This window comes from Phodopus roborovskii, unplaced genomic scaffold (genome assembly GCF_943737965.1).
Source record: "Phodopus roborovskii unplaced genomic scaffold, PHOROB, whole genome shotgun sequence".
Lineage (NCBI taxonomy): Eukaryota > Metazoa > Chordata > Mammalia > Rodentia > Cricetidae > Phodopus > Phodopus roborovskii.
Genome location: NW_026126409.1, coordinates 33,472,491 through 33,598,638, shown reverse-complemented (window position 1 = coordinate 33,598,638; position 126,148 = coordinate 33,472,491). Strand labels below are relative to the sequence as shown.

Below are 126,148 nucleotides of genomic sequence, written 5' to 3'. Positions count from 1 at the left end.
CTGGTTCCACTGTCAGAGGTCCCATAGACTGCCCAAGCCTCCTAACTGACACCCACATCCAGAGGGTTTGGTTCAGTTCAATGCTGGTTCTCCAGCTTAAGGACTGGGGTCCATGTGCCCTCACTTGGTCAGGTCAGCTGTTCCTGTGGGTTTCTCCAGAATGGTCTTGACCCCTTTGCTCATCCTTCCTCTCTACAACTGGATTCCAGGAGTATGGCTCAGTGCTTAGCTGTGGGTGTCTGCTTCTGCTTCCATCATCTACTAGATGAAGGCTCTAGGATGGCATATAAGGTAGTAATCAATCTCATTATAGGGGAAAGGCATTTAAGGTATCCTCTCCACTATTGCTTAGATTCTTAGTTGGAGTCATCCTTTTGGCTCTCTGGACATTTCCCTAGGGCCAGATTTCTCTTTAAATCTATAATGACTCCCTCTATTAAGGTATCTCTTTTCTTGCTCTCCTATAGATGCCTCTCAACTGAAGAATGGATGGAGAAAATGTGGTATATTTAAACAATGGAGTACTATTCAGTGGTAAAATACAACAACAACAACAAACAATGAAATCTTGAAGTTCGAAGGCAAATAGATGGAACTAGAAGAAACTATCCTGAGTGAGGTAGTAACCCAGTCATAGAAAGACAAACGGTATTACTCACTCATATATGTTTTTTAGACATAGAACAAAGACATAGAACCAGCCTATAATCCACATCTCCAGGATCCAGGACCCTAAGCAAGACATACATAATACCCTGGAGAAGGGGAAAGGGACAACAACTCCTGAGCAAATTGGGAGCATGGGGTGGGTGGGGGGTGGGGTAGGAAAACAGAAGGGGAGAAGAGGAGGGGAAAAGAGAACATGAGGGAGGAAGATGAATTTCACAGTAACCCTTTTATGTTCTACAAACACTTCAAACTTATAAGCATAAATATGTAATTACTGGTATGTTCTTATTTTTGAGATGTCAAAATATAATATAAAGACAATTAATTACAAAGATGGTATTTCACAGAATATGACATGTGACACTGCAGGATAAGCCATTAATTTCATGAGCTGCTAAGGAAGTAAAAATGCTGCTCATAAAAGAAAAAGAGAATATAATACTTTCTTATTACTTATGGTTTTTATTTTACTTACTGGATATTACATGATTCACAGTTTTACATCTTTTGGGAATACAAGTATAATACAGTTTAAAAACCTGAGATGATGTGTGGTGACACACACTCAGGAGGTCGAGGTTGGGGAAGACTTGAGCCAGGGAATTTGTGTCCATCTGTGGTGATCTGAAAGAAAATGGCTCCCAAAGGGAGTGGCACTATTAGGAGGTGTGGCCCTGTTGGGGTAGGTGTGGTCTTGTTGAAGGAAGTATGTCACTGTGGGCTTAGAGGTCTCATATATGCTCAAGCCACACCCAGTGAGACAGACTACTTCCTATTGCCTTTTGATCAAGATGTAGCCAGCACCATGTCAAAGACAGTGGCATTAGGAGGTGTGGCCTTGTTGGAATAGCCGTGGTCTTGCTGAAGGAAGTGTATCATTGTGGAGGCCGGCTTTGAGGTTTCATATATGCTCAAGTCATTCCCAGTGAGATAGTCCATACTGTTATCTGCAAGTCAAGGTGTAGGACACTTAGCTACTTTGCCTGCACCATGTCTGCCTGATGCCACCATATCCTGATAATGGACTAAACCTCTGAAAACGTAAGCCACCCCAATGAAATGATTTTCCTTTATAAGAGTTGCTGTGGTCATGGTGTCTCTTCACTGCAATAGAAACCCTAACTAAGCCACCAGCCTTAGCTACAAAGTGAGATTGTTTAATGATCCTAAAACCAAACCAAACTAAAATGGTAGAGAAAGATAACCAATGCACTTTTAAAATGTAATTTCTAGCTGTTCTCTTAACAAGAAAACTATAAAGTAGCAACACTAGTAACACGGGCAACTACAGTTTTGGCTTTATTTTAAGTCACATAAATGATTAGTTCTGTGAAACAAAATAGACACTCCATTAAGTCACATATAAACTTTTTGAAATCTTTCTGTAAGACAGGGATCTCTGTGAAACACTTTGAGAAGGCTCCAAGACTCTCATTCATCTACAGCGGTATTCATGAGTTCAGTGTGATGGCATGTCAGAAGTGGGTTTAAGATCTATGGTAACCCACAAGGATTTCTGTAGTGAGATATTCACTTTGTCCACAACTGTGGCACAGACCACGTCCATTGGGGGTGGGGACATGGGCGGATGTTACCTGGGGAAAGGGAGTGGCATCTGCCCCCTGGGTCCAGGTACAGTGAAAATCCGGATTCCGCTTCTGACACCAGATATTGAGATTTAATAAGGATCAGGAGAAACAGATAGGCTGAATTGATGTTTATTCAGGGAGAAATAACTCACAACATAGACAGATGAACACCAGCAGGTTCCTGGTCCCAAGGATGTTCTCCTGTCCCCGTGCTGCAAGCCAGAGAGCTCCTGAAGCCCCTTCCTTAGACTTATTTCCCCCAGGTAACATCCGCCACTGTCCCCACCCCCAATGGGCGTGGTCTGTGCCACAGGTGTGGACAACGTGAATATTCTACAGTTTTCCCTAGTTAGGAAGTGCTATTTTTAGAAAGGAATTAGTTCACTGATATTCACAATAGCAAACTACAATGTTTCTTGGTTCAAAGGAGGTACATTTATTTTAAGATAAAAGAACAATGTAAGACATGTAGCTTTACAATTAAGATTTATATTAACAAGCAGACTTTAAACTAAAACGATCTATTATAGACTATTCTGAGAAGTAATGAGTATCATTTATCATGTAGAATTTCTTTAAGACGCATAACACTAAAATTTTATGTGGGGTTTCCTGTTTGTAAAATTTGTATAATTTGTAGAGGGAAATTTTGAAGCTAATATATGTGTATTTAGTGCATTACTTGCAAAATATTAAAAATATTTCAGCTGATGTAATCAACATCCCAGTGAAATATTTTTACCTCCATTTTATAGACAAAAAAGATTAAGAGTGATACAAAGGGAATAATTGTAATTCACTATTCTCCTACCATATTAATTAATCAGAATATTTTATTTATTTTAATTTTTATATTATCTTTCTGCCTTACAAAAAGACCCATTCACAATAAAGAAATAAAGAATAGTGACTATGCTTATAGTATGGGTGTTATTTCCTTGGGACAATGACAAGACTTATAAAGGATCTTTAAATAGGTTACTTGATTTTAATCCACATTAACAAGGCTTTCATTTATATGTGATAATATAACTTGTAGCCAAGCTTTAATTTGTATTTTTTCAATTATTTTACATTCCATGTACTACTAAGAACATCCCAGGTCTGAGGCATGATAAATGAGCAGTGAGGCATCTCTATCTAGACATGAAGTGACTAAAATTTCAAAGCAGGTGAAATTAAATAAGTACTATATGTGCACATTTATATTTCTATATTGGTGCAATAAATAATACCAAAGGATGTGGAAAGTCTAAAACACATAAAACAACACCATTAACACAGAAATAACAGTACTTTTATAAATAAGCTGATGCAGATCAATTTCACATTCAGTAACTTAGAAAAATAAAGCCAGTGTTTCCTATTTTCATATGCAAAAGCAAAATAATAATAGGAGTGTATGCAATTTATATTAAATACATCTTATGGAAGAAGATAAATGAATCTACTAAGTTTTAGATATTAGATTAATAACATATAATACATGCAGTATATAAATATATTAACTTGAAGTCACTGCTTTATTTTAAATTACCCTTGTATAAACCAATTTTATCAGGTAGCCAAAGTTGTATTAAGAATCCTAAAATTATTTTTCAATGTGAAAATCTAGGATTTCTTTTTCTTCTTTCCTTTTTTTCTTTTTATTTCTTTCTTTTCTTTTTTTTTTTTTTTTAAACTTTCAGTGTTGGGAATTAAACCTGAGCCCTCAAACATCTGCCACTGAGCTACATATTTCCCCAGCATTTTTATTTTTGGCAGGATTCTTCTAAGTTGCCCAAGTGCCTTGAATTTGTATCATAGCCCAGACAGGCCTTGAGTTGTGACTCTCCTGGCCAGTCTCTCAAGTGGGTTTTTTTTTTTAAATAGAAAGTTTTGTTTTCCATTAAGACATATTGTTTTGATATAATGAATTATGTGCAAATGGTTCATCATCACTACTGGCTGTTTGGATCAATTTTGCATGTGGTCCTTTTGCAATAAACAAAAAATTATCTTCTACCTGTTATATATACATCAACCTTCTAAATCATTTATATTAGTTTTGATGCTATAGACCTATTTTAACAATATCCAATATATTCCTAATATTATTTCCATATAGTCTGCTCACAATTAGGAGCAGCACCACGTGTCCCCCATGGTAATTACTACTGCCACTGTCCTGGCTTCTAACATCAGCATGTGATTACTGTTTTCTTAAAATTAAAAAAAAAAAAATCTTAATTGCTTTTTAAACAAAATACCTGTAATTATGTTGGTTTTGGTACAAAAATAAAACAAAACACACAAAGAACAGCAAAAACAAACAAAAATTTACACAAATACAACAATGTATATTACATAAGTACTTTTAAAAGTTGGAAAGTACAATGTAAACCATCATATTATTTAGTAAGTTTTCACTTGTTTTCTGAAATTACTTCGGTGTAATTAAATACAAGGTAAATACCAGGGACTTACTAACAAATCTAAGGGCCCTAAGACAAATCGGAAGCAATATTCATTGTCTGAATGTTCACAGTCCAAACCAGAAGAAAACGTGTTTCTGTTTTTAAGTCATCTATATCCTATCATTCATAAATTATTTGAAATAAATGAAATTTCTAATAAATAAATAAATAAACAATCTAAACATATTCTCAGATAGTCATTGGGAATACCCATGTACTTGTGAAGGGAATGAAAAAGTTCAGAATTCAGTCAATCATTGTGAAAGCCTAAGTTTTCTCTTGGTGGTTCTAGGGATCAAACCCCAGGCTAAGGTTTGTAATTAGAAGATTCAGTTTACCTCTGTTTTACATTGACAAACTCAGTTCAAGGAGAAAATGTAATTTCATAGTATTTCCCCTTTCCCTTTATTTTCTGCATGCTCTGACTTCACACTTGGATCCACACTCAGAAACTTGTTTCTTGCTTGTCACAAAGATCATAATTCTTCAACTTTGTTTTAGGATGATCTAGTATAAAAAAAATACCAAAGCAATATTTATGTAACTTAAGGTAATGACATTAATCAAAATTTTACAAAAATTATATGAATCAGTCAGTTATCTAATTAAAAACTGTTCACATGAAATATAAGAATTATTTAAAAAACACTTTAGTTTAAAAGTTCATAGCTTTTTAAAAACTGTGCTTATCTGTTTACTGATATTTGTGATGGGGCAGCCTTTGAATGTGCCATGATTTGTATGTGGGAGCCCATTATCACCCTCCATCATGTGCATTCAAGTCATCAGGCTTCTGGAAGTGCTTTTATCCACTAAGACATCCAACTGGCCCAAGTTCATGTTTTGTGAAGAAACTTCTTTAGTACTCGGCTTCAGAAAGGCATAGATTTAGGTAACCATTTTGAGCTGTGGTTTTATGCATTAAAACATATTACCATCAAGGTTTGTATGATGCTAATCCAAGTAGGATGGGGACACCATGCACAGGGATGTACTAATTTTTCAGTGCATTGTTCTTGTTTCATAGAGCAGTACACAATTTCTTATAATAGAAGTATGAAAAACCCTAGGTAGCTAAATCACAACAGTTACCTTAACAGAAAAATAGCCTGCTTGTCTCTCAATGTCTTGGACTACTACTGCTCAAAGTGGATTCCATTTAATACTAGCCTTCTAAACTACCTCACAAGACGCTCATGGTTGCAGTTTCTTTGTAGAAACACAAAAACAGATAGTAGCATAGTGAGAGCTGATATTTTTTTTTTTTTTTTTTTTTTTTTTTTACATTTCTTCAAGTTGACAAGGCCTGATGTTTTGTTTGTGTAGACAACTTGACAGCACCTGAAATAACCCGGGAGACAAGCCTCTGGGCATGGTTGTGGGGAGCTGTATGGATTGTATGGTGTGAGGTGGATGATTCACCACTCTGGCTAAGATTTTGAGCTGTATAAATGGGGACAGGGCAGTAAGCAACAGCCATACAGTCACTATTCTTTGCTCTTCCATGGAGGATGAGGTGTGACCAATAGCTTCATGCTCCTGCTGCTTTCCCACCAGGATGGACTGAGTGCCTGTAGACTGTGAGACAGAGTGGACCCTTACTCCCTTAAGTGGCTTTTGCTGAAGTATTTGATCACAGCCACAGGAAATATAAAGACACAAAGCAACTTCTTTTTTTCTTCTTAAGGACTGTTTACCAGCACTGTGAGGCACTACTTTGGGAAATATAAAGGGCTTCAAGCTTGAGGAAAATAGTAAGAAATATACTTGTTTCTAAATGAGCAGCAAAACCTTCATCATGGGAATCTAACATGACTGACCAAAATTATACAGTTATTTTTGATGTTTAAAAACAAAAGTATCTTCTTTCTGGAGGTTAACAAGTTTGAGATATTTCTTTGATTCAAGCAAAAACAGGACAGACTTCTTGAATTACTCAGGGGCACAGTTGTTAAGGGTTACACAGTCCATGTACTCTGAAAGTAGAAGCAAGAGTATTATGACTTCAAGACCACAAAAATAAAGAGCTAGGGATGTGAATCAGTGGTAGAGTGGCTGCCTTGCATGCCCAAGGCCCTAGGTTTGATCCTCAGCAATGCAGAAAAGGGTGAGAAACATATCTATGTGTGAGAATTAAAATAAGAACAAAGCTTAGTATAGTGCTACACACCTAAACACATTCTTTAAAAGTAAAGCTGCAATTTTGTGCCAATAGTTTAAAACCCTGTTCTTGGAAAAGAGTAACACAGCTTCTCTAGGTGCTAAAGATTTCTACTACAGAGCACAGCCTAGATTTATTATATTGTACCTGCACAGGTGCAGGGCTGCACACTTAACATAAAAATTCCTTCCTTCCCTTTTCCTTCTTGAGATAGTGTCTCACATACTCCAGCTTGGCTTGGAACTTGATATGTAGCTGAGGATGACTCTGAATTTCTGACTCTCCTGCTTCTATTTTCATTGTTGGGAGCAGAGGCATGCACCACTACAACTGGTTTATGTGGTTCTGGAGACCAAATCCAGACCATGGAGACCATGCCAGGTGACCACTCAACCAACCCAGATATACCCTCAGCTCCCAAACATACATTTTTTTAAAAACCAGGACACTCTCACTGTCTCCATTGTAGGCGATAATTACATCTCTTTCAGCTATTTTCTTCTCTTGTGGAACATGGGATTTAACATGTGCTCTATCTACCATTGAGCCCTAACCCTAATCCCTTCCAAGCTCTTGTTTAGATGCTATAAAAATGTTTATTCTTACTTATTATGGAAAAACAGACTAAGCTAAATTAACATACTTATCTGCTATGAAGTTCTTTTTTCAGGCAGGATTTGAAGGTCGGATACTTCTGGACTGTTTTATAACCCTATGGAATAAAGGATTACAAATATCCAAATGTATATGAGGGAGATCCAGTGTAACTTAATTTCTATGTTGAATCTAAAAGCCAAACTTATGAATACATAGCAGGATGCTGCTTTCCAGAGGATGGAGTGTTTGCAGACAGGAAGAAGTGATACAGGTACAAAATCCAGTCACACAGGAGGAAAGCACTTACAAGATCACTTGCACAGAATGGTGACCACAGGTAATAGCCACGTGTGTTTCAAAACTGCTTAGAACAGATTAAAATGCCTCACACTACAAAGAACTATGAGATTACATCAATTGCATTAAGATAATTACTCCACAATGTATTCATGTAACAAGTGTGCAAATACTAGTGAAAACACTAGGAGCACAGGTACACATGGATTAGTGAACGGAAGTGAGACTCATAATACTTAGAGGGAAAACCATGCCCAAGGCTCTCATATGAACAGTGATGTTCATAGTAAGTTAAATCCTATTATTTTTGAGAAAAAAATACATGGATTTCTACATACAGCCTTACAAGTGTCTGTAGCTACATGTGATATGTTAACAAGCTACCACTAGGTGGCACTTAAGTACAACAGCATCTTTTCTCAGACAAAAAGCTCAGGCTAAAAATCAGAAAACTCTGAATTACATTGTCTAAGATGATAATCTTTCTTTTTTCTATACATGGACTTTTCTACTTCAAATGTTTATCCCTGGAACAGAAAGAAAACTACAGCAGCTGCTAATTTTTAAAAGGATTTTTTTCCTCTTCTATTTCTGGAATGTCCATTAAGTATGTTAGTTGTGCAAACATTTATTAAGCCATATTATGAGGTTGAAATTTTAAAAAGTGATTTTTAGAAAAGAAATGATTATCTCCTATAAATTTTTAGTAAGTCAATTGGAAAAATAGTTCAGGAAAAATTATTTTGAGTTTATTTTATACATTGAAATGTATATGCAGTGATTTAAGAGCCTCAGATTCCTAAAGAAAACATCCAATATACACCAAGGAACAGTGATGTTTCCTTGTTTACAACCAAGTTTGAAAGCCAATGAGAAGGTCATATTAAAAACTACAACAATAAAGGGTAATACCCTTTCCCCCCAAACAGAAAAAAAGACATTCCCTAATTAAATATTAAAATGAATTAAATGGGCAGTGGTGGTGCATGCCATTAATTCCAGCATTCAGGAGGCAGAGGCAGATATAGCTTTATGAGTTCAGGACCAGCCTGGTCTATAGAATGAGTTCCAGAATAGCCAAAGCTACACAGAAAAACTGACTCGAACTCCTCCCCACAAAAAAACACCAAACCCAAAACAAACAATCCCCCAAAAAACCTGAAAACAAAGAATTGAAAATCAAATTTATTATACATATGCATTTTTAAAATTATCTTTTATCACATTGCATTGTTTTTGAAAGTACATAAGGCCTATACAATCTTAGTTTTTTAAACAACCATTTCATGTTTATAACCTTAAAATTTTACATATTCTTTTTGAACTTAGATTTCAAAGAACTATCAATAAGTTTGAAGTTTGCACACTTACCCGGAATCCTCTATGGAGTCTGTCTTTCATAATTCCAATAAATTCTTTATAACTTAATTGGTCATCTTTGTCAACATCAAAAATCTTGAAGACGGTGTTCACCAAATGTGGTGAAAGTTTCAGTCCAGTAGCTACATAGACAGCACGTTTAAATTCATCTAGATAAATTTTATACACACAAAAAGAAAACAGTATCTTTTTTAGTATATGATGCTAATTACTACAAAGGCTGTAAAAAGTTTTCTTCTAAACATGAGCTATGATGGTAGATAGCCTTGAAGACACAATCAGATCCTACTGACGTTTTAATAAGGACATGGTTAGAAGGAGAGAATACTAGAAAAAGGATTCGGCTTTTTAGTCAACCCATGAGCAAAGAGTGAGCGAGTACTGGAGACACCAGTATTTGAAGTTATATGACAGATATGTTTCTTTGTAAAATTTAAAAAAGGTAATCAATTTTATATATCAGTCTCAAATACTGGTTAATGTAAGTTAACGACTAAGTGGCTCTGCTCATGTATTTCTGATTTCTGATTAGGCAAAGCTCAGTGAGAATTTGTGCAGGCTACCATGTGTTACCCAATGTTACCAAGTAGCCACAAGGTTTCTTCTTAGACCCTTTATAACAAACTATTAGTTCTTCCTCAATATGTGATGTTAAAGGCCAAAAACAAACCGAGTAAGAAATCAGAACATTTCCCCAGACTTTGCATACTTTTAAGTTTTGGAACTGATTTCCCATAGAAATTATAAAATCAGATTTTCAAGTGATGCATGATCAAACATATCTCACTAGCCTCTTTCCAAAGACTCTGGGAACAAGGTAGAGATATCTTGACTTTAAAGTTTGGAAGAATGATTTCTTACCTTGGCCTATAGAACGGCTTGCAAAGTTATACATATTGAGGGCTATTGCAAAGTCTTCTAAATTGTTCAGAAATTGGAAAAATGACCTGAACTCATCAAATGTGATGCCCTATTTTGGGAAAATAAATGTGAAACAATTAGTATTGACAAATGTATTCAATTAATTGCAAAACACTTAATAAAGGGAAGTACTAGGATCTGAAATATACTTCATAAGAAGTGCTCCAAGTGTATTTGGAAACATTTCTCTAACTAAAGAGTAGAACTCACTCAGACTTATTTAATATATTGGGTAGCACCACTACTCTAATAAGTGTCTAATAAGACACTGCCCTGTCAACATCAAGTTTCAAAAAGAACTTCAGTAAAAATTGCTAGAAAAGTTCCAATCATGATAACCCTCTAAACACCAAGTCTTAAAGCCATAAGCCATCAAAACATATTTGCATTGCATATGTATTCTTCACATGATTCAGCATCAGGTCATCAATGTTTATAATGACAATACAAAAATCAAGATGTTGACTAAGTCAACTGTCACGGACTGGACTTGGTCAGTCATTCAAATGCAGAAATATGCCACAGGGAAGTGCAGAGGCTACAGAGGATGGCACAAAAGACTCGGAAGGGCTGTGCTCAGAACAACCTTTTTAGGGTGGTTCACAGGCTTGCTGTTCTACCATTGGCATTACTTCAGTTAAACAGAAACATTATTGGAAATAAAAATAATCTATCTCAGGTTTGGATATAATGAATAAAATTTAAATAGTTGAGAAATGCACAAAGAAAACACAAAGGAATCAACAGTTCCAGCTTCCCAAATTCTGGCTTTGACGGCAGGGGTAAGTGAAGAGGAACATTGATAAGGAAGAACTGGGTGTCCAGGGAACTAATGAGGAAGGGAATTTTCCAGACCTCAACTTGAATATTTAAGCATGGTGACAGCTTTCTATCACTCCTAGTACCACCATGAGAATTACATCTAAGACCCCTACTTCTTTTGGTCTACAGAGGTCTGTGAGATTTGACACATTACCAATTCTCTCTTCTTATCGCCTCCTATTTTCCTGGCTACTTATGAAATGTCAAAGTATTTTCTCAAATAAAGTGAGCTTGTTCTGTCCCCAGGTCCTTACCATTCATTGTTCTCCTGTCTAAAATACTCTTCATCTGATTCTTGTCCAGCTTATTACATGTGGCTCTGTTCAAAGCTACTTCTGAACAACTCTAATGGCCTGCCTTCTCTTACAGTCTCCATCTTCACCTGAAAGTGCCCCTCTTTTCTTACTCATTTTGTTTTTCTAGTAAAATATATTTCTATTGAAGGAGAGTTTGCCTATCTTGTCATTTTATCATTTGTGCCTGTAATAAGGCCGTTTATTTAATATCTGTGAATGAAAATGAAGTTAGTTTGGAAGTGGTAAGTGCCATCCAGGTATCAGCTTCTCTTTCTTTGCTGTTCATGGGGAGAAAAGGATGAGCAGTGGATGGAAGGGGAAGATTGAAATAAAGGACAGTAGAAGAATCACTTGCTTACAGAGTCTTGGGTTTGAGTAGACAAGTGTCCAAAGTCCTTACTTTCTCTTTTTCAAAAGAAATATGCCAATGCCTGCAAGGTTTTTCTGAGAGATGATGAAAGAATCCAGAACAAGTAATCACCATACGATAATAATAGCAGAGATATTTCTACAAATTAGGCTTGTGGAAAAGCTGAATTTACCTTAAGATTTTTATTTTGAAATAATTTTAGATATAAAAAGTAATTCTAAAAAACTATGAAAAATTTCTATAAAGTCATCCAGCAATTTGACCTTCTGAGTTAGTTTAACAGACTAAAGTCCTATGTAACATTATATAGCTTAAATAGCATAATTTGTAATTTTTACTTCAAGGGAATTACTGCTGGTTAGAAAAACCCAGCATAGTAGTTAAAACAGATAAAGGTTCTTCTATTAAAAGATAATGTAAAGTAATAAATAGCCAAATGCATCAAGCCCCCCCCTTTTTTTTTTTTTGGTCTCTTCTCATTCCTTAGGGTAGTCTAAGAATTGTTAAAACTGTCACAGTATGTCTACTCTAAACAAACTCAAACTATTTGCCAGTTTTCTTGGACAGTTTAACCTGATCCTTCCATAAACAAACAGAAGACAAAAGATTCCAAACAACCCAGGCTTAATGGGACACTAGTGACAGCAGTTTCTATTTGGTTGCAATGAAGCATTCAAATGTCACTAGATAATGCAACTGCTCAAAAGGCCTGACACCACCCTGGCCACCAAGCAAATACACAAGGAGTTGTCCTGGGTTCTTAACCATTCATGGCATCCAAACTTGTTGAAAAGCCTCACTTCAAATGCAGATAAGATCACTCACTCATCAATGGCACTTTTCAAATGACCTTTTATGAGAAGTGCTATACAAATAATGTCCATATCACTTGCCTTACATGTTTGGTACTAGTCAAAAATACCTAACTCATTGGGATTCTTTTGGAAAATAATAATAGTCATAATATGAAAAAACAAACAGTCAAAGTTTTTTTCAGTATTTCCAAGAATACTGACCTCTACTTGAATTCAAAATTAACAGCCCTTGGGATACAGAGGGGAAGAATGAAATATATCAAAAAATAGTTTCTAATTCACAGAAGAGCTAGATTAATAAAATCATTTAATAAACCTATACAAAATGCCATTTATTAGATAATGTGTTTCAAGGTGATGAATGGAACAAAATAAACATAAGGGACTAAATACCTTTTCTTCGGGTATACTGTAGCGCACATTTTCCAAAAATACTGATGTATTTTCCACATTAGTATACCGTAGAAGAATGTGGGCAAAATCTTCTTCACTGATAGTATTCATTCCATTAGAGTAGGAAAGAAATTCTATTTCTAGAACTTCTGTTTGTAGGTTATCCATAAATCTGTGGTAAAATAATGAAAAATAAACAAAATATACAATCAAACATTTACTGTCCTAGAAAAGGTTATATGGAAATAATTTGATTATATAATGGCTCAAAGCTTCACACAGAGAGGAATTACTGCTCAGTGACTATGAGTGAGCTTCTCTCTCAGGGCTTGAGCCTGCCCATCTGCAAAATGGTTTACAGCACCTTGCTGGGTAGAAATGATACTGGCCATTATTACTGTGGCTTATTGAGATTGAAGAACTGACTGAGAAATTTTCTTCTAAATTCACAAGATAAAATAATCTGTAAATACTCATTTTTTAAATCTTCCATTAACTATGTATTATAAAGATAACCAGAGGCAGCAACGGCAGTGAACACTACAGGGTATATTTTCTGCTAAGAACAGAGTGACACAGTATCACTGTACTAAATGATTTCTCAAGATCACTTGACTTTATCAGTTTAACAGTTTTAAACAGAAGTTTAGCTCACCTATAAAAATCTTCAAAGTTGAGCTCAGCTTTCCCTTTCTTTCCAAAGAAGTGAACCAGCAGTGTAGTGTCTGCTACTAAGCTTGTGATGTCGTCAGCACGCTTAAAAACATAATGTAGAATTAGTAGTAAAAAACCAAACCAAACCAAACCAAAAAAACAAACAAAAATCAAGACCAAACCACACACACACACACACACACACACACACACACACACAAAGCAAAACTTGATACTCAATCTCTCTCCAAGAATTCTATCAAACTATAAATCAAGAGGTGCTGGAGAGATGGGTGTTTAAGAGCACTTGTTGCTCATTCAGAGGATCCAGATTTGGTTCCCAACACCCACAAAGTGGCTCATAACCACCCACAACTCCAGCACCAGAGCATCTAATGCCCTCTTCTCATTTCCACAGGCACATACATGGCACACATATATACATGTAAGCCTAACACTTTTACATACAAAAATAAGTACCTCTAAAAAAACCAAGAATGTAAAGCCACAAACATTAAGATGAAGAGCAAGGACTATAACTAAAGTGGTCAAATTTTAAAAACAGAAATTTGAGCAATAGTAATCTTTATTCTTGAAAATAATAGAGTCATAGCTATATTTAAAAAGTATTCTATCTGAAATTATTATGAACATAGGATATCTACACTCTATATTATCTAAAAATAGTTGTTATTTAGATATTTAATTATGCTGTTTTATTTTATTAATCAGTTTTTTTCTTAACAACCCGAAAAATTAATTCAAAACAGGAATATTCTCCAAAAATACTGACCACATGGAGATGACAGAGAACGAACCCAAACTTTTACAAAACAGCTTCCTTCTTTTAAAATGTCATAATTTCCCTTCATTCTCTACTTTGTCATCAATTCATACCTAATTTATAAATTCAAGTACATAATTTAGGAAATTCAAATGATTACAACTCACAGGAAATGTAAGTAAGCATACCACCATTTTCAATATTAGTAAATAGCTGTGCATGTCCAATAAAGGTATGTAGCTGAAAGAGTACTTATCAGATGTCATGAAGCAGAATGTGTTTCTTAAAAATATGGGTCTCGTGGTAGTTACATTCCACTCATCGTCCGCAAGATACATTTTGGTATTAATGTGATTTCTCAAAATGCTCTCCCTGTCTTTCACAAAGCTAGTTGTTCTAGTTTTCAACCTTAGTTGGATCTTCATTTCCTTTCTCTTGAATCAAATATTATTTTCCACTAATGACTAACACGTGCCAGAAGTAGTCAACATCCCCTCTTTAACTCCATTATACTGCTTTTTTAAAAAAGTGATCCATTCAATTACTCATGTCTTTCTTTAAAACTCTAGTTTTTGAGTCAGGTGTGATTGCACATTGCTTTAATCCTAGCATTTGGAAGGCTGAGAAAGGAAAATCAACAATTCAAGGCCAGTTAGTGCTGTATGAAATGCTATCTCAAAAAACTAAACCCAAACCCAAATCCAACCCCCAACCCAAAATGCTAAAAACTCTTATCTTGTAGAGAATCTATACTTTAAATTCTTCAGTCATTATGAATTTTTTTTTTTTATAATCAAGTATGGATTTTCTTACTGGTCTCCTATATACAGCTTCCTTATACTTTGGAAGAACCCTAGTACCCATTCTTATTTTAATTTACTTGAAGTCCAAAGCACCCCCAGAGGTCCAAATCCTCAGGGAAAGCTTTACTATGCTACAACCTCTTTGATTCCTTCTGAACCACTTTTAATCTTGAAGTAAGATACTGAAAATAATTCTGTCATACTTGTATCCATAGTAACATGAGAAATTATAAAAAGCTGTGACTTATAATTAATTCTCACTTTCTATAACGTAGGAGTGCAGTAACAGAGATAATCTCCAAGTAAGGCCCCACCTCAAACTTTAAAGAAGAGAAAAGCAAAATAAGTCATAAATGATTGTGTGTGTGTGTGTGTGTGTGTGTGTGTGTGTGTGTACACATGCCAATGTGCATGCATGAGATCAGGAATCAATGTTAGATGCCTTTCTTACGCTAGCCAGCTAATTTTTTTAAGACAGGGTCTCTCAATGAACCTGGGCTTTGCCACTGCAGCTAGACTGGCAGTAGGTAGCAGAGGTAGCAGCGACTGTCCTCCACCCTCCTCCTCCGATCTGCTGGCACTAAAGAATACACAGTGTGCCTCTGTGCCAGCCCTTTCATGGATGCTTGCCGGTCAAGCACTCTAACACTGAATCCTACAGTTAATGTTTAGAAAAGAAATTAGATGTCAAGTTTAATAAAACACATGAAAAGCCTGTTGATGGTGGCACTACATGAATAGGGGAAGAGAGGCAGTCTGTCCTGAGTGCAGCACTAAAGTGTCTACCAGCACCAAGTTCAAGCAACAAAAAGCAGAATATGATTTGCCTGGGTTTTTATTTAAACATGGACTGACCATCACAGGTAACTGAAAGGTAAATGACTTCTCCATTCCTTGAACGATTATGCATACCACACCATCCCACACTTCTGTAAACTGTTCACTATTATTAGCTGAGGAAGTTTAGTTGTTTAAATCGAACATAAGAGCCAGCCATCTTTTATAAGGGAGGCATTTTAGTACTTCATGTAAAAACACTGTTATGTTGTTGTAGGATAAACAGTCTCAGTGAATTTACAAATCTATATTACTATTTCAAGTTTCTAGGAAGTGTTCCTTAATTTCCTTAATTAAAACTTACTATTATTTCCTTTAAAATAAAAGGAAAGTTATGCCTTATATAATAAACAAATTCAACCAACACAGACAATAGGCATTTCCTGTCAGTATAATGACTACGTTAAATATTATTTCTATAGAGTAATTATATATGGCACATAGAACTTATCAATTTACTGAAAAAAGAAAGGAAATAGAAAAAATAGCACATTTTTTTTGCTTCATCTTGTGAGTCTAAAACCAAATGAAGATTAGCTTAACAAAATGACATCTAGTGCAAGGACCATGTGGAGGCTTCACTGTACCTCTGTGAGGTCTGAAAAGAGTGCTTGGCTTGTGTTACGTCTCAGGGTATCCCAGTAGCTTCTGGAGACGAGTTCTTCAGCATCTGTTTTAAGTACCTGTACAAGTTTTAAGAACAACATCGTAAGTCTAAAGAATTGTCACAGTGACTGACAACTTATATGATTTGCATCTCTTTTAGCCAAGAGAAGAGTGCCCATTAACTCACCTCTATTGTGTTGCTGCTATACACAACAGTATTACATTACGAGCTAGGAGACCCATGGTGCTTCCAGGGATGAAATACTATAAACCTGTTCCTAAGCACAATGTGGCTATGTCAAAAAGAATCAAACTCTCCAATCGAGTCTGCCTCTTCGTTGAGACACACATTAACTTCTACAAAAGTATGCCATAAAATTTTCATTGACACTTTGTGTGAAGTGGTATATGGAGGTTTTTGTAAATTTGTGGTAACCTGTTAAGTGCACATCTAATTTAAAAGTTAGTTGTTTTATCATCCATTTTGTTGGACTAACAAAATCAAAATAAACTTATCCATACCTAATAAATATGAACTTTAATACAAAGCTTGTAAATAGTGTGTATTGTGTGTGTGTGTGTGTGTGTGTTTAAATCAAATGTAAACCTATTCCAGGGTTTGGTAGCTGTGTGTACTATGAAAGACAAGGTACATTTAATGCTTACAAGTGCAGGGTATTCATTTTCATCTCATTATTGGCAGTGTGATGGAATTTCTAAGGTTAAAAACTACAAGCCCAACCTGAAACTCTAAACAAAATTAATTAAAATCAATTTTTGTCTGTATGTTCAATAATACTGAAGTTATCAGGCTCATAGATATTTTGGTTATTGAGAGATAATAGGATTATCCTCTTTTTCTTCTACCTTACTTTTAAAAGGCAGATATCAGTGAGGTGTAGTGCATGTGGCTATATTCCCAGATACTTTACAGAGTCTAGGTAGGGGAATGTTTGATCCTAGAAGTTCAAGGTCTGATTGGACTTCACAATGAGACTCCATCTCAAGCTAATAAAAAACTGTAGGTATTTTTTTTATTAACTAAACAACACTGTCCACTGCTAATAATTTGCTGATAAAGTATTGTTTAGCTGGAAATGGGTAACACACACACACACATGCATGTTTATCAATGTGGACCCAGGACAAGGATCTGTTAATTACTGCTTTTTCTGAGTTGATGACCGTGACAAAGTACACCGGGAAAACTGGCTAAGTATAAAAGTAGCATAGTGCATTTTCCTTTAATACAAACTAAAATTCATCCTGAGTATCAGCCTAGTGTTTGACCCCCCATTGTCTTTGACCCCCATCACCAGGCCTCAGCTAGAGGTGAGTCTGGGACCAATTCGAGTGGAATCCCCCCTACAACCTTCCCTGGTAACTTCCCTGGATTAGCCCTGGATTTCGCTTCCCATGTCCTGTCTGCATGGAAAGCGCTCCTGGTGCTCTGATACACACCCACCACTCTGATTGAGCACTGGGACAGAGGGTGGAGCAAAAAATCCTGACACCTACGGGGAACACTGGAGCTGCTCTGAGCACACTAGACATGCCTATCCACACTGGACTACCAGTAATCTCCACCTGCCCGGTCTCTGAACCCCACCACGACCGGTCCTCTACTGGAGTTCCGGGCCCCTCCCAGAGATCCACCTATCCCGGTGGGGCCATTCTGAGTTCCTCCTGCAGGCTGGATCCTTGACGCCTATCACAGGGCCTCTGCTAAAGAGGCCTCAGCTGTTGAGTGCCAGGCCCAGGCTAGATCGCCTATCAGCACTTGGGACATCCTGAGTCCCAGCCTTCGGGATCTTTGACCCCCATCTACGGCCTTCTGCCTGTGGAGAGACCTTCTAGAGAGCTACAGACATCGAACCTCTGACCCACCTAAACCCATCTGAGGAGTACGAGAGAGAGGGAGAGGGAGAGAGGGAGAGAGGGAGAGAAGGAGAGGGAGAGAGGGAGAGAGGGAGAGAGGGAGAGAGAGAGAGAGAGAGAGAGAGAGAGAGGGGAGACCCATCCTCACCCACTGGAAGAAGCAATGGGAAGACGGCAATACAAGAAAAAACCTAACAATAGAAAGACAAGCATAAACACCACCAGAATCTAAGGACTCTATACCAACTCTGAACACCCCAAAGCAGATAAAGCAGAAGAGAATGACTTAAAAATTGTTGTCATAAAAATGATAGAGGCCCTCAAAGATGATGTGAGAAATTCCGGAAGGAGTAGGGAGGAGTCAACATGGAGAGACTGGAGAGAGCAGAACGCCAGCCCCTCTCTACGGTAAGATAAGACCATGTGGAAGTACTTAGATTAATAGAAATGGGTCAATACTTAAAACAGTTAGCCAATAAGAAACAAGTAACTGGCCAACAGCATTATACCAAAAAAAAAAAAAAAAAAAAAAAAAAAGAAAAAGCAAACAAAAATAATGGAAGAAATGAAAATGAACACATTTCTTAAAGAAAATACAGAAAGCCAAGAATAAACAAACAGGTGAAGGAAACGGTTCAAGACTTGAAAACTGAAATAGAGACAATAAAGAAAACACAGACTGAAGGAATGCTGGAAATAGAAAAACAGGGCAAACGATCAGGAACTACAGACACAAGCATAACCAACAGAATTCAAGAGATGGAAGAGAGAATCTCAGGCACAGAAGATAAACTAGAAGAAAGAGATTATCAAAAAAAAAAAGAAAATCTTAAATCCAACAAATCCTTAACACAAAACATCCAGGAAATGTGGGATACCATGAAAAGGCCAAACCTAAAAATAATAGGCATAGAGGAAGGAGAAGTCCAGCTCAAAAGTGCAGAAAACATATTCAACAAAATCATTGAGAAAAACTTTCCCAATCTGAAGGACATGCCCATGAAAGTACAATAAGCCTACCGAACACCAAATAGACTGAACCAAAGAAAATAGACCCCTCGACACATAATAATCCACCTAGCATAAAGAATAAAAAAAGAATATTAAGAGCAGTGAAGGAAAAAGGACAGGCAACATATAAAGGCAGACCTATCAAAATTACACCTGACTTCTCCATGGAAACTCTCAAGGCCAGAAGGTCATGAATAGATGCTCTACATGTAGTAAGAGTCCAGGGATGCCAGCCCAGGCTACTATACCTAGCAAAACTCTCAATGACTATAGGCTGGGAGAAAACAAGATATTTAATGACAAAGCCAGATTTTCAATACGTATCTACAATCCAGAAATTTCTGGAAGGAACACTCCAATCCAAGGAAGTTAACTATTCTCACAAAGACATAGGCAACAGTTAATCCCACTTCAGCAGAACCTAAGGGTAAAGCAGGACAAATATATTCACAATACCACTGCCAACAACAAATCAAAAACAAACAAGCATTAACAATCAATAGTCCTTATTGTCTCTCAACATTAATGGTCTTAACTAGCCTATAAAAAGACAAAGGCTAACAGAATGGATACGAAGACAGAATCCATCCTTCTGCTGCATACAAGAAACACATCTAAGCTTCAAAGATAGACATTACCTCAGGGTAAAGGGCTGGGAAAAGATCTTCCAATCAAATGGACCCAAGAAACAAGCAGGTACGGCTATCCTAATATCTAACAAGTTAGACTTCAAACCAAAATTAATCAAGAGAGATGAAGACGGTCATTTCGTAGTCATCACAGGAGGAATCCATCAACACAAAGTCTCAATTCTGAACATCTATGCCCCAAATACAAAGGCATCCACATTTGTAAAAGAAACGCTACTAAAACTCAAAGCTTACATAAAACCTCACACACTTATAGTGGGAGACTTCAACATGCCACTCTCACCACTAGACAGGACAACCAACTAGAAACTTAACAAAGAAACAAAAGAACTAACAGAAGTTATGTCTCAATTGGTTTAACAGACATCTATAGAACATTCCATCCAAACACAAAAGAATATACCTTCTTTTCTACTCCACATGGAACCTTCTCTAAAATCGACCACATACTAGGCAGTATAACAAACCTCAACAGATACTAAAAAATTGGAATATTCCCCTGTATCAGACCACCGTGCTTTAAAATTGGAATTCAACAACAACACAAATCGCAGAAACCCCTCAAACTCATGGACACTGAACAATGTGCAATTGCACCCACCATTCCTGGGTCAAAAAAAGAAAGAAAGAAATTAAGGACTTCCTAAAATTTAATGAGAATGAGGACACAACATATTAGAACTTACGCGACACCTTGAAAGCAGTGTTACCAGGGAAGTTCATTGCATTAACTGCCCATATGAAGAAAACAGGATAGTCACGCCAGAGAATTAACAGCACAACTGAAAGCCTTAGAACAAAAAGAAGCAAACTAACCCCAGATGAGTAGATGCCAGGAAATAATCATTTTGAGGGCTGAAATCAATAAAATAGAAACCAGGAAAACAATATATATATATAAAAAAATCAATACAACAAAGAGTAGGTTTTTCGAGAAAGTCAACAAAATAGAAAAACCTTTATCCAAACTAATGAAAAAGCAGAGAGAGAGAACATGCAAATTAACAAAATCAGAAACAGAAATGGGGGACATAATAACGGACACAGAGGCAATTTTTCAGTCATACTTTGAAAACCCATACTCCACAAAATTTGAAAATTCAAAGGAAATGGATAAATTTCTGGATAACTATCACTTACCAAAATTAAATCAAGAGCAGACAAACAACTTTAATAGACCTATAACCCTCAACAAAATAGAAGCAATCATCAAAAGCCTTCAAACCAAAAAAAGCCCAGGGCCAGATGGCTTCAGTGCAGAATTCTACCAGAAATTCAAGGAAGAGCTAATACCAATACTCCTCAAATTGTTCCACACAATAGAAACAGAAGGTTCATTACCAAACTCTTTTTATGAGGCCACACTCACCTTGGAACCCAAGCCACACAAAGACACAACTAAGAAAGAAAACTACAGGCCAATATACCTCATGAACATTGATGCAAAAATAAATAAATACTGGCAAACCGAATCCAAGAATACATCAGAGAAATCATCCACCATGATCAAGTAGGCTTCATCCCTGGGTTGTAGGGATGGTTTAACATATGAAAATCTATCAACGTGATCCACCATATAAAGAAACTGAAAAAGAAAAACCATATGATTATCTTTCTAGATGCTGAAAAGCCTTCGACAAAATTCAAATGATAAAGGTCTGGAGAGACCAGGGATAACAGGAACATACCTAAACATAATAAGAGTAATATACAGTAAACCAACAACCAAAATCAAACTGAATGGAGAGAAGCTTAAGGCGATTCCTCTAAAATCAGGAAAAAGACAAGGCTTCCCTCTCTCTCCATAGCTCTTCAATATTGTACATGAAGTTCTAGCTAAAGCTATAAGACAACAAAAGGAGATCAAGGGGATCCAAATTGGAAAGGAAGAAGTCAAACTGTCTCTATTTGCAGATGATATGATAGTTTACATAAGCAACCCAAAAAACTCTACCAGGGAACTCCTACAGCTGATAAACACCTTCAACAAACTAGCAGGATACAAGATAAACTCAAAAACATCAGTAGCCCTACTTATTCAGAGGACAAAGGGGCTGAGAAAGAAACCAGAGAAACATAACCCTTTACAATAGCCACAAGTGGGGTAACGCTTACCACAAGTGAAAGACCTATATAATAAGAACTTTGTGTCTTTAAAGAAAGAAATTAAAGAAGATACCAGAAATGGAAAGATCTCCCATGCTCTTGGATAGGTAGGATAAACATAGTAAAAATGGCAATCTTGCCAAAATCAATCTACAGATGCAATGTACCCCATTAAAATCCCAGCACAATTCTTCATTGACCTTGAAAGGATAATAACCAACTTTATATGGGAAAAAAAAGGACGCAGGATAGCCAAAACAACCCTGTACAATAAAAGAACTTCAGGAGGCATCATCATCCCCAACTTTAAGCTCTACCACAGAGCTATAGTTCTGAAAACAGCCTGGTATTGGCACAAAAATAGATAAGTAGAGCAAAGGAATCGAATTGAAAATCCTGACATTAACCCACACACCTACGAACACCTGATTTTTGACAAAACAACTAAAAGTATACACTGGGGGGAGGAAAGCATCTTCAACAAATGGTGTTGGCACAATTGGATGAGGGTGTGTAGAAGACTTCAGACAGACCCATGTCTATCGTCATGCACAAAACTCAAATCCAAATGGATCAAAGACCTGAACATAAATCCATAAAACACTGAACCTCTTAGAAGAGAAAGTAGTAGGTAACCTTGAACAAATTGGTATAGACCACTTCCTGAACATAACTCCAGTAGCACAGACACTGAGATCAACAATTAATAAATGGGACCTCCTCAAACTGAGAAGCTTCTGTAAGGCAAAGGACACCATTGACAAAACAAAATGGCAGCCCACTTACTGGGAAAAGATTTTCACCAATCCTACATCTGACAAAGGGCTGATCTCCAAAATATACAAAGAACTCAAGAAACTAGTCAACAAAACACCAAATAACTCTATGAAAAAATGGGATACAGAACTGAAGAGAGAATTCTCAATAGAGGAAATCAAAGTCTGGAAGACACTTAAGAAAGAGCTCAACATCCTTAGCTATCAGGTAAATGCAAATCAATACAACTTTGAGATACCATCTTACTCCTGCCAGAATGGCTAAAATTAGAAACACCAATGACATCTTATGCTGGAGAGGATATGGAGAAAGGGGAACATTCTTCCACTGCTGGGGGAGTGGAAAATTGTACAGCTATTTTGGTGATCAGTATGGCAGTTACTCAGGAAAATGGGAATCAGTCTACCACAGGACCCAGCAATCCCCCTCTTAGGCATATACCCAAATGATCCACATCCATGCAGCAAAGACATGTGCTCAACTATGTTCATTGCAGCATTATTTGTAATAGCAAGAACCTGGAAGCAACCTAGATGCTCCTCAACATAAGAATGCATAAAGAAGGTATTGCACTTCTACACAATGGAATACTATTCTGTGGAAAAAAAAACAATGGAATCTTGAAATTCACAGGCAAGTGGATGGCACTTGAAGAAACCATCCTGAACGAGGTAACCCAGTCACAAAAAGAGGAACATAGTATGTACTCACTCATATATGGATTTTAGACCTAGAGCAAAGGATCACCAGCCCATAATTCACACCGCCAGAGGAAGTAGGATACAAGGTGGATTCTAAGAGATTCATATAAGGTCCCTCACAGAAGGTGGAAGGGACAAGTTCTCCAGAGCATATGGGGAGTGAGGGGGCAGTGAGGGGACAGGGAACTAGGAGAAAGAGAAGAGGTGAGAGGAAAGGATGTGAGACTAGGAAGATTGAGTCAGGGGGAGGAATAGAAGACAAAAGAGAGAGAGAGAGAGAGAGAGAGAGAGAGAGAGAGAGAGAGAACATAAAAGAGGGCGCCATTATAGGCTTGAAGAGAAAACTGAACCTAAAGAAATGTCCAGAGACCTACAAGACTGACTCCAACTAACAATTTGAGCAACAGTGGAAAGGCTACCATAAATGCCCTTCCCTGGTAATGAGATCAATAACTAACTCACCCACCATCATGGAGCCCTCATCTAGTACCTTTTGGAAACAGAAGCAAACACACACAACTCAGCACTGAGTTGAACTGGAATCCAGATGCAGAGATAGAGGACCAGACCAGGTTGCAGAAACACAGAGACAGCTGACCTGAACAAGGAGGAGCTAACAGGTCCCCAGACTAATAGCTAGGAATCCAGCATAGGACTGACTCAGACCACTTGTACATGGGTCTCAGCTAGTAGGCCTGAGCAGTCTAAGGGACCTCAGACAGTGGAACCAGGATGTATTCCTGGTGCACAAAAGGACCTTGTGGGCACATCCCCCATGGAGGGATACTCCCTTAACCTAGAGATAGGAGGGAGAGCCTAGTCCCTACTCCAAATGATTTGACAGATTTAGATCACCCCTCCTGGATGACATCACCCTACATGTGGAGTGGGTGGGGATGGGAGGGTGATCAGTGTGCATGTGAGTGGGGGAGAGAGGGATAAAAGGAGGGAGGGAGGGAAAGGGAACTGGGATCGATATGTAAAGTTAAATAAAAAGGAAAGCTAGAATTCACCTCAATAGATGCTAGATTAACAACTTACTCTTATTTTATTGACACATTTTGAACATTTTTTTATATTTTAACTGTCATTTAGAACATTAAAATATGATTTTAAATTATTTTAAAAAGGTGTATTAAATTTAGTAAACTAGAAAATATGGTTTATTAGCCACTATGACAAGAGCTAATGGAAACAACTTAGTGAATCTAGGCTAGTAGGTTTTTTACATGTATAGAAAAGAAGCAAATTTATGAAGTTAGAGCAATAACCTGCATGGCAGGCTATCAGATTTTTTTTTTTGCCTCTTTCAGCTTCCCTACAGTTAAAAACAGTATAATTTATTACATTAAAATTAAGATATTTAAAACATAACAGTGATATAGCCCCACAAAAGCTTTTCTCTCATCCTTCACTCAGCTCCAGAAATTAAATCATGCTAGCATGTGCGTTTTCAGAATGCTGTAACTGTCTAAATTTCCTGTTTTATTCTACACCATCTCTTGTAAGACCATGTTTGTGAGGGAAGATCCAGTATTTTCCAACTATTATTGCTGCAAGTAAAAGACATATGCTAGAGCAATGGCCTCGGGCATCCCTACTGATGCCTATCCATGTCTGATCTCAGGCTAGGATTTCATTTTTAATGAATAATTTTAATGATGTAATTAAAAGCGAATTTTTTTGTAACATGCACAACTAGTAGGAAGCTTTAATAGCTGAAAAAATATAAATAGGGCTTTGCAATAAAGCTTTTATCTTCAAGTAGATAAGATGCTCAAACAAGAATTTAAAAGGAAGAAGTATAGAGCAAATACAGAATATGAGTGTACAGGTTAAAAGCCATGAAATGTACAATTGTAACCAGGCACTAAGATGATATAGATGAAATAGATAGTTCCAATGCTTTTGTGTATAAACGGAAGGCAGCATGTAAAGACTTCTTGAAGACATCTCACTGTGTGATATCAGCTTTCAGCCCTTTACCAGAGGAACATGTGCATACTTTCATTAAAAGAGAGCAAAGAACACATGAATTGTTCAAAAGAAATTGAAAAAAGGACAGACAGGCAAAATGATGTTCTACAAAGTTTGATCTTAATTTCTTTCCCTCACAGATATTTTGGTCAAAACTCATAGGCTACGTTTTAATAGGATTTCTTAAACTTTGCTAAATTGTTTTCTTTCCTTTCTGTCAAAGTAGGGTCTTAGTCAAGTAATTCTCAAAATCTTATCACTGATATCTGTGATAGGAAGAAAGGAGTGCAGAGGAGGAAAGAAAGGTCAAAGTCAAAGGATGTTCAGAAGGAAGATTTAGATAGTGATTTATCACTGTGGTTAGCAGAATAATGATTCCCCAAAGCTGTCCATGACTAAACAGGAAAATACTTTACACACTTAAAAAAGCCAAACAAAAGCAAATAAAACTATCTTTGTATTTTATGCTACTGTAACAATTGTGTCAAACAAGCAAGCAACAAACCAACAAGAAAAATACTTCAATAGTCACGGAATTGCAATTTAATGTTGTGTTAGACTAGTTTTCACCAGGTCTGTCAAACTCTCAGAGAGAAACTAACAGGCATGTAAGACAAAAAGAAAGTCCATAAAAACCTGGAGAGTGGTGACGGAGAAAGATGGGAACTGCCCTCTGGTAAAGACAATGAGTTCTCAATAATAAAGAGGAAAAAACAATTTCCTGTTTTTGAACAAAACTCACCACAGAGCAAAGCAGGGCATAGAGGCTCACTGCAGCAAGACTACAGAAAAGCAAAGACAAAGAAGATGTCAACAACATTCTGCTATACTCGCTGAGATCAGTGCTTTGTTCACCACCATCAGAGAAGCTTCCTCCTACAGAGAATGGACGGGACCAGATACAGAGACCCACAGCCAGATAATTGTGCAGAGAGTGAGAGATCCTGACCCCCTAAAGGGGATGCCATCAAAACTAACATATCCTTCTCTTTGTTTGTTCTAATTCTAATGTGTTACTTTTCATCTTATTATATTTTATTATTATTCTTTTGAAGCCTGTATGTTTTCTAATGAGAGAGAGAAAGGGCATGAATCTGAGTGGGAGGAGAGGTAGGGAGGAACTGGGAGATATAGAGGGAAGGGAAACTGTAACCAGCATATATTATATGAGAAAAAAATCCATTTTCAATAGGGGGGGGAGTTGCACTGGGACCAGAGCTGACCTTTTAATTTCAATTATAGAAGAAAAATAACAGTGTAAAATTTTGTCATCACATACTGAGAAGCATATATGTTAAGTTGGAATAAAGACATTTTCAAAGAGAGGTTTTGTTTGTTTTTCTTTTCGGTTGTGGTATGTATTGAACCCAGCACCTTAGACATGCTAAAGCTAAATGGTAGAGTTATCATTGAGCTTTAACACTAAATCATCATTTTCTCTTGATTTATAAAGGGACTTGCTCTTCATGATGCATTTTAGAGTATTAAAGGGTTTAGAAATAGGTGAGATTAAATTAATTGTGTGGACTGGTGGTACACATGCATATACATGTCAACATTAGTTATCTTCCTGCTTCACTCTCCACCTTATTTTTTGAGACAAGATACTGTACTTAGAGTTCATCAGTTTTGTTAGACTGGCTGGCCCATGAGCTTCAGGGTCCCATTTATTCTTGTCCCACATTCCCTAGTGCTGGGGTTACAGACATGTCACACATACCTGGCCTTCATGTGGATTCTGGGAACCAGAACTCAGAATAGTAGGTACTTTATAAATGGAGCCATCTCCTTAGGTTCAAAATAGAGATGGAGTAAAGAATGGTACATATGCAGGTAATTGTAAATAAACCCTGATGTCCAGGAGGGGCGGCACACACCTGTAACCCCAGCACTTGAGAGATGAGGAGTACAAAGGCAGCCCAAGTTACAATGTGAAATTATCACATACAGATATTTATGGTATATATTTAAAATACTTGAGATATCAGAAAAAAGCATAATGCTGACACCATACAAGAATTCTAATTATCTGTGCTGAGGGACATCAAAGATAGTTAATCATCCTAAGGGTCTGCCTAAGACTTTATTAGTTTAGGTATAGTCATAATAAACTCAAAAGGCAAACATAGGGTTATATTAAGTATCTTCCAAGCTTAAAGAAAAATACATTTCAGTTATTCTAGAGAAGGAAAGGTAAAGCTAGGAAAAAAGAACGAATTACAGAGAAAAATAACTAAACTCCACATCAGAAAGTAATCACACTAATGTAAACAGACTGCATTTTCTAGTTAAAAGGCACAGGCATCAGCCAGAAGAGACCAGCAATCCACATAATATACCACTAGAAATTTCCCAGTTAATGAAAAAAGCAAAGCTGAAAAAGGTATAGCAGGTTACTGTTTATGAGAGACCAGTCATTAGCACCAGCTTGTTCAATGAGAATAAATGAAAAGGCCAGGCAAAATCTAACATAGACACATCCTAAATATTTTTACAGATACTATCTGCCTTTGGTTTTGTATTGATACTTGTACTGACAGTACAAACGCAATGAATACAAGTTCTGGTAACTCCATACAATGAGATGTGACAGTGCCATCAAAGACAAAGGTCACCACAGGCTCCAGTACCACACACTCTCAGTTGGAGAAAAGAAGACTCCACTTAAGAATGTTCTAGCTCAGCCTTCCGAGTACAGCTTTTCAATATCTGGTATAGCCATACATGGAGCACTTCCGCTGCATATGCAGGTGCTGGAACTGACCAGCAAAAATGGTCTGTGTTATAAACTAACTAGCTACTGTCTTCATGAACCACCATGTTCACTTGCTAGAACAATTGATAAAACCATTGCTTGCAGCAATAAAGGAGGTGAGCTCCAATGATTCCATTTGTACAAGATGTACAATGAATAAAACTGAAGCATATTTTTCAGAGTGCACAGGTAGTGAAGCAAAGCTCTTTCAATAAACCACAGTTGCAGGGATCATTTGGAGGACAGAGAAGAATCATGACCATGATCAGGGACAGTATGAAGGGAATTCTGGGACATAGCAACATTGCATTTCCTGAGCTAGTTTATAATTATTCTTCTTTTCCATTAAATTTGGGTTAAAATACATTTTTAAAATCAGAAAAAGTTTCATTATCATTACAGGGAACAATAATAAAAAACCTAAAATATTAATTAAAAAGGTAGTCTATATGTATAACTAAACTAAAGATTTTATAAGGCCAAAAAAAAAAAAAAAAAAAAAAAAACCTGGAAATTTATAGTACCTACTGGAAATTTGGCTAAGACATAATCAATTAATCTATATTATTACGCACGCAATTATGTCTTAAAGTAGATAAAATAAAAATGAACATTTTGAATAGACAGTAAATGTATAATCGTAACATATAGTTTAATATACCAATTGACAAGGGCTGTAGCGATGGCTCAGAGGTTAATATACCAACTGACAGTTCAAGCAGACAAAACTGCCAGTCATGACAGAGAAGACTGAAAACATACAATTAGCAATGCATGGTAATATATATGCAAAATATATGTACATATATATTACAACTCTGCATCATAAACTAGAGAAAACATTCTTTTAAACTAATGATTATTTATGAATATCAACATGTAGCCCATAAAACATATTTCAACATATGATGAATACCAAAGAAATGGTATTAAGAATTGACATTTTCTGATAGTAATATAATTAGGATAGTTAAGAAAAATATTTTTAAAAACTCATATAAGGGAAATTGAAGTCAAACATTCTTGACCTTAGAGTTATTGGAATTACTTATTCTTTTGAATTTTTTTTTGTATTTTTCACCACTGTGGAAAATGACCAAGACTTTACTACATGAGAAATATAAAATAATCTGGATCATTCATGGCAGAAGAGCTGCTGAAGGTAACTACTCTATTTACAGACACAAGGGAATAGCCTCAGACTTCCACTGTAGCAAGAAGGGTGAGAACAGGCAGGCTCTTGGAATAGGCTACTTAAGAGGCCAGAGTGTCTGTCTGTCTTCATGTTCAGATTCCACTTCCAGGAAGGGCCTCCTTCCTGAAGGACTTCAGGAAAATAATTACTAACTGATAAGGGACTTTCTATTATAGGAAAAAGTTCCTAAAATCAAGCACTTATAGAACTAAATTATGTAATCCACTTGAGAGTGTAGATTGGAAGAACGTGAGGTTACATCATTACATTCACGTGAGTTTTACATAAGGACAGAAGCTGTCCTCAATAAAATCAAATGAAAACTTTGCTAACCAACAAAATAAAAAAAGATAGTATGTTTTCCTGGTCAAGGATAATATGAATAAAGTATACACTCCTTAAATCTAGCTATTGAGAATCTCGTAATGCCTGAGGCTGTAAAGTCTGCACAGTCTGAACAACATGGAAACTACTTAAGAAATGAAAGGAAATACTGAAACCACCATGTTTAAAAAGTGGCTCATACAATGACATGTATGTAAATCATAAAGTCATAAATACTGTTAACCATATATTTAAAAGTACATATGGTATTCTAATGTGAGATTTTTGTTTTATAAATTTTTGAAAAAAATTTAAATGATTAGCAGAGAAACACTTTTAAAATCAATTAAAATTTTCTCTTATTGGGAATAGCAGTATATTTTATAGAAAATCTTTCCCATTTCTTAGACAAATTTAAACAATTAGGTATGTGAGCCCCATAGACTCTCCAATTATTCCATTGTTCCCTGTGAACAGGCAGCATTCCCTATGCTTACTTGATGCTGAAACTGTCTCCAGTACATGTTCAAATCTAAAATAAGTGTTTTTTACAGTTTAGAGTAGTTAATGAAACAGTACAGAGGTGATATGCTTACTTTTAGAATTGTGCATGACACCGTGAACACTTGCCCCTGAATTCAAAGACTTTTCAGGTGGAATTTCTATAGTTTGAGGAATCCTTTACAGGCTTGAATGACATGTGGGAAAATTAAATGAACTGCACATGCTTATAGGAAAGGGTCAGGTCTATTCTGAGCAGTTATTATGTGCTGTGCTAACTAATAAACTGTTCTCAAGAGAACACAAATGTCACAGAGCACTTATAGAAATTTTTACAACAAAAGAACAAAACTCACAATTGTCTTTGTGTAGTAATGTAATGAGTAGCATCTGACACATCTTTTTAATACACCAGAGAAAGTAGGCAGGCAACAGTCTCAGAAAAAGATGAAAACTGAAAATTAAAAAGTCTATTCATTAACATGCTTTTACTGGCATTGACCAAAGTCTAAATTTAGTTCTTAAAATACCTGTGTTCTTCAGGAGCCTATCTGCTCTATTACTTTTGTATAATGCTTCATATATTGCTGAAAAATATAAAATTTCAATTACTCTACCAGAATTTCTGGTGGTACTTTTTCACTCCTATTTATTTTAATTTACAGATATACAACTAATAAAGATATACAATTGCTTTCTATATTTTTGTCCCCAAAATTGAGAAAAGATTTTGGCTTGATTGTATCTTACTGTATTCAACAAATTCCAAAACATTTTTAAATAGCAGATATAGTTTTCTATAAAGAAATAACATTACCTAATATAACAGGTGAGGGCTATATACATAAAGAACATTTAAAGTGTTGTACATACACTATTAGTAGGAGAATGGTATCCATAAAGTTGAAGACGCTGACATAGAGCACAAAGGGCCAAATGAAGTGTCACATTTCAGAATGAACCCAAGTACAGCAAAAGAAAAAAGAAAAAGACGACAAAATAATCAATTAGGAAGGGCAAATCATTATGCTATATTCTCTATAAAGCACACACACACACACACACACACACACACACATACGAGATAAATGTTAAAGATGAGTAGCAAAGTTTATAAATCTAATATAATTGTGCTCATTTTAACCATTTTCATTAAATGTGAGAAAACTACTGCTGTGAGGAAACATGTTCCCCTTAAGCATGCAGGTTTGTAGAGAGGTCCCAGGATCATACACGTGATGGGAAATCAGCAGCATGGTGGTGACAATGGTATGAGAGGCCTGTTCTAGAACCCTACTCTCTACCATCATGGCTATGGAAATAGACTGCTCACCGGTGAAGCAGTATTGATACTTACCTGGTGAAATGAGGTAAATACTACACAGGAGCACTGTTTGTAAGGTCTTAGCACAGATCTTAGAATGCAGTGGCCATTTCACTTCTATTGACACAGAAGTATTTTAAAATTTTGATTTGGATATGCTAATTTTTTGGTTAAACAGACCAAGAAGTTGTTATTAAGGCTATTAGCTAATATCTTTTATTATTATAATTATACATTCTATTGGCAGGTAGTTAAGCATTTTAGCTCATTTAATACTTATAAAATTATAGATGTGATCACATTTTTCTATCATTTCATTTGTAAAACTAAAACTACTAAGCCATAGAGGTTAGAAATCTTGCTAAAGATTACACAGGTACAGGTAATATTAAAAACCTCCAAACCAGGCTCAAGAGGTTTACTTTCTTTTGGGGCTTTTTCTTACTTTTTACTACAAGGTAAATTTTAGTTGCTTCAAGCTCAACCTAATGTTTAGGACACATATACATGTTTAACTATTGTTTGTATCAATCTGACAAAAGCATTTGCATTTTACTTGATCCTCTATAGACAAAACAGTACAAAATCACTTCAGATTTATATTATTTAAAATAAAACTAATGCACTGAAACCAAGGACTGTCACTATCAAGTACAGTAACAAGGATTTGTAGATCACTGCACTGCTGAATGGTGCTGTCAGTGAGAGGCAAATGAAAGACTACTTCAGAATAACTGGAAGGAACATCTGAGAACTAAATTAAATAATTAACTGTGCCTTTGAGATCAATTACTGTTATGAAATCCTTTACATATATAATTATACACAACTTATGTGTTATTTTTACTTGTTCTTTAAAACTACATTTCTTACCCGATATATTTGCTAGGGAATACATCATTGATATGAGATAGATCATCTAGGATAAGCTGATCTAACATAGGTTTCATAATTTACCTAGACTTTGTATAATTAATCCAAGTTAATATAATTTACATTTATCTTGGCTTTGTGTTGGTACCATAGCTTTCCCCTCTGTTGTGTGGTAGTAGTTCTTCCTTTCTTCTTTCCCATTGTTATCTGATGTATTTTTAAAAAATGCTATTGATCAAAATTATACTTCTAGTTAAAAATCTGTCATATGTCAATAAAAATATAGCATATTTCTGGTATTTAAGTAGCAAATGAAAAACTGGAGATGGAATTCAGAGCTGCCCACCACAGGTTCAAATTGTGACTTAGCCATTGAACAGTATTATAGCTTTGGAGAAGATATTTAAATTTTACAATGATCAGTTTCCTCATCCTTAATTATGTACAACAGGTTGTTGGACAGATTAGTTGACAAAATACATGAAAAGCATCTACCCTTGTACTTGATAATAAGGACTTAGGGATAATAAGGACTGTTATTTTTATTATTTAAACTGGCCTGTTATAAAGACTGAACTATTTGAGACAAATAAATGAAGACTGAAAGGATAAAGTATTGTCAGTTCCAACTTCAGAACAAAGTACTAATATGTAACCCAGAAGAATCTATACTATATCTAAGAGATGCAGAAAGCCCACATTATTTCCTTATATTTACCATTCATTATGCTACATTATCATTAAATTCATTAATATAATTAAACCTTTGCATATTCACCTTTAAATTTTTACATGCATAATGATCTTATTAATCTATTATATGATATATACCCTTCAAATCTCACAGACAACATTATGGATGGAAATGATTTAATGAATGTGACTATGGGTACAGATATTTAATATCAATATTTAACATAAATATTGATATTTAAGATACTAAAGTAATTTTATTATATTAAACCTTCAGAAAGTTTTCAATAAAGGAAAAGATTCAAATTTTAAATGTTACATTGTTTCAACATGTACAAAATAATTTTCACCTCGAAAAACCCACCTGAAATTACTATAAATTATGTCTTACCAGCATTGCACGTTTTTCTTCATCTCCTTTAGTTTCTCTCTTTTCATTTTTTTTCCTGAATATCTCCTGAAGCTGTAAGGAAATAAATCAGGAATCAAAATCCATCAGAATTAAGGTACTTATATATTACTCTATGCTAAGTATATACTAAAAATAAGCAAAAATAGTTTCAACAACATTTAAACTACTCTAGACATATTTTCTGATTGCAGCATTTGTCACAAGATAAAATACATTCTTTGGTACTGGCAATTCACAGTTGAGTTAAATGTGTCTAATGTTACAGTTTCTCTTGATCTCTATGACACAAAGACAGTGAGTCTGAGGCATAAACAGAAAGAGATGGAACCTGTTGGGCTAAGAGAACATGGAAGCAGTCCTTAAGGACACTGTTCGAGTCCAGCTTTGGTCTCACAGTAATGTATTTCAGGCCACTCAGTGTTCTAATTTGCTTATGTATGAACAAAGGACAAGATCACCTGTAAAGTTCTTGCAGGGTCTGTACATAGAAGAGTGTGGACTGCTGCTATCATTCCTTAGATAAATTAATTGTCTAAGGCTTATTTTCTGTACTTGGAAAATCTCTTGCCTTAGAGAGTGCTATATAAAATAAATATCACAACTAATTACCTAGTACTTTGCCTATTATTTCTAAATAAATGTCATCTAGTGCTATAAACAATATTCTTTATTCTTTAAAATTCTGTGGTTTTAAAATAGAAGCTTGACCTTGTTGAGGGTATGAGGCCCTTGTGCTCACAAATGAGCACTAAGGAAACCAAGAATGTTAAACACACAGGGTTGTCTCTCTTCAAAGGCAGAGAGGTTTTAATGTTTAAAAAAATAACCTGATTTCCACCCACAAAGCTGGGCATGGATGTGGTTAATTGACCTTTGTGCTATCCATACGGCCAGGCCACACCAAATCCTCTCAAGACTCTTAAGAAGTCACATGTGGTCAATCTATAGAATCCATCTTTATGGAAGAGGTCACAGGTAATTTACAGAGAACTTTGATGTAGTCATGACTTAAGTTTTATTGTGCATATGGGATTGAGTTAGTTATCATCAGGAAACATTCTCCAAATGGTGCTGTGCTTACATATGCCTAAAATAAACTGCCTTGTGTCAGATTTTAGACATTGAACCATCGCCGGCTATTGAGTCATGTTGAACTGGACTTCATTGTTTCTTCATGGGGATTATTACTCTGCTGGTCATGACGTTTGCAGAGACCCCTCTTTCACACACATACTTTTACTAGTTTTCTGGATAGTTCATTATTCTTGTCTTTGGAATTTGGAAAACAATCTTAAATCTATTTCATTTTCCCATCCCACGAGCAGACAACATTCCAAAAGACACGTGCATAAAAAGCTTTCAAGAAATGGGATTTCCAAAAGTCAGTGTTGATGCAGAATGTTTGCTCAAAATTATTCAGATAAATAGGTCCGTTCTGCAATAAAATAAAAGAACTCTTTATATTGCATTATATTGTACCTTTTTTCCTTACATTTAAAAAGGAGAATATATAGAAAGATGGAAACATTAATATTAATGGGCAATTTTGCTACTCTAAGAAATAAATTAACATTACTTTTTTATTAAAAACAAACAAACAAACCATAAACTAGAGAAAGCATTTTGACACAGAAACAGATGTAGGATACAGAAGTAAGAGGAAAAACCAGCTTGGAAGGGGAGATGGGAAAATGAGTAAGCACTACAGACTCTGTCAGACCACATAACAGAAGCTCAGAGGTGAAAGCTCTTGGTCAAAGAAAAGGAAGGAAACAGGGAAATGGGTCCACACGTAAAATATAACACAAAAACATAACATATAAATAAGAAGTATTTAATTATTAGAAATGCAGTATATCATGTACATACCACCAAAAATTCCTTTTTATCCACCATCTCATTTCCATCTGTGTCAAACATGTTGAAAGCTATTCTAAATCCTGCATGAGGCTCTGCCAGAAAAACAAAACAAACAAACAAACAAACAAAAACAAACAAACAAAAAAGCAGAACAAGTTTTGATAAAATGTATTTAAAGCTACAAATTCCATACATTCAACAGACAGAAATACACACTGCAGAAAATAACCAACAAATCAAAAGCAGTATGTTACTGTAAGTTAAATGCAGTGACAGTAATACTGCAGGATACATATTTTTGCTTTATGCATTGCAGACTTATTAACAGAACCCATAATAAGCTTTCTAAGTACTTGACTATTACTTAATAGATAGCAGTAAAGGAAATATTTGACATCTGTCCCTCTAAAAATGAATATGTACATTATGCCTATTTGTTAAAAAGCAACTAGGAGGTCACTTCATTTGAATTTTTTCTAGATGTTCAACTAGAAGTAGCAGAAAAAGAGTAAAAATACAAAGTAACACACCAGTTAAAACTCTTCAGAAAAAAAATATAGCTAAAATAAACTGTGGGATAAATGTGATCATGAGAGGGCACAGATTTGGGGTAAAACTTCAAGAAGCTTCAAAAACCAGAAACTTTTATAAAGTGTTTCAATGTGTAATTCCAGGCTCTCCAAAACCCAAGAAACAATTGTCTTTTTGAAAAAGACTCTTATGTTCTTCAAGCAATAAGCTGAATTAATTTTATGAGGCTTTTCTGGAAACATATGCTTTTTTGTTTGTTTGTTTGTTTTCTTTTTCTGCTTCTCCAGTATAAACAAGAAAATATGGAAGGAAGAAAACTTGGATTACCTTTTAAGGAGCTCATTGCACAATGCTTTTTAGAAAAACTTCACCTTTTTCCTCTCAAGTGGCTGGAAAAATCTAAAGGCACCCCCTACTCAACTAGTAAACTTACTAGCCTGATGGATATAAAAGCCTGAACTTTGCAAAGAAGCAGATAGCCCTACTTTCTTAATCCATAATGCCCATCCTTGGAAACATCAGACATGGAAGCCAGTTCCCTATGTGCTCATTTCTTGTAGGTATTTCAGGAACTGCATTTACTTTTATTATCATTCACTAAAACTGACATCATGTCTGATAAGCAAATTTTATACTTTAAAAATATTTGGGAAAAATATATAAGTATGAGTAAAATCAATCTTTATAAGCACTGTTTAGGAGGGAAAACGACTAAAGGCAAAGAGGAAGCACACATGGGCACATACCATATATATAATGCGCCCAATTCTCCATAGTCTCTTTTCACATTTTTATTAATTATAATCAAGGGACTTCCTATAAATACTCTCTGGAAATGTTACAGCACTAGATAGTTTAACCTGCCCACAGTAAGCAAGCCAACTATGTATATTCGCTACTCCCACACTGCACCCCGCTCCATCTATCTAAGTGGCTTCCTAACCAAAAATGTCCCTTTTAATTCTCCATCACTGCTTATTTAGGTATTAATAACTTGCAACTTTGGGTCCAACCCAAGGACAATTTTAAATTCATCTTTGATACACCCTTGGCACTTTGGTTTCATGGAAGGATCATCACAGATTAGGTTACTAGTTTCCAAGCTAGACCAATCTCAGGTGGCCCTATGATCAATGGCAGAATGCTCATTTTTTTCAACACTAAAATTTAATCTCATTAAGAGGACAAACAATGTAAGGGAAAATAAAAGATAAATTTTGTTGTATACATGGATTCACACGTTCACATCTCCCCCTTTTTGCTATATCACTCACAACTAAGGTAAGAACAGCACAGTCGTAGTAAATTTTTAAGCACAGAAAATGAAATTTTAAAATAAGTGTTACTAGTGCTCTTGTTTATATGCATTTTCACAGATTTCCTCATCTAAAAATTCTTGGAATAGTATTCTAATAGTCTTCCTTTTTTTTTTCTTCATTCATCAATTATTTTCTGAATAGGTACTATGAATAAGACATTATTCTTGATATAGATGGCCCCAAAGGGTAACATTTAGCCATTACAGACCTTTCACTGTTGTCACAAGACTGACATGAAAGCCAACATAATCTAAGTTCTATGAAGAAAATAATGCATGATGAAAAGATTAAGAGAAGGGCAAGAGAGCTATCAGAAGAGTGGGGGGGGGGCAGAAGTAAAGACTGAACATTTTGTGTCAAAAGGCACCCTGATGACACTAGCCTTGGGAAGCCCTCAAAGAGAAACACTGGTGGCTGAGAGAGCAGCCATTTGCTCCTTGCAGAGGGAGTTCAATGGATGGACAGGCTAGCTGGCTGAAGCACAGTGAGTACAGCACATGATTTTTCTGCTAGGTGAAAAGAAACTGAACCAAAAGTTCTAGTAAACCTTCTATACATTTCATAGATGCTGCCGTGTGTGCTACACACAGTGAGCCATGGCAGCAGACGGGCTATGGGTAGATGGACAGACTTGCCAGCAGGTATCAGACACAGACTTGCTACTCTTTCTCATTAGACTTGCAGAAAACCTGGTTTAAATGCATATAATAGGAACTTAATAAACCAGTGTAAGTTCTTATTTTTAGGGTCTTATGTAGCTTAAACTCCAAAGGGTAATATATTTATAATTTATGAACATTTTATTATTGTCACAAGCCAAAGTATATAGGTTTTTGACTCTGACAGTGTTATACTTGACATTTTCGAAATGATAGTTAGACCTAAATTTGTACAACAGTCAACATACACATGAAGTAATTTCCAATACTATGCTAAGAAAGATATATTTTTAAGACCATGAGGTAAAATATATCTAGAAATAAATTTAACGAGTGTACTTACTTGTTAAAATACATAAAAGAAAAAGATATTCAGTGTAAGAAATCACACCTAGAAGAAAACAGTATCAATTAAGCTTTATAAAATATTAACTTATATTTTATAAACATAAGTTATTCTACAGAATAAAAACTATGAGTAGGTTTAAGATATATGCTAAATATTGTTTTAAATGAGACTACAATTTTAAAAATAATTGTAAATGTAACAAAATTAATTTTATCTAAATTTTTCCACATGCCACTACAAAATGTCCATTCATGATAAATAAACTGGCAATAAAAGCAAAATTTAAACGTTTATTTATAGTTTAACTTTTTTGTTGTTTTATTGAGACAGGGTTTCTCTGTATAGCCTTGGCTATCCTGGAACTTGCTCCGAAGACCAGGCTGGCCTCAAATATCCATCTGCCTCTGCCTCCTGAGTGCCGGGATTAAAGGCATGTACCATCACTGCCAGGCTACCTTACTATATGAAACTAACATAAAAAGGTCAGGAATGCTATAAGGAACTTAGTCACTTTTTATATTTACTTGCTTAGAAATTTGATGTTTATTCAAAAATAAAAACTTACACATCAGATGGTCAAATGATACTTTACAACTTTTATAACAGTTCTTATCATTAATTGATTCTAAGGATCTTTTTTAAAATTCAATAGACCTCATTTTATGTTTTCTAAATCTTGACATCTCTGTATCCCATAATTAAAAGTTTTACCAAGGATGTGTATGAAGTAAGTAAGTATAGATTCTATTAACACTTTTTTCACTTTAAGGCTACTCTTTTTCTACTCTTAAAGCTGTAATTAATAGCTTAATTGGCCAAGAAAAGACTGAAAAAATTAAGTTCAGAAATAAGTCTACAATGTTTACATAGACTATAGTCAATCTTGATGTTGGTACAAGGTATGAACAACAAACCACCTTAAATAGACTGTGGATTTTAAATTTCCACTTATCTGATGTTTATTGTGGCTTCACTAACTCTTTGTTATAGAACAAAGGGACTAGGAGTCACTGTCAAGCAGTTTGTCAGAGACCTTGTGTTTATACTAGAATGCTGACCTAGAGTTCTGGATGACTGCCAAGAATATTATGGGAGAAAGAGTCTGACACAATTACATAAGAGTCCTCTTACTGTTCTAAATAACTAGGTAGATGACCAAGTATTATAGCTGACATAAAGTACATTTTTAAAGTACATATAATTACTGATGACTAATTGAAGCATTTCCTTTATGAAAGGGTGAATTTACAGGAGGACTGGTTGACTTCAGAGGGTCATGGCAGGCATTTTTCTGCAGGATTACCTGGCTACTGAGTTGGATTAATATGAACCCAGAAAGAGAACAAAGTGATATAATTTAAAGAAAATGGTCAAGGGAAAGAAGAAAATACTGTTAAAGCTGAACTATAGATTCACACTGCTTCCTAACTATAAACATAGAAAACCAGAATAAAGTAAAAAAAAAAAAAAAAAAAAAAAAAAAAAAAAAAAATTAACCCTTCGATATATTTAAGGCTGACTTAAGTAGGACAAACAATGACATAAGGTCAAATGCTAATATTTAGCAATAGTACAGTCTTTAGAAGTGAAGGATAAAGAAGATGTTAAGTAAATCACAGCAATCAGGAGGTTTAGGCAGGATGTTAAGTTCAAAGACTGCTTTGGGCTTTTTAAAGAGACCTTGTCTTGAATAGTAGAGAGGAAGGGAGAAGAGATGACAACTAGGTTTTGAAAATTGAATAAAAAAACTTAATAATTTCCTTAAAAACATGACATTGTTAAATTACTATTTCTTGATCTATTACTTGTTTTCCTGTGTGTTACATACTACTTTTTATGAGAATCTGCTTAATTTTTTTTTACTGAGTTATAGCTAAGAAGGTAAAATCAGTTCTTAAATTAATATTTAGTACCTTTAAATATTTAGCTTTAAAAATTTCCCACCACTTAATCTTTGTATACACACACACACACACACACACACACGTACGTAAATCAAGTAGTTAGTATTTCTTAACTACCTAACAAGCTGGTTCTAAACTCTTACAAGACCATGGTTTAATGAGCTGGCAAATATCAAGAACAAGAGACAGATGCAAAGTATACTTTTGGTAATCAATGGGCAGGAATAGTTATTTAAATTTAGACTAATCCAAATAAAATTTTGTCCCTCAGTTACAGCAGCAACACTTGAAGAGCTCAATAATCACAACTGGTCAATGGTTTCTATACAAAACAGAAAAGAAATATGAACAATTTCATCACTGCAGACCCTTTTACTGAACAGCTAAATGAATACTCTCAGCAGAAAGAAAACATAAAGAAAGTATGCATATAAAACACAAATGGTTAGGCTTTCTAGGATAACTTTTTCTTAGGTTAAGAAAAATATTTCTTCTATGCATTTTTTTCAGATTATATATGATCCATTTATTTTTCCCATAAGATCTATTAAAACAAAACAATTAAAATTCACTATACTTATCTATTTTTTATGAGTTTTGAACATTTGCAAGCCAATATCTCATTCTTAAAACATGAAAAAATTTTCTAAGAATATTTTTGGCTTGGGCTATGTCTTTTCTCTATGTAGACTAGTTTGGCTTCAAACTCAAAATCCTTCTTCAGGCTCCAGAGAAGCTGAGATTAGTAAAATGTACCACCTTGCCCAGATCTCCAAAGAGTATTTTAATGTACCCACATCCAGAATTTAAATTAAATTCTAGTTTTAAAAAATGTCCACAATGAAAAAGTGTTTCTTTCATTCATATTCCATGTGAACAACTGGAAAAACATTATAAAAGAAAACTGCAATTAAACCTAAGATATTTTTTGCTGTTTTTTTTTCCTTTTAATCAGATCATGCAGCATAGGCTAGCATTGTGTAATCACTAACTGAAGAAGTAACTGTTACTCCCTAGATGCAAAATAGAATGAGGAAAACTAATATTTGAAGATTTAATATTTTTGAAAAGTATTTTCTATGAGCGAATATAAAATGCTTTTCAGTATGGCTAAAAATGATGAAGCTCTAATGTTCATAGGTATATATGTTTGTGTGTGGACATAGTTACAACATAGTCCTTAATCACATTGACCAAAATAACATTACTTGCCCAGAAACATTTGCATTTTGATACACACACACACACACACACACACACACACACACACACACACACACACACGCAATTTGAAATCCATATCAATATTAAAATGCATAGGCACTCAGGTTAGCTTACCTCTTTCTTTAAGACTTCGAAAGAGTTTAGATGATCCCTTCCAAACTGGTGGTGTTTCTGAAAGCATCTGACTTAATTCCTATAAAAGAAGGATTAGAATACTGATTAGTACTCAAATCACTTTCTTATAACATGAATCTTTAAAAAAAAAATGTGAGTATCCTCCCCAGGAAATTCTCCTTTGAAATGACCAGAAATGTGACATTAATCATCTTATGCATTACCTGTGGTTCATTCCACTACAATATTTTCCCATAATGCAAATATCAAATAAATGCTAAAGATGCTATATTAAACTTAATTACAGCTATTAAAAATTTCAGATAAACTTCCTAACTAGATGCATATAACCAAGACAACTACCTTAAGATAAAACAGCAAGCTTGAGTTCTGGAATGAGGAACAAAAGCCATGTGATCTCATCATTAAAACCAGGTGACAAGCTGGCTCCATATTCCTTTTTTGCTACATGCCTGGATTTATCTGACTTTGAGCAAAAGTAGCAAATGAGCAAAGGAATATGCTAGAAATGAATGGAGTATTTTAATGGTTACTCAAAGAATATTAATACTGGGTAATGGAATATTGATTTGTACTCATCTTTCTAAAGGTAAATTATCACTACTGATGAGAAATTATTGGAGAATTTAAACAGTTGAACCATTGCTTATATAAAAGTAATTGAGAAGATTATACATATTTTGCAAAAATAATAAAAATAACAAAGCAACAACTATAATATTGTGAGAAAAATTAGTGAAATGATTTGGAAAAAAGGGAATAATTTGGAATTTAAAAATGACTTTTCTCAGTAATACATTTTTAGTAATACATTTTTAATATTGAAGCCACTAATTCTAGATCAGATCATTATTTGTCACACTGTGAATTCCAACAATCCCAGAATTATTTACAAACTTAGGGAAACACAGAGGAGCATTTCCTCTAGACCTTCTGAACTAGCCTTGTGTTGTCTCTGAATTCCAGGTAGTTTTTATGCACGTTTAAGTTTAAGAATACTTCAAACCGACTTTTCCTGGTAAGTGGAATCTAGAAAGTGACTTTTCTAAACAATATTTTTAAATTGCAAAGCTGAGGTATCAGGAAAATAAAGAAATCCTTTGGATGGCAAAAGCAGAAGCATTTTTTAGGGGTTTTCCAGACTCCTGGAAGCCTGCATATGAAGTCTAGCATTCATTTCCTTCAAGGGTCTTCATCTGCACTGCAGTTAACACATGCCAAGGCGATGAGCAGTATGTAATAGAGGACCATGGCAAACAGGTAAGACTTCACGTGTGAATGTTAAGGAGACTGGGATATTTACTGTTGAGATGAAACTAAAATATTTTTGTTAAACTAAGAAATTAAAAAAATCTTCAATACACTTTTACATACTTAAATTTATATAATTTCTGTTGTATAAACCTTCTCCCATCATGTCTTTCTATCTCTGTTCTGATCTTAAAAATCAATTACTTTTATTGAGAGTCCTCTATGTGATTAACAAGTAATAACTGTTAACACATATTATTAATGGTTAATAATAGCTCATGTAATTCTACTAACCAATTCTTAATCATATTTTACTTAGGCCTAAACTGGACAAATCATTTTCCCAAGTTAGGCACAGAGAAGTAAATTACAGAAACTGATCCTCGCTGATTTCAAGTAGTTACTTAAAAAAAAAAAAAAAAAAATACTGTTTCTCCAGGCCTAGATCATCTAGTTGCTTTAGAAAACTTTTTGTGCTACCTGCTAATTCTCAATTTTAGTATTTACTAAAAAGCTTTGTATATCCATTCATCCTGGAAATGTATTTTCTCACTTGCAATATTGATCTTTTCGATTATAGCACATAAAATGATTTTGGCCTTTGTCTCGGGCCCATGGGAAAAAGATTAAATCCATAGACACACTTGAGTATATACTAAGGAAATAAGTCAGGATGATGTTGGGTCACCAGAAGAAACAATGGGAGAAGGGCAAGGTGGAGACTCAGAGATAAAGACATGATCAGCAGTCTGGTAACTTACACCTTAGAAATAAAGGCCAAGACAAGTCTAGACACTAAGCTCCCTGGGACTGATAAAGATTCTGGGAGGGCAACAAACTGAGTCCTCATGCAGAGAGGACAGACATTCCTGGTCAGAATTCTTCCAGAACTATCTCTTTTTCTCTTCTTTTAGGATGTCTTACTATAAGTTTTTTATAATTATAACTACTGCATGTTCTGCATTCTGAGTCATTTTAGTAAATTATTAAGCCAGTTATAGGAGAACCATGGAACTGCAGCCAGTAAGGTCAGGAATGAGATGTCTTGAGACCTCTGAACTGGTACTGGTACACCTCTGAAAAAAGCACTCTCTAAGGGCACCATGTCTTTAAATTAGTGGAATCAGATACTTACTCTGGGGTGGCCAGTGTCAGAATTACACTGCAGTTAATGTTCTTATTTGACATATTTTTCTTATTTTACATATCTATCCCAGTTCCCTCTCCCTGCCATCCTCCCATGTCCTCCACAGATTCCCCCATCCACTCCCCAGGGAGAGTGAGGGTTTCCATGCAGGATCATCAAAATCTGTCAAGTTTATTTGTGGTAGGGTCTAGGTCCTCCCTGGTTCCTGAAAAATACCTTTGAAGTGATTTAAAAGCACATATTTGCATTTGTAAATGGGGATTTATTTGAGATATACAAAATGTGACAGAATGTTTGTAGTTTTCATAATAAAATGAATTGCAAGGCAAAAAAAATTACATTGCACTACTGCAAGTAGGCAACAAACACACATTTGTTGAATCAATTTTATTTTCCTAAAGTTAAAGGTCTTTTTAAAGTATTTATATAAATTTCTTAAGTGAGTATAGTTTTTAATTGTATACTTAGTGTCTACACATACACACACACAGACACACATACAGGCATGCACCCCACAGAAAAATTGTAGGTTTAGAAGAGAAAACTTATATTCAAAGACAAACCAGACTTCAATTTTAATAATATTCTTTTAATAAAACTCTCTCACAGGCATTTTATACAGCATTTTATTATTGTAAATATTAAATCTTTATATATATATATATATGCATATACATATACACTGTTTTGTACTTTGTCTTTTATATAATATGGACATATTTTCATGTCAAATAATATTTTGATATTAATACCTATGCAGTGTCATTTTCTGATGGCACTTTTGAAAGTCTGCTGTGATAATATTACTTATACAACCTTCAGAAGAATCTACTCATGCCTGTGAGAGAACAAGATGGAATAAAATGAATAGCTTCTCACAATCAGGAAGACTACTTTGATTTCCTAGGTCCTAGAAAGCATCAGCATCCGGCCACTTGCTGTTTGCTCAACCATATCTTTTAGGTCTACAGCTGGAAACACACAGCTCTAACACCCTAATTCATTTTATTCTGTATTACCATATATGCTACTTTATAATTATTTGATCTATTATCCCAATGATTATATTGTTTTTAAATTTTTGCTCTTCCATCAGTGTGTCAGGAAATATGAATAAGATAGGTATGAACATTTAAACCTCTAGCACACAGACCTATAAATAGGACCTCAGATACACATTTTAAATTTCATCAGCCATTACCAAATCACTCCCCATAGTGAAGGCATCATTTATTTTTTTCAATTGGTTCCTTCCTGCTCTTGCTCATTACTGACACTGTCAAATTTCTGGAAGCTAGCCATCTGGTGGGTATATTATTGCTTTAAATTTGCATGTCTGAGGTTATAATGAGTTAAACTATTATATGCATATTTACTAGCTATTCTAGATAATTGTCCATTTATTTCTTATTGAGATGATTATCTTTTTAGTAATGATTTACAGAAGTTCTAGAAAATTATAAGATCCTCTTTTAAAGTTGTTTTTGGATAATAAATTATGAAAACATTTTCCCATGAATCAAATATCTTTTAGTGTTGTTGATGGATTTGGGTAACCAAAGTTTAAGCATTTAAGAAACTCTGTCAGTAATTTCTGTTGATGTTTGCTTCATGTGTTCTGTTTCAAAAGACCATCTCACACGTCCTTTATTTTTTGCATTTTACCATTTATAACTTTTAATCATAAATAAAAACACAATATAGAAACAAAGCAAAACAAAAGCCAACTGACATTGAGAATGCTGATAATAGGCTAGGTGACTTCCAGTTCCTCTGCAAAACAAGTTTACATTATTATAGCACTCTTTAAACATTTATGAGTTGGGGTATCATGGAATTCTTTTAGAGTTGGAGAAATGCTTCTGAAATTCTCTTCTTTCATTAGTAATCACATATTTTTCAAGACAGTTATCTTCTTTGGTGGGTTCAAGTATCACTCCCTTTCTTAAGTGAGAGTTCCCCTTTTCAGTATCAGAATCTCCCGAATTAGTACAATTGGGTCTAAGCTATTCCACACAATGATACTCAGACCTGACCTTCCTGCTAAGCTCTATTTGTGGTGAGAGGTTACTCTTTCTTTGGAAATTCCAAGGTGGTAAGACTTCAAGACTTGAGTTACCATTTTTTTTTTCTCTTTCAAGACAGGGTTTCTCTGTGTAAAAGCCCTGCCTGTCCTGGAACTTCCTCTGTAGACCAGGCTGACCTCAAACACATAGAGATCTGCCCACCTTTGCCTACTAAATGCTGGAATTAAAGTGCCAGCCAGAAATTATCATTTTTATCACATTTTGAAGGCAGCAGAGAAGGTATTACTCTGAAATCTGATTTTGTATGAAAAGCATTTCCACATTGATGGGAGGTGTCATTCTGTAAATATGTTTCTCATACTGGTTAATGAATAAAGCACTGTTGGACAACAGGAAAGCAAGATAGGAGAGACTAGGAGTCGAGGATTCAAGGAAGTAGTAGGGAGGAATCAACATGGAGAGACTGGAGAGAGCAGAACGCTGACACCACTCTCTGGTAAGATGAGACCACGTGGAAATACTTAGATTAATAGAAATGAGTTAATATTTAAGACAGAGCTATCTGAGAAGAAACTAGTAACTGGCCAACAGCATAATACCAAATACGGAGTCTGTGTGTGCTATTTGGGGCTGTGCGGCTGTGGGATCAGCTGGCAGGAAAAAAACCTTATTCCTAACATATGGTGCCGCAACGTAGACCAAAGAACTTCCATGTAAAACTTAAGAAAAGCTTAAAAAGGACTTTAGAAACAAAAGAGCAGAGACAAGCAAGACTTCTTGGTAGCAGCATTTTTCTCAGTTGGACTCTGTTTTGCTAGAGAAAAACTTTGCTAGAGACTTGTGCAGCAGCTCCTTTAAGGGAGGTTTCCTGACTCAGCATAAGCAGCAAAAAAGAAAAAAAAAAAAAAAAAAAGCCTCAAAGCTTTTAAAGAGTTCTGCTAACAACTGAATGGTTTGTATGAAAGCTGGCAATGACAGTGACCACATCTCCAAGCTGGCAACATGCTGCTGGGTGCAGTGTAGACCAAGGCAGTGAGCACAGCTCTCAGTTCTGGCAGTAAAAGTATCTGCTGCCATCTTGGATAGACCAAGGCTAACACAGCTATGACTTTCATTTTAGCAATGTTGTTGTTGAACAGATAAAGACTCATGGCCAGAAAAAGATAAAGATTTACAGTAAAGATAGATTCACATTAAGAAAAAGAACTAAAGGTTTACAGTGTGTTCTAAAATATATGTAGGCTTGGGAGAGAAAAGGAATAAAATGGTTTTAAAAAGACAGAGAGGAGCTGGGTGTGGTGGCACACGCATTTAGTTCCAGCACTCTGGAGAGAGACGCAAGTAGATCTCTGTGACTGCAAAGTAAACCTAGTATGCAGACTGAATTCCAGGACAGATAAAAGTTACACAGAGAAACCCTGTCTCAAAAAATGAAAAAATAGAAGTAAAAGAAACAGAGCAATAGAAGAGCCACGTAAAGATAGAGAGAATCTGGATAATGTACGGTATTATATTGTCTTTGTATCGTTTGATTGCTGAGGAAATAACAACAACTGTTAAATGCTGCTGGATCAATCCAATTTATATATTTTAAAAATGCTTTGACTCCAAAATTTGAGATTAAGGACAGGTTACTGGGGAAAAGGATTTTTTTTTTCCTATTTTTGTTTCCACAGAAAATGAAAAGCTGTGGATTCCTTCCAGACCAACATGGTTAGTGATCCAACATTCAGAACAGTTGGCACAAGACAGCCTTGCAGACTACAGCCAAGATTTCTGTGTCTTCTTAGGATCTCCAATGACAGTGATTCCTACCAGCAGGAAGCAGTTTGGAAAGAACGGTGCCCAAATTCCCAAATATTATCTATAAATGTTTGTTTTCATTTAAATGGGGTTGGTTATAAATGGTTAATGACCATAACCAATCTTTTTAAAGGTAAAAAGGGGATTATGATATAGAAATGGATACTTTGCTCTGGAATGGATTTTCATTTATTGATACAAATTTAAGGTTAATTTTTGGATATGTATATTTCTCCTCTTGTTTAGGTATTGTGTTTATGTAGCTCATTTAATATGTAATGTATAATTTAGCACAGATTATAGATAATTACCTATGATAGTGCAAACTTAGAGTTAAGTTAGTTAGGATTTCTAGATACATAGAGATATATTTGAGATGAATAGGCATTCTTCAAACCTTTCAAAGACCTACAGAATATGGCATTTAAAATGGTTTAGGGTTTTTCTTAATAGTGAGGTACAACTGCTCCTGGCAACACTACCTGTATCAGAAAGGAAGATGGACATCAAAGAAACGCGTTATGAGTTTGCTTTCAATATGGCAAGACTAACATTTGGGCAAGATAGTGCTCTTGTCTGGACTGTTTGACTTCATGATGTGTAAACGGGGCATGCAGAATCCACAGAAAAATGACTACTAATTCAAGATGGACAGCTACAGAGTTCCTGCTTCATGGAAGAGTCTGCCAGACAGTCTGCAGGACACAGAGAAAAGTGACTGACAAACTGCCAATACAAGAGGACAGTTTAAACTTTCCTGCTTTGCTGAAGAGTCTGCCAGACACACTGTGGCCTATAGGCTGAAGATGGAGCACTACAGAAGAAATTCGGGTGACTGACCAGGCAGTGAGTTATCTGTGTCATTTCTAGAGTTTATATACTATCCTTCTGTGGTCTTTGAAAGAGTTGAAGACGGATAGTTATGGTTATAGTTTTCCTTACTTAAGATTAAAGAAAAGTTACATATAGGACTTTAGACTCACAAAGATAGATGATAGAATATTGTCTTTAAATCTTGCTAAATGTTAATGGACTAAATATTGTTAACTGTGATTCTTATTTGATAACTGTTGTGTGATATATTTTGCTATGTTATGGTTAAAACCCTTCTTTTTATTTTAGACAGAAAAGAGGAGGAGATGTCATTCTGTTAATGAATAAAGCACTGTTGGCCAATAGGAAAGGACGATAGGAGGGACTAGGAGACAAGGAGGAAAGAGGAAGTAGTAGGGAGGGGTCAGTATGTAGAGATTGGAGAGAGCAGACGCCAGCTTCACTCTCCCATGAGACGAGACCACGTGGAAATACTTAAATTAATAAAAATGGGTTAATATTTAAGACAGAGCTAGCTGATAAGAAACTTATAACTGGCCAACAGCTTTATATCAAATACAAAGTCTCTGTGTGTTATTTGGGGCTGGCGAGGCTCTGGGCCCAGGTCGGCAGGAAAAAAATCCTTACTTATAGCACCACGTGCCAACTACACCACTAGTATTTTGGTAGCAAGGACTGAGAGGCTCAATTGTTTGCACTATTTCTTCTCTTGTCCTGCACATCTGATTAAAATGTCCCAAAGTTCAAGAAATTTGTGAGTTCTGGATTATGTTTATGTGGAGTGAGGTATAATCCTGAGAATTAATGAGGGTGAAATATAACTAAAGGCAAAGACAGAAACAAGCAACTCCAATTCTATTTCCCAGTTCTAAATCCACTGATAGGTTAATGTTTACAGGTGGAAGAATAAAATAGCCAATATAAGCACAACCCTCAAATTTGTTTATAAATACAGCCAACTGTTCACAAGATGATCAATTTATTTATATAGCTCTGACAGTATCTGATACATAATAGGTTATTTAAACATATATGTGAGTGATTTATTTGTAAAAGATTAACACTGTTGGTAACTATGCTGTCACAAACACTATATTTTTTAAAGAAGATTTATAGTACATATATATAACTACAGTGGTATATTATGATGTATTCATTCTTCTAAGTTTATGAAGTAGATCTCAATGAAGAGTAAAGTTACTAGCCATGGTGCTTGGAAAAAAAAATAACACAATCAACCTGCAATTAGTTTTTATACATAGTGGTGGGTCCTGGGGATTAGCTTCATTTGCCCCCACAGGGAAAGCCTATTATTCTTACACATGATTGGTGCATCAGTCTTTTCTCTACTGATTTACAGATGTTCCCTAAAATCCCTCTGGATTTTTCTATTATTTGTTATTCATTGACATTTTAATTATTAATTTACTATTAATCTTTATCAATCTTATTAATAGGACTCACATGTTCTCATTTTTATTTCCTTTTTTAAACCATTGTATTTTAGAGTCCTTACCCAAGTGTTTTAAAAAGTGAAAATTAAAACCAATTTTGTTGAAATTATATTAGAGTAAGATTAATATTAACACTGGCTTATATATAAATTTGGATATAAATACTTTATATGGGTGCTATTAGCACCCATGAATATGATATCTATTCCTTTACTTGAAAGGCAATTTAAAAATGTACACACTCTTAAGTACATGTGATGGTCTGAATGCAAATGAGTTCCATAGACTCACCTTTGAATATTTGGGCTCCAGTATAACTTGGGTGGCTTTTGGGGGAGGAAGTTGTCACTGTGAATCAGCTTTGAGGTTTCCAAACAATTATGTTATTTTGAGTTAGCTTTCAGATCAATAAGTGAGCTCTCAACTACACTTGCTGTTATGCTATGCATTATGTGGTTCATGGAGTGTAATGTGGTGGTTTGAATGTGAGTGGCCCCAGAGCATCTATACATTATGGCCATAAATTAGTACTTAAGAACCTGGCTACTTTGGAGACAAAAATATCACTAGTGTTATTATTTCAGATTCCTTTAAATTATTAGAGGAAAATCCAAGTGGAAAAAGAGTGAGAAGATGGCCATAGAAAAGAAGAAAAGCTCTGGGATAAAGAAAGCACCTTGAGAATGCCCTGATCTTAAGTTTCTAGTTTGCACAACTGTAAGATGATGAATGCAGTTTCGGCGACTAGGCTGTGGTATTTTATCAGAGCAGTCTTGAATTCTCAGCTAATGAGATAATAATGTCTCTTTGCTAGCCCTCTAGGTGGGATGCCATGTCCCTTTATCTTACATTGAATTGTAAAGAGAGTATTTCACAAGGAAGCATGCATTTGATATTATGAGCTTTACTAGTTAAGGGCATTAAAAACAGCTAGGTTAAAAGCAGAAAATCATAAGTATATTAGAAGCCACTTTGAGGCCTTACTCAATGACAGTGCCTACTGCCTGAATTTTATGTTAATTTTCCCTTAGTTTTGCCAACTGTGGGTGTATCCTTAAATACTGCAGTCTTATTTCCCCAGTTTTGAATTCTGTCTGAATGGAATTACATGTTTTGAAATTTGTTGGGTCTATTACTCATGTACTTGTTTTTTCAAAACCATGAAGAACAGTCTACAGACTTCTGAACCTCTTCTGTATGTAAGTGATGGTTTCTCTAGGTATGAACACCAATGTGAAATGATCTAGTCAAAAGTACATTAAGCTTGGCTTTCCTAGGTACATGTGAATATACTGTTGTAGAATTTAACCTCAAACATGGACATGTTGGGTAAAGAGTCTATTATACATTCATACATAATCAATTTAGTAGATAATCCTAACTGTTTAAACAAGGAACACTAATTTATATTCACACATGATAATTAAATGCTATCTTCACTAGAACATGGAACTGCCAACCTTCATCCTGTCTATGAAGACTAAAAAATACCAATATTATGGGATTATAATTGGTAAAAACCACATACATATATGTAAATATATAATTATATGTAACCAGATAACGTGCATGTGTGCTTACACATGTGTGTATTGTATGATACATGCATATGTTGTATACCAAGAGCTTTAACTTACCTGTTTAGAAAGTGATTTCCACGTTTTAGCAACTAAAATAAATATAAAATAATTAGATAATATTGGTAATATATATCCATATTTAGTAACCATATACTCAAAATAAAGCTTTTATGCTCAAAAGACAAGTTTTTACCTTTAATATCTGAATCTAAGATATATTTTCATGTTATCTATTTATTTTAAATACTATAACTTATAATAAGTAAAATCAATGTCACAGGATTTTTTCCCCCATAACTGAATTATGGTTGGACCCTTCTGGATCCATAAGGTAAGTTAAGGTACTTAATGTTAAATATTTATGAACTAGAAGGACAAATAATGATACTTATAAAATATTCATTGTGGAATCAGATGAATGAGTATTTTTGAAGATAATTCATAGGTGAGGTCTGTCCAGGGTAAAATGAGAGTGGCAAAGGAAAAAAGAGCTGACAGGAGAGCTGGGAGAGCTCTTATCCAGCTGGCATCCTCCTGCTCTATACATCTGTTTTAGAAGTATCCTGGAGGCAAAAGTGTAGTAGCTGAGTAAAATATCATTTTCTTTATCATGTCAATGATCTCAGCTTGAACAGTAAAATGTGGGCACAGATGCACAGTCCAAATTGTTGTTTCTCCATTGTAAATGGCTAAGAATTATCTCCAGGTTGGTAATAATTAAGTCCTATAGTATACCTGCCTTAGAAAAACTGGAAGACTATCAATAATTGTTTCTATATAGAAAGTCTGTATAATAAAAATAGATAAAAATTAAAGATATATGGAAGACACAAACTCTTTAAAGCAATATACTAACTCATCTTAAGACCAAAGGCAAAAATATAGTTTTATAAAATTCAGAAACTAATTTTTCTTGGAGATCAATCCTCTTCTATTTCTCAACAGAATCTTTCTTTTACCTAGTAGTATATATTAATAGGTATTAATAGGTGATCAAGCACTGAAATCACAGATTTTTACATGTAACCTTACCTATGCTACTATACACATAATTCTGTAATGGTCTTTTTAGTGAGTAGAACAATGAAAAAAGTATAAGAAAAATCCATAAAAAGTATACATACATGGACATGTTCTTATGCAATGCTCAGAAACTATTTATCCAACAAGGAAGTTAGATTTACTCTTGAGTGTGTGGTTTTATGAGATTTCCACAGTAGATTATTCACAAAAGACATATTCATTGTGCAGGAAATGTACCATGTTCGGTATCATTAGCTGTTAAAGAAATAAAGACTAAAGAACCATTAAGATAAGTCTTCAAAGGGTGTTCTGACTTTCCAAATTCCTTATTTCATATGAAATCATTGAGTATATAAATGTAACAGGTGGAGGGAGGCATTACATCTATACTAGATTTAATATTAGAAGCATTTCATTTCTCGGGCTAATGCTATCATATTGGTAATAAATTTTTGTATCTGATATATTTTAATAGTGTATTTTTAAAAATATAAATTAAAATGACTCCTGATGCTATAGGATAATGACTACATATTCTAATCCTAGAAGGGAAATTTATCTTTCAGACTATTCTAAAGAGAAAAATAAGAAAAATTAATTTCCAAAAAAGTTATAAACAACAATGTGGTAAATTTTACAGTTAACACATATTTGAGCTACAATTACTATGTTAAAATCTTGATTATGAATTAAAATAACAGTAATGATGGCAAGACCAAAACTGGTTCTATGCTACTGGCCACACACAATTTATTCTCAAAAAATTGTTTATGAGGTGTTATTATTTTCATGTTAATAAAATTAGTATAGAGTACTTAAAAAATAAAGAATAACCCACACTATACCATGTTAGTTAAGTCAAAGGGCTATAAATCTTAGCTTATCCTTATAATTACTATTTAAACAGCCATATTTAATTTCCAGTCTTTTTTGCCATATGCATTTCCAAAGAGGCTACTGTAAATACACTACTATTTTCTTGACTGTGTGTGTTTTTTTTCCTCAGGACTGCCCCTCTTGTCAAAACAACATCTACTTTTAAATTTTTGGGGGAATTAAAATCTTGAATGATCAAACCTCTACTTAAATTTCACTCCAGCTGCGTTTCCTTTCCTTGTCAGAGCCAAGCATTAAGAACCAGTGCTTGTCAGCCACTGTATTCATTTCTTCATCTATTATTCCACTCAGAACCTAGTTTTTTGTCCTAGTCAATTTATTGAAATGTCAGTTTTAAAAGTCACCAGCAACCTTCATCTTACTGATCCTAATCATTCCCTTTGCCTCTGTGACTGTACCATTTTGTTTTTGTTTTGTTTTTTTCTTTTGTCTGGGCAGTACTGGGCCCACCCTTTCTAGCATTTACACATTCATTTTTTTTTGAAGTGTAAGAGTTTTGCAAGGATTTCCCCGCCCCCAATTATGTAAAATAGTATAATATTTCTCTGGACAATTTCAACAAACATAGCTACTAATCATGCACAGACAAATCCCAATGTGTAGATCTCTCCCTGATCTTTACTGCCAAGTATTCAAAGCATCAGAAGTCAATTCAGTGAGGATTGTGATGAAAATCAGCAGAAAAGTACTTGCTCGGCATATACAAAGCCCTGCGTCCAGTGTCCAGCACTGAGGGGGAAGAAGAATTAAAAGATAGTCTGCACAAGTTTGACAAATTATCGAAAAAAAATTAATGCTTTGTTTTGCTCTGGAGGAAAATGGCTACAGTTTTAGTGTGAAATATCATATACTTTTATGAGAAATTGAAGCAAATAGGAGCCAATTTACTGGAGTACTGATTTTCAGTTATCTTTCAGTGAGCTGAAACTAGGGCAATCCAATTTTTACATATGGGATGCATCTCAAATATATCAATCAAAAATTTATTGATTCTTTTTCCTCTTCAACCTCATTCTTATAACCCAGCCATACAGTTAATCTAGCCCAACCCCATTCATACGAGAGAATCTGGCAATACCATCTTTGGAGAGTTGGAAAGCCTGAACTACCACTGGTAAATTGTGACAGTGTAAAAAGAAGACAGTGTCCTCCCTTTCCCAACCACCTGTGTCTGTGAGGGAATTTTCTTTCTACACTTCATTGAAAAGAATGTATTAAAACAGGTTGGATACAAAAATGTATAAAGAATCTTGGTACTTGTTATTAAGTCGGTGAAGAAGCATTTCCAAAGAATGAGCAACTGTCCAAATGTTTGAAATCCACTCCTTTAACGTATGGAAAAGTGGAGAAGAATTAGCCCATCTTTATCCTTCAGGAGGCAGGACAAATGCAGAAGACATAAAAACAGAATTCTTGAGCAAGGATAACTTCAATACCAGTCCTCTAAATTACTTTATTCATTTTGGATACAAGAAATAATAGGTAGAAGATTAATCTCTTCTAGGAATATCTAAAGTAAGGTGGTGTTTAAGGGAGTGAATCAAAGTTTCTGTAATATTAGGTCTGTAAGCATTGCATAACACAATAAATTCTGAGTTGTTACATCATTTTGTTATTTATTCCGAAATATGTATACTGTTTAATATTTTTACAAAATAGAGATTTGTCTCTTCAAAGTTCCTTTTTATTGTCATCTATTTAACCTGACCAGAACTGCTTAGTATCCATTATCTTTACCACCATCTTTGGAAGTGTTTGAAAACTATCACGATACTATTAATATACTAAGATTACTAGGAAGGTAATTTAGAATCTTTACTTACATTTGGGCTCATCTGTTGTAACAGCCAAAATAAAATCATATGGAGTCATGAATAACTGTCCTTCGCATTCTATAGATGCAAATATACGAAATCGTTTCTCTCGAGATGTAGCATAGAGGTCCAAATCTTCAGTAACAGCTCTGCCAGTAGCAACCTGCAGTTAAGAAAGCAGGAAAATACTAACTGGGAGGAAACACCACCACCTTTAAGAAGACTGATGCTTTTAAACTATTACTCAAGTGAATGTAAGAGTGAAAACTTTCTTTCTTGTAACCTCAACCCTATCATAAAACTTCAATTTTTTTTACAGTAATAAAAGGAATTAATGTTTGAAGGATCCAACCACAATGTTACTAAGGGGTTGAGGAATATTAAATTGTCTCCATCAGAAGGGTCTTTAGCGTTACAGACCGACTGGCACTGGGACAGTCTTTGCCAAGTGCTTATATGTGCTCCATGGACTTATCTGTCTTTTCTAGGGAGAAACCAATGCCTTGAGGGTTGTTGCTTAAGGTTTGGGGAATCACTAAAGAAGCCTTGGGACAATGATGCTTGAGGGTTGGAGCTGAGATCATAATCTAGAACAAAGTACAGTTAGCACCAATGGTATTGTGAATTTTGCATAGAGCCAACAAGAACAGAATTAGCAGGTGCATGTACATGGGCATTCGAAGAGTCCCCTGCTTTCCTCAAGGCCTTTCTTAGTAGACAGACACATCAGGCCAGAAAATATTTAACAGTGTCTACAAACAATACTTTGGGAATAAATTCCTAGAATTGACTGGTCAAATATTCCTTCAGATACTAGCAAGCTGACTTCAAGAAATTTATTTACATGATTATAAATTATTTACATGTTAAAAGCTATTTTTTATTATTAAGAAATCTTATTTAGAATGAGAAGATTACCTATCTTTACTTTTGTCTATGAAGTTATAACACAGACTATGTATAAACTATTAAAGCCATCTAGTTATCTAAAACATTGGGAAGCTATAAGAAAATAATCTAAAGGAATTTTCTACATGGAGAGTACACTTTTTAATTCAAACTGTACTCTATTAAATGAAAAGTCAGAGAACTAGTTAACCTTTTCCATCATTTTCAAGTCTACACTTCTTAAAAATGTAAAAAGCAATCTCTATACTAAAGATGTTTTTATAATCCACTCCCCAGTCACATCAAGGGCTGTGCATGTGTTACTATGTCTTTAGTTACAGCCTTAGTCTCCTACTTTTTTAATGGTGTATAAGAAATGGAGCATATGGTATCTGTCTTGAAGGAATCTATATGGAATAATACAACACTAGTTGGGGAGAAAAGGAGACAAACATGGAGGCAGAGAATCAGTCAGTCAAATGAAAACAAATAGAAGAAAAAAAGGACTGGAGTGGTGGTTCTACATAGGCCTATGGGGGCTCTAGAGAGATGGCTCAGTGGTTAAGGGCATACACTGACTCAGCATGTACTGGTCTTGTAGAGGACCCAGGGTGGTTCCTTGAAACTCAGTCTGATGGCTCACATACTTGTGACTATTACATAAAACCCTGTGATTGTATTCTTAGCAGATCACCAGCTTCCACCAACCCCAAAGCCAAGAATGTCAGTGAAGGAGGGTCAGAGGAACAGGGGCTGATCTGGGAAACAGAGACTGGTCTCTTTAAGAAAGGCTGCTCCTTGCTCTAAAACTTACCCCCACCCCAGAGGGGGAGGCATGAGCCTGTCAGAACTCTGTCCCAGGGCTCACAAGTTGAACTTCCATCTCTGGAGCCCCTCCAGACCCTTTATAAGAACTGTTTGTCATTCTAGTAGTTTGTTATCTTGCCCCTTCTCTCTCAGTGGCTAGTGTTTCTCTGTTCCCATCAATCTGTAATTTTATGTTCAGGACCCTCAGGATCTCTACTTTCATTTCAGGAATATGGCAGCTGCTATAATGTTTCTGCTTTAGATTTGTATACAATATCTGTCTGTCATATCCATCCCGAATCCCTCTCTCCAGGTTCCCCACCCTCTCAACATATCTCCCATCTCCCTCTAATTTCATGTCTTAAAAAATCCAATAAATCCCATTAGCATCAGCCATATGCACAGGCATGGGACCATTCACAGGCAAATAGCCAACTTAACAATGTTCCACAACACATACCATAAAAAGTATTTCTCTCCTTCAGCTAAATAGTGTCATCAAGAGCCTCTCCCTACTCCCTAACTTCTGATTTTGTGGCAGTCTTGTGCAGGTAAACCACAGTTGCTGTGAGTTCATCCATGTAACTGTCATGTAAATCTTTATGTTCATATCCATAGATCTGAGGTGATCTCAAACTTGGATTGATTTTCAACTCACTATTAAGCTCACTATTCTCCCACTGAATAATTTACCTTTCTAGGAAATACCATACTCTTAGTTTATCTTCTCAGTATGTCTTCACATCAGCTAAAGGACTGTACTGTCAAAATTATAAAGTGTTTTTGATGATTGATATGCACTGCTCCCACTCTTAAATTGATGTGTCAAATACTGTCTTTCAAAATCTTACTGGTATTTGTTTAGGATAGCACTCAATTTTTAAATACTCATTCTTTGAAAATCTTGTACATTATACAATGTATCTGAATAAACTGTGTCTAACACCTCCTCTCTCCACCTCCACTCAGTAACCCTCAACCCATTTCCTCCCAACTTCATTTCTTCTAATTTGTCTTTGTTTTTGACAACCTGGAGTCCAACTGGTGCTATCCATATGTGCATGAGTATGGGGCCATCAACCTAGGCATGAGCAACATATAAGCTGCCATGTCCCCAAAGCAGTGGCTTTTTCATTCATCAGCTATTATCTATTGTCCACAGTCCTCCCCTATTCATGTTGGAAGTTTTAAAAATTAGCTTACAAACTATTAGATGTCTGTAAATCTTCTTCATATACCTTTAGTATAGGTTAACCCAGTCTCAGCACCTTCTTTCCCACCCCCACTTCTCACCCAGTCCCATCTACACCTTCAGCCCAGAGTATTATGCCATCCATGCATTAGTATCGCCTCTGATTTTATTTTTTGTTTGAGGTGCAAGATCATACAGTTTTTCCATACATTCTTTACTTTGGTTTAGCTGCATCATCACCCCATCCCTCACTCCCTTTTATTTTTTAATCTTTCCAATCTTGGTATTTATTTCTTTAAAAATAATTTATATCTGTGTTTGCTTGCATGCACACATGCAGTGCCCATGGACAGAGATCAGATCCCTTGAAACTGATGGGATCAGATCCCTTGAAAGTGGAGTTATGTAGGATTGTGAGCTGTTAAGTAGGTACTGGGGACAGAACTTGGGTCACCTGTAAGAGCAGCCAGTGCTCTTAACTGCACAGCTAGCTCTCCAGCCCAACTCCATCCTCAGTATTCTTGCTCTTTATTTTCATCTTGCCTATATATTTTACCATCTCCACTCTTTTGATGCATCTGCCCCAACATTTTGTTTCCAATTACCTAACTTCCACATGCATTCCAAGTTAAGAATACAACATAAAAAAGTCATCACTAGAACCCAAATATGTCATTTGTCTCTGTGGATCTGAGTAATGTCAATAATTGTTTCTTAGTTATACCTGTTTGCCTGCAAGTCTCATGTTTTTGTTTTATTTTACTGCTGAGTAATATTTTATAGTGTACATGTACCACATTTTCTTTATTCATTTGTCAGCTGATGGACATCTATGTTGATTCCACTTCCTAGCTATAGGAATACAGTAGAAATGAACATAGAATAGGATAATTTCCCTGATTTCTTTTTCTGCACGTTTCATTGGAATGTAGAAAGGCTACTAAATTTGTGTATTACTGTTGTATCCTGACACCTTGCTGAATATCTTTATTACTTCTAAGAATTTGTTCTGTTAGTCTTTCAGGTATCTTATAAAACTGACCATACCTGTACTTGTTGAGCATAAATTTAAACCTGAACGATCCTTTTGGTATCTTGTTGCTTACTGAGTATGAAGTGACCTTTGTCTTTTCTAATATTTTTGTTGGAAGTCTGTTTAGTCAGATAATAGTATATACACTATATTTTTAATTTTGGGTGTTAAGACAATCTCACAATATCGATTTTTCCAACCTGAGAATACAGATGTATATTTGGTCATCTCCAACTATGTTTTTGATAAGGTATAATAGTTTTGTTTAAAAATGGTTGGTAAATGTACTCATAGATTTGTTTCTGCATGGCATTGGGAATGAGACCTCTTACTTTCTATTTTTACTTTTAACTGGTTATTGGTTATTTCTTTTGTTTTAGTTTCTGTTTCTTCAGATAGTCTGGCTACGCAGCCACAGTTGGCCCTGAACACAGAATCCTTCTGCCTTGATCTCCAAAGGGCTAAAGTTATAGGAATGTACTATCAATCTAAGATTGAAATGGTTATTTCTGATATATACTAAAGCTCTTAACTTTCATGCATTTGTTTTGTATTCATATACCTCATTAAATATTTTTATCATTTTAATAGTTTTTCTTAGATTTTTCTAAGTAAATAATTATAAATTCTTTAAAGAGGTGACAGTTATAGCTTTACCCACAATAACTTCACTCTTAAAAGTCTATGCTTGTAAACTGACATACCAAAATTTCAAGCATTCTTGGTATGTTTTGGTTTTTGTAGATAATGAGTCTAAAGAATTGCCAGTAAAAGCATTTTTTTTTGTTATTTATGTTTATAAATAGGTTCTACCTTATAGTAGGAATGGGCATGTACATATTTTCATTTGTTCTATGAAAATAAGTGGGCTTATATAGTTCTTAGACAAGTCTTCAAAGGTCTTAAAATGTTAGCGAGTGAAAGCATACATAGAAATCTCTAAAGAAAATTTCACAATATACTGTATAAAATGTTATCAATTACATTCTCTTTTAATCATGCAGAGTTTCCAACTGGTTAGATAATATGTGTAGATTCTTATTATGAACTTGGTGTCAGAGTTTCATAGCTAAATGTATTAATTATAAAATAGTCAATTAGGAGGTTACTGACTTTATCTAATGTTATTCTTGGGACAAATGTGAATAAACAGGCTTAGCTTTATCATGGTCTTCATATGAACACCTAACTATTGTCAAATCTTTCCAATTTACATGTTTATGTCTCTGTAGTTATCAAAAGAATGTTTTGTCACAGACTGGTCTAGTTTAACGCATCTGGTGAAATGGTCCTGCTAAACTCCAAGATGGACAAGAAACTAGGATGTACAAGCCCATAAAGTCCTGATGGGAACACCTGACATGCCAGAGCCACAGAAGAAAGGGACAGCAATCACAAATTACCATAATGTCAGAGGAAACTCAGACCTTTAAAAGACTTGGCTTTGTTTTTGAAGTCCTAATTTTAAAAATAAAACAAACAAACAAAACCCATCTAAACTCTGTAGTTTTAATATCAACTTAATGACCATTCAGAAATAACCACCAATAAACAAAGGAAGAAAAATGTATAAAACAAGACCACTTATGTCAGCTTTACTAGCCTTCAGATGGCAATGATCTTGCATCATATTAATATTCTGAATCTTAAAAAAAGGAAACAAACAAGATAACCAGCCATTTCCCTGGAGCACAGATATAAATCTTGCTATGCAATACAATATTTTTACTATAAATATACCTGTATTCATTAGCTCATTTGTTTTAAATATAGGTTTTTATTGCCTAATCCATTTTTGTTTCTTTTAAAGTTAGTTTCTAAAGCCTAAAATAAACACAAATGTCTTCCATTAGAGTAAAAACTCATTAATTAGTATAATATCTGAAAGCTAACAGAGAAAGCTTATTGGAGTGCAAAAAAGCCTTTACTATATTCAAGGTTTCAGAGGTTTAGTCCTTTATCATCATGGCAGGGAGCATGGCAGTGATTGGGCAGGCATGGTGCTGGTGAAGGAGCTACTACACCGTGCATGGCTTGAGTGTGTATGAAACCTCAAAGCTTGCCTCCACAGTGACATACTTCCTCCAGCAAGGCCACACTTATTTCAACAAGGCCACACATCTCAGTATTTTGACTGTAGAGTTTGGGTGCCTTCACTATCAGATGGGATGCAATTCATTAAGTAATTTCAGTTTGCTGGTCTCTCCGCCTCACTTTGGGTCCAGATGCAGGCATGGGGTGGCCATCAGTTTCTGTGAGACACATAGGAGCTAGGCTACAGGTATGCTGCAGTATGCCCGGTAGAAGAGTACCTGTCAGTGTTCGAGGATAAAGAGGGTTGGCTAATTAAGCGGGCCACCCAAGGCCACTGCCTTCTAGAGTCAAAGATATGTTGGTAAATCCCTGTCTTCCTCCTGGGTATACCTCTGACACTCAGCTGCTCAACTACGTCTAGCTGCAGGAAGAGGAGCTGTGCTGGCAGCTACTTCACTGAGCCATGCTATTCAGAGAAAACTTTGAGCACTTTCCTGTGGGCTACAGGTTATCAGTCTTTAAAAGCAATAATGGTGATGCCAGGTTAACTGTTTCATTTGAAAATCTCATGTGCAGGAATATACTAACACAAATCAGGCTGAAGTATTCAAGTTGGAAACAACAGACTTTTTTTCTAACATTATAAAAGATATAAATCTACATATTCAGATTTTATTAGTGAATGTGTGTGTACATGACTGTGTGTAAACACAGTTCTTAGTTGGCCTAAATAATAAAAGCCTGGAGTTAGATATAGAAGAAAATGCTACGAGACCAGAGAAAAGAAGGAGCAAGCCAAAGCCACCTTTACTTTATTAGCTTCCCATAGGAAAGAGAGCAAGTTCCTATTTCTCCCTGCCCAGCCATCTCATTTCCTGCCTATCTGTACAGACCTCCAGACCTCTATAGTTAGCTAGTGACAAGATCCATCCTCTGATCTTCAGACAAGTTTTATTTGTACAAGAAGATATTGCTCTTTGTGTGTGTGTGTGTGTGTGTGTGTGTGTGTGTGTGAGTGTGTGAGCATGTGTGCATGTACATGCACATGAGAAGGTCAGAAAGACAAGTTTGTGGAGTGGTTCTTTTTTAGCTTTATGTAGGTTTAGGGATAAAACTCAGCAGCAAGCACCTTTACCAACTGATCATCATTTATATATACATTCGTGTGTGTGTATGTGTGATTATGAATACAATGTTCTGCCTGTAGGCCCAAAGATGGCACCAGATCTCATTATAGATGGCTGTGAGCTACCATGTCGTTGCTGGGAATAGAACTCAGTACCTCTAGAGGAGCAGCCAGTGCTCTCAACCTCTGAGCCATCTCTCTAGCCCGTCCCCACATATTTATATTATAAAAGAGGCTTCTATGTATATAAAAATTTTTAAGTAAATACAATGTTATCAAGTATATAAAATTATAGTTGATCATGAAAATCAATTTTTCCTACCGCATGTTTTTCCTTCCATAATACTTTTTCAAACGGAATTTATAAAAGTCAAAAGTAAAGTAACAAGAACAAATTAACAATGAATAAATTTACCAGTTTATATAACAAGAAATTCTAAAGAAGGAAAATTTAGACTCATATTTGAATGATGTAGGGAAAGCAGTTAGTTACTATTGGGTGTTCAGGTGTGGGAAAGAAGTTATATATATATATATATATATTACTTGGAAGGGGCTGAAGTTGGCAGGGTATAGAAGCAACTTCACAAAGGGTCTCAGAAGCAGTAAAGAGAATGAAAAATCAGGGAAGGGGAGCCGAGGAAGATGTAGCATAGGGTTTAATTGGCATAGTCCCCAGCCAAGTATAAGATCAAGCTCTGAACCTCAGCCAGGATACAGGTGATGCTCAGAAGTTCAAGTTGCATGCAAACTGCTGCAGTCCACTTTTCAGAGTTGAGTAAACCAAGCCAAGAGAGCAGCCTTGATCAGGGAGAAGAAATGTAGTCTTTAGAAAATTAGTATAAGGTCATTGGGGTATAAGGTAGGAATTCAGGAACTTTCTTTAGATATAAGACTGGGACCAAGTCACAGGGACCAGTTCCATCAACAATTCTTAAATGGCCTCATGAACAATTAACTCACTCCTTATATATTTCTGTTGGCTTTGGTGTTTATGGTGAAGGTGGCACTACAGGTGGACAGTTAGGTGAACTTTGATACTAGAATATAGGAGACTGACAGAGTTAATTTATCTTCATTAAAAAGTCATCTCCTTTCCCAACCAAAGGGCCCTCTTCAGGTAATCACGTCTTTATTTGGTAACTGGTCTCAAATTTTCAAATGTAATAATCACTCAGCTGTGACAGAAAAGAGTCCATTTCTCTATTATCTATGGATCCAGGAGGATATTCTAGGTCTAGGGTTGGATATGGGCCCAAGGCACTATGATTCATGGAGCAATTCATAGATACAGTACAACAACGACTGCCACAACCCATCAAGGAGAGGTGAAATAAGGCAAGGAAGTTCATGTGGGAAGCACTTATGCTCAGGACTAGGAGAGGCAATCGGCCTCTGCTCACATTGAGCTGGAGAGTTTAGTCACTTGGCAAATGAAGAGCAATCTATCTCTACTCTAACTACTACAGAGGAAGAGAAGAGATCATGGCTAACAGTTTATACTCTCTGTCACACTACCTTTTTGGAACATCAAGTACTCATGTGACCAGACACAGCCCAAGAATGGAGCTGTACGAGAACTTTGAGTGCTTGTGAGAAAATTCCAAGAAAACAAGAATCCTGTGACCTCAATTTCTTCAAAACATGGACTTGTTCTTGGAATGGACTTTCATGCCCCTCCCAGGTGTAACAGATAGGGATGAGTTTACTTCAGTTTACTCTTCATTATAGATGACTACTTTTATTTGTTTAAATGCCTCCATAGAAAAACATGGTTTTTGCCACGTGCAGCTTGTCCTTGGGATTTTATAGTTTACTCAGGTGTCTCTCCTTAACCCAAGGAGTTTAAATTGCTAGGTGCTCTAGATAAAGTTGGCTATTGCATGAGACTTTAGTCCACCTCATTTTAGGCTTTGCTCTCCCAGGTTCATGCCACCAACTAGAAAGGTAAACACTCATTTAGAGTAACAATAAATAATCCAAAAGTGAGGTATTAAAAGGTCTATGAGAAGTAACATCTAAATTGTCTTCATCAGTTTGCAGGGACACAAAGCAGCTCTGACTCACTCTGGCTGACAGTCTATATACACATTTATCGCCACACAAGCTGTGTCTCTCTCAAAGTCTTCAATACAGCCATCATGGACTTGAAATTTAATGTTTGTACTTGCCTTTTTTCTGGATTTGCATTCCTAAGTTTGTCAAAATGCATCTGTAACTCCCCCTCCCCCAAAACACTGCCCTATGATTAAGAAGAGATTCCGATCTGGCTCTCTCACCCTGCATGCTGAGGTGCTCGTGTTTGTTTGTCACTCATATGAGATGCACATATGTTGTTTGCTCTTTTTCCAAAAACCTATCTATGTATCTAGAGGAAGCCAAACAGTAATTACCATTATCGCCCTATAATTTAAAATAGTAATTTCAACTAACTATAGCTGAGCAGATCATGACCTTCATATTTTACTCTCTAATTAGAAGTTGAAGTATTCCTAAACTAAATCTGGTGACGAGTTAAAATATCAACCAAAATAATCAGAACTCTTAACTTTAAAATTCTAAAAGTTAAACTTTCATCATTGTTAGCAGACTTCACTTTGAAAATAAAGTATCATCAAATTTCAAAATAATTAAATAACACATGAACAATTTTGACAAATATTATCAATTAAATGTAATACTAACTAGACATTGAAAAAATGTTATAGCACTATTCTTTTTAACAAAGCAAAAAATTACATGCAACATGCACTTATGGTAAACCATTACCATAGTGCTTTAAAATTCTTTGCAGCCTTGAAATATGGTCTGATGAAGCCCAGGCTCTTTGTACAGCCAAGGATGATAACAACCTTCTGCCTCCCCTACTTCTACCTCCCACCTTCTGGGATTACAGGCATGCACCACCACATCTGATTTCATGTGGTACTTGGATTTGAACCCAGAGCCTCATGTATGGTGGGCAAGTGCTCTACCAATTTGGCTCTCTAGACCTAAAGGTTTTTTACATGCAGCAAATTTTGTTAATGAACTGGAAAACTTCCACATTAGGTATTATAAAATACCTGTTTAAAACTACCCAAGCACAGGCCTCAAAGCTAGCACATGTATTATCTGTACTAACAAGGCCACAGAGTAGAAGACAAAATCATAGACTTCTAGAGTTAACAGACAATTGAAACTTGTCTTTGTAAATCATTCGTTCTAAGAAATTACATATAACACTTTCTAGAAAATTAGAACAGTTTCACATTCATTTTCACATTAATGACAAATATTTGGGGAATCTTTTCTCCAGAAAAAAAAAACAACAACAACAAATATAATTTTTTTTCACTATTAAGAATCTGTGAGCTTTACTTTAGGTTCTAAATTTCATCTCCTCCCCCTGCCCCCCCCAAAGAAGAAGAAGGAGAAGAGGAGGAAGAAGAGGAGGAGGAAGTGAAGGAGGAGGAGGAAGAGGAGGGGGAAGAGGAGAAGAAAAAAGAAAAGGGAGGAGGAAGGAGGAAGAAGGAAGAGGAAGAAGAAGCAGAAGAAGAAGGAAGAGGAGGAGGAGAAGGAGAAGAAGAAAGGAGAAAGAAAAGAAAGAGAAAAAAGGAGAATTTGGGGCTGAGCAAACAGCTCAGCAGATAAGAATATTTATATTACAACAATGAGGACCTGATTTCAAATCCCCTGTACCCATATAAAAGGTGGGTGTGGATGCATGGGCTCCTGTAACTCCACAGTTGAGGGTGACAACAATTACTGGGGCTTGTTCTTCCTGTAAGCTGCCTGAGGTAACCTGTGAAGATGGTTCACTACTCTCTCAACCCAGAAAACCCTACAAAATCATGCAAGTCAAGAGGTTCAAATCTTTGGGCTCACTTTAAGAACACCTGTGGAACTGCCCAGGCCATCAAGGGAATGCATATCCAAAAAGCCACCAAATTCCTGAAAGTTATCACTTTGAAGAAGCAATTGCCATTCCGGCAGTACAATGAATGGTGGAGTCAGCAGATGCACCCAGGTCAAACAGTGGGGCTGGACACAGGGTTGGTGGCCAAAAAAAAAAAAAAAAAAAAGTACTGAATTTTTACTGCACATGCTTAAAAATGCAGAGCGTAATGCTGATCTTAAGGGTCTAGATGTAGATTCTCTAGTCATTGAACACATCCAGGTGAACAAAGCACCTAAGATGCACTGAGGGATTTACAGAGTTCACAGCAGGATTAACCCGTACATGAGCTCCCACTGCCACATCAAGATGATCTTCCCGGAAAAGGAACAGATCGTTCCAAAGCCAGAAGAGGAGGTTGCACAAAAGAAAAAGATATCCCAGAAGAAACTGCAGTAACAAAAACTTACGGCACGGGAATAAATTCAGCATAAAATAAATGCAAATAAAGTAAAACAAAACAAACAAAAAACTATTACTGAGGCTTACTGGCCACCCAACTAGTGTCAGGTTCAGTGAAGGGAATGAAAGGGAGGGTTATCAGGACACCCAGTTGATGGCTTTTCCTGGCCACAGGTACACACAGAAAGTGCATATGTTTACTCATGCCCTCATATTCATGTGATTATGCTTGTGCATGAGCACACACACATAATTTAGTAATAAAAATTAGTGACAATCTTTAGGTTACGGTGTAGATCCTCTAAAGTCAAGCTGACAGAACCAAAATGAGCTTACAGTAGAAATTTTTAAATGTTGTATTTTTAATTACCATGCTTTCCAAAAGAAACAAAAATAATGTGTCAATGCAATTATCATCCTGGAATTTCCAAGTGCAAACCTTTGCAAACAATATTTAGGCATTACTTATTACTGTAGTTTAACTAGGGCCTCAAGGCAACAGTACATCATTATCCTTCCTATGAATAACAGAAAGCAAAGGTTCACTGCCAAGACACAGTCTCATGTTACTTTGGGTCAGCATGTGAAAATTTACTCTGTAGTAAGGTCTGGTTTTCCCAGGGAGGTGAGATTAAATGCCAGATAAGGGATTTACTACTAGACAATTAGAGAAATTAATGCCTACAAGCTGATAATACCATATAAAGGTAATTTGAAACAATTACCTGAACAGTATACGTGGCATTACTTTTTAGCAAGCAAGAAACAGAGAAATAAGAACAGCAGGAAAAATAAATATCATTCGAATTAACCTGATTATTTAGAATAGACATCATTACTAGTTTCCTTTAAAATACATTTGTTTTAATTCAAACAATACTGAATTTTAAAAATAAAAAATAATGTATTCAATTATATATAGGAAACTGAACATCTGGGTATAGGTCCTATCTGATGCTGGTAACTGTACCAACATTTTTATAAAACATTAAAGACCAAATAACTTTTTACATTTGCATTAAAGAATCTGTTAGGCAAGAATCTTATGGAACATACTTATGACTCTACTCAATTAGCTAGAAAAGTTGTTCATAGTAGTATTATGTTTAACTTTCTCATATGGCTTGAGGCTTATTTAAGAACCTAAGAAGATAAAAGAGGTAACACTTCCTTAGCTTGCTGGGTGGTCCAAAGGTTAAACATCAAATTCTCAATGCAGGAAAATCCCTAAGTACTCAAGGTAAAATGTTTTGATGCTTAACAAATATATCTACATGGAAAAACACAGCTGAAGACAAACCAGTAGTATATTCCTGGATGAGATCAGATAAGAAAAATGGTGTTAATAAAGAACTGGTCATTTATGAGAGGTTGTTTTGCTTTATGTGCATGGGTGTTTTGCCTGCATGGATGGCTATGCACCACTTACATGTCTGATGCCCGTGAATGCCAGAAGAGGGCATCAGATACTCTGGACCTGCAGTTACAGATGGCTGTGAGCCACAAAGAGCACTAAGAATCAACCCAGGCTCTCTCAATGAGCGGCCAGTGCTCTTAACTCACAAGCCATTTCACCAGCTCCAAGTTTTATGTTTCTATCTGTATGGCTGCAGTAGCTTATTCTTTACTGATTTGTCAAGTATAATTCTTAACTGATAGGCTATAAATGAGGACATTCTTAATAAGGAAGTACAACACCACAAACTACTGCTTTAGACTACTGAATACCTTATTACTCTAATAGGTTCCCTGCCTTACAATTTTGTCTTCTACTGAATACTTCCCTTTGAGTATGCCTATGGCACTACTACTACTGCCCTAGAAAGCCTGTCTTACTTCCCCATTTAGCTGGCCACCTTCTCCTCCCTTCTACTTCTTTCCTACCTTTTCCAGCAAGGCTATTGGAGGAAGCAATCTACATTTCCTGTCTCAGATTTCTTCTCATTCACCTTTGAACTTAAGCAGGCTCTACTCTCTTCCTCCACTGAAGCTGTTTGTCAAGGTTGCCAATGACTTTCTTGTTGCTTAATCCAAAGGTCAATTCTCAGTTTTCATCTTACACCATTTGACACAGCTGGTAACTCTCTTGAAAAAAAAAAAATGTTGTCTATTTCCCAAACCTTATTCTTCTGCTATTCCCCTGTCCTGGCAGTTCCTTTTTTAAATTAAGAATTTATTTTTGTATGTATGAGTGTTTGCATGCATGTATGTTTGTTCAGCATGTTTATGCCTAATACGTAGGTGCCAGACTTGTGAGAAAATGCTATAAAACCAAGACAAAAGTCTTGTGATTTCAGTTTCTTCAGAAACATGGATTTTTTTTTCTTTTTTTTAATTGTATGGTTAACCTTTTCAAATTACATTGATTGATTGTATATGTGGTGTATGTCAGTGACTGGCACACCTATGGAAATTGGAGGACTATTTGGGGAAGTTATTCTTGGAATAGGCTTTTGAGCCCCTCACACATGTAGCAGATAGTGAGTTTACCTCAGATTATTGTTATTAGTTTATAAGCCTCTATGGAGGCATATGCATCCCTGGAGTGTGTGGCTTACCCTTGTGATTGTACACTTTACTTATGTGACTCCTCTTAACCCTCAGAGTATAAACTGAATAATACTTTGAATAAAATTGTCTATTACATGAGAATTTACTATGCCTTGTTTATAGACTCCATTCTCCAAGGTCCTGCCACCTCTAGCAGGTAACATTCAAGGCAGCCAGAAGAGGGCATAAGATCCTTTGGAACTAGAGAGAATGAATAGACAACCGTAAGCTAACTTGTGGGTACCTTGTCCTCTCCAGTAACAGAAAATGCCCTCAACCACTAAGCCATCTCTCTAAGCCCCTCATTTGAGATACTTTTCATTTACACCATGCCCTAAAAATCAGCTCTTAACCTTTCTTTGTCTTTTTAGCTATAAGTATTCCTCATGATGATCTCATTTATCACACAGGCAAGAATTGTTTCTTGGGTTTTCCAGTGCCTACAAGAATTTCTGGCTTCTAGCATGTTCTCAAACATCTGCTGAAAGAGTAAATGAATGAATGTAGTTGTAAAGCTTACTGTAACTGTTAAATGATGACTCCTAACAATTAAATATAGTTGTAAAAGTTAGCATCAAGGCTAAAGTGTACTTCAGTAATACAGCACAGTGAGTATGAGTGGGGCCCTGGGTCTGATCCTCAGCACTGTGAAAAAAGAAAATCAAACAAATGAGTACCAATAATCTGTTATTTTAGTATAGTGTACATGTTAATGTTCTCCCAAAAGGTTCATGTGTTTGAATGCTTGGTTCTTAGTTGGTGACAGTTTGAGAAATCTGTGAAACTGTTAGGTCATGGGGCCTAGCTGAAGAAAGGCTCTTGTCACTAATCTGAGGCTATAGAACCTTTGGAAAATGGCCAGTTGGAAGTGGATCACTTAGCTTAGAAAGTGTCAAGTCTTAAGGTTATTGTCCTTTCAGGGTTCCTGTCTTCCTGCTTCCTGAGTGCTAAGGATGATAAATCAATTGCATTCATTTCTGTGCCATGGAGCACTTAGCAATCATGCCTTCCCACCATGATGATGGACTGTATAATCCTTATCTCCTTTCAGTTGCTTCCTGTCAGGAATTTGTCACATCAATGACAAAATTAACAAATATATATTTCTTAAAAATATTTAGTTGATTTTAGAAAAACATAGATGTGGAAGTGTAATAGCATAAAACATAATCACATGACTTCCCTGGAATGGGACATTTAATGATTTATTCTTAATTTTCAGATACACATATTACAGACTACTTGACAAAGAGTTTCACTATGTAGCCCCTGATGATAGGGAACCTGTTATACAGACAAGTTTGGCCTCAAATTAACCAAGACCCTCATGCCTCTGCCACCCAAGTGCTGGGTTTAAAGTTTTCAGCTAAGATATCTAATTTGTGTAAACTATTCAATTTTGTGTGTAGCCAATAAGTTGAAAACTAAAAATATAATGTTCAACTTTCAAACCATTAGGACAAAACCAGGAAAATGTATGCCAGAGGATACAAATGAGGGAAATATGTTCATAAGGCAGCAAAAATAAACGGAAACATGTTCCCAATCACAATAAATAGATGCAATCTAATGACAAAAGACACAGAAGGAACATATAGTCATAAAACAACAAAAGCAAATGTAAACATGTTGCCAAAATTAATAAGTAGTGTTAAATAATGCTATAGTGTTAAAATGCCTCATTAAAAAAGAATGCCTCACAGGATTAATGAGATTGCTCAGTACAGTGAAGGCTTGCTATGTACAAGATTCCCAGCATACACAAATACAGGAAAAGAAAATAACTGGGTTAGGAAATAATTAATTAATGAAAAATGTTAGAAAGGAAGTATTAAGAATTAAGTAAAGTAGAAAATTGGTTTCTGTATGACATGAAGATTTTAAATGATTTTCAATAAGAAGCTAAAATTCCTGAAAACAGAATAGTTATCGTTTACAAAAATATTTTTGAGATTATAATTACATCACTATATTATCTTTTAATAAGCAAATAGAAAATGTATTACTCTAATTTTGAAAAGAATCTATAGAGGCTGTCACCAGTGTCACACAGACAGCAAATGAATCTAGGACTAGAAGTCAGCTGTTTTGACACCCAATCCATTATTCATTCCTATTACACAACTTGGTATACTGGAATAAAAGTACACTGCTTTTGCAATCCTTCAGGCTTATGTTCAAATGTCAGCTTCCCCACTTTCTATTTAGGTAACCTTGGGTAAAATACCATCTCTTTGAACTTCAGCTTCAAAATAGATAAATACTAAGCATATAAATTATAAGGACAAAGCAAAAAATAGTGGGGATACTTCTTTCTCTGACAGTCAAGAGAATCCCCTCTTAATTGGCTAACTCTTGAAATAGTCTAGAGGCTCAGCTCTGTGCCACAGGTTTAAACTAAGTCTCTCTCTGTGTTGCTGTAGGTTGGATGCTCACTACATTTGTCCGTGATGATAAAATATTCCAATTGCCTGCATTTCCTTGAGCTTCTCATCTGCCTTACCACTTTTTTCTCAGTCTCACTCAGTTCCAAACATTTAGCATATATACTGTGGTGATATTCTTGACTTCTTGAGTCACAGCTAGCTTTTCATGGAAAAATCTTTAGCTATATACTAACCATAACCAGGTAGGCCTGTCTATACAATGCCTCTGCTATGATTCAAAGAAGAAGGTCCCCATTAGATTTATGTGTTGAAAGATTGATCTCCAGCTGGCAGCACAATTTTAGGAAGTGCCGTTAACTGTAGGAGGTGAGACTTAATTGAAGAAAGTCAGTCATGGGTGGGGTGGGGGGTATTCTGGCAGTGTTATATGTCATGTCTAGACTTCTCCTCTTATCTCACTGCTTCCTTTCTGCCCTGACATGAACAGTTACCTCTTTCACATGCTTCATTCTCCTGTAGCCATGGTGTTCTGCTCATGGTGGCTTCCTAAACAAAGGAGCCAAGGCCTATACACTAAAATCTGGAAAACCTAGAGCCAAAATCAATTTTTAAATAAGTATGTATGTATGTATGTATGTATGTATGTATGTACACACACACACACACACACACACACACACACACACACACACACACTTGCTTACAGGCTATAAGTCAGTTTTTGTAAGTGGTAACTAAAAGAAAGGATTACAAATACATCATCAATGTTTACACTATTTCTCCCTAAGTATATCATCCTGAATTTAACAACTATATTACTCAGCTTGGGCTGCTAAAATAAAATACCACACTCTAGTCAGCTTAACAGAAATTCATTTCTAATGGTTCGAGGTTGGAGAGGTAAAAATCTGAGAACAAGGTGCTGGCACAGGTGTTTTACTGTAAGGGTCCTCTTACTGGTTTGCAGACACCCACTTTCTGTTGTGTCCTCTCTGAAGAGGTGATGATGCTATCTCTGTGCCATCATTTAACCATGTTTAATACTTAGCAGTCCAATCTCTGCCACAGCCACACAGGTTAGAGCTTGAAGATACATTTGTACATACTGCCAATCATACATACTGCCAATCATAGAGCAACCATCTGCCCCCTTTCTCTACAAGCTTTCTCTCTGAAAGCTTTACAGATGTTCTAGCAGGTTATTCTTACCAACTGGGCATTTCACTCTTTGAATGTTTTAGAGCACCTGAAAACAAATAAGACAGTTCTTAAGATCACATTCAGCATCCTTGGGCACCTGGTCCCTGTCAGGGGAACAGATTGCTTCTTTGACCTATGTCAAGGTCAACTAGCCAACAACCTCCCTTGAAACTACTGCATCCTCAGGATTTGTGAGGAGGCCTCCTACATGACAGCACTGACCAAATGGCACCCTACTGATAATGATTTCATGCTGCTAGTTCGAACAAGCCAGTCTCTTTGTCTACTAGCCTTGGCCCAGCACCTGAAGATTCTGTAATTACTCAGAAGACTCAAATTCTGACTTAGGGAGAAGGTTTTCTTTCCACGTTTGCTTATTTCTGGAGTATTCTTTCAAATTTTAGTCTTTTCTTTATTAGCTAATACCTCACAGTGATATATTTTTATAATATACAATAGTGGATACATACCATTAGACATTGATTAAAAATCACAAGTGTGTACCACCAAGATTGTAATTTTAATGTGTGTATATATTTGTATCTACCAATACTGGGTGGTAATAATTTTTTAATGCAAGTCTATCTGTTGTATCTAATATATAATCCTGCCAGATACTGGTAGTACAGGGAGAATACATATGTAGACATATGGGAACTCCATGACAAGAGTTTTCTGCATAACTCAAGCTGGTTTTGACCTGGAAATCCTGTGGTCTTAGCCTCCTGGATGCTGAGATTATGGGCATGCACACCACACCAAGTTAAAATAGTGGATTGTGGAATGGAAATAAGATTAAAACAACCACTAATCAAATAAGATGCTACTTAGTATTAAAGATCTTTATAGGTGGAATGGACCTCATGGATCCTAATTCCATGACACTTCAGATGTGATGAAATTATGTCCCTGAAAGGTTAAATGGTTTAATCATTGTCAAGGAGACAGACAGTGACAGAGAACTCAATGTTTTTATACATCCTACATTATTTGAGGAGCAATTTTACAGGCACAGTTAACATGCAATTCTAAGAAAGCTTTTATGATTTCACCCTTGTAGACTATTTAACCACCTAAGAAAATGTTGGAAATGGCCCCAGTTTGAAATAGTCACCCACAGAAGCAGAGAAAAACATGTCATTCAAAGAAATAGATCAAATTCTCTAAGTTTTCTGCCTCTAGGACCCGCACAGCTTTTGCTTGAGCAGGCTCCCAACCTGCCACTACAAACAAAGTAGATGCGTCAGTTTCATCAAGCCAGTGGGATATATTTTTGTAGACTAAGATTATCAAGGAATGAACATATATCGATATGAATATACACACCTATATAATGTTATATACAGCTATGTTTATTAAAATTCTTAGATTTGGGATTTTATCTGTTTTTATCATTTAATAATTTTTAAGTAAAATATAACATTCTTAAAGTGAGAGCTTAAATATTAAGACATGATATTTGAAGTGGGTATTAGAAAAACTACATTGACTCTATTAATGAATTAAAAACATTTACTGAAAATGTATAGACAGGGAGTGGAGGGAGGAACATAGAAAGATGTCAAAGATTTGTCAGCTGGGGGAGACAGTTGTTCTTGATGGCTACAACAACATATATTTTCTCACAAGGGAATTTCCAACTTAGTAATGTGTCAACTTAGAAAAAATAAAATTCACTGTGTTTAAGACAGAATATATGTTCACTATAAACTTCATAGCTTTAGATGGGCAGTATGTTGTGTGGCTCAAACAAAAATAACAGAATCACTGGCAACTGAAAATACAAAGGGGTAGTTACCATATTGTGTACTGGAGGAAACGTCGTTTCATTTTGAAGTGCTTCATCATTAAGGAATATTCCCGATTCCAACCAAACCAGTTTCCCCTTCTTCTTAAGCATGTAGCTGGAGTACATTTCTCAATCCCTTGCATTTAGAGGTAGCCATCTTACTAAATTTAGAAAATGTAATATGAATGGATGGAATATATGTCATTACCAGGCCCGAGCCAGAAAACATCCTTATTTATGTTCCTCCTGTTTTTTAATCTTGTAACTATGTATGATGTCAGCATTCTGATTAATCTTGGAAGCTACCAGTTAAAGAAAACAAGTTCATCTTGTACTCTGTGTCCCTGAATAATCATATGGAAGACAAAAACATGGAAAAGCCTTATTAACCACGTACCTACTTATCAAGAAGTGTTACATAAATTGCACTGAGTTAATACACTGAAATTTGAAAGTATAATTGTTATTGCAAACTAACTGACCCTAATACAATGATATTAAAAGATTATACTGTGCACTAACTTGAATATGGGTCTTAGAGACGATGAGTATGTCTTAATGGGAAACAAAATGAAAGAATATTATCAGATAACTTAATCAGGCATTTCTTTATGGAGTAGAGTGTTGTGAAATAGAATATTTGTTTAACTAAATAAATATGTGTTACATTTGTTTGTGTTGCAGAATAATTGTTGCTGTCTCAACTTGGCCTGCCTAAGGCATCTAATTGGTCTAATAAAATTCAGAACGGCCAATAGCTAGGCAGATGTGGCATAAGCGGGGCTGGCAGGCAGGGAGAAAAGGGGAGCCAGTCAGCCAGCCAGATACAAAGGAATCAGGAATGAAGGATGGACAGTGCATAGATGAGGTAAACATGCCTCAGAGCAGCACAGAAATGGGTTAATTTAAGTTAAAGAGGAAGGAAAACAAATAAACAAAAAAGCTAGATAGAAACAAGCCTAAGCTAAAGCCGAGCATTCATAACTAACAAAAGTCTTTTGCCATGATTTGATGTGATAGACTTTGATGATTCCATCATAGAAGGCCTCACCCTTTCTATGGAGCAGAAGAGGGATAGGATGGGGATCGGTGGGGGGGGGCATGGGAGAATGGGAGGGAGAGGGAACTGGGATTGATATATAAAATAAGATTGTTTCTAATTTAAATTAAAAAAAAGAAAAGAAAATCAGTATTAAGACACATTCAGACCCTAATATACTTGAACTAACCGGATTCTGATCATGTCATTAGGAAGAGAATTTTACTCTTGTTTTCCACAGAGTGTTTTAATAGTCTTTTGAGCTTGATAAAATTACTGTTCCATATTTAGGACAGAACTTGTTTCACTTTCTTCCTTAATCTCCTACAAACAGTGTGCATATGGATAACACAAGTCACATTATATTGTCAGGTGTATAGGAGGATGCAAAAAGTTGAGATGGGCATATTTGAATACAATGAATTGTAATAGAGTGGAGCTACCTTAAGTGAATTAATGCAAGTAACTTCTATCACATCCTTTCCAGGGAACAGAATAATACAAAGATCTGACCTAGTCAATACTAAGTATCAACTCGACAGATATCATGCTAGTAAAAAGGTAGGAAACAAGAGAATTATTTAAAATTCTTGTATATTGTGGTGGTTTGAAAGAAAATGGTCCCCAAAGGGAGTGGCACTATTAGGAGGTGTGGCTTTGTTGGTGAAGAAAGTGGCTGACTTTTGTCCTTGTCTAAAGAGTCTACATAATGTTAAAGTGAAGAGTTTTGAATTAATTCTGTTGGTAGAAGAAATCTAAAAACAGCCTACACTGAACTCTGTCATGTAGGTTGTATTGGTAATTCTAATGGAGATTTATAATGAAAAGGAGCAAGCTGAGCAGAGTAGATTACAAAATGAAAATGTTGAGAATAAAAAGAGCACCAGGAAGTGGAATGCAGCAAAATGCGTGTTCAAGTAAATAAATGGATTAAGAAATGGAATAAAGGGAGTGGTGACCTTAGGGCAAGATCCCACCCAGCTAAATTTCCAAAACTTGGCTTGTGAAAAAGAACTAAAGAACACTTTTAATCCCAGCACTGGGAAGGCAGAGGCTGGCAGATCTCTGAGTTTGAGGCCAGCCTGACCAACAGAGCAAGTTTTAGGACAGCCAAGCTTAAGCTGTCAAAGACACAGAATGCTAGTTACGATGTAATTGAACAAGGAGGGGAAAGTTCCAGCCCCAACAAGTAGCAGAACTTGATGGCTTCGGACACATGGCTCTGGCTTTAGATTTAAGAATAGAAGAAAGAAGTTAGGGAATAAAGTTGCCGAGGCCAGGCCTGTGACAGGGGTGACTCTGTATGGAGGCTTAGTAGAGAGGCCATTTCATGACACTGATAGGTTGAAGCCTGGATTGCCTTGGAGAGCCTAAGGTGTTAGAGATGCCAGAGCTATAGGATACTGTCAAAGAGAGCTGTTAACAGGGAGTGGAACCAGTCCAAAAGAAGGGAGTGTGTTGCAGTCAACAAAGGTGACAGAATTGGAGATATGAAGAGTGTTTTGACATCAGACATGGAGATGCAGAATTTGGTGTTTGCTCAGCTGCTAGTTTTCAGTCTTGCTTCCTTCCTTTCATTTTGGAATGGTTATGTATGTATGTAGGTATGTGTACACACACACACACACACACACACACACACACACACACACACCTATGTTGGAAGTAGGTGATCTGCTTTTTGATTTTGATTTTTATGGGGGATTACAGTTAAGAGATTGCCATGTGTCTCAGAAAAGACTTTGAAACAAGTCTGACAATTGGAAACTTTTGAAGTTGGACTGAATGCATTTTTTTAAACATTATGATAAGCCTTTGGGGGCCAGGGAATGGAATGTTGTGGTTTGAAAGAAATGGCCCCCAAAGGGAGTGCCACTATTATGTGTAGCCTTGTTGGAAAAGTGTGTCACTGTGGGGCAGGCTTTGAGGTCTCTTTTGCTCAAGCTTCCCTCAGTGTGACTGTCAGTGGACTTCCTCTTGCCTGCAAGATGTGGCACTCTCAGCTCTAGCACCATGTCTGCTTGCATGCCATGATGCTCCCAAAATGATAGTAATGGACTGAACCTCAAATTGTAAGCAAGCCACCCCAATTAAATGTTTTCTTCAAAAAAGTTGCTATGGCTATATATATATATACACACACACATACATATGGCAACTAAGACATACATATATGTTCAATCTGGGACATTGTGAGGGTACAAGGAAAAGTATAAGCTCTATATAATAAATATATCAACACATCATAGAATACAGGGGTATAAACTGGTCTACAGAAAAAAAGCCACACCTATGTTGAAGACTCTCCAAGTCTGACTAATTAGAAATTCCTGATTGTGGAGTGCTGAAATGTCACACATCCAGAGTCAAATAATCTTGGGCTAACTTTGCAATAGCTATTAATTGCCTACCTGCTTTTGACCTTCTGACCTACTATTCTGAAATTTGGGGAGATGTATTAACTTAACTGACCATTAGCTTTCTTTCACCAACTTAAGCAATGAATGTCATTGAATAACAAGTAAAACCTACAGCACAGATTTCTCACTGTGTTATATTCCACCTACCTGGTGTTTCCATCAAACTATTTGAAAAGCACCTTTCTTTTGTTCTGTAACAATAAAAATATCATGAAGTTTCATTAATGAAACCACTACCAGTTAGAACATGGAAACTGTTACCCTGGAGTGCAGCTACTTATATTTGGCTCCTGAATACCCATTGTATTCCCTTTGAGGTGAGGGCTGTTTTTACATCCACAGGCAGTCAGCCTTCTGTGGTGCCCTTCACTGTCACTGCTTCCTTTCCTAAGTACCATTTTCCATTGGCTTCCATGACCCACTTGACTTTCTTCCCCATGTCTGGACCTTACTTCTCCTATTTTCAGTGCTCTACAGGTCAGTTCTTTAAGTCACTGATGCTCACAGGGCTGTCCCCTTAAGCTGCTTTGCTGTTCCCATATTGTAAAACACACCATCCATTCTTATGATTTTTAGTACTTATTTCCAACTTCATGTCTATCCCACAGAGAGCTCTCAGGAGAATCTGACTTAAGTATCAAACTGGAAATTTTTCTTTCATCATTACCCTCATCTTACTCTTTAATGATTTAAAAAAATTTTTTTTTTTATTGATGGTGATATTAGGGTTTGAACTCAGGGCCTCCTAGGTGCCAAGCAAGTTCCCTGCCACTATACTATCCACCAGCCCTCATTTCCCTCTTTACTAATTACTTCTAAGTTTTCAAGTCTCATCTTAATGTTACTTATTCCAGGAAGATGCATTTTCAAGGTATGGAGTCTAGGGTGTATTTCTTCCCTGTGTGGTTCTATGGTACATTCTATTTCTACATCACATCATTTTAATGTGGTATGTTACAGTTATTCTGTGGTCTCACTAAATTATACTCTGAGAAAAATCTATGAATTTTATTTCATTTATCACTCAATTCCCTAGTAGCTATTTAAATTAAAATTTTATTTATTTTTTGAGATAAGGTCTTGTTATGCAGCTCAAGCTGAGCTCAAAGCCACTATGCTGCCCAGGCTGGCTTCCAACTCATGATCTTCCTGCTTTTGCCTTCCAAGAGCTGAGGTGTATACCACCACATTTGCCCCTAATAAATATTCTATGAATAAAGCATTTAAATGAACAATGGAGAGATTGATGTATTTATTGTACTTCCAAATGGAACACAAAGCAGAAATCTTGGTGCTTATATCCATGAAATTAAAAACAACAAAAATGTTTGGTACAATCATTTAAAAAGTATTAATCATTTAGGGCTAGAGGCACAAATCAATAATAGAAGATGTAATTTGCCTGCTTAAGATCATCAGGTCAATCTCCAACATCATCAAAATAAATTAAATAAACTCAGGAATAATTATTTTCACAGACTATGTCCACTATCACAAATGATCATCTCTAGAAAATGCATTACCCTTTAGCAATCAAAGACAATTAACACTTGCATTTTTAAGAAAAACAATAGAAGGTGAGGGGACTGTCACTGTTTCAGTCTGAAATGTCCCCCACGTGCTTCTGTTTCGAAAGCTTCTTTCCCAGTTGGTGGTGCTTTTCAAGGAGCCCTAAGGACCTTTATGAGGTGAGGTCTAGTGTATACTTGAGGGTGTCACTGAATCGAGTCTATGAAGGATTCCACCTGAGTCTGTTTCGTGGTCCACCATGTCAACTGTTTCCACATGTTTCTGAACTGTGAAATGAGCTGCTCTGCATGCCTTACTTGCCATGATAGGTTGAAAACTTTTAGCCACAATAAATCTTTGCTAGCTTAAGTTTATTTTATGTCAGCTTGTTTGATCAAAGTATGCAGCAGTAACTAAGTAGGGATGAAAGGAGTCACTTGCTGACAGAATGACTCAATTGATAGCTATTATGAGCCAGGTGGTCAGCAGTCTCAATACATAATTTTACATGTGCAATATCTCAAAGTAAGGAAAACATAAAAGCATTTGACTAAACAGTAATTCTGAAAAACTAATGATGTAGACAAAGAAAATCACTTTACCATATACTTAGAGTGATGAAAGAAACAAATGTATACATGTATCTGCTACAGCAAAAAACTATAATTATTCTGTTCACACCTATTCATGCTATTATAATTTAAGTTCTAGTCATTAGTCCTCACAACTATATGGTACAGCATGTGATTTGTCTGCTCAGGGGCCTGGGTTAGTCTCTAGCATCACCAAAATAACACAGTGTACTAATGACCAACAGTCACTGTCAACTTTCATAGGGTGATATGCAATGGATTTTAATTTTTATTAACATTCATATGCAAAAATAGTCCCCAATATTAAGGCCCACAAAACTTAGAAGTGACTCCGAAAACTAAAAGGGCTCTTCATGGAAGATTAGAGCAAAACATCCAAATATAGTGCGATGTTTTGAAAGAAAATGACACCCGAAGGGAGTGGTACTATTAGGAGGTATGGCCTTGTTGTGGCCTTGTTAGAGGAAGTGTGTCACTATGGAGTTAGGCTTTAAGGTCTCATATATGCTCAAGCCATACCCCATAAGACAGTCCACTTCCTGTTGTCTGTAGGATGTAGGACTCTCAGCTCCTTCTCCAGCACCATGTCTGTCTGCATGCTGACACATCCCACCATAATAACGGACTGCACCTCTAAACTGTAATGTTTTAAGAAAACATCCCAGACCTGTGGGGATTAATATTAGTTGTCAACTTAACAGGATCTAATATCACCTAGGAGACAAACCTCTAAGCATGTCCAATAGGGAGTTTCTTGACTGGATAATTGGTGTGGGCTAAAAAAAAAAAAAAAAAAAAAAAAAAAAAAAAGCCCACTCCAGCTGTGGATGACATCATCCTGTGCACTGGACTGAATAAAAATAAAAAATCAGTAAGCTGAGCATGAGCCTTCATCTCTCTCCACTTCTTGACTGTGACTGCAGTATGACCAGCTGCCTCACACTTCTGTTGTCAAGACTTCTCTACCATGAAGGACTGCTCCGTGACACTGTGAGCCAAGATAAGACTTTGCTTCCTTCAGTTGCTTTGGTCAGGTGGCCCATCACAACAACTAAGAGGTAACTAATACAAACTCAAATCTAGCTGGATTAGTGAGAATAAATACTTCTTCCTTCAGGTTGTATGCCAAACCTAGATTTTGAAAAGTCAATGTACCCTTGTAGTCATGCTGAAAACTAGTTAGAATGCTCTGAGGATGCTTTTTCTTTCTTTCTTTTTTAAAATTAAATTAGGATTAGAATTGAATTAGGATGTCAGACCCATAGCAGCTCCAGAAAAGAAAAAGAACTGAAGTAGTATAGGAAACATTACCAGAAACCTTTAAACATGAATTCCATAAAGGCCTTGAAGTACCTAGCACAAGAAATGAAAAAAATGTCCAAGCCAAAGCTCATTATGGTGAAAATTCCAATATTCAGATAATAAAAAGATTGTAAAATGGTTTACAGAAGGAAAAATATCACATGCAAAAGGTGTGACAACTATAATGTTGAATCAGAGACTCTGGGAAGGATAAGATACAGGACTTCAGTATCATTTTACTTCTAAAACAATACACAGAAAATTGTACACAAATGAAGCAATAATAATGTAAGTAAATAAATACAGATAATAAAGGAACTGAGGAGATTAGTCAGAGGAAGAGCATGTGTGTAGCATGCATGATGCCCTGGACTTGATCACTGGTAACATAAAAAAATAACCCATGAAATATGAACAAAGGCAAACTAAATTCACCGACTACTTAAGTACACATCAGGTATTCCAATCTGTTCCAAGTATATTAATTCATTTAACTCCCACAGCACCCTTTGAGCCTGTTAGCCTCTTTGTACAGATAAGGGGGCAGGCATTGAGGCATACATACTTAATCTATAATGGCACTACTAATAGGTGTTCAAGTCAAATGTCTAGCTTTCTGAGTATAGTCATGTGACAAGGTTAATCAAATCTAAAGATAAAGTCAATTTTTAAAAGGAAGAAAAGAAAACACTATTTGCATGTTCCCTATCTTGTTAATCTGTTTCCAGATCAGCTACAGTTGATTCAAGTTCTTGCATGACCAATCAAGACACAAATGTCATGCTACTCTCCTAAGCCACAAAACAGCACATGTGTTGTGGGGGCGGGGGGGGGGGCGGATGAAGGTTAAGAGTGTTTGCCAATACTTTATTATTTCTTTTTTTAATAAAAGTATACACAGTGTGTTTGTAACTTAGCACTAAATGAAGGTACTCGACATAGATTCCCTAACCAACCATCACCCACAACACATACAAAAAAGCCGTGTACTTGTATCTGAACACTACTGTATACTTAGGATAAATATAACATTTTAATAAGGTTAAAAAGGGCACAGCTACCACTTTCCTAAATTATTTTCACCTAGTCTAGTTTTCTATTCTTCTAGTCTTGGAGTGTAAATATTCTCTACATCAATTTTCTAAGTCATTTACATGACAATTAAATACAGAGTTGAGACAAAAACACCACACTTCTTACTCTTGCCTTACCTTATATCACATTATAGTTCAACATTTTCATGTGATGTTTCTGTAGGAGTTGTCTTCACTCATAGTCTACCACCTTTCCTGTCCTATCTATCTTCTGGTTAGTTTAATGAAAGAGAGAAATGTACTACTTTTGAATAACTTCCCCCTTCTTTTCCAGTTTAGCAACGGGATTTCCATACACTAATGCAGCAGGTATTGATCTCAAGGCATCTTCAAAACTCATCCTGCACTTGCTTCTCGAACCTCTTTCTCTTGCCTTGCCCAGTAGGTCCCGTTCTCTTATTCACGCGGCCCTTTATTTCTTCTTCGTTTTTATGCCCGTCAAGTCCTCTATCTGTGACACTTGTGTGTGGTGAGCGAGTGTCTAGTGTGCATTTGGTTGCGAGGTCGGGTTTCTGCAGCAACCTCCGTGGTCCTGATGCATCAGTGATAGCATCATCCACATCTTCCCAGCATCCCCGAGCACCAGGACGCCTGGCGTCCCTCTATGTAGCTTAGTGGAGGTTGCCCAATGGCTGTTGGAGTCCACAGTGCCTCCACGACCTCCACTGCAGAGTGTCACCACGACCCCCAAGCCCTCCCTGAGCAGGTGCAACACCTGGCAGCCCAACCCTCAGGCGCGCAGGCGCTTACCGTCTCCTTGGCAGCAGCCACGGGGATGGGTAGCAGCCCCCTGGCCCGGGGCGGATCCTCGGGTTCTGGGACCGCTAGCTCCGAGGGGTCCGCTCTGGGGTCCCCATAGAGCTGGTAGCACACGAGGCCGACCAGCCCCCCGCCCGCGGCCGCCGCGATGCTCAGCTCGCCCCAGCGCCGCCGCCGCCACGCCGCCTCAGCCACGGCCTCTTCGTCCTCCTCGCGGCAGGAGAAGGGCCGGCCCGACAGCCCCGGAGCCGTCCCCGCGGGCCGCCCCCACGGGGACAGGAAGGGCTGCTGAGGGCCGAGAGGCGGCGACAGCCGAGGCGGCGGCCACAGGAGCCTCCGGAGCGCGGCCATAGCGGGAGCCGCGGCGGGAGCTTAGGGGTTGGGGGAGCGCGGGGGTACGGGAGGGGAGGGGCGGCCTGAAACCTCGCGAGAAGTCGGTGCGGTGCGAGCCCGAGTGCGGCCAAGCGCCCCGCAGCCACCGTCCGGGCCCTTTCCGGAGCAGAGTGGAGCGGCTCTGGGGATGCCGGTTCACCGCGCGCCGGGAGAGCTATGGAGCCGCAGAAAGGACGGGCTGGCCCCCGACGTGCCACCCCAGCTCAGCCACATGGTCGTCGTAGATGACGGCCCCCGGGGTACCTGGCAAGGGAACCCACGGGGAACCGCTGGTCCGCGGAACTCTGGGAGCGGAGGCTGCGGGGCGACCCGGCGCCCCTCCCTGAGACGCCCCGCTCCCAACCGCGCCTCCTCCCCTGACGCCCTGGGAATGCCTTGAGGATGGATTTTCTCGTGCTCAACGAAACAAATTAAGAAAGGTGCAACCTCATGAGGACTGCAGTTGTGAATTTAAAATAGGGGCTTCGACCGCATGATGATGGTTTCTGGACTTTGGGCAAAGGCAGGCTAATGATTTATGGTTAGCGTTAATGTGTTTCGGGAACACTAGCATACCTGATATTTCTCCGTCCAGTAAGACTGTCGAGTATGAGAAACAACGGATTTTCAAAATTTTCTTAAGGCTCATTTGGTGTAACTCTTGACAGCTGCAGTGTGCCCTCGTTGGTTTTGCACACGTTGTACTTTTTCGTGTGCTTAGTCAGTGTCAGCGTTATGACCCAGTTAGAGTTATGCTTTCTCTGCTCTTTATGAAGAATCGTGCCGGGAACCCCTGGAATGTTTCAGATGTAGGATAGACAATAAAGTCCAGTGGTTTCAATTAGTCGGTTGTGATTCTTGTTAAAAACTAAGAACTTTCAGAGGCAATCCAAATGAGGTTTTCTAGCCTAAATCCTGGTATTTCTGTTCCTCACTCCTTACCTACAAGTAGTGTATCACAAATGCTATGATACGTTTTGCTTTAATATAGGCTCGTAGAACTTTATTCCCTTACAGCTACTAAAAATGGTAAAAAGAAATGTTTGTGACATATTAGGACAATATCTATTTTAGGAAATTATTTTTTTTCCACTTAACTCCTGTTAATGCCAACAGGAAGGCTTGTGGCAGGTCCTTATTTTTCCAGATTTTTTTCTGAATGTTTGTCGTCTTTGAATTCTGACGTTTTTCAGATTTCCCAAAGCATGTACTTCTCAAAGGTATTTATGTATGCATGTACATAGTGGTGTGTGTATCATGGTTCCTCTCAATTTGTCTTCTTTGAACTGAATGCAATTTCCGGATATTTTTGTAATTTTTCCAACATGAACTATTATTAGAAATCTTGGACAGGCTAGATTTTTACTGGTGGCATGTTAAAAGCTAAGACACTATTTAAGTGAAATGGGAAAGAAGTATATACTGTCATTCAAAGAAGAGAACAACGGATTAGCCAAGATGGTTTTATATGTATATGGCTTATACCCATCGTTATGTATTTTCTCCAGTTCTAATAAAATTATAGGCCTTATTTCTTTCAAATATTTCTCTGGGGATAAGCCGAATTCTGTTCTAAGAGGTACAAAGTACTCAAGTGTGGGAAAAAAATCTCATTGTTCACAGAAGTTGTCTAACTCCTACACTTTCTTTCTTTTAAACGCAAACTCCTTTAAGAATAATTATTGTTTTCTTCCCTTGTTATATGCGCTCTAACAATAGCTACCGCTGCCGGGCGTTGGTGGCGCATGCGTTTAAACCTAGCACTCAGGAGGCAAAGGCAGGTGGATCTCTGTGAGTTCCAGGACAGGCCCCAAAACAATACAGAGGAACCCTGTGTTGAAAAACCAGAAACAAACAAACAAACAAAAAACCAAAAAGCCAACAACAATAGCTAGAACAAAATAGCCAAATTGCCTTGCTCTCTGAAAATGGTTTCCAAGTTTATTTCTCAAAGTAAGAGTGAAAAGGAAACATGGTATTAGGAATTTTGAACTTCTTGAAATTTCAGATACTATGTTTGGATAGAGATTCAGCCTAATTTCCCTCCAGGGTCAATTCTAAAGGGAATCAATAATTGCCCTCTACTTGTGCTAAGCCCATTGCCCATGTTCCACACTGAGAACTCACAATTTCAAAGAAATAGTCACTTGCATTATCTACTGTGGTCTAAGTGAAAAAGAATGATCTGGGAAAAAAAATGAAAATACAAGGATTACGCAAGAAATTCTCGAGGAAAGTGTGTATCTTAAACAAGTTGAAATTATAGCTAGAGATCTGCTTCTAGTCCTGACTGTACACCAACAATTATTGTGTCTTGAAGGCCACGTTTCTATATCAAATAGTGGGGCTAAATAGATGGTTCACCTTATGAATCTGTTATATATCATTTTTCATTTTGTGTGTTTACATTTTCTAGCATTTGTTTCTGTCTTTTGTGGTTATTTTTGCAGTTCTAGGGCACATAGCATCTCTTATATGTTATCTCCTCAAATCTGCAATTGCCATACTTGGCTTTGGTTTTTTCTTTTCTTTCATTCTTTCTTTTTTTCTTTCTTCCTTTTCTTTTCTTTCTTTTTTTTTGAGACAGGGTTTCTCTGTGTAACAGCCCTTGCTGTCCTGGAACTAGCTTTGTAGACCAGGCTGGACATGAACTTATAGAGATTTACCTGCTTCTGCATCCCAAGCGCTGGGATTAAAGGCATGTACCACCAACCTCCCATCTGGCTTTTGGCTTTTTTTTTTTTTTTCAACTTGAAAATTACATCTCCTATGCTAGGGATGTGATGGTGAGTGAGTTCCAGGACAGTCAGTGCTACACAGAGAAACCCATTATGTTCTGAAATTCATGCAGTCTCTTAACTATAATCCCCTATAAAATAAAAGTTAAGAAAAAACAAATTACACACTTCCAACATATGATGGCACAAAAATATACGTTACCATTACAAAATGCAAAGAAGGGAGCATATGAGGAAATACTGGACCAAAGCAAGACTGGAAAACATCCAGGTAAACCCCTAACTCTTCATCTCCTGTCTTACAATAAAATGTTCTTCAGATCTCTAGCTCTGTTGAGCTTTGTCGACTGCAGCACACTTCTTTCTCTTAGGCTGGTTCCACTCTCTGTTAGCAGCTTTCCTCAGCAGGTATCCCATGGCTCAGACACCTCCAACATCTTTGGGTCTTCAAGGCAATCCAGGCTTCAACTTCACAGCTTCATGCAATGACCTCTCTAGGCCTCCATTCAGAAACACCCCAATGCATGTGTCCCTCAGCAGCTTTCCTTAGTCACTTCTTGAATTTTGAGCCAGAACCATGCAGCCACAAGCTGCCCACTTCTGCTGCTTATTACATCTTCACCAGCTTTCTGTTTTCCATGGTGTCCTTCACTGCCTAAGCTTGGCTGTCCTGAAACTTGCAGTGCAGACCAGGATGACCTCAAAGAAACCCACCAGCCCCTGCCTTCTGAGGGCTAGGATTAAAGTTGTGCATCACTTCACCCTGCTCTAAGCTTTTCTTTAATTCCTTTTCACAAGGTGAGTGGGATGTTGCCCAAGGTTACCACTCCCTTTCTTTCCTTTCTTAATGATTGTGTCCTTAAATACAGGACTTAAATTCTTGGTGCTCCTTTTCTCCTAAAATTGAACATTTTAAAAACTTTTTCCTTGCTCAGTTTACTCCTTTTCATTATAAATCTTCATTAGAGTTAATACTAGTAACTACACAACAGAGTCTATACTAGACTGTTTTTGAGACGTCATCCGGCAACAAAATTAATCCAAAACTCTTCACTTTAGCCTCAGGTAGGCTCTTTGGATAAGGGTAAAAGCAGCCATATTTTTCACCAAAATATTGTAAGACCAGTCTCTAGATAACATATTAAAATTCTTCTCCTCTGAAGCATCTTAAGCCAGGTCCCTGCAGTTCATCAGATCATGTTCAGTAGCAGTCTTCCATGCTCCTTCTAGTATGGCCATTAAGCAGCACATAAAGCATTCAACTGGCTTTGTTTTTGCTTTTTTTTTTTTTTTCCTACCTAAATCTACAGTCCCAAGGTCCATATTCCCTCAAACAGTAGTATGGTCATGCTTTCATGCTTGTCAAACTGATACCCCAGTCCCTGGTAACAATTTCTGTCCTAGCTAGGGTTTCTATTGCTGCAAAGAGATATCATTACCATGACAACTCTTATAAAGGAAAACATTTAATTGGATGGCTTTCTGTTCAGAGATAGAGCTAATACTATCATGGTGGCATGCAGGCAGTTGTGGTGTTAGAAAAGAAGCCGAGAGCTAAGATGTAGAATATCTTCAATAACAGGCAGCAGGAAGAGACTGTGTCACACTGGGCATGGCTTGAGCATAGGAGACCTCAAAGCGCACCTCCAGTGACACACTTCCTCCAACAAGGCCACACCTATTCCAATGTGACTACACCTCCAAATAGTGTCACTCTCTATGAGCTTATGGGGGGCCAGTTACATTCAAAAGAAAAATATTTAATTATGTTAGCTTTTCAATAGATACTTGTCATCTTGTAAATAAAGAAGTGACTTTTATATATTGAAAGTGTGAAATTTAAGTATGCATGTTAGAAACAGTTTAACAAAATCCCCAGAGAAGTTTATCATTTGTCTTAGTTTGTGTGCTTGAGCTCCCAAAGCCTGACTAGCTGGAGGAGAAACAAGTGTTCTGTATTCATGCTCACCCTCATCCCCAGCTTCATGGGCTGAGCAGGTAGCAGGGTTCCCAGCTTCTGTAGCATGCAGACAGCCTTTTCTGTACTCCCTTACCCTGTCATGTAAGACAACCTAGTAAATTCCCTGTTTATAATATGCATTCACTCTATTGCTCTGGTTTCTCTAGTGAACTGTTGCCTAACACAGAGGCCAAAGGGGGAAGGGGAAAGGGGAAAGGATCAGAGGCAGAAAGGGTCATGAGGAACAGTTAATTCAAGACCAAGTTTGGAGATTTTAACACAGGGATTATCACTTTAAATATTATCTGGCACAATCACAATTGTACTGGAGCCTTATATCTCGGTTCTTGTGATCCCCTATGGAAGTCCAGCATCACCCACGGCCAAAACTCACTGACATGCCTGGGCACACATCCCTTTTTATTCTCATGTAGCTCTCTGTTAGCCATAACCAAAGTGTTACTAATGCACATTTATATGCTTACACCAAGCCATTCTAACACCAAGTCATGTCTGACCATGACCATTACACCTATTTAGTATATTTAATGTAATCTTCATAGTCTTTGCTATAGATTCTTTATTGCTCAATCCTACTGTGTAGTCCTTAAAATTCCCGTGTGTGCTTGCCACTTGCTGGTAGGGACTTTTATTTTATTTAAGGAATGTTATGGAAAGCAGCTCAGACTTGCTACCAGCAAAGCTCCCTGTCTAAAGCAAGTGAGCCCATTTTATTGTCACCTTTTGTTCATGTGTTGTGACGGTTTGAATGAGAATGGCTTCCATGGGCTCTTAGAGAGTAGAGTGTCACTATTAGGAGATGTGGCCTTGGTAGAGTAGGTCTGACATTGCTGGAGCAAGTGTGTCATTGTGGGTGGGCTTTGAGTTCTAAAATGCTCAAGCCAGGCCCAATGTCCCTCTCTTCCTCATGCCTGCCAGTTCAGATGTAGAACTTTCAGCTATCTCTGCCTGTGCACTGCCATGCTTCCCACCATCATGATGATCAATTATACTTCTGAACTGTAAGGGAGCCACAGCAGCTAAATGTTTTCCTTTCTAGGTCATGGTGTCTCTTCACAGCACTAAAACTTTAACTGAGACAGAAGTGACAGTGATTAAAGTTTCATGCCTACCAAAGGGTGTCTTCTGGCAGAAAAGAGCTTCCTATTTTCTATATGCTAGTCATCCATTACACAACCACAATTCCAAAGTAGCAACACAAGTGATGAGCTCTTGAAAATTGTTGGCAGTAGTTACTAAGACTCACCATATGCTTGTCCTGTTTAAATCACATATGTGAGGACTTAAGTCTCCCAAAGGCATAAGTATGCATTCCAAGCTACGTCTCTTGTAACAGTCAACAGAATATAAGCTACTCGAATGCCCCTCAGTGGCAATGTGGGCATAAACAGACTCACTATTTAAGCAACTGGATAAAATAAAGATTTATAAACTGCAGTTGAGTACAATCCTGCTGATTTGTTTTACAGGATAACACTGAGTCCAAGAAGTCAAACACAAAAACTCATTTATGAGGCTGAAGAAATGGCTCATTGCTTAGGAATTGGCAACTCTTCTGAAGGATCCGGTTTGACTCCCAGCACCCACATGGTAGCTCACAAATGCCTGTAACTCTAGTTGCAGGAGATCTGACACCTGCTTCTGGACTCCATGGGCACAGATTCAGTGCACAGACAGATATGTGGGCAAAACAGTCACATGATTAAAAACACATTTAAAATTTAAACTATGCATTATTGTGTATGTATGTGTGTGCACAACACAATTGTGTGTGAATCTTGTGCATGTGGAGAACAGAGAACAGTTCGCAGGAGTTGGTTCTCTCCTTCCATTGTATGGGTCCTGGCGATTATACCTGGGCTATCAGGCTTGGCTGCAAATGCCTCTGCCCTAGACACCTATTTATTCGTTTATTCTGTTAGAACTCAGGATAATTGCTTCCCTAGCAGATGATGGTGATGAGACTAGTTAAGGAAAGAGACTTCCAAAGTTCTGCAAATGTCCTGGGTGAAATGACACAAGTGTTTCCATTCTGAGCTATACTCTTAAAATTTGCATGTCATTTTTTCATGTCTCAACATAAATTGTTCATTTTTTATTAAATGTTATTTAATTTTTTCTTATTTTACATATTGATCCCAGTTCCTTCTCCCTCCTTTCCTCTCATACCCCTCCACAGACTTCCCCCATCCTATCCCCCATCCACTCCCCAAGGAGGGTGAGGCCTTGCATGAGGGACCCTCAAAGTCTGTCAAGTCATTTTGGGGTAGGGCCTAGGCCCTCTCCGGTGTCTCTAGGATAAGGGAGTATCCCTCCATGGGAAATGAGCTCCTGAAGTCCGCTCCTGCACTAGGGATACATCCTGGTTTCACTGTCAGAGGTCTCAGGCCTTCTAACGAGACCCACATTCAGGGGGGCTTGGTTAGTCTTATGCTGGTTTCCCAGCTATCAGTCTGGGGAAATTGTTTATTTTAAATTTTAAAAATTCTTCTTGATGCTCTTACACTGTCATCAACTAGAAAATATTATAGGGTTACAAGCTATAAATTTAGGAGCATATGGAGCTTAGTGTGAACTAAAACAATAACATTAATTGAAGCGTTCAAGACTAAAAGGAACTTAGATGATCTTGGCATAGACTACAGAGCATTCAGCAGAGTGTTCTACAAACTGTCCTTTTCAGTGTCCCAAAAACTACAAATGATGGTCACCACCTATTACTATGTATTTGTAAGAGAAACCAAAAGGAACTTAGAATTGTAAGCAAATGCTCAGTGTTTCCCTTTCTCTGGCTTGCAGAACTCTCTTCTGAAATGTCCATATGGACAGACTCAGTAGGTACCTGGTCTTAAAGTCTAGTACAACTACTGTATACTCTTGTGTCTAGCTCTAACACCAGACTTTCATATGTTAGATGGGAAATTGCTTCAAGGGCAGATATCCAAACAGAAGGACAACCTTTAGAACAGATGGACAGCTCAGCGTAAAGAGGGGACCATCAGAGAATCAAAAGTAGCAAGGAGAGAATTCAGTGTACATACATTGGGAAAATTAGTGGGCCAGCAAACCAGTTTCATCTTTTGCCAACATCTGTGATTTAGTGTTGTTTATTTAGAACTTGAACCAAGTAAAAATTTCAGGGCAAGCTCAGAATTCACATGAAAAAGTGGATGTGTAGGTCTGCTAAAAGAATGAGACTCTTTAACCTGGTTTCTTTGAAATGCCTCCAAAAAAGTTGATGCACACAACAGCAAGAACAAACAAAGAAACAAAGAAATGTTTAAATATTTCTGCAATATTCACATTTATACAGTCAGAGAATATGAAAATGAATTTAGAGATTGCTTAGTCTATTTTTTTAAACCTTTTATAAGTTTTTTTCCAGGAGTGTTTAGTGGAAATTGTCAAGAAATCTTATATGGAAACCTGAAATACAAAGTAGATAATGGTAGAAGCCCCTCATTAAGAGCGGGAGGGCTGTAAATCCTATCTACGTAACATCCTGTACAGTGTCCAGTTCAGTCTAGGGCCTTGGGAATTTGGAAAAGACTTAAAAAACAGTAACAGACTCATTCATTATACTGATGAGAAAACTAAAAGGCTGTTGTAAACACAGGATGACTGTGTTTATTCTGGGTAATCTAAGACTTAAACCTAAATACTGTGCCTTGCCTTTAGAAATTTCTTACATTCACTCCATCAGAAACTGAGAAACTTATTAGGACACATTTATTTTCAGGGAATAAAATCATAATCCCACTCACTTAAAGGATATATTTTTAGATCAAATCATGTGGAAGTCAGTGGAAAGATCCTACAAAGTTCAAGAACACTCAAAACTGTACATCTCAGTTCAAATTATAAAGGGAAAGCATTTAGCTTAAGCCAATGTGATAGAAAGTTGGGGAGTCATATATCAACAAAGCTCTTGAGATATGGAGGGAGCAGCCTCCTTTTGAAGGCCCTATGACCCCAGATCTTGCTAAAAATACAGGATGGGACCAAAGTCCAAGGAAAGAAAACTAACAATGCAAAACAAACAAACAAAAATCATGCAATCCTAATCCAATACATTGTCCTTTCTGAGTAGTTTGGAATCAAGTTTACTTTATGAAGGAGAGGGTGTGTTGGTAAAAAGTTTCATGACTAGTTTGGGAATAGAAGAGATGGGGAGCTCTAGTTTGTAGCATTTGCAGATCAAATCAGGGTATAGAATATTCCTATCATGATTATTTTAAACTATCAGTGTGATATACTTGATTGTAGAGTTGGAAAAGAATTGCAGAGTACCATATCACCATTCAGACTTTCTACTGTCTTTACAAAAGAAAGTGGTGAGTTTTGGTACTTATTACCTCTTGTGTTTATATATAGCTAATGAATTAAATTAGGGTAACTTGTAACTTAGTGTACATAATGATAAGTCTGTATAACTTTGGTTTGGTACCATCCATGGTATACAACTGGTTAGAAAATTTTGGAAAATTCAACAGTTGACATAACAACGAGATGGGGTAGATAAGACATTAGTCTAACTCAGAAAGGCTAGGGTTGAGGATTTGTCTTTAGCCATAAGTGGCCAAAATGAATTTATTTATTGTTTATTTTAAATATTTTTTATTTAAATTTGAAACAAGCTTGTTTTACATGTCAATCCCAGTTCTCAATCCTCCTGTCCTCCCCTGTTACCCCCACAACACTTATCCTATCCCCTTTTTGCTCCCCAGGGAGGGTGAGGCCTTCCATGGGAGACTTCAAAGTCTATCATATCATTTGGAGCGGGGCCCAGGTCCTCCCCTCTGTGTCTAGGCTGAGAGAGTATCCCTCTATGTGGAATGGGTTTCCAAAGTCCATTCATGTATTAGGGATAAATACTGATCCATTTCCAGAGGAACCATAGACTGCTTAGTCCTCCCAACTAATACCCACATTCAGGGGGTCTGGATGATCCTATGCTGGTTGCCCAGCTATCAGGCTGGAGTTCATGAGTTCCCCTTGTTCAGTTCATGAGTTCCTCTTGTTCAGGTCAGCAGTTTCTGTAGATTGGTCTTGACCCCTTTGCTCATCACTCCTTCCTGTCTGCAGCTGGATTCCAGGAGTTCAGCACAGTATTTACTTGTGGGTATTTGCTTTTGCTTCCATCAGCTACTAGGTGAAGGCTCAGAGAGAGGGCCCTGCATTCTGCTCCCTCCTTGCTCCATGTTGAATCTCCTCCTCTCTGTTCCAGAAACCTCCTTGTCTCCTAGTCCCGCCTATCTTGCTTTCCTAATGGCAAACAATGTTTATTCATTAACCAATGAGAGAAACATATCTACAGAATGACATCTCTGATCATCTCTTTTCTGTCTAAAATAGAAAGAAGGGTTTTAACCTTAACATAGCAAAGTATATAACAAAACAGTTACCAAATAAGGACCATAGTTAACAATATTTAGTCCATTACATTTAGCAAGATTTAAAGAAAATATTTTATCATCTATCCTATCTTTGGGAGTCTAAAATCTTACATGTAACTTATCTTTAATCCTAACTAATGAAAACTATAACCATAACTATCTGTCTTCAACTCCATCAAAGACCACAGAAGGATAATATATAACTCTAGAAATGACAGAGACATCTCACTCTCTGGTCAGTCACCCAAAGTTCTTCTGTAATGTCCCATCTTCAGCCTATAGGCCATAGTGTGTCTGGCAGACTCTTCAGCAAAGCAGGAAACTTTAAACTGTCCGTCTGTGTTGACAAATTGTCAGTCACTTTTCTCTGTGTCCTGCAGAATGTCTGTCAGATTCTCCCATGAAGCAGGAACCCTGTAGCAATGTCCATCTTGTTTCAGCAGTCATTTTTCTGTGGGTCCTGAATGTCTAGTTTATACAGCATAAATTCAACCAGTCCGGACAAGAGCAGTATCTTGTACAAATGGCTAGTTTTGCCATACTGGAAGTAAACTCCAGAACGAGTTTCTTCGATGTCCAACTTCCTTTCTGACACAGGTGGTATTGCTAGGAGCAGTTATGTGTCAATGTCAAGAAAAACCCTAAACCATTTTAAATGCATATTCTGTAGGTCTTTGAAAGGTTTGAGGAATACCTATACATCTCAAATACATCTCTGTTTATCTAGAAATTCTTACTAACTTAACTATAAGTTTTGACTGTTATAGATAACTATCTAAAATCTGTACTAAATTATACATTACATTTCTTTTTTTAAAAAATAAAATAAACTTTTAATTGTTTTTCAAAAGATGTAAACAGTAAAGCTATGAGAAAACATCCAGACCAGATCAGTCTGGCTGTGTTAGAAGGAATGAAAACAAGCAGTGGGAAGAGGATGGAAAGCAAGCCAGGACCTGGCTGGAAGGATTCACTTGGAGAGAGCGTCTTTTCTAATCTAGTCTCAGTACATTGCCAAACTGTAGAGCCAAAAACCATGCCTCGAGAAAAATTTGACAAGATAGTTAAACAAATAAGACCGTTCAAAGTAAAGAGATCAATCTGTTCTAAAGACCAAAAGGTGCAAGGGGACAGCATGTCTCAATCCTCTTTCAAGCTTTCTGTTTGTCAACTGTGAGCATCTTCCCAGCTGGTCCAGGGCTGTACATTCTGCTGGATAAATGCTCACACATTGTAGACTTAGATGGAAGTCAGATGTGAGACAAGATTCCTTAATAACCTTGTGACCTTTTATGGCTTCTTCAGAAATAGTAAGGGTGTGTCTTACTGCCATAATAACACAATATGTAATTATATACTGTCTCTGTACTTATTTTAGAGTTGATGGGACATTTAGAAACCATAGGGCTTATGCCCAGTTATTTTGCAGATGATGCTAAAATAGTTAAATGTATTGACTTAAAGTGACCTAAAAAATCAATAGTAAAATAATGCATTTAACACAGAATATTGTTTGGGGTACACATGTGTGGTGGTAAATCTCCAATCTAATAAATGATACTTCTAACAAGATGATTTTTGTATGTCATGACTGATAATCTTTGCTGGGGAAATATTTTGTTTAGTCAAATTTTAATGTGTATTATAGACTTTTAGTTGCTATTAGCAGAATGTGTACTTCCCAGGACAGTGACCATTGAATGTATATTTTCTTTTTTTTTTTTTAACTTTTTTTTAAAATTTATTTTATATAACCAAGTCCATTTAAATGAAAACAAACATTTATAGACAATATATGTGAATTTGGGTGTCGTTCTTTCCAAACTACTTCCTGCTGTTAAGGGGGGCTGTCATGGGGGATTTGAAGAAGATTCAGAAATCCTGGCTGTAGTCTATAAGGCTGCTTTGTCAAGCTGTGTTGAATGTAGGATCACCTGGTACTCTGTTTCAGGTGGTCTGGCTTGATCAAACCACATTAGTCTGGAAGGAATCCACATCTTTTCATTTTCTGTGGAAAGAAAAATAGAAATCCTTTTCCCCAGAAAATTGTCCTTGAACTTAAATTTTGGAGTCAAAACATTTTTTTTAATTTAATTTATTATTTTACATGTCGATCCCAGTTCCCTCTCCCTCCCTCCCTCCCTCCTTCCTTCCCTCCCTTTTACCCTCTCTGCCCTCTCACGTGCACTCTAACCACCCTCCCCTCCCATCCCCCCACCCCAATTCCATATGTAGGGGAATGCCATCTAGTTGGGGTCATGTAGATTTGACAGGTCATGTGAAGTAGGGACTAGGGCTTCTCTCCTGTCTCTAAGTTAAGGCAGTTACCCTTCCATGGGGGATGTGTTCGCTTTTGTGCACCAGGAATACATCCTGGCTCCACTGTCTGAGGTCCCTTAGACTGCCAGTCCTTCTGGCTGAGACCCATATTCAGGGGGGCCTGAGTCAGTCCCATGCTGGCTTCCCAGCTATCAGTCTGGGGGCCCGTTAGCTCCTCCTTGTTCAGGTAAGCTGTCTCTATGTGTTTCTGCAGCCTGGTCTTGTCCTCTCCATCTGCATCTGGGTTCTAGTTCAACTCAGTGTTTATGTATAGGGTGTTTGCTCCTGTTTCCAACAGGCATTAGTTGAGGGCTCCATGGATAAGTTAGTTGTTGGTCTCACTCTCCGGGAAGGGCATTTATGGTAGCCTTTCCACGGAAGCTCAAATTGTTAGTTGGCAGCAGTCTTGTAGTTCTCTAGACCTTTCTTTGTGTTCAGTTTTATCTTCAAACCAATATTGGCTCCCTCTTTTATGTTCTCTCTCTCTCTCTCTCTCTCTCTCTCTCTCTCTCTCTCTCTCTTTCCTGTCTTCTATTCCTAACCAGGCTCAATCTTCCTAGTCGCACATGTTTTCCTTTCCTCCCCCTCGTTTTCTCCTACTTCTCTCTCCATTTGCTGCCCCCCCACTTCCCCTGAGCTTTGGGGGAATTGTCCCTTCCCGGTTCTGTGAGGGACTTTATATGAATCTCTTAGAATACACTTTGTATCCTAGTTCCTCTGGTGGTGTGAATTATTGGCTGGTGATCCTTTGATCTAGGTCTAAAATCCATATGTGAGTGAGTACATACTGTGTTCCTCTTTTTGTGACTGGGTTACCTCATTCAGGATGGTTTCTTCAAGTGCCATCCACTTGCCTGCGAATTTCAAGATACCATTATTTTTTTCTGCAGAGTAGTATTCCATTGTGTAGATGTGCCACATCTTCATTAACCATTCTTCAATCGAGGGGCATCTAGGTTGCTTCCAGGTTCTTGCTATTACAAATAGTGCTGCTATGAACATAGTTGAACAGATGTCTTTGTTGCATGGATGTGAATCCTTTGGGTATATGCCTAAGAGGGGGATTGCCGGGTCCTGTGGTAAACTAATTCCCATTTTCCTGAGGAACCGCCAGACTGATCTCCAAAATGGCTGTATGAGTTTGCACTCCCACCAGTAGTGGAGGAGTATTCCCATTTCTCCACATCCTCTCCAACATGAGTTATCATTGGTGTTTCTAATTGTAGCCATTCTGGCAGGAGTAAGATGGTATCTCACAGTTGTTTTGATTTGCATTTCCCTGATAGCTAAGGCTGTGGAACATTTTCTTAAGTGTCTTTCAGCCTTTTTGATTTCCTCTATTGAGAATTCTTTCTTCAGTTCTGTAAAAAGACACAGGCTAACAGAATGGATACGAAGACATAATCCATCCTTCTGCTGCATACAAGAAACACATCTAAGCTTCAAAGATAGACATTACCCCAGGGTAAAGGGTTAGGAAAAGATTTTCCAATCAAATGGAAATAAGAAGGAAGCAGGCATAGCTATCCTAATATCTAACAAGTTAGACTTCAAACCAAAATTAATCAAAAGAGATGAAGGCGGTCATTTCATATTCATTGCAGGAGAAATCCATCCACACAAAGTCTCAGTTCTGAACATCTATGCCCCTAATACAAAGTCACCCACATTCGTAAAACAAACACTACTAAAACTCAAAGCTCATATAAAACCTCACACACTTATAGTGGGAGACTTCAATACACCACTCTCAATACATTACCTTTCTAAATAAGCTATATAAACACAATACCTAAACAAGAGGAGATACATACATATCATAAAATCGACCCTAGATTTGTATCAAAAAGTGGAAATCCATTTCAAAACAAAGTAAACATTTTTATACCATAATCCTCTTTTTTATTTTTTACATTCAAAAAGAGATTGGTTGTGGTCATTAGCTATTTATAACCAACCCCATTTAGATGAAAAACAAACATTTATAAACAATATTTGGGAACTTGGCCGTTGTTCTTTCTAAACTGCTTCCTTCTGGTAGGGGCGCTGTCATGGGGCTGCCTTGTCCCAGCTGTTTTGAATGTTGGATCACCTGGGACACTGTTTCAGGGGGTCTTGCTTGATCAAACCATGTTAGTCTGAAAGGAATCTACAGCTTTTTATTTTCTGTGAAAACAAAAATAGAAATCCTTTTCCCCAGTAACCTGTCCTTGGACTTCAATTTTGAAGTAAAAGCATTTTTAAAATATATGAATTGGATTAATCTAGCAGCATTTCTTTTAACACTTGTTGCTGTTTCCTCAGCAGTCAAATAATATAAAGACAACAGAATAGCACACAGTATCCAAAGTCTCTCTGTGCTTTCCATCTTTTTTTTTCTATCTGCCAAGTTTTTGTTGTTTTTTTTTATTATTTTCATTTTTATTTTACCTATCGATCCCAGTTCCCTCTCCCTCCATCCCTACCTCTTTCCCTCTTTCCTACCCTCCCATCCCATTCCTCCCCCCACTTCACATGTAGGGTGATGCCATCCAGGAGGGGACATATAAATCTGTCAAGTCATTTGGAGTAGGGACTAGGCCTTATATCCTGTCTCTAGGTTAAGGGAGTATCCCTCCATGGGGAATATGCTCCCAAAGTCCTTTTGTGCACCAGGTATACATCCTGTTTCCACTGTCCAGTGTCCCTTAGACTGCCCAGGCCTTCCAGCTGAGACCCGTATTCAGGGGTTCTGAGTCAGTCCAATGCTGGATTCCCAGCTATCAGTCTGGGGGCCTGTTAGCTCCTCCTTGTTCAGGTTAGCTGTCTCTGTGTTTCTGTAGCCTGGTCTTGTCCTCCCTCTCTGCATCTGGGTTCCAGTTTGGCTCAGTGTTTAGCTGTGGGTGTCTGCTTCTGTTTCCAACAGCTACTAGATGAGGCTCTATGATGGTGGATAAGTTAGTCATCAATCTCACTATCAGGGAAGGGCATTTAAGGTAGCCTTTCCAATGTTGCTCGGATTGCTAGTTGAGGTCAGTCTTATAGGTCGCTGGGCATTTCTCTAGATTCATTTTTCTCTTCAAACCTATAATGGTTCCCTCTTTTATGTTCTCTCTCTTTCTCTCTCCCTCTCTCTCTCTCCCCCCTCCCTCCTTTCATCTATTCCTCCCCTGACTCAATCTTCCCAGTCCCATGTGCTTTCCTCTCCTCCCCTTCTCTTTCTCCTAGTTCCCTCTCCACTCACTGCTCCCCCACTTTCAATATTCTCAGGAGATCTTGTACTTTTCCCCTTCTGTGAGGGACCTTATAAGAACCTCTTAGAATTCTTGTATCCTAGTTTCTCTGGCCCTATGAATTATAGGCTGCTGATCCTTTGCTCTAGGTCTAAAATCTATATATCCATGAGTACATACCATATTCCTCTTTTTGTGAATGGGTTACCTCATTTAGGATGGTTTCTTCAAGTGCCATCCACTTGCCTGTGAATTTCAAAATTCCATTGTCTTTTTTCCACAGAGTAGTATTCCATTGTGTAGATGTGCCACATCTTCTTTATCCATTCTTCAGTTGAAGGGCGTCTAGGTTGCTTCCAGCTTCTTGCTATTAGAAATAATGCTGCTATGAACATAGTTGAGCACATGTCTATGTTGCATGCATGTGGATAATTTGGGTATATGTATAAGAGGGAGATAGCCGGGTCCTGTGGTAAACTCATTCCCATTTTCCTGAGGAACCACCCTACTGATCTTCAAAATGGCTGTACAAGTTTACATTCCCGCCAGCAGTGGAGGAGTGTTCCCTTTTCTCCACATCCTCTCCAGCATAAATTGTCATTGGTGTTTCTAATTTTAGCCATTCTGGCAGGAGTAAGACGGTATCTCACAATTGTTTTGATTTGCATTTACCTGATAGGTAAGGATGTTGAGCACATTCTTAAGTGTCTTTCAGCCTTTTTGATTTCCTCTATTGAGTGTTCTCTATTCAGTTCTGTACCCCCTTTTTAATAGGGTTATTTGGTGTTTTTTGTTGACTGGTTTCTTGAGTTCTTTGTATATTTTGGAGATCAGCCCACCGTCAGATGTAGGATTGGTGAAGATCTTTTCCCAGTCTGTGGGCTGCCCTTTGGTCTTGTCAACTGTGTCCGTTGCCTTATAGAAGCTTCTAAGTTTGAAGAGGTCCCATTTATTAATTGTTTCTTTCAGTGTCTGTGCACCTGGAGTTATGTTCAAGAAGCGGTCTCCTATACCAATTTGTTCAAGGGTACCTCCTACTTTCTCTTTTAAGAGGTTCAATGTGGCTGGATTGATGTTGAGGTCTTTGATCCATTTGGACTTGAGTTTTGTGCATGGTGACAGACATGGGTCTATCTGCAGTCTTCTATACACCGTCATCCAGTTGTGCCAGCACCATTTGTTGAAGATGCTTTTCTCCCCACATTGTATAATTTTAACTGTTTTGTCAAAACTCAGGTGTTCGTAGGTGTGTGGGTTAATATCAGGATTTTCAATTCAATTCCATTGGTCTACTTGTCTATTTTTGTGCCAATACCAGGCTGTTTTCAGAACTATAACTCTGTAGTAGAGCTTAAAGTTGGGGATGGTGATGCCTCCTGAAGTTCTTTTATTGTGTAAGGTTGTTTTGGCTATCCTGGTTCTTTTATTTTTCCATATAAAGTTGATTATTATCCTTTCAAGGTCAATGAAGAATTGTGCTGGAATTTTAATGGGGTACATTGCATCTGTAGATTGAGTTAGGCAAGATTGTCATTTTTACTATGCTTATTCTACCTATCCAAGAGCATGGGAGATCTTTCGATTTTCTTGTATCTTCTTTAATTGTTTTCTTTAAAGACACAAAGTTCTTATTATATAGGTCTGTCACTTGTTTGGTAAGTGTTACCCCAAGATACTTTATGTTGCTTGTGGCTATTGTAAAGGGTGATGTTTCTCTGATTTCTTTCTCAGCCCCTTTGTCCTCTGAATAAAGTAGGGCTACTGATGTTTTTGAGTTTATCTTGCATCCTGCTAGTTTGCTGAAGGTGTTCATCAGCTGTAGGAGTTCCCTGGTAGAGTTTTTTGGGTCGCTTATGTAAACTATCATATCATCTGCAAATAGTGAAAGTTTGACTTCTTTCCAATTTGTATAACCTTAATATCCTTTTGTTGTCTTACTACTTTAGCTAGAACTTCAAGTACAGGGTATGGCACAGGGTAGGGGGAGGGCAGGCTTTTCGTGGGTGCGAGGGGTATGGGAGCACTGGGAGTGCTCTCGCCGAGGACAGGACACAGGGGAGAGCGAGATTGAGAGATTGAGGCCAATCCAGGGAGTTCCCAGGGAAGGGTGTGTGTGTGTGTGTGTGGGGCGATACAAACAGAACTGGTCCCAGACTCACCTCCTGCAGAGGCCAGCTATAGGGCTCAAAGATCTGGCAGGCAGGTACTTAGGATGGTCCCGCAGGGATAGTGAATTTATTCTTCTTTAATGAAGAAAATAATCGAGGTTCTTCTCACTTTCACAAGACTGTTCATTAGTTTCATATTAACATTTTAACCATTTTTCTTGTTTCAGAATTTGGGAACACTTCATACTTGCAGATAATACATGGCTGTAACATACTACTCATACCAGATAGAGACTACTATAGCTGTATCTCCAAGAATCTAGCCCAAACCAATATTTTTATTTATAATCCCAGGAAATGAGGTCTTCTTATTGGTAGACACTAATTTTTATATTTGATCCTAATATATCTCAAGTTCATATATCAGTGATTTAATGCATTTAACCAATGCTTAAATTTATTCCACTTAAAAGTTTATATACTATCCACATGAAGATAATAATATATGCAATGTATTCTGTCTGTTAAAATAAATTAGTGTGCCTCAGAACTAGGGATTGATCTAAACACAGTTTGAAAGTGCAGGTGTTCCTAAGTTCTTTGGCAACTGAAGCATATCAAAACCATACACTGCAAAAATAATTTCCAATTCTTCAAGGTCATCTCAAATCTCATGCTCAGGATCCTGCAAGCCCTGAGTGACCTTATAAATGAAAATAAAGTAGACTTTTCACTTGGTGATAAGACCTTATAGGATGGCTTACAGGTCTTCTTGAACAAGTTGTTCGATAATAAGTTGGTCTGTTCCTTCTTTTCTTGAGTGCAATATAAAGAAACCACATTTGACTAGAATCTTGATGTATGTAGTATTTGTTTCAGGGTATACACTTTGATCAAAACTCATGTCATGGAGGCTTAGCTCTGTGAGACCCACAATTGATCATTGCATTCATGTCTATACCTAAATACAGATGTCAAACTGACTTACTGGTGAGCTTCAGAAGAATTCTCATGTCTACATAAATACAGATGCCACACTGACTTACTGGTGTATTTCAGCAGAGTTATTATGGCTGCATAAATATAGATGTTACACTGATGTACTGACATGCTTCAGCAGAGTTTGTCCTATGGCCAATTTGTTATTGTAGAAGAGTACAATTAGCCGCCATTTCGTGGACGCCAGGGAACGGAGAGCATCTGCTAAAGCAGATCCCGAAGTGCGCGGGTGGGCCTGACGGAGTGTTGGGGTTTGAACCTCGGTGTTTGAACCCAGAATCTCGAAATGCATCGTGATTCCTGTCCACTAGATTGTAAGGTGTATGTAGGTAATCTTGGAAACAATGGGAACAAGACTGAACTAGAGCGGGCTTTTGGCTATTATGGACCACTTCGAAGTGTGTGGGTTGTTCGGAACCCTCCTGGCTTTGCTTTTGTTGAATTTGAGGATCCCCGAGATGCAGCTGATGCTGTCGAGAGCTGGATGGAAGAACACTATGTGGCTGTCGTGTGAGAGTGGAACTGTCGAATGGTGAAAAAAGAAGTCGCAATCGTGGCCTGCCACCCTCTTGGGGCCGTCGCCCTCGAGATGATTATCGAAGGAGGAGTCCTCCACCTCGGCGAAGATCTCCAAGAAGGAGAAGCTTCTCTCGAAGCCGGAGCAGATCACTTTCTAGAGATAGGAGAAGAGAAAGGTCTCTGTCTCGGGAGAGAAACCACAAGCCATCTCGGTCTTTCTCTAGGTCTCGTAGCTGATCTAGGTCAAATGAAAGGAAATAGAAGACCAGCTTGCTAAAGAAGTGGTGTACAGGAAATAACTTCATTTGACAGGAGTATGTACAGGAAATTCAAGTTTTGTTTGAGACTTCATAATCTTGGTGCATTTTTAAGATGTTTTAGCTGTTCAAATTTGCTTTGAACTTTAGTTTTTCATAGACTGAAATAAACCTAGATCCTGCCCAGTTAAAGTGTGATGTGCTAATGATACAGAAACCACTGGTGGAAATGGAATAAAGCTCTAGTTTGTCTAGTAGCTGGGATATGGTGTGGAGCTGTGCGTAAAATGATAGGCAGTCTTTAAAAGCTGTTAGTGAACACCAGCTAACAGGTAAAGGATGGGAACTGCACCCTGAAGGCTTTCAGAGGTTCCTTACTGATTGCTATATATGGACGCATAGCTACAACATTCTTTATTTGGAAATGGAAGACTTTAAGTTACCAGTGTCCTATCAGTGTAAGGGTACATTGTAGAGCTGAACCTTTGAGTTACTGTGCAAGATTTCTTTTTCATGCTGTCATTTGTAATATGTTTGTGAGAATCCTTGGGATTAAAGTTTTGGTTACAAATTGTTGTTTAACTTGAAAGCTTGTTTTTCCTTGCACACTCAAAATCTGTGAGCTTGGTATCAAGTCCAAGTATAACATTCCTATTGGAAGCCATACTTATATTTTCTTGTAAAGTGCTTTTGGATTAATAAAATACTAGCATAATTGAAAAAAAAAAAGAAGAAGAGTACAATTAAAAATCAACCCACAATATTCAAGATATTTTCCAAAACTAAGATGAGCTTTCAAACTGGAAATAAACCAAATGAATTAAGGGTTAAAATTGTATTAATAAGACAGTATATCCATTAAAATCTTAAACAAGTAGAAACTTGCTGAATAAGTCTCAAAAGTTGGTACAAATGCTCCTTTGGTCTTATTTCAAGTTGATTCACTGAAGTTAAATTTTCTTTGAATCTTTCTGACAACTATGCAGGCTGAAATGACTTTAAACTAGAAGGGGTTACTCTTGGGAGTTACTCTTGGGGGTTACTCTTGGTTACTCTTGGGAGGCATACCTCTTGGGAGAGGGGCCTTTTTCTTTTATATGAATGCTTAATTCATCCTTATTTTTACATTGAAATTTTGGAAAGTGTTGGATGTCAAATGTGCTGTTCAAATAGTTTCCCCAAAGATATTTCAAGACAGAGTAGTTTTGTTAAGTTTGGGTAGTTTCCTTCTGCCCTTCCAATTAATTCATTATTCTTCATATCTGAAATCAGCACTGATTTCAGCTGATCTGATATCTATAATAAATTTAATTGTCTTTGCACATTGTGGTATTTACCTTGGGGGAGTTTTATATAAGTTGATGCTATGACTTTCAAACAATATGATTGTCTGGTTGCTTAACTCGGCATGCTATTTGGGTTTATATATCTCTTTGTTTATACCAATAATTCTTTTTGGAGAATAGTATTCTACTGACCTATATTATGGTATAGTGATTCATTCTTCTGTTGATGGGCACAGGTACCATATTCAGTTTAAGCCCCCACAATCATTTGTATGGGCATATCTTTCTATTTTTCTTGGATTAATGCCTGCATGTAGAATTGTTGAATAATTGCATAGATATGTGTTTAGCCACTTAAGAACAAAAGCATTTTTCAAGGTGGTGGTGCCATTTTACATTTTCATCAACCAGGAATGAGTAGTCCAGTTGCTTTATATCTGACATAGAGTGTTAAAGATTACCCTACTCTGACACCCCTTGGGGGAGGGGGTGAGAAGATGCAGCACCAACAACTCAGGCACTGGGAGACAGTGAGTAACAGAGCCTGCTGCAGACTCCTTTATTAAGGAAGTTAGGCCTGCCTTTATAGCCCCTCCCAAGGTTCCATTGGCTCAGGGAGGAAGTGACTGCCTAGCACATGCTCTTGAGGGTTGGCCTGGGCACTGGGGGCAGGGCGACTGAAGCTTGGGTAGGCTGCCTGCCATTTCCCCTACAATAAAGGTCATAAAGGTAGTTACTGAAATTTAGGTGGCTAATGCCTAGAGGCATTGCTTGAAAAATCACCTGGAAATTATCTGAGTTTTTGAAAGCCAGTATTTATTTAAAGCTCATGATTTAAAAGTTTATATATAAGTGAGTTGTGTTAAAATAAAAAAAAATTTTTGATTTAAATAGATTGCATTCGTACAGTAACAAATGGGAGGTTGTAGGTAGACCTGAAGAAATAGTATATATGTTCAGGAGAGCTTCAGCAACTTCAAACTCTTGTACCTATAAAACATGTAAATGTGGATTTGTTTTGATGACCTTTCAATATTTGAGTCCCATAGTTAGAACCTTCTTCATCTTCCTTAGAACCTCGACTCTAGGGGAAGGAATATTTAAGTCATTTGAAGAGACAGGCTTGTGAAAATCAGCCTGTACAGTGAAGTTCTGTGAATAGGGTACATAGAATGTTTTGTTGAATGGCACTGGAGACAATCTAGATGAGGACTGAGAAGAGACAACTGAATGGATTTCCACTTTCCAAGAGAGACTCAGTTGTCTGGCTTTGGTCTGCTTCTGTCCTTTCTCTGGCCCTCTCCCCAGGACTCCTGTCTGTTAACCCAAATACTTCCTGCTCCCCGGTGATGGCTTTGGGCACCCTCTCCCTAGTTAAAGGGAAGCTCCTTAACTCCCCATCCTGCCACTCCCATCAATATGTAATGGCTTTCTTCTTCATTTGTTTGTGTTCAACAGCGCTAGCTATCCTTTAATAGACTTTGTCTACTAAATAGTAAGATGATTTGGGCAGGTGCAAGGTCCTAGGTTCAATCTTTAGAACCTCAAAAAAGAAAAAAAAAAAAAAAAAAAAAAAAAAAAAGAAGTGAAAGAAGTTTTAAAAGGTATCTTTGAGGGAGAATGGGGACAAGGGTCATTGTGGTTTTGTGGCCAGCCTGGTTTACACAGCAATTCCCAGGCCAGCTAGGGCTGTATTGCAAGACTCTGCCACAACAGGCAAACAAGCAAACAAAAACCTCATGTGTTTTTGAAAGAATGAAAGTATTTGTTTTTACAAAATTACTGAAAATCCATGTAAATCTAATGTGCAGAGCAGTTCTTTCTTCAGGACAATAAGAGTGTGATTAAATAATTATTCTAGCTTCAGAAACCCACATCAACATCCTTCTGGTTGAAAATAAGACTGAGCTGCAAAATAAATTTCAATTGTAATGTCTCCTTGAAAATACATATAGCTTGCAATTGACAGCTTTGAGGAAACGATACCAGATCTGAGTTGATACCAGATCTGAGTTTGCTGAAGACATAAAAGCTGTCGGAATTTTTCATGTCTTATTTTATAAAACCCACAGAATGGATTGCTTCGGTCGTTCTGTCGTTCTGTTGCAGATTCTGATAGACATGCTTTATAGGTGTTACGGTTCTTAAAGAAATCTTTAGTCATTGTGTTTGACACAGTGGACTGCAAAGCCTGTCACTATCTCCTTGCCATTTCATTTACTTGACTTAGCTGTCGTCCTTGAATTCATTTCTAAGTTTTTCTGCCAGCTAGAACGTTATAGCTTGTTCGCAGGAATAGCTCGACTCAAATATTCTCAGCGTCAACACTTTCACAGTGTCCTGACAGCTGTGTAGTTTTTGCTGACCCTGAATTTTATTCTCCATTAAGACTATTGACACTTAACACTTCTCTGTGACTTTACCATTTTGCCAATAGCCTACGCGTTCTAATTTTGCTATTTTTTTTCCTCCTCTCCACATTTGGAAATCAGAATTGCATGCAGAGTTTGCCAAAGGTAGGACTAGGAGCTGGGAAATGAAACTTGGCAGCATTCCTTCCAGGCTTTCAAGGTCCCCTCTTGGCCTTATCAAAGTCTTGGCATGTGACCACACCGCCCTCTTGTGGCTGATGCAGGAAAGGCCAGCAACCACTTCTCCATAGTAACAGCAAGTGGATTTATGTTCAGGTGTAGTTATTTTTCAAAACAAAGGCTATTTCCCCCTTCCCCCTAATGTACTTGTTTTTTGAGAGCCAAGCTACATTTTTATATCTCTGGATTGTGTAACTGAGAATTATTACTAATCGTGAGCAATAGAAAAGTAAATTCAAGAAATTAAAGCAACTACTTGAAGTTTCTGAAAAAGTTCCAAACATGCATATCAACTAAGCAAAAAGTATTTATTAAGTATGTAAAACATGACAGAGTTCATAGTGTATTTTTCCTGGGCTAGTTGTTACAGTAGCTCAGAGAGTTTACAGCTGTGTAAGGCTGTTGTGGGCTTTTAACTCTTTTCAGTTCTTGATTTTTGAAAATTTCATATATGCTTATAATAAGCCTTACTTAAATCCACCCTCGTGAACCTGTCTCTTCATTTCCTCCATGTCTTCCTCACACACCACTCCTTTCTCACCTTCATGCACTCTGTTTTTCTAAAAGCCACTGAGCCCATTTAGTGCTGCCTGTGTGTGTACTGGCGTAGGGCAGTCTATGGGAACATGGGTAGCCTTCCACAGACTCCATTCCTAAAGAAAGCCTATCCTTTCTCCTAATTGTAACTCCTTATCTAGGCACAGGAATTAATGATCCCCCTCCCTCATTCATTGAGATTTTCGGATTGGAGGAGCTGTCATATCAGGAAAGTACTATTTTGCTGCAGATGCCTATTTCCTTTGGTTCTTAGAATTTTTCTTCTCCCTGTTATGAGATGAACTCTGAGCCATGGGGTGCTGGAGGTATGATGTATCATATATATATATATGTATATATATATATGTGTGTGTGTGTGTGTATGTATGTATGTATCCCATTTTAAGTTCAGTCTTTTGTAGTTTTTTAATTCTCTGAAGTTTGACTGGTTGAAGGGTTTTGTTATTAATGTACAAAAAAAAGCAAACAAAAATTTCTAATGAGGCTTGAGAGATGCAGTAATTTATGAGTACAAAGGCAAGAACTTACTGGGCAGCTTATCACTATGTCCATCTTGCAGAATATAGTATTAAGTTTTGCTGTAGGTCCTATGACCTAACTAGTCACAGGTTGTGGTTCCAGTTTGTACCAATAGGTTGAGGGCCTTAAAACCAATAATTTTAAAAAGTGGCTCATGGAGAGGGCCTTAAAACCAATAATTTTAAAAAGTGGCTAGTTGATGCTATGATATTCATGCCACTATTACACCAGTGAGTATATTTTGTCAGGCCTGTTGTTATAGTCGTCACTGAGCTCATAGCTGTGTAATTCTGTTGACTACTTTTCTACCCTAGCAGTATGGATAGCACCCATCAATATGGAAGCCGCCAGTAGGGATGGAATTTCCAGGTCTCTACCATCTTGATTCCTCCATGTTCTATAGCTTGAGAGTGGTTTCAGCAGTGATAGGGTCTTTCCATCAAACTCTGGAAGATAATCAAGAACAACGATGGTAGTTTGCAATATTTTGGGGGGCATGTATGGGACCACAGTAACAATTTAAAAAAGGTATCTCATGATGGCCGATGGTCTCACTATATCATCTGTTTAAACTTCTAGAAGTTTCTACAGTAGTAAGTTTCTGTATGGTATTTTCAAAGTTTTTTTAGTGTTAGTTATCCTCCTTATACTCTTTTCTCTACCCTGTCCTCCGTCTTTAACCTTCCATGTTCCCTTATTTTCCTTTCTTGCCTTCATGGAACTTATAGTTTAGCAGGACTATAATGAATCAACATTTCTTGTTAGGATGGAATTCAAACCAGACTATTTGTGAATTAGACAATCTCTAAAACCATACTGTCATGATCTGTGTTCTTAGCCCCTAATTCTAAAGAGACAAATTTATTAATTATTAAAATTTATTCCATATGTTTTATGGAATGATTCATTATTTGAAAAATTATCAATTAAGATGAAATTTTAGTGGCACTTTAACTCTCTTGGAGACTTTAATTTATTTCAATGTGATGATTTAATGTTTACATCATAATAAAAACATCCCTATAGTATTCATGTGGTATTATTCTAGAGAAAGAAGAGTATTAAAGAACAGTTTCTTTATTTGAAATGGAAGAATAACAAAAACTTAGTAGCATCTCTGAACGCATTCATAATGATATAATAAAAATGGTTGAAAATAGTTATGATTATGTTCCTTAGTTCACTCTTCAGTGGCAGAGTCTGGAGCCATCAAGTAATGTATATAAACAATGTTGCTGTTTTGAACCAGTTTTTCATATACTTCAATTGTTTTTTTAAAAAAGTAACCTTTATTGCCTTCTTAGGTATTTGTAGTTTAACTGTCAAATAGAATTAACTATTAATGAACCAAACAGATAAGGACCCCTTCCTGCATGAGTTTCATTTTAGTAGGACTGCATTTCTCTTTAGTGTGACACAGATACCAGACAACTTTTAAATGTGGCCAGTTTCAAGTAACCATACTGTCATGATCTGTGTTCTTAATGTTAGTAATGTAATTGGTTTTTATTCTCTGATCTGCCTCAGGTCAAGTAGGAGGTACTGTTAAAATTAATTTAAATTATGCATATTTAAATTGGTATTGGTAATAATAATAATTAAGCAACCTTACTCATTGTCAAATGAAGCTCTTCAATTGAGGTGTTCACAGTAAATTTTTATGAGTTTTTCAAAAGACAAAAAAAAGGTTATTTGAGACATTAATGGACATGTGTTCATCAAGGTGCATAGGGTCCTGCTGAAGGTCTCAGTGCCCATTGCCACAGACTCATCTCAAAAGAATATTTGATGTGAGATATATAGCATCCATGTGATTATTTGGGGTCAAGGGCTACAGGACCTGGCAGGACAAGAGAATCTGCATCAACAAGTATTGACTGGTGTCTTAGCTAATTTAGAGACACAAATGAGAGGACCACTTGTGCTTGAGAGTTCAATACCAGCTAAGTAACATAGCAGACCCTGTCTCACAAAAGAGAAACATGGATATTAATTAAAATTTTCACACTGGAAAGCAAAACATTTCTTTCTGGAGTCTAAATATCATTGCTAGTTTTAATGATGCTACAAACTCCATGCTCTATCTTTGACATCTTGGAGCCTAAATCAGAGCATGAAATGTTATGTGGCCTAACAGTCATGGAAAATCAGTAACAAATATGGTTATTAAAAAACCATTCCTTATACTTTCACACACAGTGCTCCATGTGATTTCTACAGTACTCACACAAGCTGAAGAGATGAAATTTTATTATTCAAATTTTATGAAAGGAAGAAGTCTGAGTTCTATGGAGATAATAAAATTTCCCAAGGTCTTATAAGAACAAATGATATTATCCTGATGATGTTGAGCCAGACAAGGAAAGAAAAAGATACAAAAGGATAACAAATGCAAAGGGGAAAGGAAAATAAAAGGTTAAAATTATATTTGTGTTTCTATTATTTTGTTCCTTTTTATGGTTAAAAAATGGAGAATTGAGGCCCTGTATTCAAATTTATGAGTTGTATGAGTACAATTTGTATGGTTTTAGTTTTATAGTTTAACCTCTAGGCTAGAATTATATGTCAGATTTAATTTCTATGTCTCTTTAGTTTTCTTTAATTTGGATATTGAACCTTTGGCATTTTGAAAAAAATGTACAGGCCAGTTGTTTTGGGCACTGCCCTCAGTTGGAGTTTATTTGACATCAAGATGAAGTCCGGTTATGAAGTTTTGACTGGAATAATACAACAGTAGCATTGTGCTCTTCACTAGAGTCCATGATGTTGCTATTCACTGTCAACTTGACAAGGCTGAGAGATAGTGATTAGTAAAATACACCACTCCATGTTCACCAAGTGTTTCCAGAGAGGACTGCATCATGCCAGCTCTGATTGATCCCTTGCTTAGATTATAACATGACAGTATTATTGGGAAGTAGTAAAAGGTAGAAGGTAAGACAATGTCTTCAGGGGCTAAATTTTGCTCTGGACACTTTCTTTATCTCCTCTCACTCTGCATCCCATTTGCCATGAAGCAAACTGCATCAACCATATGCTTACATGGCTACAATATTCCACCCAAACACACGAGGTCAAGCAACTAAGGACTGAACCCTCTGAAACCAGGAGCCGAAGAAAGCTGTTCTCACTTAAACTTTTCTCTCAGGTTACTGACTAATACAGGCACAAGAGGAAACTGGGGTTTATCTGTCACATTGCTGTGATGATTACTCAGGTAGAACAGTAGTCACTAGATTAATATACTATATTACAGTTCTCTTTGTAATAGATGTGCTTCACTGCCCCCTTCCCCATTCTCCAGCTGTCCTTGCTGTTGCTGGTTTTAATCAAAACTTACTATCTAGCTTTACTATGCATAAAATATTCCCTTTTATTATCTTACTGTTTCCTTAAACAGTTGCTGGTGACTATTCATATTTTGTTCTATAAACATCTTATTCTATCATTTATTTTGATGCTCAAATTTCATAGGGTAAACTTAATGTCCCTTTCTACACTCTCATAATTGGTGTTTTCTTTATTGCTGTCACAAAAAAAGATTTCCTAATCCTAGAACCAATATTTTAATTTCTTCAAGTTTCCCACTCATTTCAGGATGTGAATAAATTAAAATGACCAAGGCCTAGATATTAGGTATGCTCTTTGCTTGGGCATATGTTTGTATCTAGGCCCTTTTTAGTGGATAGTGTATACACACACACACACACACACACACACGGTACAGGTGGACAAGGAAGAGAGGGGAAGGGAGGAGAAAGAGAGGGAGAGGGGAGTAACCGGGGGAGGAGGAGATCAAGAGTGAGCTAATATTGGTAACCACTTGTAATTCAACACTACTGAGTAAATTCTAGTCTTCCGTCCTGACTTATGTAAACCCCTCTCTCATCCTCAGTGTATTTATCCATTTCTTCAATCCTGCCATTCTTTAACTAGTATGGCTGGGAAAAAGAATTGTTCTCACTGAAGTTCAACGTTTATTTGTTTAGGTGTTTAGAACTGGATTATATACCAAATAACTGCTTTTGCAGAGCTATTTCTGAAAGTAATGTCTTTTGTGTGTGTGTGTGTGTATGTGTGTGTGTGTGTGTGTGTGTGTGTGTGTGCTTGTCTGTTTATTTGCTTTAATCTATACAACTAGGGTTTTTTTTTTGTTCCTGATTTTTTACTACCCCAGTCACCTTTGCTTATTTTATTTTCCTTGTAAGAAAAACACTTTTTAAAAAGTTGAAGTTTTGTAAAAAGTTCTCAGAGAACTGTCATCACTCTTCCATTCCCTCTACTCCCAGTAGTAACCAGTTTTATTAGTTTCTAATTAATTTATACATTTATTTTTAATAAACACACATGTAAAATTCTTTTTACTTTCCTTCTTATAGAAAAGATAGCACTCTGTATATAATCTTGGGATGTACACTTTTTAATTTATACCATATTTCTAAAAAAAGAGATACTTCTACTTATATATTTCTCATTTTAACAGTCTATATAATGTCTCATTATGTTTATCATAATCCAATCAGTTTATTATACATGGAAATTTATGTTGCTACCAATGTTTTATAAATGCTGTGCTTAGGGAGTTCTGTTTCCTTTAAGGTGTAAACCATGACTTTTAAGTGAGCTATTTTTTCTCAAGTGAAGAACATATAGCGTCATTGGATGTAAAAAAACAAATGTTTACTGAGAGTCTGCTGATTGAAATGGTGTATAGGATTATATGGTCTGGAAAACTGAAACTACATTTTGTGTAAGGAAAAATCATACCATATATTTGTATAACAGAAAGGCAAGTGGGCCTCTAGGAAGCATAGGTAAAGTTGATTAGATTGCAGTGTATACTTAAACGTTGAATAATGTACCCTTGTAAAACACTCTTCAAAATTATTTAACTTCCCATGATATCATCATAGCATGTGTAAAAAAAAAAAATCTTTAACGTTATCTTTTCCTGTCACATGACTAGAGCAAACAAAAGAAATCCTTATCTTTTTGTTTCTATTCTGGTCTTTTATAAAATAGCATTAAGCACCATTCAAGACTTTCACATTAAAGCTTTGGTTTGAGTTAAAAAGAAAAAGGTTTATTTTGCATTTCAGACAAATTGCATTTGCTTAATTACAAAGTAAACAAAACAAAACAAAACAAAAACCCTGCTCAACAATTTAAGTTGTGCCAGACTTTATATTGAGAGGAAACCTTATAGTTTTAAACCCTCTTTCCAGTGTGTATTTTCACATTTATGTCTCATAACAACTTTGAGTACAGTGAACCATAGAGTGTTGTTGTCTTTATTTTTTACAAATAAATGATGCTAGACTGAATTAAAATCAATGGAATACAGGACTTTCTCTCTTAATAACCTGCTTATGTTTACCTTTTTGGGTTATTGTAATGATAGAAAACACACAATGCTAAAGACTCACAGAGACAAGGGAGGTCTGTTATTACAAAAGTTGGGCTTTGGTGACTATGCTTGAAAAGTTGTGTGTGTACACGCATGTATGTGCGTGTGTGTGTGTGTAATGCAAGAGATTTAAGAGTTCTAATAGTTATAAATTACACAACACCATTGAAAGTGTTCATGTGAGGAAATACATACTAAATACTAAACCAATAGTTCTAGGAGCAGGTGGCAATGATATATTAATTGTGGAATATTAACAGTGCTATATGTTGCATAGAACTTAGATCTTGAAACAAACCTCATTAAAAGGCTCTTGATCTCAGTTTAAAACTTTTAAGCATCCTCTCTTTAAAAGTGATCAGTGTATATACTCTGGCTACCTGAGTTATCCCACTATGAGATTCACACAACTTTGATCTAACTTTCTTTGATTTAACACTGCAATTAAGAAGATTTGCTTCAAAGTAAAAGCTCATTGGCTGATGCTTTACACTGATGTGATAATGTTTACACAGATGTGCTTTGAAATCTTGATTATGGTGGATTTGGGGGTCCCACCACAAAACAGGCTGCTGTTATTGGAAAGGTAAAATAATATGACATTTACCTGGTGCATCCTTTAAAAGAGATTTATTAATGTATGTTTCTAAAGTAATTGATCTACTTGCTGTTTATAGTGTGGCTTGTAGTTTTATTTTGTGTCTATCAACAATAAATCACTTGCTCTAAGGGCTCTTTTATAGCCAGGTTCCACAAGGGTCAGTAGTTAGGCCTATAGTGACAAAAAAGTGTAACTTTACCTCCTTTAAAGCACCTGCCAATTAATTATCCAAAGAAGAGGGCAGAGGAGGGGGAGGAGGGGGAGGAGGAGGGAGAGAAGGTGAAGAGGAGGAAGAGGATGGGGGAGGAGAGAACATTTAGAGAAGTAAAATAAACCAGTCAAATCCATCTGAGCTCCCAAGGTTTGGCTTTTGCTGAACAGAGCACAAAATGAGACTGAAGTTAGCTGTTCTTTAGAAACTCTGCATAGGAAAAGAATAAATCTGACCGGTGATCCTCAGCTTCTCTAGTTGTACAGCGTTTTAGCATTTAAATAGGCATATGTCTAACTCCCTCAGGTCAATCTTTTGTTTGTAGATACCTTGCCATACTCCTATTTTTTTTACCAGTCATTTTTGAAATCCCAAGCACTCATCAAGAATAGTACTATTCCTGTTTAGTTGTGTGCTTGCAGCATTAATTAAAAAAAATGGCTAGCTTCCAGGAAATTGCAGCGAAGAAAAAGGAAGTGCTCTTAGATTGGATAAGGGCCCAGAGGGTCCCATCATTGATGACCCTATTCCAGACACTTATTTTGTATCCACAGCAAATTATAAGCTTGTGAACCAATCCCTCGATGCACGATTGTACTGTACTACTTTATTATTCCAATGAGAAGCCCAGGACCTCCACATACACAATTTATGAGTTCCACATAGATATAAAGCGATCCTGGTTATATCATTTGCTGAGTTAAGATAAACATTAAAGAGAACTTGAGACTGGGGGGGGCAGGGTGTTCCCAACCTAAGCTTGATTATGTAAAGAAAATCCCCCATCTAAATGATAAAAGAAAAGAGTAATGCTTGTACATTTTATTAGTGTTTTAAAATTAGTGAGTTAAACTGTCAAAGCTTTGATTTTCCTTTCATGTGTGTCTAGGCAGGCCTAAGCCTCGGGTAACGCCCTTTCCCCTTCTCCCTCCTTGCCTTTCTTTGCACCTGTCCACTGCAGGCTCCCAGCAGCTCCCAAAGAGTCCAATTCTCTTGTACTCTGTTTCCTCCTCCCACCCATCTCCGGTTCTGTACCCCCTCCCCTTCTGTATTCTGTAAGCTGGGCTCCTTCTCCCAGCCATCTATCTCTGCAAATGAGTTCACATCAAAGGTGGCTGTACAGCAGTGGCCTGACAACATCGTGGTTGTCACAGAGACAACCCAGAATACCAGAGGTGTGGGCTGAGCCTCCCCGAATTTGCTGGCTGACTGACTTTGTCCAAGTGCAGGAATGAGTTTTCCAAGTGCTCGGTTTAGTCATTTCCGAAGAGCAAAACGTGTTGAGAGGAGGCTGGTTTAAGATTTCAAACAAAACCAACCTCCTAGGCGCGCTTGAAAGGACTTGATTAGCATATGTCAAGAGGACCCGCATATATACCGGGAGTGAATGTACACAGGACTCTGATCTGATCAGTTTGCTGAGCTGGAGCCCCAGCCCCCAGCCCCAGCCCCAAATCAGCAGCCTCAGCTTTAGATGTTTCTGCAAAGCCAACAGCCAGCTCTCACCTACCCAAGGAGAGAAGATCAGATCGCTTCCAAGACATTGATTGCAGTGCACTGTCCCTGCAGAGACCTCCCAGGAGTAACCCGGCCTTAATTTTTTGTGCCTGTTTTGCTATAATTTTTTTTTTTTTGCATTAGCGTCGCCACCATCGCTACACTTTTTATTGGGGTTCTCTTGTTTTCCGGAATTTCAATCTTCCTGTCGGGCCCCTCCATGGCTCCCTTAACCGAAGTGGGGGCCTTCTTGGGCGGCCTGGAAGGCCTGGGCCAGCAGGTGGGGTCACACTTCCTGCTGCCTCCTGCAGGGGAGCGGCCTCCGCTGCTAGGGGAACGGCGGGGCGCATTGGAGAGGGGCGCCCGAGGCGGCGGGCCGGGCTCAGTGGAACTGGCGCACCTGCATGGCATCCTGCGCCGGCGGCAGCTGTACTGCCGCACCGGCTTCCACCTGCAGATTCTGCCCGACGGCAGCGTACAGGGCACCCGGCAGGACCACAGCCTCTTCGGTAGGTACAAGCAAGCATCCCGCCCTTGCGCCCTCATCTCCCGTACTCTTCTCACCCTGTCCTTTCATTCTGGCGGAAAGAGGCTGGACTGCATGCTGCCTGAGAGAGACCCTTGGACCCATTGGGTGCGAGGTGCTGGACTCAGGGCTTGTGAGAAATTGTCCTGCCCTGGAGGAGCGCAGTTCCTCGTGCAGGGCGTGGGAGGAGAAAGAGTGGATGGGTTGGTTCTTCCCTGCCAGGTACGATGTTACTCTGTTTTCTCTACTGCCTGGGGACCTCAAGCCTTGAACTAGGAAACATGTCCCCCCCCCCCCCCCGCCCCCTAGCCTTGCCCTGCAGTCCTTGCTTCGCAGGCAGTTTTATTATTTTAAGAGGTCACTACATCGTGTTCTCTTTCTTCCACACTTGTAATTCAGTGTCTACTCCTGGAAAATTAATAACTGGAAGCATCATGGTTCTTACATCATGCCCTGCAGTTATGCAGCTAGTTCTCCAAATTCTCACTCTGAAGGGTTGGCTCTTAAACAGGATGCCAACATTCACAGCTCTACTTAGAGGATAGCCTGAGAACAGTCTTCTGAGCTCCTGGCTAGGGGGCGAGAGGGAGAAGGGAGAAGGACCAAGCATGCCCACCTGGCCAAGATTCCCTTTAGAAATTGCGAAACTCTCGCGAAAGCAGAGATCTTGGTATTGACCTTAGGTAAGAGGAAATGGGAAAGCGAAAGAAGATATGGCTGGGAACACAGAGAATCATTTCTATATACAGCCAGCCAGCATTGCCCGGGAGCAGAAGGGGCTACTAGGATGAAGCAGATTCTAGATTAGATCAGTAAAGTTTCTACAGTTAATTACTCCTGGACCAGCCAGGAAACTAGCAAGCACTCTCAGTGTGAATCCTGCTTTCTTGCTTGCACAACAGACAAGACAGGTTAAATCCTATAGTTTGCTAAAGAGGCCTTCTCATTCTAAAATCCTGGGATACTTCCCTCCCCTGTGGCTACATTTTTTTTTTCATCAGTTAACCTACAGCTAACATGCTCAAGCACTTTCCTTATCTTACTTGTGATGTCATTGGAAGGTGTCATCATTTTTTTTTTACATACATAATATCATTTATTTGTCACCAGAATGAGGAAGCACAACACAGCCCCCTTTTTCTTTTCACTATGAAGAATCTCATCTCGGAGTCGCACTTTGTTGTCTCAGCCCCATCTTACACTCCCATTTGTTTGTGTGCTTGCAGTGCTCATTAAAACTCTGGAGAAGTGTAAATCTCTACTCTAGGAGCACGTGTAACCTTAGATGGGAGCGTAAGCATGTGGTGGTCATTTGGCAGCACTTAAGGGCTTAGAAAACTGACTTTAAAAAACCCACGTGTTTGCAGCTTCCACTGATCTCTTCCAAATTCCCACTGACTATGAGTCAAGAGTGTCATGACCTAGTGGCCAACCTGGGGCCACTTTTGGAAAGTATTTTTTAAATGGAGGAGGCTGATATTATGAATCTAAAGAATTTGCTGACACCAGGTGGCCCAGTTCTCATCTCTGATGGATGATGGGACTCATCACATAAAAATCTCCCCAGATGTGGAAGCTCTTTCAGGCAAAGGAGCTGGGGGCTAAATGTAAGCGATATCTAACTTTTCCTCTCATACCGTCAGAGTAATGACGTTCTTCCTACAAGTCCCTTGTATTGTAGTTGTCACCTCTTCCACCGTGGTGTTCTGTCTCCTTAGAAGATAGATTCTACTGGAAGAGATTAGTGAATACTTGCAGACTTGGTAACCTTCATTGAGCGGTACTGAAATCTGATCCTTTAGGAATGGGTGTGGCTAGTACATTGTAAAGCTTATGTGATTGTTTAGGAAAATAAGACTTTGATTTTGTGTTGACTTAAGTCTTGCTTTAGTGGGGCAGGGTTGTATAGAGAAACAAAATAATGACTGTTATGTAAAAGGAAGACAATCCATTTTAGTATGTGAGCCTAAAGGAACAGCTTCTTTTTGATACATTAAAGTGGATCTGAGTGGCCTAGACATCACAACTGACTGCCAGAGGATATAGGACAAGGTCATATTTAATGTAGGTAACATAGTGTGCTTCTCCATCCTCTTTTAATAACTAAGTATTAAATGATATCCATTAAAAAAACTCACTTCTGTGATTCTAAAATAAGAATTTTGGAAAAAAACTCTCAAGGATGACTATTTAAGATATTAACTACCACTAAAATAATTTTTATAGAAATTTGAACACAACAAATAAGAACTCAATTTTTAAAAAATTAAAACCATGTCAATTGAACATAGAGTTCTCAGTGAGGCTAAAATAATATCCCATCTGAGCTACCTGAATCTCTCTAGCAGAGTTTCTCTGCACAGTAGTATAGAAGGAAGACTTTACCTAACACGTAAACATAGAATCATTCCTTTGGAAAAAAAGTGTAGCCTGAGATCAAACATATTCATTTAAAGCCCTTTCCTTTATTCTCCTCTATTCTGCATGGATTTGTCTGATGTGGTTGCATTGTGGGTTGACTCACCTGTTTATTATGATTTGAGAAAAGGCTGGCTTTGAAAATGATACCAGAAAGACAAAGGACCTCCAAGTCTTTTTCTGGGACACTGGGCATTAGAAAATCTACCTAAAATCCGTGATTACCTCTTAAGGAAAGTGCTTCATGTCTATTCTTTGCAAAAGAATTAGCTTAGTTGCCACCTCATATTATAAATAAGAAAGACTTGTCAAATCTCATTTAAGAATCAAACGATTACAAATTACTATGTGGTATACTATTTCTTTGGTGAGAAAAAGGATCAGAATTTTAAAGTGTGGCTAAAATCTTTAGGAGGGACACAAAAACACACGTAATCTTTTCCCCATCAGTTCTATGAGCCATTGCAAAATCATTTATGCCTGATTATGTATAAGGTTTTACGTGTTGTTTAATAAAGTTAAAACTATTGGATATAATTATTCTAAAGACATGTGTAATCATTTTACTTATGTAATTACATATTTTGGACAGCATTATCTTAAGATAAGATTTAATGTGTAGGTGGAGTGTGTCCTGGGGTGGAAACATTGGGCACACAACAGCCTCACATACTTTTTAATTTGAGTGAATATTCAATATAATTTAAAGTAATTATCCATTTATAATTATATCCTGGGTGAGATTCCATTTATATATATTTATGCCAATTATGCTTCAGGTTTATGTTTTTGTTCCTTCCATGGATCTTTCACTGAGAAGGTTGGCAGTGTGTGTGGTTTTCCTCCACTCCCCCATTGTGGTTGTGTCTTATGTAGAGTCTAGACCTTCCTGCTGCATCTTATCTCCCCTGCTTTAGCCTCTCAGTTAGTCAGACTGGCTCTTTCAAGCCATCTATAGGCTATTTAGCAGTGTTTTTTGCTGTAAGATCCCTGATAGCTCTAGAGTTCTAGTAGTCTAAAAGTCCTAATAGTTCCAAAGAGCTTATCTGTCTTACTAAGAATCTATGTTTTTGTTGTTTTGTTTTGCCAAAGAGCAAATTAATCTCTGGGTAGAAGAAAGTTTTCCATATCAGCAAACAGTTAGATTCTGTACTTTCTTTTGGCTTTGGGGATATCATGTGTCCAAACAGGAATTTGTACAATACTTCAAGAAGTGACTTAAGAGCAAGAGTCAGGCTAAATGGTACACATTTATGTTATTTGTTAAATTTAGGGTGGGGTGAAGGAAAAAAGCTATTAAGGAAGGCAGCACAGTATATATGGTAAGCACTGGTCAAGCATTCCAAGGAAAGAATCATTAGTACAATGGTTAGTGTGTATAGCAAAAAAAAAAAAAAAAAAAAAAAAAAAGTCACATGGAAAGACAGTATATAAGACAGTATATTTTTGTATCTTTGTATATCTTTTAGAACTGCAGTCTGTAGTTTGTTAGTGTATTAAGTTAAGAGCTTTCAAAATTAGGCTATCTCTTAATACATCAAAATAACTCTAGAAAATTATGTTTAGAAAATCTATTTATTGCCAAACTCTTGGCATATGACATATATATATATATATATATATATATATATATATGTATATATATATATGTGTGTGTGTGTGTGTGTGTGTGTGTGTGTATGTGTATACATACTCATATATATAATGAATTATAAGCCTTATTACTTCTCTGAACTGCACATTTTATTTTTGTATATTGATTGTGGAATAGGACAGAGCACATTTGTAATCTACAAAGTCTAAACTATTGTACTTTCACATGTTGTGGAGTAGAACCATGAGATTAGGGTAAGCATCATTTTTATCAGTTACAAAGGCCATGTTCTATGATCATGTTACAAAGGCATTTCAGTCAATGTTTTGAAGCCTCAGTTTCTTTCTACCTAATATGGGAGTAATGATATCTTCCCCCCTTATTATCAGATTTTTTTAAGTTGATGTAAAAATTAATTATTGGCTCTTTATTTTTAAAAATTTTGTTCTATGTATGGGTGTTTTGTCTGCATATAGCCTGTGAACCACATGTGTACTGCAGTGCCTACAGAAGCCAGAAGAGTGTGTCAGATCCTTTGGAAATGGAGTTGTAGCTGGTTGTTCTCTGCCATTTGGGTGCTGGGAACCAAATCTGGGTCTTCTTCAAAAACAATATTTTAGTTAGGTTGTTATAAAATATGAACCAAAAGGAGCTTGGGGAAGTAAAAGATGTATGTCATTTGCAAATCTCAGGTCATCACTGAAGGAAGTCAGATCAGGCACCTTGAGAAAAGAATGCTACTTACTGGTTTGTTTCTTATGGCTTATGTAAACCTGGGACCACTTGCCTAGGGATCTACTGCCCACATTGGTTTGGGCTCTTTCATATCTATCATCAACCAAGGAAACTATGATGGCTTTGCCCATAGGCCAACCTTAATCAAAGCATTTTCTCAACTGAGGCTCTAGATAGAAAAAAAAAAAAATCAACATAACATAAAGTGCAAGTGCTCTTAGTTGCTGGGTCATCTTTCTAGCCCAGAAGAAGCCTTTTAGAAGTTTCAAAATAATGTTATATTCATAAAAAGTATATTAGATTGGTCTGATTCTTGTAAATGAAATCAAATAATTCATGGAAAATATTTGTAATTAACTGGTCGAGCCATGGGAGACCAGGAATAACTCTCCACCTAATCATCCATGATGACTGTAGCTTCTATTTATTTGTTGAATGTTTAAATGTGTTGATCTTTATCATTGTCCTTCCTGTAGCTATACGTTCATTAAGCAATCTACATCTAAATCTTTATTTTGTTTATATCTTCAGGTATCCTAGAATTCATCAGTGTGGCGGTGGGACTGGTCAGTATCAGAGGTGTGGACAGTGGTCTTTACCTTGGAATGAATGACAAAGGAGAACTCTATGGATCAGTATGTATTATCTTTTTCTATTATTACAATTCTTTAAATACTATTTTAATTAAAAATTCTGTCAATAATATCTAGGAGACATTATTATGTGGCTGACATAAATTATATATTTTTACATATATATATGTATATATATATTATAAACTGTTATCCTAAAATTAAGTTGAGGTCATAATATAGTCATTCAGTATTACTTTTTAAATTTTCAACCATTATTGCCATAATCTCAACTGGTCTTCCTCTCCATTGTCCTGAGTCTTTCCAATTCCTCTATAGTTTGATCATTCCCACTAGAAATAAAACACTGGGTGTCAGTTCTGAAAAAACACTAAAAGGATGCAATGTGTGGTGATCTGAAGATAGATTTACAAAACAATAGAATTTTGAGAAAGCACATACACACAATTTGGTGTTGGTATGTGTTGGAACAAATAAACAGTTGTGGTCTTACCTGTGAAAGATATGTATACACCAACATACACACAACATGCTCACACAGAAATGGGTGAGAGAAAGAGAATATTTTGAAAACATAAGAAACCATGGGGAATTTAGCATTGAATAATACTTTTATAAGATGTTATCTGATTTGAAGTGATGAACTTGAGTTAGGAATTTAAATAGTAACAAGATCTTGACTATCCCAACTTGATAGCAGAGATTTAATGTTTGTGACTTTGGTATCTATCTCATGGTGGGGCAAGAAAACTATAGGCCTACTTAGTGATGGTGGTGGGAAGATGATAATACAGAGCACAGGAAAGTTCAAAATGTTTACTGCATATTTGAAAATAAAATCGAGAGTTGGAATACTTAGTTTAAATTTCCCTGAACTAATCAACTGGATAACGTGATACAGAGGAAAAAATTGCACACAATGTATGAACAAAATCAAAACAAAACACCATAATTTAACTTGACAAAGGATATAGCTATAAGCAAAGATAACAAAGTCATGGAGTTGAGACTTTTATGGGGAACTTACTTTGAAGGCATTTCTAAAACGCTATATTTCTTTCTTCTCTCTTTTTTAAAGGAGAAACTGACTTCTGAATGCATCTTCAGGGAGCAATTTGAAGAGAACTGGTACAATACCTATTCATCCAACATATATAAGCATGGAGATACTGGCCGCAGGTACTTTGTAGCACTTAATAAGGATGGAACTCCAAGAGATGGTGCCAGGTCCAAAAGACATCAGAAATTTACCCATTTCTTACCAAGACCAGTGGACCCAGAAAGAGTTCCAGAATTATACAAAGACCTGCTGATGTACACTTGATCAACCCAGAGCCAGTTAAAGAAGATGCTTAGAGCAGTACAGAGTCTGCTCTTCTCTGAGAGACTGTATCTGTGAAGAATATTGAGAATAAGGAATTAACCTGAAGCAAAGATCATTTTTCACAAGTGGATTATATTTCCTCAGACTCATCGGCCCCGTCTTACAAGTTGATTGAAGCTGAAATCAGTTAATCTGTGGATAATGTGAACCTTGCTGCTGATGCCTCACCTCTCTGAATAATGTTTACTTGGACAGTTACTTTAAGAAGTAATACTTCATGTTGAAGAAGTAGATTGAGATGACATAATTACTGCCTCATAAATTTTGAGGACCTTGTAGAAATCTGCAGGTTAATGACATTATACATAAAACAAAACAAAAAAAAATCAAAATTCTAGGTGACTTTGAATTACACAATATGCCACAGCAAAATGGAACAGTTCATTTAGAAGAATGGACCTATTTATACATTTTTCAATTAACAAATATTTATTATATATATTTATTTATTAAAGAGTTTATTTTTACTGGTATATGAAGACTATACAAAATAAAATAAAACAAAAACAAAAACAAAATGTCCTTTATTGTGCCCTTACATATTGTTTTGGTCTTGTGTTGTAAAGAAGACTTCATTATTATAACACATTTACCACAGAATAAAATATTCATTTATTTTTTTAAATTAAGTACAGTGTAGGTTATATTTCTATGCAATGACTTGCCTTGTAAATATATAAAATGGGTTCCTCTTGGCCTTGAAAAATGTTTTTTTTATTTGTGTTGAATTTAACACAAATTTGAAAGGGAAGTAAACATTTTCATTTTATGCTTTTGATAACATTAACTTTTCAAGCAAGAGCTGTTCTATTAGAGGAGATGCTTTTAAAATGAGAAAAGTCTAAGTGCCCTAGGAAAAAATCTTTTGTATTTAGAACTTATAATGTTGAAATTATCAAATAATATAGTCAATATATGATTACTTGTTTTCTAAGATTCATATAAAATTATTCTTTTAGCCCATGTAATCATAGAAAGAATTAGTCCTTGAAGATGCTCCATTAACACTGGCAAGGACATAACTCCTCATTTTAGGTGTTATTCCCACTGGTACATCCAATATTCATTGATGGTTACCACATACTAGACATTGTGTTGAGTACTAAGGAATGTGATGATCAAGAGGAAGTCATCCCTGCATCATGGAGCTTGATCTGCAGTGAGAGAATGTTTTAGGAAACAAGGAAATTAACAGTACTCTAAGCGTGAACTGCAATGTACTTCAACATGTAAACAAGTTACATATACTGGGGGGGGGGAGGAGAGAATAGACTCACAGAGGATGGGTGGTCCAGAGAAAGCTTCTCTAAGGAGGTGAAATTACAGATTGTCTCAAAACATCAAGAAGGAGCTTACCAGGCCAAAAAGTGTAGATAAGGGAAACAATGAATACGTGTCCCTTTTCAACTCCTGCATGTTCCATTGGTGACTTCAAAGGCATTGATGACCGGGAAATTTTCCAGGAATGTTTAACCTCAAAGATACTTATATTTGTATGAAATATGTAACCATTTGCTTTCCAACATGTCCACACAGATTTTCATAAGGGAGGAGGGAGATCTTTTCTTTATCTTTTGGTTCAAGACAGGGTCAGTGTACCTCTAGCTCATCTAGAATTTGCTACATATTCTAGGTTAGAGTTGAACTCACAGACCACTGATCAGCTTGGTAATAAATGTGAGCTGATGAGCTTCTGATGGGAATGGAGCCTCTGCCAGTGGAGCTGAGGGAATGGTCTCTGCTCTAGCTGGGATTCTGAGCATCTCTCCCTTTACTGGTTCTCCCCATATCTCATGTTGTTGTATAGAGGGATGCGATAGTCTTATCTCTGCGATCAACCTGCAGCTGTCTTGTTTTGGTATCATGAGTATCTAAAGCTGACTGGTTGAGCAGAGGGTTTATTCTCATCAAATTAGTTCCCTGCACTGACTACTTCTCTAATAGGGATACCGTGTAGAGCTGGTTTGTCTTACTCTTTCAAATGAGAAGTTGGTAGAATTATATCTACACATTACAGATTGTGTAATATGAATGAAAGTACTAATTCTTATGAATGAAGGGGTTGGAACAGAGGGGATTCAGCAGAAACTAGAATACTAATTGCATATGGATAGTATTTTGTTTGTTTGATCTAGATCTGAAACTCTCTCCTGCACAACAAAGGGCTTCATCTCATGATTAAACATTTTGCTGGGCATAGCATATTCTAAAGTTCATCTAGTTCCATTAAGAGTGAGCCTAAGATTAATACTTGAGCTAGTTACTTGTCCAAGCTTGACTAATCATATATATCATCCTAGTCACAGAATCTAATATAAGGATCAACTAACTGTAAAATAAAGCCTTTTGTGGGGGGGGGGGTCTTCCTGAAACTCCAATGAAAGACAGGTTTTCTCCAGACATGGCAGGGATTACAAACCAAGTACGTTTCCAGCTTCTGCTTCTCAGTGATGTCATAAAGGAAAACCCAAAGCAGAGTTGAAGCTAAAATATAGGTAAAGAAGGGGTGACAGAGATAGCCGTGGAGACTTAGTCTTGGATCTTGAAACCCAAACAAGAACTCCTAGTTATATGGTGAGGTTTTAGAACCTCCTGTTTCCTCCCATCCTCCTTTGCTATTTAGAGAGAGTCTGGATATGTGGCTCCATTAGACTGGAACTCACTCTTTTGACAAGGCTAGTCCCTTGCAGCAATGCTTATGCCCTTGCCTCCTAACTGCCTGCCCCATATCTGACCCGTCTCCTTCTTAAATCAAAATGCTGACAGCTTTCACATTGTGCCTATCCTATCACTGAATACTGGAGTGTTTGGAGTATAAAACTGTCTTT

At 37.0% G+C, this 126,148-nt stretch overlaps 2 protein-coding genes and 2 pseudogenes across 3 annotated transcripts; 3 read left to right on the top strand and 1 right to left on the bottom strand.

Moving 5' to 3' along the window:
* Positions 1-4,596: 4,596 nt before the first annotated feature.
* On the bottom strand, positions 4,597-83,865 carry Micu3 (mitochondrial calcium uptake family member 3). 2 transcript variants are annotated; one of them, XM_051182287.1, is made up of 15 exons: positions 83,491-83,865; positions 55,448-55,601; positions 51,762-51,793; positions 41,588-41,666; positions 38,340-38,387; positions 35,497-35,579; positions 33,607-33,678; positions 31,199-31,237; positions 16,432-16,527; positions 13,422-13,522; positions 12,767-12,938; positions 10,011-10,119; positions 9,141-9,298; positions 7,519-7,587; positions 4,597-5,221 (listed from the first exon to the last, which is right to left on the bottom strand). In XM_051182287.1, exons 1-14 carry the CDS (start codon positions 83,848-83,850, stop codon positions 7,519-7,521), a joined length of 1,572 nt encoding a protein of 523 aa, XP_051038244.1. In that variant the 5' UTR covers positions 83,851-83,865; the 3' UTR covers positions 4,597-5,221. The 2 variants fall into 2 exon arrangements, with proteins under 2 accessions (XP_051038244.1, XP_051038245.1); XM_051182288.1 differs by lacking the exon at positions 31,199-31,237.
* LOC127220443 (60S ribosomal protein L17-like) lies at positions 66,311-66,878 on the top strand (annotated as a pseudogene).
* Positions 83,866-102,805: 18,940 nt separating the features above from the next.
* Positions 102,806-104,115, top strand: LOC127220444 (serine/arginine-rich splicing factor 3-like; annotated as a pseudogene).
* A 12,175-nt stretch (positions 104,116-116,290) lies between these two features.
* Positions 116,291-123,799, top strand: Fgf20 (fibroblast growth factor 20). Its single transcript, XM_051182305.1, has 3 exons — positions 116,291-116,579; positions 121,875-121,978; positions 123,015-123,799. Exons 1-3 carry the CDS (start codon positions 116,291-116,293, stop codon positions 123,258-123,260), a joined length of 639 nt encoding a protein of 212 aa, XP_051038262.1. The 3' UTR covers positions 123,261-123,799.
* Positions 123,800-126,148: the final 2,349 nt, after the last annotated feature.

Coding starts and splice junctions, on each gene's coding strand:
- Fgf20 (XM_051182305.1), top strand. CDS start 116,291: ATGGCTCCCTTAACCGAAGTGGGGGCCTTCTTGGGCGGCCTGGAAGGC. Junction 116,580..121,874: donor GCAGGACCACAGCCTCTTCG/GTAGGTACAAGC, acceptor TTATATCTTCAG/GTATCCTAGAATTCATCAGT. Junction 121,979..123,014: donor AAGGAGAACTCTATGGATCA/GTATGTATTATC, acceptor TCTTTTTTAAAG/GAGAAACTGACTTCTGAATG.
- Micu3 (XM_051182287.1), bottom strand. CDS start 83,850: ATGGCCGCGCTCCGGAGGCTCCTGTGGCCGCCGCCTCGGCTGTCGCCG. Junction 51,794..55,447: donor TACAACAGATGAGCCCAAAT/GTAAGTAAAGAT, acceptor TATTTATTTTAG/TTGCTAAAACGTGGAAATCA. Junction 12,939..13,421: donor AACTTTGAAGATTTTTATAG/GTGAGCTAAACT, acceptor ATTTTACCACAG/ATTTATGGATAACCTACAAA.